Source organism: Oryctolagus cuniculus, chromosome 2 (genome assembly GCF_964237555.1).
Source record: "Oryctolagus cuniculus chromosome 2, mOryCun1.1, whole genome shotgun sequence".
In the NCBI taxonomy this organism is placed as follows: Eukaryota; Metazoa; Chordata; class Mammalia; order Lagomorpha; family Leporidae; genus Oryctolagus; species Oryctolagus cuniculus.
The window spans coordinates 106,120,949-106,265,127 of NC_091433.1; the positions used below are offsets into that span (position 1 = coordinate 106,120,949).

General features: G+C 43.1%; 2 protein-coding genes across 3 annotated transcripts; both read right to left on the reverse strand.

Moving 5' to 3' along the window:
* Positions 1-27,235: 27,235 nt before the first annotated feature.
* On the reverse strand, positions 27,236-84,858 carry SLC9A4 (solute carrier family 9 member A4). Its single transcript, XM_002710005.5, has 12 exons — positions 84,103-84,858; positions 80,471-80,934; positions 60,928-61,187; positions 59,124-59,341; positions 54,364-54,566; positions 53,695-53,781; positions 50,691-50,761; positions 48,713-48,874; positions 42,056-42,152; positions 36,940-37,071; positions 34,944-35,034; positions 27,236-29,468 (listed from the first exon to the last, which is right to left on the reverse strand). Exons 1-12 carry the CDS (start codon positions 84,362-84,364, stop codon positions 29,104-29,106), a joined length of 2,412 nt encoding a protein of 803 aa, XP_002710051.3. The 5' UTR covers positions 84,365-84,858; the 3' UTR covers positions 27,236-29,103.
* Positions 84,859-104,617: 19,759 nt separating this feature from the next.
* On the reverse strand, positions 104,618-134,786 carry IL18RAP (interleukin 18 receptor accessory protein). Of its 2 annotated transcripts, none has more exons than XM_008253197.4 (10): positions 134,565-134,786; positions 133,444-133,765; positions 133,165-133,348; positions 125,633-125,783; positions 119,559-119,624; positions 117,533-117,656; positions 114,158-114,309; positions 111,386-111,523; positions 107,450-107,623; positions 104,618-106,770 (listed from the first exon to the last, which is right to left on the reverse strand). In XM_008253197.4, exons 1-10 carry the CDS (start codon positions 134,632-134,634, stop codon positions 106,424-106,426), a joined length of 1,728 nt encoding a protein of 575 aa, XP_008251419.3. In that variant the 5' UTR covers positions 134,635-134,786; the 3' UTR covers positions 104,618-106,423.
* Between the last annotated feature and the right edge of the window lie 9,393 nt (positions 134,787-144,179).

A 144,179-nucleotide genomic window follows, 5' to 3' on the forward strand; every position in this document is an offset into this window, starting at 1 on the left:
ACCACAGTAGCAGCCCCATAGTGGTATCTTGATGATGTGATGAGTTTCTTAATGACCAGAGAATTCAAGCAGGACACGAGGGACACTTGTCTCTGATCCTGATACCTCTTATTGGCTCTATCTGTGCTGGCTGGACCAATGATTCCATCACTCAAAGGAGCAGTCCCAGACTCACAATTCCCTGTGAAAGGACTCACCACCTAGGAAACACCCCTAAAACTTTTACCATAACCCAAAATGTTAATTTTTGCATTCCTTTTTTGGTTAAGATATTTCTATTTATTTATTTATTTGACAGGCAGAGTGGACAGTGAGAGAGAGACAGACAGAAAGGTCTTCCTTTTTCCCATTGGTTCACCCCCCAATGGCTGCTGCGGCTGGCGCGCTGCGACCAGCACACCATGCTGATCCAAAGCCAGGAGCCAGATGCTTCCCCCTGGTCTCCCATGGGGTGCAGGGCCCAAGGACTTGGGCCATCCTCCACTGCACTCTCGGGCCACAGCAGAGAGCTGGATTGGAAGAGGAGCAACCGGGACACAATCCAGCGCCCCGACCGGGACTAGAACCCAGTGTGCTGGTGCTGCAGGTGGAGGATTAGCCTATTGAGCCGTGGCCAGATATTTCCATTTTTAATTTAAGTCTATATAGCTTTAGATTCGATGTAATCTTTTTTGTTCAAATATTTCCTCTCTTACTGATAGTAAATTATATTTGCTTGAATGCTGACTTCCCTCTCAAGGCTTTTTCTGCGTACTTGATCATAATTTTCACAATTATTTTACCAGCATTAAGATTAAGCCAAGAATGGTGTTGAGAAACCACTCAGAGAAATGTCTGGGCCTGGTTCATAGGAACAGATATAGAAAATAAACTACAGATGTCCTTTGTAAAAGCTGAGGAAGCTCTTCAGGAAGGCTTGACTGGTAATTTCAGCCTTTGTCTCTTCCCCTCACATTCTTGCTATTATTGTCTTCCACAAGTCTCAGTCATGCCAGAAATGAATGAAGAGGACCATGTTAAAAAAAGAAGGGAAGATGGGGGAGGATTCTCGGGACAGCGGTAAAGGCGCCACCTGGAACGCTGCGCCCCACATTGGCGTGCCTGGGTTACAGCTCTGCTTCCAATTCCAGCTTCCTGCTAACGCACATCCTGGGAGGCAGCAGGTGATGGGCCAAATACCTGGGTCTCTACCACCCACATGAGAGACCTGGATTAAGCTCCAGGCTCCTGGCTTAGGCCTGATTCAGCCCTGGCTGCTGCTGGCATCTGGAGAGTGAACAGCAGGTGGAAAATCTTTGTCTGTCTGTCTCCCTGCCTTTCAAATGAAATAAAGCAGAAAAGGCAATTACTTGATTTCAGAAGGAGGATTCACCATATTCTGAAATATCAGGTAGATAATTGGAAGTATCCATCGAGAGTGAAAGTTTGCTGCCCGTACAACTGAAGAAGTAAAGTTTCAAAGAAGGCCTAAAATAGAGCAGAACTAACCGAACAATCGCCACAAACTCCAGCAAAAGAATTAATGAAAATGAAACTGTGAGCTTAGTTTTATATGAACGAATTACCCAAGTTCCAATCCTTATTATATCACTTACTAACTTTGTGATCTTGGGCAGAGAGAGGGGTTCTCTATTCCTTCTTTGTTAAAATCTATCTCCCAGACAGATACATAGCTTCCTAAGGAGACTTATCACATGTTTAGGGCACCAAGAAAGGTACCCTATTTCAAATGATAAATTACCAAGGTGGTATTAAGATAAAAATTGTATTTTCTGCATTTCCTTACAAATAGTTTGCAAATTAGAATTTTTTTAAAGATTTATTTATTTACTTGAGAGGCAGAATTACAGAGAGTTCTTCTATCTGCTGGTTCACTCCCCAAATGGCCGCAATGGCCAGAGCTGAGGCAATCCAAGGCCAGGAGCCAGGAGCTTCCTCTGGGTTGCCCACGTGGATGCAGAGGCCCAAGCACTTGGGGCAGCTTCCACGGCTTTCCCAGGCCACAGCAGAGAGCTGGATCAGAAGTGGAGCAGCTGGGACTCAGACCAGTGCCCTTCTTGGTTTCTGGTGCTGCAGGCAGATGCATAACCTACTGCACCACAGCTCCTGTACCGTAGTGCGCAAACCCTGTAAAGAGAAAGAGAAGAACCTAAAAAGGGGGACAAAAGTCGATGACTGCACAGAAGAAAAATTAGATGCAGAAAGAAAGATGGTAAGGACGAGTTCTTTGTTTTACTGTTGAACTACTCCAAGTCCATGGTTAGACTACTTCCAAGGTCAGAGAAAGCTATCTTGGCTATATATAGATGGGATTATAATAATTATTATTACTATCACCAATGCTATTATCTTATTTAACTCCAAATATGTGGAGGAATGAAGGTGGGTTACATTGAATCCATGTAAGCAAAGCAAGTGAGCTCATGAACAGCAAACACTTCAGGAAAAAGAGTGCTCAGTGCAAAGCCCAGAGCTGGCCCACGACGCGCTGAGCCCAGGCTGTGCTCCAGGCACTGATATGTTCCAGACTTCAGGGGGCTCACAGTTTGTGGAGGAAATATTCAGGCATCCTTTGCATAAGCCAACAAATCCAACTGTGGCATAGAAGAGGTTGTCATTCATTTTGACTAGAAGAACTGGAAACTAACTTCGCAAAAGTGACAGAGGATTTCTATTGAAATTGGAGATACAGAGGGGATCCAGGCTGGGAGAGCTGAGGGAAAGGAAAATGCCGCAAATTGGTCTTTGTGATCATGAACATATTCTGTTTATCCTTCCTACTGCACAGAAAAATGACGGTGCTTCAAAAGTTTGTAGGAAAAATGGAAGTTAAGGACAAGTTTATTTGGGTGCAGAAAGTTTAAAATTTTTAAGAGCCCTCGTGTGTGTGTGTGTGTGTGTATGCATATATGTGTGTAGGGACAATATCAGGCAGAGTAATATTTAAGCAACTGAAGTCTCAGAAGAGGAAGAGGAGAAAGATGGAGAAAAAATAGTTGAAGAAATGGCTAAAATTGGGGCTGGCACTGTGGCACAGTAGGTCAACCCTTTGCCTGCAGCACTGGCATCCCAACAGGAGCTGGTTCTAGTCCTGCTTGCTCCTCTTCCGTTCCAGCTCTCTGCTATACCCTGGGAAGGCAACAGAGGATGGCCCAAGTGCTTAGGCCCCTGAACCTACTTGGGAGGCCTGGAGGAGGCTCCTGGATCCTGGCTTCACATCGGCCCAGCTCCAGCTGTTGCAGCCATCTAGGGAGTAAACCAGAGGATGGAAGACTTTCTCTCTCTCTCTCTCTCTCTCTCTATCTCCTCCTCTCTGTGACTCTCTGCTTTTCAAATAAATAACTAAATAAATCTTGTTGTTTTTTTTTTAAAAAGACACAATTTAAAAGCAAAAAGATGGGGTCAGGCATTTGAAACAGAGGTTGGGTTGGGGCTGGCGCTGTGGCGTTGCTGGTAAAGCTGCTGCCTGTGGCACCAGCATTCCATAAGGGCACTGATTCAAGTCCTGGCTGCTCCACTTCGGATCCAGCTCTTTGCTATGGCCTGGGAAAGCAGTAGAAGATGGCCCAATTCCTTGGACCCCTGCACCCATGTGGGAGACCCAGAAGAAGCTTCTGGCTCCTGGCTTCCGATCAGTGCAGCTCCAGCCAGGGTGGCCAACTGGGGGAGTGAACTAGTGGATAGAAGACCTCTCTCTCTCTCTCTCTCTGCCTCTCCTTCTCTCTCTATGTAACTCTGACTTTCAAATAAGTAAATAAATAAATCTTAAAAAAAAAAAGGTTGAGTCACTGCATTGGATGCCATATAACATATCAGAACACCTGATTTGAGTCTATGCCACTTCCAATCTAGCTTCCTGTTGATGTGCACCCTGGTAGTCTGCAGTTTATGGCTCAAGTACTTGGGTCCCTGCCATCCATGGGGGAACCTGGATTGAGTTATAGGTTCCCGGCTTCAGCCTCACCCAGCCCTGGCTGTTGTAGGCATTTGGAGAGTGAACCAGTGGGTGAAGGATCTCTGCCTACCTTTCTATCTCTCCCTGTCTCTTTACCATTCAATAAAAATAAAAATAAGTAAATGAAAAAGTTTTAAAGTACAAGGATAAGTAAAATGAAACACCATGTCATTAGTAAGTTTAAGAAACTGTTTTAGCTATATTAACATCAGAGAAAGTAAGCTTCAAGACAAAGAATACTAACAGAGATAAGAGATATTTTACAAGTCTTCATTGATGTGAATGTATTTAATGATAAATCTGTGAAATAAATGATCAAAAATATCTAGAAAAATGTCTAGTCATAATTCAAGACTTTAGCAAACCTCTTCAGTAACAGATAAAACAAGAAGACAAATAATGATAAATGATTTGAACATTTCTTAACTCAGCCTAATTGACATTTGTAGAATAAGATACTCAACAAATATGGAATATGCACTATTTCCAGTGAAAGTGGACATTTATGGGAGATGCTAGCCAGTACAATACAGCATGAAAGCTGTAAATATCAAAAGGAAGCAGGTTTATGATGATTTGAAGATGGCATGATTGTGCACATAGAAAATGTTAATTGATCTAGACAAACAAAAATACTGTATGTAATAAGTTAATTTAGTAAGGATACAAGGTTAATTAAACCTTTAGTTGCATCTGTATGTACTAGCAAGAAATAATCAGAAAATGATCTTAAAATGCAGTAATTCAAAACCACATGCATGGCATCAAAACATTAAAGCATTAAGTGATAAAGTTAACAGAAGATATTAAAAATATCTACATTAAAGCATATAAATCATCATTAAGTTGAATTAGAGAACAGTTTCCATAGTGGGCAAGTGCACCATGTTCATTATTTGAAAGATTCATTATTTTTAAGACAGAAGTTTTCCCCAGAATGAACTATCGATTCACCACAATACTAATCAAGACACTGTGAGCCTTTCTAATGGAAATTAGATTAGAATGTAGATGTCTGGGGGAGAGACACTACATTGCCTGCTACACTACCCCGGTGTTCAGAACTGAGCTAGAATCAAACCCCATTGACTGCAGAAGAGGCCAGATCCTCCAAAGAAAGGACCCTATAACCAAAACACTAAAGCCAGTGGAATGATTTCCTTGTCCTCCCTAAAGGGACCTTTAGCTGTTTATTCAGGAAACTATCCCCAGGGGAAAAGGGAGTGCTACATATTTCTGGGACCGTTAGCCATGCATTCCTCACTCTAGGATGTTCTGGAACTTAATGCTAATTATAGTCCTAGAAGAATTGGGAGGAACTGGAGTAGGAGTATTGTCCCCTTGAGCAGCAATGATCACAAAGCTACTGAAATACTTTTATGTAGAGGAACACTTATGCCTTCTAATGAGAAGGTGACAAAGGCTGCTTCCACTGACAAGGGATGGCCATAGGAGATGTTGCAGTTTCAAAGTTCTCAGAGCTATCTCAGTCTACTCAGGTAATGTCCTCCTAGATCTCAAATTTGTCCTGTTCTAGCATAAGTAAATGAGCAGTTAAGCAAGTAATTGGTGCTGCACAACCCTTTGGATTAGACCAGGACTTGACCTCTGCATGTGCCACAGAAGTTGGTGTCAGTACATGCTGTGTTAGGAGGTGCTTCTCTGATATTTTCAACTGTTTCTCCATAAGACTGCCAAATTCGAGTGAAATGTAGAGAAACAGAAAGCTCCCACAATTTAGGTCACAAGTCAAACTCTTCTTCGTGGCCTTTGTTACCATAGATTAAATGATGGTTAATGAATGAAGCTTGTTAAAAATCTGTGGCAAATCCCTGAAGAAAAATCTCAGAAGCCGACCCTAAGGATTTTGAAATTAGCCATGTGAGTAAGATATTTTTTGGCGTTTTCTTCTGAGAGTAACTAATCATGGGGGAGGGTGTTTGGTGTAGCAGTTAAAATGCTATTTGGGACGTTTGCATCCCATATCAGAGCACCTGGATTCGAGTCCCAGTTGCTCTTCAGATTCCTGCTTCCTGCTGGAAAGCAGCAGGTTATGGCTCAAGTATCTGAGCCCCTGTCATCCACATGGAGGTCCAGGTTTAGTTTCCAGGTCTTGGCTTGGTCCTGGCCCAGCCCTGGTTGTTGCAAACATTTGAGGAGGGAACTAGTGAATGGAAGCTCTCTCTTTGTGTTTAAGTCTGTCTCTCCTTCTGACTTCAAATTAATTAATGAAAATCTAAAATAAAAGAGAGAGTATCTGATTACAGAACACAAGATGCCCACCATAAACTGGGTGATATCTGATCCACCAAGCCAAACAGCGCCCCACTGTCAAATACAAGTGGTATGGATAATGTACAGTTTTCTAGATGCCACCTAGAAAGCTACAACACAAATTTGCTCTCTCACAGATGCTGAGATTAGAAGCCTGGCCTGACACGGCTGAGTGATAAGTGTGTCACATCGCTGACGTCAAGGTGTTAGCTGGGTTGGGTTCTTCTCAGCAGGCTCTCAGGGAAAAATCTGCTTCCAAGCACATTCTTTTCAGCAGAACTCATTTCCTTGTAGTTGTAGGATGCAGGTGCACATTTTCTAGTTGTCAGCCTGGGGTCACTCTCTGCTCTGAGATGCCGCCGTGTTTCTCGCCAAATGGCTCTCTCCATCTTCAAGTCAGAGTGGAGATTTTCTCCCCAGTTGAACGGCTCCGATGTTTTGAATCTCTGTGGCTTCCTTTTTGTGACCAGCCTGAGAAAAAATCTCTGCTTAGGAAAGGATCACGTGATTAATTAAGCCTCACCCAGATAATCTCCTTTTCTTAAGGTCAACTGTGCCATACAGCACAGCCTCATCACAAAGAAAATCTGTCCTAGTCAGGGATCATGGATCATGCAGGGCAAGTACACCAACAGGAACCTCAGAGGCCATATTCTTTTCTAAAGCCACACTAACAAAGAGCCACACAGTTAGGAGTTTAAGTTAATACTAAGTTATTCTCAGTTCTTGAGGTGAGAAGTTTGAAATAAGGGACGGGCATTGGGTTAAGATGCTACTTGGAACACCAGTATCACCTATCAAAGGACTCGGGTTTGAGTACCAGCTCTGCTCTTGATTGATTTCAGCAGGTGATGGCTCAACTACTTGTGTCCCTGCCACTCACATGGAAGACCTAAACTGATATCCCAGCTCCAGCTTCACCCTGACCTAGCCTGCTCGCTCGCTCTTTCTCTCCCTCTCTCTTTCCTGCCTTTCAAATAAATAAATCAAACTTTTTAAAAAGAAGTTTAGATACATCTTATGAAGCTAAAATCAAGATCTCATTCTTCTAGAGGCTTCAGGAATTGTCTGTCTTGTTTCCTCCATCGCCTAGAGGTCTCCGACATTGCTGAGTTCATGGCCTACCACTCCACTGCATCCTTCACCCGTCTCTTCTCTTCAACCTTCTGACCCTGCTGCCGCACTCCTGTGATTTCCGTGGGCCCACCTGAGTAATCCAAGATAGTACCCACATCTCAGGATCCTTAAAATAATTCTAGTGCAATGTTCCTTTAGCCATGCATGGTGGTGCATTCACAGACTCCCTGAATTAGGATGTTGACGTTTTAGGGGTCACAGTTCAGTTTTCCTACAAAGGAACTATCTTAGAATTCTACCCACCACATACACATACCTCCTTATCTGTGGGTTTTACTATCCAAAGTTAGACACAGTTTGAAAATATTAAAGGGAAAATTCCAGGGGCCAGTGCTGTGGTATAGCAGGTTAAGTCTCTTCCTGAAGCACCAGCATCTCATATGGATGCTGGTTCGAGTCCCAGCTGCTCCACTTCTGATCCAGCTCTCTGCTAACGGCCTCGGAAAGCAGTAGAAGATGGCCCGAGCACGTGGGCTTCTGCACTCATGTGGGAGACCTGGAAGAAGCTCCCGGCTCTTGGCTTCAGATCGGTCCAGCTCCGGCCATTGTGGCCATTTGGGGAATGAACCAGCGGATGGATGACATCTCTTGCTGTCTCTCCCTCTCTCTGTCTGTAACTCTTCCTTTCAAATAAATAAATAAATCTTTAAAAAAGGAAAAATTCCAGAAGTAAAACAATACATAAATTTTAAATTGCATGCCATTTTGAGTAGTGTGATACAATCTTGTGATCTTAGGATACATTCAAATATTTTCACACTTATATTATCGTTAATGACTTTGGTTAATCTTTGTTTGGGTTTGATTTAGGGATGACACTGGGTCATATAATGTAATGTTGTTTGATAGGAAAACTTTGTTGTGGCTGTTGATCGCACACAAGAAGGAAGAAGAATCAGGCAGCTATATGGTACCTGGGAGAGGGATAGTAGCGACCATTTTTTTGCAGCTCACTATTCTTTAATATTTTCATGTTTGGTTCATGTGGTGGTTATAGAGCTGCTGTGTTTAGATATTCTTGCAGAACAATGTGCTGTGGGAAACATAACACATTGACAACTTCCAGCTGCTGTTATCTTTGTACCTGTCTTGATGTTCACATCCGGCTATACTTTTCTTGGAATGCTATCAGCCAATCAATGAACACAGGAAGGCTATTCAAAACAGCCATACTTACTCAGTGGTAGATTTCTTTAGGGTAAATTTTAGACTTAGGAATCCTAGAGGAACTTTAGATTTTATCATAACTGAGTATCAGTGCAGAAGTATGAACATCTATTTTATCATAACTGAATATAAATGCTGAATATCAACTGATTTATCAATGCTGAAGTCTGAGACTTTTCCTACCTAAACCTTTCTTCCATCTCTCCTACCGTAGGAGGATGGCTTAGCTAAAGTCTCTCCCTACCTACACCCATTATCTTCCCCTTAGAGATATGTCCCTCAATAAATCCCATGCATATCTAAGCTCATCTGAGAATCTGCTTTTGTAGGCTGCACACAATCATAGGCATAATCGCATGAATACTATCTCCCAATATAATAATCAAAACCCATGACCCAGATTCCAGCAAGCCAGCATACTTGAGTGAGACTATTTCAGATAGGAGTAATTTGGGCAGAGGCTCTTCATAGTGAGAATAGTAGCAGAGTGTCTGATACTGCAACATCAATTATCTGATTCACAAGTAACTTAGTAAGTGGAATGGCCAAAGAGAATAGTAATTGTAAAAACACCAATTTTCTGGCATTTTGTGCTTGGTCATATCAGTAACAGCATTTTTTTTTATCAGCATCAGTTATGGGCCTAGTTTTATGCATGTTTCCTGGAAGTTTAACTTCAAGTATAATTTAACAGCTCTCCCCAAAACCTCCCCTCCATAATCTTTTGACAGCTCTTGGTAAATTCTTTTTTCTGATTAGCATAGAGAAATTGTATTCATTGTTTGTGATTAAGAACCCTGAGTCACAAGCATTTTTCAGAATTTTGCCAATGAATGAGATTAAAGGTATGAACTCAGAAGTTCCTTTCTTGGTAATAATTTTTCAATATCCAATAGGGATTAGAATTACAATTACAATTACAATTACAATTACAATTACAATTACAATTTTTGACATGTACCAAGACCTTAAGGATGCAGCTTCAAATATTTGCCTACTGGTAACAATTGCTATTACACATTAAAATGTTTTGCTGATGAAAATATTTTTATTTAATTACCTTGAAAAAAAAAAGAATTTCTTATGAACTAATGTCACTCGGATTCTTCCATTTGTGGTCTCAGAAACCAGAGTTAGAAAATTGAAAATAGGGCCGGCGCCGCGGCTCAGTAGGCTAATCCTCTGCCTTGTGGCGCCGGCACACCGGGTTCTAGTCCCGGTCGGGGCGTCGGATTCTGTCCCGGTTGCCCCTCTTCCAGGCCAGCTCTCTGCTGTGGCCCGGGAAGGCAGTGGAGGATGGCCCAAGTCCTTGGGCCCTGCACCCCATGGGAGACCAGGAGAAGCACCTGGCTCCTGCCTTTGGATCAGTGAGGTGTGCCAGCTGCAGCGCGCCGGCCGCGGCGGCCATTGGAGGGTGAACCAATGGCAAAGGAAGACCTTTCTCTCTGTCTCTCTCTCTCACTGTCCACTCTGCCTGTCAAAAAAAAAAATTGAGAATGAACCCTTATCTTGGGAGCACATGGGCATGAACTGATGAATTAAGACATAACCTGTTAATTTAAAATGAGAATTGTCGTATTAACTTAAAATTATCTGAATTTGCTAAATCTTCATGACCAACGATGCATTTGCTGTGATCAGGCCCGATTCGATGGGCTACTGATGAATCTGTGTTGTTTGCTGCTCACTCTTACCCTGAGAGCGAACACTGGAGTCCTAGCTTTATAGGAGGAAAGATTTAATTAACCAGCTGGGGAAGAACTCATCTGCCCATAACCCAGATTAGGGATCCCATACAGATGTTCAAAATAAGTCAGCTTCACCAGGTTTGTCATGTTCTCTTCAGATGACAGTTAGCTTCACACCTCTGGATTCATACTTTTATTTAAGTTGTGACTCACATGTTTCTTTGTGTTTTTTTTTTTTTTTCCAGCATGTATTTATTTATTTGAAAGAGCAACACAGAGAGAAGGAGATGGAGAAAGAAAGGAAGAGAGAAAGAGAGAGAGAGAGCTCTTCTATCCTCTGGTTTACTTCCCAAATGCCTACAATAGCTAGGACTACACCAGGCCAAAGCCAGGAAACAGGAACTCCCTCCCAGTCTCCCACGTGGGTGGCAGAGGCCCACCGATAAGCCATCTTCCATTGCCTTCCCAGGCACCTTAGCAAGGAGGTGGATCAGAAGCCCAAGAGCAAGGACTCACACCAGCACCCCCAGTGGAATTCCTGCATAGCAAGGGGGCTGCTTATCCTCTTGCATCACAACAGCCACAGGCCCAGGTATTGTATTTTGTGTTTTATTGCCCAACAATGCTTTTCAGAAGCTTCTTTAGCACCTCCTGAAAAAGCTTTTGTCTTCTTCAACAAATCCAGTACACTGTATCTTAGGGGGAAAAAGTTTAGCAATGCCAAGTAACAATATGCATGTGAAATAATGACTTAAACACATTTCTGATGTTAACATAAATTGATGTACTATTTGGCATTATCTCTTGAGTTTTACTTGCTCACATATTCTATGATTCAGCAATGGTATTTTAAGGAACTTTCTTAAAAAGATATTATATTTATTTTATTTGAAAGATTGACAGAGAGACAGGGAAAGACAGAAACAGGTCTTCCATCGGTTGGTTCACTCTCCAAATGGTTGTAACCACCTAGGATGGACCAGGCAGAGACCAAGAGCCAAGAACACCATCTGGTCTCCCACATGGGTGGCAGGGACTAGGTATTTGGGCCATCAGCTACTGTTTCCCAGGTTCATTAGCAGGAAGCTGGATTGGAAGTGGAGCAGCAGGAACATGAACTGGTGCTCCCATATAGGATGCCAGCACTGCAGGCAACAGCTTGCCTCACTGCACCATAACACCAACCCCAAGGAACTAGCAAAATAATTAATAGTTTTATGCGTAATGTACATACAATGGTATATTTTTACAATGGAGTATTATGCAGCAGAAAAAAACAAAGGAACTATATGCTAAATGTGCTGATACAGAATCTTAGCGACACATGGCATATATTGAACAAATATCAGTTTCAAAAGTCTGTACAGTCAGCCCTCTGTAGCTGTGGGCTCCACATATGTGGACCCAACAAGATATTGAAAATAATCACAGAAAAAAATAGTCAATGCTGAACTTACAAGAATGTTTTTTCTTGTCATGATTCTCTAAATTTATTCACATAGATTTATGTTGTGTTAGGTATTATAAATCATCTAGAAATGATTTAAAACATATGAGAAGCTGTATGTAGGTTATATACAGATACTACAAGGTTTTAAATAAGTGACTTCAACATCAGGGCTTTGATATGCAGGTGGGATAGTTCTGGGACAATCCCCCAAAAGATCATTGCATGTGACATAATATCATTTTTGTAAGGTCTGAAATGCCCAGAAATGGAATGATATTTATAAGAATTCACACATTTGGGATAAAAGCATAAACACACAATCATGAAACTAAAACTTGGTTCAGCTCACGGAAGAGTGGAGAGGTTCAGAGATGGGATAGGGAGGAAGCACACTCATTAAGGTCAGGATTGCTCCCTTCTTCAAATGGGTTGTAGATTCATGTATGCTGGTTTCATATACCAATGATTATATTATGAAAAACAACAAACACCAATTACTTACTGTTTAACCTTCAAACTCCTTGCTAACTCTGGTGAATCTTTATATGAAGTGGTAACAGATTTTTGCTTTAATTTGGTCTTTTTTATTTTTTTATTTATTTTTTTTTATTTTTTATTTTTTTATTTTTTGACAGGCAGAGTGGACAGTGAGAGAGAGAGACAGAGAGAAAGGTCTTCCTTTTGCCGTTGGTTCACCCTCCAATGGCCGCCGCGGCCGGCGCGTTGCGGCTGGCGCACCGCGCTGATCCGATGGCAGGAGCCAGGAGCCAGGTGCTTTTCCTGGTCTCCCATGGGGTGCAGGGCCCAAGCACCTGGGCCATCCTCCACTGCACTCCCTGGCCACAGCAGAGGGCTGGCCTGGAAGAGGGGCAACCGGGACAGAATCCGGCGCCCCGACCGGGACTAGAACCCGGTGTGCCGGCGCCGCTAGGCGGAGGATTAGCCTAGTGAGCCGCGGCGCCGGCCATAATTTGGTCTTTACAACACTATCGCTGCTATTCCTTGGTGAAAAATATCAAAGTATTTACAGTTAAATTTATGTGATGCCTGAGAATTTACATAAAAAATAATCTGTTAGATGTGCGGCAAGTGTGGGTACCTGAAATTAAGATTAGCCGTAAGTTAATATTCATTCAAATGGTATTAGGCATAAGAGCAGTAATTACAGTGTTCTTGCTACTTTAGTATATACCAGAATTTCCATATTAACTAATCACAGCAATACAAACATTGTAGTCATCATAGAAAAATATTCACCAAGTGAAGATAAGCAAAGCATAGCTGGGAGCTTGTGTGACAATAAAAGAACAACTTTAGACATACAGACGATTGTCAGCTTCATATGCATCACACAAATCACCTGTTCCATGTGGACGCACACAGATCACTAGCAACACGTGTACCCACACAGATACCAGCTTCACATACACCCATACAGATACCACTTCCATGTGCACCCACACAGATACCAGCTCTGTGTACACCCATACAGATACCAGCTCCACGTACACCCACAGATACCAGCTCTGTGTACACCCATACAGATACCAGCTCCACGTACACCCACAGATACCAGCTCTGTGTACACCCATACAGATACCAGCTGTACATGCACCCACACAGATTGCCTGCTCCACGTGAACTCTCACAGATCATCAGGCTAGAGGAGATGGTTCCATCTAAGTGTTGCTTTGTGTAGTGATACACCAAGGAGCTTATATTTTTGTGTTTGTGTTTCATCATAAATGATATCAAAGATAATCAGAACAAGCAGATTCAATGTGTAAGTGCTATCAATAACTAAATAACTGTCATTAGCATTGCTTTCCTTTCCACACCCAATTATGCAGGGCAAAGGGGCATACAGATTAATCTCACTCAAGGAAGGACTCAGAGTTCTGTGAACCATTTACACACAGGAAATATTGTTAGTATCTTAGTTTCTCTCCACTTATTTGTCTTTCTCTCTGTGGTGTTCCTCTTTTTCTAACCACAAACACCAAACACACATACTTCCTTCCTGGAAAAATAAGGTAGCTTTTTTTTTCCATTAGGGCTCAATAAATGCCTTACCCAGTGTTCCTACATTATTTTACTTAAACATTAGTGGTAATATTACTGTTCCACTTCATAGATGCGTAAATAAACATCAATAAAGTTTCTAGGCATTACAATGAACTCGTGATTTTATATTATGCCAATTAAATCCCAAATACACCAAATCAACATTGCAATAATAGAAAGTAAGATGATGTTTGGACAGCTTTACAAAAAGTTGGGAGTAGCTTAAAAATATATATAAAGGCAACGCGTAAGAGAGACAACTGAAATGCCTGCTATTTCCAGGTACTTGTGTTGACAGAATCAGCAGTAATTAAGTGAAAGCGCCATTGATCACAAGCTCATGAAACTCAGCTGGACACCTATGCTGAATGAATTCTTTAAAAAAAAGATTTATTCTATTTATCTGAAAGGCAAAGTTATACAGAGAAAGAGATCTTCCATCTGCTAGTTCACTCCCCAAATGGCTGCAACAGGTGGGGCAGGCGAAAGCCAAAGCTTCCTCTGGGTCTTCTGAATGAGTACAGGGGCCCAAGCACTTGGCTCAAACTCCTCTGCTTTCCCATTATCAGGAGCTGGATGAGAAGTGGAGCAACCAGGACTTGAACCGATACCCACGAGGGCAATGGTTTAACCCTTTATGCCTCTACGTGAGCCCTGAGTGGATTCTTTAAGTGTCATATCTATTAAAAGCACAAAGCAAAGGAGTCACATTTGAATGAGATGCAAATCTAAATACCAGGCAATAATTTGAGTGAGGTTCGTTCTCTGCCAGAGGAACTGGAGTTTTCTAGAGTGCAAAAATCCATTTTGCAAATGAGAAACTTAAGTTCACAAAGTAAGGGTGCAAAAAATGTCACTGCCTCTGATTTCTATACTAAATTTAATCTGTTCCAACCACTGTTATTTTAGGTTTTCATCGTCCATCAATCATTTTATTGTCTTCCAGCTAGTTGCAACTCTATAAACTATAGAAAACAGACACCATTGAAATTATTTTTGTGCTTATATGTGCAAATGGATTGTATCAGTTGGAAGGGTAATAGATCTCCCTTCCCACTGAAAAAAAAAGCTTGTTTTGCTTCTCCTTGTAAGTTCAGTTTAGCATTCCTGATTGCCTCGGAAGGTATGCCATTTTAAATTTTCCTCTAAATTGGTTGGAACATCTGTCAGCTTCCTCATTAATTAATAGTTGAATATCATATTTGATAGATGTTCACTGTATGTTTGAGAGTCCTGATTTTATCTCTAAGAATACCTTTTCACAGTTAGTCTTACTCTCTAACCTACTCCTGACGAAGATTCTATGCTTCATCAAAAAATGAGTCAGGCTCCTAAACTTTCTCCTTAGGCCCATCGGTGCACTTCCTTGTAAAATCTGTTTTAGCCAAGAACTCTGCTAAGTCAGTCTTGCAAGAATTCGCCACTCTTGATATCTGATCACTTTCGATGTTTCATTGGCTCCCTCACCCTCCACCAGCCCTCAGATGGTGTCTGATCACCCTGGTCTGTCTTCAGCAAGAATCCCGTTAGGTCAGTTTAGCCAGAGTCCCCTTCACCCCAGTGTTTCCTCTTAGTAACTTTCCATCCACTGGCCCTGTTCCTTAGACATAAATTTCTACTTGCCTCTGCTGAATTTGCATTTTTGGAGCCCAGTGTCTCTCCCTCACTACAATATCCCACTGTCATTGTCATTGTTGTGGTTCCTATCCCCATAATGTTGGTCCTGAATGAAATCTTTCTTGGCATGCCTTAAGCATCATTCAATATTTTTTTCTTTAATAGATCTTTAACTACAAGATCATCTAATACCACCAGTATGATAATAAGTAAAGTTTGCTGTACTACAGCTTGGAAGCGTTAAACAAATTGCTTAAGCCAGATTTTACAAAGCCACGGTACAGGATGCAAATTAATGTGTGATTCTTTCACCCTTGCTCTTAGCTCCTTGTAGTTTCCCTCGAGTTCTTCCAAAGACACAGCTAGGACTCTACACTAAAGAGTTTGTTAAACTCTTGAAGTCCTTCAGATTTCACAAATATTTTTGCGAGGTGGGTGGAATAATTGTCATAGATCCCAAATTTGCTGATATGTAATTGTCAAGAGATGAATGGATTTGTATCACACAACTATGGGGTGATGTAACTGGTATTTGAAGCAACACCTATCGCACAATATCACACAACCACTAGGTGATGGAGCTTGTGTTCAGGGTTATGCCTACTAATTCTCAATTCTCACAAGTTACTCTGTTGGAGGAAGAGGCTATAGGGTTATCTCCAGACAGGTGACTAATGGACAGGCATCCATTGCAAGGTCAACTACATTCATTTTATTCTGTAAGAACTGACCCTGCAGTGCTAACCTAAGATTGAAGCACTGCTCTCAGATCCTTAAATATTAGGAATTATTAGGACACATTCATGCAGCAACATTTTCCCAGGGTTTCCTTTCTGTCTAGAGTTCCTATCCTAGAAGAGAATAATAGAAAGTATACTAAGTTTTCAAGCGCGACAATACATCAAAAGTGAGAGGAGGGCCAGAGCTGTGGCGCAGTAGGTTAATTCTCTGCCTACAGCACTGGCATCCCATATGGGCACTAATTCTAGTCCCAGCTGCCCTTCTCCCAATCCAGCTCTCTGCTGTGGCTTAGGAAAGCAATAGAAGATGGCCCAAGTGCTTGGGCCTCTGTACCCACATGGGAGACCTGGAAAAAGCACCTGGCTCCTGGCTTCGGCTTCGGATGGGCGCAGCTCCATCCATTGCGGCCATCTGGGGAGTGAACCAACGGAAGGAAGCACTCTCTCTCTCTCTCTCTCTCTCTCTCTCTCTCTCTCTCCCCCTCTCCTTCTCCCTCTCCTTTTCCCTCTCCCTTTCCCTCTCCCTCTCTCTCTCCCTCTCCCTATCACTGTCTCTAACTCTACCTCTCAAATAAATAAATAAAATCTTTATAAAAAAAAGTGAGAGGAAAATGGGATTAAAGTCAGTCTATTTTTGTGTAGAAACATTTTTAAAGCTATACAGTTTTTTCATAATCTGCTTTTCCATGAACTTTTTCGAAGGTCCCTGGTAATTCATCAATTGTAAACTTTTCTTCTTGTGTATGCAACCTTCCTGACCCAATTCTAAAGACCAGGAAGGATTCAGTGCTGTGATTTTATCACAATTGTACCTTTTTGTCTCCAATGAAGTCTTCCTACCTTGACAGATCATCATTATTCATTATTAAAAAGAACCCCCTTTTGTGAGGTATACCCAAACATCCTATCTTCTGCTCATTCTGCCTGGAAGAATTTAATTATCCAAATTCACTACGGGTATAATTTACCTTTTTTTCCTTCTGGTCGTATTTGTCCAAATATTTCTTGCCAGTGAGCTGCCTGAAACTCCTCCTGCACTGGGGAGTGAAACTGCAGAAATTCCAGCTGCATTGTCTAAATTCAAAACTTGAAACTCAGCTCCAGGGCTGTGGGTGAGGCAGAGCAAGCCCTGTTTGCTAAACCTCATGCTCTTAAGACTGCTTTTCTGTACTGGTCGCTCTGTGTGACTTTCCCATGGGTGTATCCTTGGGTGAGGACCTATCCTTTTGTCCTTCCCTTTTTAAAGAATATTCTCTTTTGGGAAGATATACATTTACCATTTTTCTTCTCTCCAACTGGTTGTTTTTTTTTTTTTTCCTTCTACATATGGAAGCACTGGGGCAACTCCCTGCTCTCTCGGTACACACAACACCTTTTAACGATGGCACAGTTAGATAGTAAAGCTGCTCCTGAACCAAGGCCAGCAGGAGCACAGACTCAGAACAAGAGGAGCCTTGACAGGTGAAACAGTACACCAGCGAAACCTGGAGACCCGAGTTTCACTGGCCCTTAGTTACCAGAAAAATTCCTCTAAGGAAACAAAATAAATGAAACACCATGGGACCTTTTGTCCTTTTAAACTGCTGCAGTGCCATGGAGTTGTGTGACCCCTTAAGTTTCTAACTGGATCTATTTCTAGGATTCCACCAGCTCAAAGATAAAATTCAACGAGAATAAAAATAGTGGAGTAAAAAAGTAACCAAAGGATAACGCATGCTCTCACTTCTCTATACTCAACCCAAAACACACATCTAACTAGGTGATTTGGGCACAACCATTGTTAGCTACAGTAAACACTTAAACATCAACCAAAGCAATAAGAAATGTTGGGGCAGTGGCTGCAGTGGAAAAACACGACCCCAAGTATTACTCAACTTGGTGAAGTGCTCTTTCAACTTGAAATGATGAACAAAAGGCATAGCTTTTTTTATTATTATTATTTTAAGGGTATACATCAGGGCTAGCACTGTGGCACAGCAGCGTAACCTACTGTCTGAGTGCAGGCATCCCACTTGGGTGCCGGTTTGAGTCCCAGCTGCTCTGCTTCTAATCCAGCTCCCTACTAATGCACCTGGGAAAGCAACAGAAGGTGGCCTAAGTCCTTGGGCCCCTGAACATAGTGGGGGACCCAGAAGAAGCTCCTGGCTCCTGGCTTTGGCCTGGCACAATCCTAGCCATTGTGGCCATTTGGGGAATGAACCAGCAGATGGGAAATCTCTCTCTCTCCCTTTCTCTCTCTCTCTCTATCTCTCTCTCTCTCTCTCCCCCTCCCTCCTCTCTCTCTGTAACTCTGACTTTCAAAGAAATTAATAAATCTTTTCTTTTTTTTTTGACAGGCAGAGTGGACAGTGAGAGAGAGAGAGACAGAGAGAAAGGTCTTCCTTTGCCGTTGGTTCACCCTCCAATGGCCAGCCGGCGCGCTGCAGCTGGTGCACCGCACTGATCCGAAGGCAGGAGCCAGGTGCTTCTCCTGGTCTCCCATGGGGTGCAGGGCCCAAGCACTTGGGCCATCCTCCACTGCACTCCCTGGCCACAGCAGAGAGCTGGCCTGGAAGAGGAGCAACCGGGACAGAATCTGGCACCCCGACAGGGACTAGAACCCGGTGTGCCGGCGCCGCAAGGCGGAGGATTAGCCTAGTGAGCTGTGGCGCCGGCCCGAATAAATCTTTTTAAAAAGGTTATGTATCTACCAGGGGATTAGAATTCAATCCCATCAAGGTGGCATGTACCAATGCCATCTCACTAGTCCCAGTGATCAATTTCTGTTCACAATTGATCATAATGATAGGACTAAGAACCAAAGGGATCACATAAACAAGAATAGTGTCTGCAAATACTAGCTGATAGAATCAAAAAGGGAGAGAACGATCCAACATGGGAAGTGAGATACACAGCAGACCCATAGAATGGCAAATGTCCTAACAGCACTCTGGCCTCATAATCAGCCCTTAAGGCATTTTAATCTGGCTAAAACTCCATGAGAGTATTTCAGGCATGGAAAGCCAAGACACTCTGGGGGAAAAAAAACCTAAATGAAAGATCTCCACGAGTGAGATCCCAGTGGAAAGAATGGGTCACCAAAGAAGGAGGTACCTTTCTCTGAAGGGAGGAGAGAACCTCCACTTTGACCATGGCCTTGTCTAAAAATGATCAGAGTCAGTGAACTCAGGGGGCTTCCATAGCCTTGGCAACTCATGACAAGAGCCTAGGGTGATTACTGATGCCATAAACAAGAGTGTCAATTTGTTAAGTCAACAACAGGAGTCACTGTTCACTTACTCCTCATGTAGGATCTTTGTTCTTAGTGTGCTGTACATTGAGATCTAATGCTATAACTAGTACTCAAACAGTATTTTTCACTTTATGTTTCTGTGTGGGAGCAAACTGTTGAAATCTTTACTTAATGTATGCTAAACTGATCTCCTGTATATAAAGAGAATCGAAAATGAATCTTGACATGAATGGAAGGGGAGAGGGAGTGGATAAGGGGAGGGTTGCGGGTTGGAGGGACGTTATGGGGGGGAAGCCATTGTAATCAATATTCTGTACTTTGGAAATTTATATTCATTAAATAAAAGTTAAAAAAAAGGTTATGTATCGTGTATTTTACAATAGCGGTGAGAATTTTACTACCCCTTAGTGAATAGACTTAGTGGCTTTGGAGTCAGATGGTTATAAGTGATACTGCCATCTGCTGGCGGTGTGTCCTTGGTGAAACCTCCCTGAGACTCTGTTTTCTCATCTGCAAAAGAGGATAATAATCATAGCAAAGGGAGATAATAATCCTAATATTTTTAGGAGATTTAAATTTTAAAAAAGTGTACAGTTGTTAAAATGCTGAGCACACAGTATTGTTAAATAAAATTTTTTAAAAATGTTAAATGTATCTACCTGAGATGCTGGCATCATGGTGTAGCTGATTAAGCTGCTGCCTGAAATGCCAGCATCCCAGATAGTCACTGGTTCAAGTCCTGGCTGCTGCACTTCCAATCCAGTTCCCTGACAATGTGTCTGGGAAAGCAGCAAAAGATGGCCCAAGTAAATGAACCTTGTAGCTACATAGGAGAGCTATGTAGATGAAGCTTCTGGCTCCTGTTTTTGACCAGGCCCAGTCCTGGCCTTTGCAGCCATTTGGGGGGTGAACCAGCAGATGGAAGATCTCTCTCTCTCCCTCTCTCTCCTTCTCTTTCTTTCCCCCCTCTAACTCTGCCTTTCAAATACATAAGTAAATCTTAAAATTTAAATACCTACTTGAGAAGCAAACACACACACACACACACACACACACACAGAAAGAGAAAGAGAAGGGGGAGAGAGAGACAGAGAGAGCTCCCATATACTGGTTCATTCCTCAAATGCCTACAACGTCCCAGGCTGTATCAGGGCTGAAGCCAGGAGTAGGGAACTCAATCTAGATCTTCCACGTGGGTGGCAGGGAACCAATTATTTTAGCCATCACTGCTCTCTCTCAGGTTCTGCTTTGGCAGGAAGCTGGGGTCAGGAGTCAGACCCGGGTATTGAACTGAGGCACTCCATGATATGGGGCACTGATGTTGTAACTGTTATGTTACAGTTTAAATAAAAATGTGTGGGGAACCACTGTTTTGGGCTGAACTCAACACTAAACGCCCAACTGATGACATTAAAACGGAGTCACTCCTACTGAACTTTCACATCACCATCCCAAAACTAAGTTGTTCATCTGAGCTTCCAAGGAATCAGAGAGAGGACGCACAAATCCCCTGAGCTTCCAAGGAATCAGAGAGAGAGAGGATGCACAAATCCCCTGAGCTTCCAAGGAATCAGAGAGAGAGAGGATGCACAAATCCCCAAACAGGCCGGTTTCAGCTGGCAGGACAAAGGAGTTCCTTTTGCTTTCACCTGTCTTTCCAATAAAAGTAAATTTGAAATGATCAGTCTAATTTTTTGTTCTGTTTCTACTTTCCCCAGCCCTTTTCTGTCTATAAAATCAACCTCCTCTGCTTGGCTCATTGGAATATTCATTCCATTTTGTAGAATGAGACACTGCCTGATTCTAGAATTGTGAATAAAAACCAATCAATATCTTCAATTTTGTTTCATGTTAGTTTTTTTTTTGACAGTATGTTTTCAATTATAAGACTTACAAAGAATATGCTCCCCTATAAATATTATGTGAATATTTCTGTAATCTAAGTCATTCTGTCCCCTTTCATGCATTCAGGGAGTTGTTGGCTTATATTTCTGCTGTAAGTAAATGACAGAGTTCAACATTGCAGGCCTGTGGAGACTGATTAATTGGAATTTATTTGGGACCCAGGAAAAAAGTTTTTGTAAACAACACATAATTGAAACACAGTAAGGCCGGCGCCGCAGCTCACTAGGCTAATCCTCCACCTGTGGCGCCGGCACACCGGGTTCTAGTCCCGGTCAGGGTGCCGGATTCTGTCCCGGTTGCCCCTCTTCCAGGCCAGCTCTCTGCTGTGGCCTGGGAGTGCAGTGGAGGATGGCCCAAGTGCTTGGGCCCTGCACCCCATGGGAGACCAGGAGAAACAGCTGGCTCCTGCCTTCGGATCAGTGCAGTGCACCGGCCACAGCGTGCAGGCCGCAGCAGCCATTGGAGGGTGAACCAACAGCAAAGGAAGACCTTTCTCTCTGTCTCTCTCTTTCTCACTGTCCCCTCTGCCTGTCAAAACAAACAAACAAACAAACAAAAAAGAAACACAGCAAGAATCTCAATTTAAAATCAGACACAAAACATCTAATGTGTCTTCAAAAAGAACTTCAGTGTGCCTAAATTGCCAATGTTTTTCATCTTCTAATGTGTAGATGACTCATCAACTGTAAAAACAGGTTTCTGGGTGCCAGTTCTGAGGCATTGTGGGTTAGGCTGCTGCCTGCAAGGCCTGCATCTCATATGTGTGCTGGTTTGTGCCCTGGCTGCTCCACTACTGATCCAGCTCCTTGCTAATGGCCTGGGAAAAGCAGCAGAAGATGGACCAGGCACTTGGGCGACTGTCACCTACATGGGAGACATGGGTGAAACTTTGGCTCCTGGTTTTGGCCTGGCCCAGCGCTGGCTGTCGTGGCTGTCTAGGGAGTGAAGCAGTAGCAGATGGAAGATCTCTCTCTCTCTCCCTCTCTTTCTCTTTCTCCTTCTCTCTCCTTAACTTGGAATTTCAAATAAATAAATCTTTTTCTTAAAAAAAAAAAGGGTGTCTTGTTAAAAACAAAAACAAAAAACAATTTTCCAAAGCAATGATAGCTTCCACTATATTTATTCTTTCATTTTAAATCAAAGTTCTCTTCGGACAGAGTGGAAAGGTTCTGTTTCTTCCCATTGGATCTACTCCAGGTGAGAAAGAGGACTGGGTGTAGATCAGAATCACTTATAAATTCCCTCTTCTACCCAGGTCAGAGGGTCAGATTGGCAGTTGTGACTTGAGACAGATCTGGTAGCTGAGGTCTTCCTTAGAAGCCAGGAGACCTTACACCTGTTACTCAATCTCTAAGCTTATTTCTTTTCCTTTAAAATGGAGTGCTGATAGCACCCATCTTTATAAATCATTTTTATAATGACTTTTTAAAAATAAAACTATGTTGATGACACAAACTTTTTTTAAAAAATTGATTTATCTATTGGAAAGGCAGAGTTACAGTGAGGCAGAGGCAGAGAGAGAGAGGTCCAGCTGCTGGTTCACTCCCCAAATGGCCGCAATGGCCAGAGCTGAGCTGATCTGAAGCCAGGAATCTGGAGCTTCTTCTGTGTCTCCTACGTGGGTGCAGGGGCCCAAGGACTTGGACATCTCTGCTTTCTCAGGCCATAGCAGAGAGATGGATCAGAAGTAGAGCAGCCAGGACTCGGGCCCATATAGGACGCCGGCACTGCAGGCAGCGGCTTAACCCACTACACCACAGCGCAGGCCTCATTGTATAATGCCTTGCATATAGTAAGCACTCTTTAAATGCTGGCCATTACTATTCTGTACAATTCTAATTTCTTAGAAAACAGAGTGCACACCTTGATTTAGAGACCACCAATTTTGATTGACATCTGTATCACGATGTCTAGGAATTGTAGAGATCCTCTTCCTTCAGTCCACATCAAGATTTCTATTTGTTGAATACATTGCAGAGTGAAGAAGTCTGGGCAAAGGAAATGTTGATTTTTTACTTGCTTACACCTCTGGCTTAGGGGCTCATTAGTGGGTCAGAAGGAGAAAGAATGCATTAAATCTGGCCGGCGCCGTGGCTCAATAGGCTAATCTTCCACCTTGCAGCGCCGGCACACCGGGTTCTAGTCCCGGTCGGGTAGTCGGATTCTGTCCTGGTTGCCCCTCTTCCAGGCCAGCTCTCTGCTGTGGCCCGGGAGTGCAGTGGAGGATGGCCCAAGTCCTTGGGCCCTGCACCCCATGGGAGACCAGGATAAGTACCTGGCTCCTGCCATCGGATCAGCGCGTTGCGCCAGCTGCGGTGGCCATTGGAGGGTGAACCAGCAGCAAAGGAAGACCTTTCTCTCTGTCTCTCTTTCTCTCACTGTCCACTCTGCCTGTCAAAAAGAAAAAGAATGCATTAAATCAATTACTGTGCACAGATGAAAGGGCACATCCCTGCTAATGGCAGGAGTGACTGACACAGATGCAGGCATCTCTTTCATTCCCCTTGGCTGATGGCTCCATTAACAATGAGCAGTCCCTGATGTCCTAAAAGGAAGCTTTCTGTCTGCACTGCTGGGTTTTCTCAGCAGGAGTTAGAAACAAGATACCTGACAGTATAGTCAGACAGAAAATTAAAAACTCCAATAAAACTAAGATGATAAGAAACGGCCTGCTCCATCTGTAGATAAACTATACTTGCAAATGCCACAGACAAAACCAACACATTCACTGAATTTATTTATTGAAAAATCACTTTGGGTAATTTTTGCACATTACCAAACATCCCAGAAACTATTTTTTTCCATATCTAAAATGGTAAGACACTTTGTAGAGGGAAGGTCTTTTATAGACAAGACATTTCAAGCTGAGGAGTGAGACCCCAGTGGGTTTCTCCCCCAAGGAGACCAGTCTCCCCTTTCTTCACTGGCTTTCCATGATGATGTGCTGAGGCAGGGCCTATGATCCTTTCTCTTTGGGAATAAATCTAGACTAGAAGTATATTGTAGGCTAATTGTCCCCAAAGCAGGAATTTTAGGGTAATGATACAGAAATCAGCAAAGTGAGGCTGTGCTTTGACTTAAAAATAAACGTAAATCCATATCCAGACCGTGTCTCTGGCTTTGCTCTTGATGGATGGACTGTGGTTAGAGACAGGCCAAACTGTGGTGGTGGTTTTTACCGTTCTCTATTTCTATCTGACCTTTGCCCTAGTACCCTCAACTAGGGTATCCTCTACTGTTGCCAATAAAACAACCTCTCCAAGAAGTCTCATATGCCACTTATGTTGTCATTAAATTGATCCCAGTAATTACTAAGACTTTTACATATATTATCTCATTTAATCCTTGTGCTAGTCCTATGAAGTATATAGAATAACTGTCAATCAGTAAATTTCAGCTTAGGGGTTATAATTAACTGACTCGGGATCTCCTGGCTGAACTGAACTCTGGTGCCAGAGTGTGAGCTCTGAACCAACTCTATTGATTGGCAATATAGATGACCAGAGTGGCTGGTATCTGCCTGGGTGAGGAGGCATTCAGGGGGCTTTTCTGTAGGCTGAGACCAGCTCTCCCGGCTGAGGAACTGAGTCTCATCACCTCTTCCATGGGAGTAGCAATTCCATCTCCAAATCAGGGGTCCTTCCAGCCCTAACTCCTGTGACCCTTGATGTTTCTCCAAGTAGAGAAGCCAGAAGTGTGCCGTCTTCATGAGAGAAAGAAAAGAATGCAGAAAGTGTGATAAAGTACCCACAATGCCATGCTGCTCTTTGTCATAGTGTATTCCTTTCCATGGCCAATGCTTCTCTTTCAACGTGTTGACTAAGCACAAGCCAGCTATCCATGGGCTTGTGTCTGATCTGAAGAAGATGAAGAGAATTTGCTGCAATCTGAATACCAGAAAATGAAAGGGAAATCATTGTCAGAGGCTGCTGTAGAGGAAAAATGTAAAATTCATTGGAATCCAAGAACCTTCAGGTGAACGATGTTAATAAGCTTCCGGAAGTTAAAAACAAACAAAACAAAATAAAACTCTTGGAGGGAAATGAGGATGTTGTGTGTCGTGCATCTGACTTTTTAGGCTGAAGATAAAAGCACAAATTCTTTGGAGCCATTAGCAGAAAATATTGACAGCTCAGTAGATGCAAAGCCAGGGCCAAGACAGGGACCCTTATTCAAGTTTATCCCTCCCTGTGTTGAGCAGACAACAAAAACCAGGTCTTCCCTGATACCCAAGAAGAGACTTCTCTTTCCTGTACTGCCTGGTGCCTATTGGAAAAATCTCATGTGTAACTGATATCCAAAAGCACTCGTAGGGTTGCCTGTTACACTCCAGAGTTGGCTGCTACTTACGAAGGTGTGGAGAGGAGACCAGACCACACATCATTTTGAAACAACGCTGGATGAGCAGACAGACAGTCCATTTCAGCCAACAACTCTCCAGGTTAGCCAGAGCCACCAGCATCCAGGGGACCCTCAACCTGCCACATCGTTCAGACAGGATCTTTGCACCACTTCCTAGAGGCAGCATGACCAACGAATGTCTAGATAAACAAATAACCTCAGCAAAACAACTCCATCAGTTTCTGTTGTGAAAATATATTCTGGGCACATGGCCACTAATAGGTTGTAAAACACAGCAACCAGAGGACAAAGATAACTGTTGCTGCCCAGAACATCGTTCCACCTGCTCCCTAGAAGGCTTGGCCAGATTGTTAGGAACCCAATCAACTGATTTCGGCAGAAAGTAAACAGAGTAGTCCTCCCTTATCCCAGGTTTCACTTCTGTGGGTTTCAGTTAGAGTCATCTACAGTCTACAAATATGAAATGGAGAATTCCAGAAATAAGCAACCATATGCTTTTATTTGCACTCCATTTTTGCTTATTATATTCAAATCTCGTGCCATCCTGCTTGCCCTGCCTTGGGTGTGAATCATTGCTTCGTCCAGCATCTTCACCATGTGTATGCCTCCTGCCCATTAGTTACTCAGGAGCCATCTCAGATCGTTCTCACAATGTGCTGGTCTCATGTTTCTTTTGTATGACTTGATAATGGCCCCAAAGCACAAGAGTGGTGATGCTGACAATGTTATTACAGCATATTATTCTAACTGTTCTATTTTATGTAAGTCATGGTTGTTAAACTCTTACTCTGCTTAGTTTGTCAATAAAACCATATTATAGATATGTATATAGAGAAGCAAACATAGTATACTATATATATCAGGTTCAGTACTATCCACAGTTTCAGGCATCCACTGCGGGTCTTGGAAGGTATCTCTAATGGATAAGGGAGTCCTACTGTAGATTAAAAAGGCAATCAAATAGCCTAACATTCCCTCAATGACTTAATTTTCTTTTCTCATCTTCTTTCCATAGCATACAAAAGTGCACTGCAGGCATAGAGATCTGTCTTGTCTTGCTGCCACCCAGGACTACCTTGTAGGTAAGTTTCCTTTGAAAACAGATCTTTGACTACCTGCTAGCCTGGGATCATCCTCTTCTTTGGTCTGAGCTTGCCCTCTTCTTGCAGAAAGTGGTTTTCCGATCTTGCCAGGAATTTTCCCAACAGCTTTTTTCCAATTAAATCTACTCCCTAAATTGCCCCAATCCTCTTCTTAATGGCTCCATCAGCTGAGAGAAAACCAGGAGAGTTATATAATTTTTCAGACCCTTAGACTTTTTAGAGGCCTTCACATTTGGATTTCTGTTATGTGGATGGAGTCCAGTCAAGGGTGTGGGGACTCTTCAGCTCTCAAGAATCAGTTTTACTGTGTCAGATATTTGGCCTAGCAGTTAACCTGCTGCTTGAGACACAAATCCCAAATAGAAGTGCCCAGGTTTTGACTCCCAACTCCACTTTGGATTACAGCTTCTTGCTAATGCACACGTTGGGAGGCAGCAGGTGATGGCTCAAGTACTTGGGTCCCAACCACCCATGCACATACACACACACACACACACACACACAAAAGGAAAAAAAAAGTTTTATTTCCAAAACTCTGCCTCTGCACCTCCATCTACAACAGAATTCACTGCCTCCTTCTCATGAGGCATAAAGATTTTTCCATTGCTTTGATTTTTTGTTGATTTTTTTGTTGAACAAAAATAAAAACCCTGTAATCCCTGAGTTTTATATACACACGTGCTTCTATCCCTTTAGAATGATTACTGTTATTTGGTAGTGTATTATTTCTATTAAAATCAAAATATTCAGACAACTAACACATAGCATTATATTTCATGCTTAGAAAAAGAAAGAGAAGTAGGCTTTTTCAATTGCCATTTCTACCATTGCAGCATGAACCTGAGTGAATGTCCTCCATAAAATGGAAATCCTGGGGAAAGTCATTTGTCCTTAGTCAGTGACTGCTATCCACAGGTTATTGGGACAGGTCCACATCCTCCAAGGGAAGCAGACACTGCACTGACATCTAGTAGCATCTCAAGACCTCATTTTTGTCACCTGGAAAATAAGAATGTCTGATAATATCTTTGGTAGTGTTCTTTTCAGCTATAAAAAGCTATTGTCAGTTCAACCCTTACAGATAATCTACTGTGTCCATGGCACTATGTAACTGATATAGATACCATTGAAACAAATGAAAAAAGCAAACAAAAAAGAGATTAAAAATACACTGATAAATGGATGAAATTTTAAAGGAACAAACCATCCTCCCTATCCTTCAGGCCATGGACTTCATGCCTGTACTTGTGGAATTCACAGATAAGTTCCATGGCACATCCAACTGGATGCAGGGCACCAAGGGGTCAAGGGGGCAAGACGGGTCTAAGGAACAGGTGCCTCTGATCATGACCATGCAGAGAACTACATCAGCTGGGGGCAGTAAAGACACCAAAACCAGGAATGATAGAAAGATGTGTGGTTAATTGATTATTGTAGGTTAGGCATTTGGCACAATAATTAATACTCAGAAAGTACTTATTAACCTAAAGGTAGCCAGACAAGAGAAGAAAGGAGGAAGAGGGGAAGGCAGAAGGAAGGATAAAGTAGCCTAGTAAAATTGGTGATCTGGAGTGTGAGGTCAAGGTCAAGTTTAGGGATGATGCTGATGGAAGACTAAATTATAAAATGGGTTCAAACCTGGTGGCAAAATGTACACCTAATACATACCTGTTGTTTGTGTCATTACTATGAAGTCTATTTGTGGCCATTGTGTTTGTAATATTTGTTTTAAAAATAAATATTCTGACATTCACAGATTAACTCTGACATGCGTATCACATCTGCTATCATTGCTCCTGAATCAATGCAGCAATGCTATAAAAGTTTAATCTCTTCTTTGAAATACAGCTATTGCATATTGAATATCAAAATCAAAATTCAAGGCATTCAATTGGGAGGGAGGGCAGCCATTTTTGAGGCCATGTAACCACTCACCACATGACCTTAAACAGGGGATCCCCATCTGTAAACCTACACGTTGAGTCAGGTCACTCCAAAGGACCCTGCTAGTGCTGACTGGATCATGAGTTGCAAGTGCATATAGTCAGTATGAGTTGCTGATCAATCACTCTGTGTATCAATACATAACATGAACAACATGCCCTTGATTGAAAGCTTTTATGAATTCTCAGTGTCTAATTCCTGGAGTGATTAACTGCTCTTAACCATAAGGAATTCGTCTACCAAGATATACCAGTTAAGCATGTGACACAGTCTTGGGTTTGCTCCCAGTCCTCCAAAATATCTTCTTTCTTGCTTCCTCTAGGTATGTGACTAATTGTTTCCGAAAAAAAAAAAAAAAAAAGCAAACTCAATAGCTTTCCTCTACCCTCTTTCTGAAAATTCTTCTCTCCTTTCACAATAATAGGAAGATGGGTTCTTGAAAACTTCTGAGGCAATCTGTGGACATTAAAAATCTTTTCTCTGGAGCAGAGGACTGTGGGACTGGTGGTGGTCCCTGCTGTGTTTCTGTTTCTGTTCAGCTGTCCATCTGGGCCCAATCGCAGAGGCCTCCTCCTCGCTCTGCTCTCCAGATGCATACTCCTCGTCCACTGTGTGAAACAGTGGTTTGGGCTTTAAAATCCCCCTCTTGTCTCTACCGCCATGCTCTTTCTGGCCTGTTCTTTGGTCATCAAAGTTCAATGCCTCCCTTCCTCTGTGGAAGCTCTTCATGGGGATGGCTTCTTGCACCTGTCTTCTTTCCTGAAGTGACCTGGTCCGAGACTGTACACTGAACGTGACAGGTGGGAATCCGGGATGGCAGCTGTCATCATCTGAGAACACATCGTGACAAGCAGGGAAACAAGACTTCAGATCAGCATGGAGGCTTGGAATCTGGATGGCAAGAACTCAGAGTGAAGCAAAGCCCTCCCCGAGGTTCTAGCTCTTACACCGAACCTTTTCATCAGACGACTTTCCCTTTACAAAGTCACTGCCCCAATAGACAGAAGACACATGTGCAGTGTTATAAATAAATAAAAATGCATGGAAACCTGTGTATCCAGCCAGTCCCCTTACTCCACCCAGGGAGGCAAGGCAGCATCCTTTTAGAATATTAAATCAATTGGCTATAGACATACATCATAAGACATAAAAATGCTTTATCTTGTCAAAAGCCAATGCTAACTGGAAGGTTACCCAGAACTGCCATATTAAAGTAGCTGGTTTTAACCTGATTGGTTATTTATTTATTTATTTATTTTTGACAGGCAGAGTGGACAGTGAGAGAGAGAGACAGAGAGAAAGGTCTTCCTTTTGCCGTTGGTTCACCCTCCAATGGCCGCTGTGGCTGGTGTGCTGCAGTTGGCACACCCTGCCGATCCGAAGGCAGGAGCCAGGTGCTTCTCCTGGTCTCCCATGGGGTGCAGGGCCCAAGTTCTTGGGCCATCCTCCACCGCACTCCTGGGCCACAGCAGAGAGCTGGCCTGGAAGAGGGGCAACCGGGACAGAATCCAGCGCCCCGACCGGGACTAGAACCCGGTGTGCTGGTGCCGCAAGGTGGAGGATTAGCCTATTGAGCCGCGGCGCCGGCCTGTGATTGGTTATTTTATCAGTGGTTACCACAAAGTGTTACATCCAAGTTTTCTCTCTTTGACCTTGAACATTTGAAATGGGGAAAGTACAGTCCTCATTTCTCAAGGCTAAGTAACTTTGATTATCAAACTGCTGCTGAAAATGGAGCTGGAGTTTGAACAGATCCTGTCCAGCTGCAGAACTGCTCTTCCACATCAGACCATGCTGTGTCCCTTACACTTGTCCCTGAGTACCCAAAAGGGACTATTCTAGAAACTCCAAGAGCAGAAACATCAAAGGATGCTCAAGTCCTTTAAATAAAATGATGCATTTGCACATGACCTCTGCACATCTTCTCACACACTTTAAATCACCCTTATGTGAGCAGTTGTTGGCCTATACTGTTTAGGGAATAATGACAAGACAAAAAGACCCTACATGTCTAGTAAAAATGCAATCTTTTGTTCAAATATTTTTATCTGGTTGTTAGTTGAATCTGCTGATACAGAACTGTGAATGTGGAAGGTCCTCCAAACCAGCATGGAGCGCCTACATGTTTCGAGCAAGAGGTTTCCCAACCTTGGAGGGCAAGGAAAGAGCTGGGTAAGAAAGAGTGCTCCAAGGCCCGGCCTAGTCAGACAGGGGAAGACCACTGGACAAGATGTCTTTTTTTTTTTTTTTTTTTTTTTTTGACAGGCAGAGTTAGACAGTGAAAGAGAGAGACAGAAATAAAGGTCTTCTTTCCATTGGTTCACACCTCAAATGGCCACTATGGTCGGTGCCATGCCAATCCGAAGCCAGGAGCCAGGTGCTTCCTCCTGGTCTCCCATGTGGGTGTAGGGCCCAAGGACCTGGGCCATCCTCCACTGCCCTCCCGGGCCACAGCAGAGAGCTGGACTGGAAGAGAGGCAACCGGGATAGAACCGGCACCCCAACCGGGACTAGAACCCCGAGTGCCAGCGCCACAGGTGGAGGATTAGCCTAGTGAGCAGCCGCGCCGGCCAACAAGATGTCTTTCTCTACAGTCTCTCCTAGAGCCTTTCTGGCTGCTCCCTGACCTTGTCTAGGAGCAGAAAGTCTCTGGGTATAGACAGAAAGTGGATTCCTGTAAACAACTGTGGTCTGATCATTATAAATTCTTTGAAACTTAGTACAATTAACTAGTAATGAAAGTCCCACATCATTACTTTTCCTTTTTAGATTTCTAGTGTAACTGTTGTCATCTAGATGAACTTAGAAACAATGGGCTACATTTGAAAGAAGAAAAATTATTTTCCTTGAGACTAAGATTTCATTACAAGTCTAGATGAGTCCAGGTAGCCCTGACATTTTGGAGTGTTGTCCTTTCTGTATTTACCCATGGGCTTTCTTAAGGGCCTCAAGGATAACAGTGAACAGTGCCTACTGTTTCTTGGCACAACTACTTGGTTCCAGGCACTGTTCTAACAGCTTTATGTGATCTGCTCATATGTGTATCCTGTATGTGTGTGACTGCTTTCAAGCCTGGATAATATGGGTACTGTTGTATGGGGAAGTCAGCAATATTATCCTCTTTCCAAAGAGAAAAGAACAGCATTGAGAAGCAGAATTTTATTTTTTTAACTCTAGTCCCTATATATTTTTTCAGCTTTTATGATTTTTATTGAAAGTAAGCATGAGATGCCCTTTAGTGAAGCATATATTTAAGAGATGGGGTGCTTTGACTTATTAGTTTGGTAAATAATGTAATTACATTTCCAAATGTTAAACGACTCCACCTTCTGGAACAATCCCCCTTTGGAAAATGCTCTATTTTATTTGTAATTCTTGTTTCCAATTTGTATGTTAGTGCTGACGCAAGGCTGCTCTCTGGTGATCTGCTATCAGTCATGTGATACCGATATCCACTTCTTAAGAAAGAACTGTGGGGGCCGGTGCTGTGGCGTAGCAGGTAAAGCCGCAGTGTCAGCATCCCATATAGGCACCAGTTCGAGACCCAGCTGCCTCACTTCTGTTCCAGCTCTCTGCTATGGCCTGGGAAAGCAGCAGAAGATGGCCCAAGTCCTTGGGCCCCTGCATCCATGTGGAAGACCCAGAGGACGCTCCTGGCTCCTGGCTTTGGATCGGCAGAGCTCTGGCTGTTGCAACCATTTAGGAGGGAACCAGCAGATGGAAGACCTCTCCCTCTCACTCTCTCTTTCTCTCTCTGTGTAACTGTGACTTTCAAGTAAAATAAATAAATCTTAAAAAAAATAAAGAACTGTGACATTTCCTTGTTCTCTGTCCACTTGGCCACATCAATAACACTAGATTATTTGCACCCAGAAGACATTTTAAAGTCAACTTCTTGTAACCCTCCATTTGGTGCTCCGGAGGAAAAATTGTTGAACACAAAAGGACAGCAAATAGGTGACATGCTTGTTATGTGTAGCTCTGCAAATCCTTCTAAAGAAAATCAACAACTATAGTGGAAAGCATAGAGAAAAGTAGAAACAGAAAATTCCCTACAAGAAACATAGCTGTCTCCAAAAATATGAAAGATGTTCACTCTGACTAAAAATACTAGAGATTCATGTGAAAATAAAATGAGGTCTATAAGTTTTGTGCTATCATATTATTCATTTCTTTAAAGTTTGCAAACAGCCTAGTGGATGACAAAGGTGTCAGATAAGGACGATTTTCATAGATTGTTGGTATGAGGGTAAATTGGTGATATAATCTTTTAGGCTTGCATTTTGGCAATGCAAGTGAAGATTTAAATATATGCAATTATTGATCTGAAAACTTTTGCTTACAGGAAAATATACTAAGTAAATACTTATTTATGAAAAAATAAATCACAAGTGAGTCAGAGTGCTTATTATTTAAAATTGCTTATAATTATCCCAAATTAGAAATATTTTAAGTATTTATTAATTAGAAATTGACTAAATAAGATATGGGGCTTCTGTATAATTCATTTTTATTCCATTTTCTGAAATGAATACCAAATTCATATCTATTGACATGGAAATCTACCTACAACATATTTTTGAGAGACCTAGAAGATTTCTAAATTTACTAAACAATGATTACACTTTGATTTTAAGTATAAAACTGTGATACTGTGAAATATATATTTGGTTCTATCCCTTTTCCTGGCATACAGTCCCCAACTCCCTGGAATCTGCTGAGAGAGATTTTGTGTGCTACTGAGTTGACTCCTGGCTGGCAGCCCTAGGTTGCCGAGAGGTGGGGCTGGTCACAGGACAGACCAGGGCAGAATCAGAGATTTGGGACTTTTAGTCCTACACCCCAACCTCCTTGTGGAAAATAAAAGAACTGAAGGTTAAATTGATCACCAATGACCAAAGACTTAATCAATCACAGCTACGTGATGAAACCTCTATGAATGTCCAATAGAATAGGACCTAGAGAGCGTCCAAGTAGCTGAACACATGGAGATCCCTGGAGGGTGATGTAACCCAAGAGAGAATGGAGGCTCCTGCCTCTTCTCTTCCTCTTGGCTGTTCATCTGTTGGCTACTCAACATCCTTTACAATAAACTGGTAAACCTTTCCCTGAGTTCTGTGAACCATACTAACAAACTGAACTCGAGAAGGGGGCTGTGGGACCCCTGATTTAAAGTCAGCTGGCCAGAAGCATAGGTAAAGCATCTGAGGCCCACAACTGGCACCGACATTTGTGTTGTATGTTGGGGGTGGGGCGGGGAGGCAGCCTTAGGGACTCAGTGTATAGGATCTGATGCTTTCTCCGGGTGGACAGTGTCAGAACTGCATCGGACTGGTGGACACCTCGCTGATGTCTGCTGCAGGGACACTGCTGGCTTGGTGGCTAAGGAAACACCAACACACACCAGCTCTCAGAAATATGTCATTGAGTAAGAAGACCAGAGAAACTGATTAGCTTTCCTATACAAATCCTGTGCTGTGTTTCTGTGATTTGAGGAAAGGAGGCATCAGGAGCGGGTACTGTGGGTCAGGAGAGTGTAGAATTATGGGAGAATGCTAGATCAAATGTTTTATGGTGATTACATACAGGTATTGCCATTTTAGGTGATTTTAACTTCTTTCTTATTCTTTTCTCTACTGATCTATTTAGGATTTACATGAAACATATTTGTAAATAAGAAAAAACTTTTTGTTTTTTTAAATGCTTCAGCCACTTTTTGCTAATAAAATATCATTTTATACACACATTTTTTAATAAAAGTAACTTGGCTTTTAAAAATAATACTAAACATGTTCAACAATGCCAAGAGTTCTAATTAAGATTTAAGTATTTAGGAGGAAATATTTAATCAGTAAGCTTGAAGAGTTTGCTTTAGTAATATTTAATCCACTTTGGATAATTCTGCTCAAACTAAAACTATGGGTGAGTCCCAGAAGCTCAGTGAAGCCTCCCTGTATCACTTGTTTCAGAGAGGAGATGGCCAGTTCTGACCCTTGGGCTGTATCTGTCCTGATACCTCCTTTGGAAAGCCCAGAGAACTAGAAATCACCTGTTATTTTTTAAAATGTCTGAAAAAATGTAAAAGAAAACAATATTTCATTACAAGTAAAATTTACATGAAATTCAAATTTCAGTGTCCCCAAAGTTCTGATTTCATTATTAAAGCAGTGTTTATTTTTTTTTTTTTTTGGTCACGCAATGTAATGTAAAGTTTTTGATTTTTGTCCCTTGGTCCCCAGACACCTAAATAATAGCATCTGATCCTTTATTGGACAAGATGTGGGGTAGCCAAGGAGAGAGGTTACCTGTGAATTCGGCAGCCCTTGTGTCCCTTCTCGCTTTCAGCGGTTGATTGCTGTAGGGAAAGGAGAGGTAGCGGATGTTTTTGGTGCCAGTCTGTAGAAAACAAGTAGAAATAAAAAGTAGATCAGCTCCTGCAAATAAGAGTTTCCTGTGACAAAGAAAGTGAAAGCACAGATCTACAGTGGCATCGTGTTTGGAGACCTGGCCTTCAGTTAACTTAGTTAACTTTTGTTTCACGAAAGCTGACACTTCTGTCTTCAATATGAGAAAGGGAACTTCCAAAAAATCATGGAAAATGGAATTAAAAGATACATTTATTTGGGGGTAAAAAATTTGAAATCTAGCCACAGGTTTTTTTTTTTTTTTTTTTTTTTTTTTTTTTTTTTTGTAATAATCATTTTCTGCGGCTGGATTGTGGTGTAGCAGATAAAGCCACCACCTGCAACGCCAGCATCCCATCTAGGTGCTGGTTCATGTCCCAGATGCTCCACTTCCCATCCAGCTCCCTGCTAATGGCCTGGGAAAAGCAGGAGAGAATGGCTCAAGTGCTTGGGACCCTGCCACTCACGTGGGAGACCTGGAAGAAACTGGCTCCTGGCTTCTGATTTTGGCCTGGTTGTTGTGGCCACTTGGGGAGTGAACCAGCAGATGGAAGCCCTCTCTCTCTGTCTCTCCCTCTTTCTGTAACCCTTTCAAATAAATAAATAAATCTTAGAAAAAATCATTTACCAGAATGTTTTTGAAGGCTCTTCTAACACATGGATTTCAAAAACATTTCGCACCAAAATCTCTCTCTCTTTTCATTCCATTTTTTATCAATTTTGTCTCTTGTGAGAAAATGGACCATTTTGAACCTCTCAAGGTTACTTCCACAGCCCCACTGAGATAAGGATCAAGATTAGGATCTGCCTGAGACCCCATGTCCATCTAGGAATCCCAGCAAGTTTGCTATGATACAGTCTCATAGAGGAAGAGTTCACGGGGCAAGTCTTTGGCCTAGAGGCTAAGTCACCTGCATCCCACATGCAGTGCCAGAGTTTGGCTACCTCTGGCTTCTGACTCCACAGCTTCCCACTAATACAAACTCTGAGACGCAGTAGCACCAGTTTTGGTAATTGGTTCCTGTTTCCCTTCTGGGCTCTGCCTTTGGCACCACTTAAGGGCCATTGTTGGCATTTTGATGAACAAGTGATGGGGGCACTCTCTCTCTCTCTCTCTCTGTATGTCTGTCTCTCAAATAAATAGCAGTCAATGAAATAGGAAGAGTTCAGGTGCACAGTGACAAGGTCGAGAGTCTCGACAAGAACAAATCTCCCCATATCTCTTCCTGAGAGAGAAGTCGGCGGCATCCCAGAGCCAGAAGGCTTAGATCTTGGAGGTCCCCACAGAGTGTTTGGCCCCACCCAGCTTTGTGGTGGAATGAGAAGGCCATGCCAAGATGGCGCTGGCGAGCAAGAGTCAGTTACTCAGGAATGGCTTCAGAACCCACCTGGCAACAGAGCCTGCCTGGCAACAGGCTGTGATTGGTTAGGGCATAAACCTCCCCTTGGCCAGATTGGCTGCCTCTGCTATATAAGCTGCTGTACCAACTGAAATAAACAAGTCTGTGGGCTGCTCACCTATGGCCCGCTTTCACCTGACTCCCGCTGTCTGTGTGGTGACTCCATGCCTCTTACCCCCACCACACTCCTCCTCTCATAACAAAACCACAGCAACACAGAATGCCACACAGTGGACATGCACAGTCACTGCCCTGCCCTGGAGGGCAGTTTGCTACCAAATGCCCGGCGGGAAGAAGCCTCAGGTCCATAAGTTCCTGAATCCAGAGACAGGGGTTGCCATGGTGTGCACCTCCTATGTTTCTGGCACCACGTGGAGGTTTTGTTCACTTAAATACCCATCGTTGTTCCCCTGAGAAGGCCCTGGCCAGGGCAGACCTGGTTGTCAGGCATTAAACTTCCACAGGCAGAGGGTCCCAAGTCAGCAGCGCCCACCTACCGGCTTCCCCCATGGCAGGCTGTGACCTTTCCTCAGACTCTCCCTCAAGGTGTTCTGGCGGCGGATCAGAATCTCTTTAGCCTGCTTCTCACTTGTTTGGGGTTTGAGGTTGTATTTGTTGTAGGACAGGGTCTGCAAAGAGAGTGGAATGTCAGATGGGTGAGAATTTCTCCTGGACAGCCGTTCAGCCTTAGGTGGCTGGGAAACATCAGGAAGCTAACACTGCAAGAGCAGGCGGGCTCCGTAGAGGTCAGCTGAGCATTGGCCTGCTCTACAGACAAGCAAGCCAGAGCCTCCACACGGGTCACAACCCACGGTCACACACTGACCTCCACACGGGTCACAACCCACGGTCACACCTCTCAGAGCCGTGTGGATTCCATCTTGGCTGGTTCTGTCTTATCCCTGCTACTACCCATGCTCTGGTGCCCACAGACTCACACGTACCTTCCCAAACCACAGTTTTTGTGCTAGGTCAGTGGTTCCTGGGCATTAGGACTTAGTAGATAAGTCAGATAGCAAAGCTATGTTGGGAATTTCCACAGAGTTGCTGTTTTTAATTTCATCAATTAAGGATATGCATACAAAAAATCCATCAACTCCTACCACTGTTGTCTCAATTCACTACAGAAAAGTTTTCTAGCCAAAGTGGCAGGCAGACATAATCTCAGGTACACATAGTCCTTCAAGTTGAATTGATTTCTTCATTGTCCTCACCCGAGGCCACTGAAAGCATGTCATGGACCATGAGCCAACATTGGTCCTCAGACAGAAGTTTGCAACACACTTCCTTAGAATTTCTATTCCCCTTTATTGCTCACTCAAAGTTCACCTTAGATGCTCACTTAGCCTGGGCCAGTAGCTGACCCAATGTCTGCCCTGAGAGATCACAAAGTTCTACTGGATAATGAAATGGGGATAGCAACTGCGATCCCTCCTGGGTGAATGATGCTTAGTAGGTATAGAGAATTCACTTGCAAAGAACAAATGCTTTAGATTCGAAGGTTGGAGGCAGCCACAGTACTGGAAAACCAAATGTCAGAATTCTTGTCTTCCAAAGGTTACAGACTCCTGGGGGCAGCATACAGAGAATCTTACAAGGTTAGGTGCTTAGGTAAGTTATACTATCCTTCGAACATCTGGGAGTGATGGGGTCCAGGCAAAGGGCATTTAGACTAGGCTTGAATGGGCAAGGCTTATTGAATTTATTATCTTAGAAGATGAATGATAATTACCCTGTGAATAAGTTTTAGGAAGAGGGAACACAGGGCTAAAACATGCTGCTGGGGCCAGCACCGTGGTGCAGTAGGTTGATCCTCCACCTGCGGGCACTGGCATCCCATATGGGTGCCAGTTCTAGTCCCAGCTGCTCCTATTCCAGTCCAGCCCTCTGCTATGGCCTGGAAAAGCAGTAGAGGATGGCCCAGGTCCTTGGGTCCCTGCACCCACGTGGGAGACTGGGAGGAAGCTCCTGGCTCCTGGCTTTGGATTGGTGCAGCTCCTGCTGTTGCGGCCATTTGGGGAGTGAACCAACAGAAGGAAGACCTTTCTCTCTGTCTCTCCCTCTCACTGTCTGTAACTCTACCTCTCAAAAGGTAGTGGGCTGGAAGATATGTATGGGTGTGTTGGGGAGGGGTGGATTAGAGAAGAGTTTGGAATGTGTTTGCTACCAGTGGAAAATGAGGTCATTCAGTGAAAGGGTGGTGAGGAATGAGATGGAAAGGCAGGAAGGGGCCAGGCCATGGTCAAGTGCTATGGAGAGAGAGAGGAGGCTGTTACATAGGATGCCAAGAGATGATCCAGGGAGTGGCAAGAGAAAAATGTGAATACTTGTATTTCTGATGGTTTTTACCCCCTCAAATATAAAGGTTAGTATGCCTTATTAGTACTTAATATTATTGGCCTATAATGTGCCCTCGCTTGGTCCATACCTGACATGGTTAAGTTTCTCGTGAGAGAGAAGTTGTCCGTGACCAGGAGGGGTTGACAATGGTACCCTCAGGGGTCTCCCTGGCTTTCAGGTTGCTTTTTTGCTTTAGAGTATATGCACCCAGTACAGTAGATTTGTCATTTTCACTATCTAATAACTAAACAAATCAAGTAATCCCATTACCAAGACATACATTAGAAGCTAGAGGAACAATGAGGAAAGGACAAAGCTCACTGATCTGACAAGAATAGGGCCCTAAAATTGTATTGTAAAGATAGAGATACGTACTCTTATCCATCAACATTAATCATGGGCCTGGGTCTAAGTGCATTTTATACATTGAAATATTAAAATATTTAATAATGATTAATCTAAAATGTAGAGACAGACTTTTGCAATTTATCTATGTGAAAGCACACAAACAAATTTAGTATGAGAGTGTGTATGTGTGTGTGTGCATACATTGCTAGTAACAATTTCCTACATGCAGACTTGGAAGGAGGCTGTAGTTTGGGGAGTATTTGGATATTTCATCTTCTATTGGGCCTCACATCCCATCACCCTTGTCCATCTTTCTGTCTTCAAGGAGCATAGAAAGGTCTATGCATATAATATATTAGAAGTTTCCTCCTTCTCTTCTCTCTACTTCTGCCCTTTGGTGAAGGGGTTGGTGATTGGTGAAAACCTGTATTTCTCCCTAAACCTTGATCTCTATAGGAGAAAAACACTGTCTTATTCCATGAAATGTTCCCACTGCGTGGCACCTGTGCATTCACTATTTGCTGAAGGGAATTAACACCAAACAAATTGCTTTTCCTCCTCTGTGGTATAGAGACTTTGAGTGACTTAACCATTTAAGTCACACCAGGGATTGCTCAGCAAGCTTTGAACTATCTCAATCTTTGTGCCACTTTGTTTTCTGTGGTTCCACTGGGCAACTACAGAGGTCAGTCCCTTAACCTCCTTACTCATGAAGGGTCCATCCTGGCCATGCATAGGAAAGAAACTTCAAAGAAGAACAACCAGAGTCCTCCGAAAGGAAACAGGTCCAACAAGCCTGGCTCATTCTCAGGTCAGCTGTGTATCACAATCTCCCAGACTCAAACCCCGCACCTGCTTGCCTTGCCCTGACATGACTCCTTACCCCCAGGTTGGCTTTTTCCAGAGCAAACCACCAAGCCTGTACCAATCATCCAGGCTATATAAGGCCTGCAGAATCATTTGGTCTGGCCATGCCAAGACAAACACAGGCAAGACTTGAAATGCAACAAACCTATAACTGGCTAATTTTTAAGTTGATAATTTTGTATGGTCTGCAAATGATTTTATAAGTCACCAAATGGCCCTTGGCAGAAAAATATCATGAAGAGATGGCCCCATGTTTAAATTTGGGGACAACAAAGAAGGATGCTGCACTGCTTAGAAGAGAGAATCCTCGAAAGCAAACCAAATAGGACACTTACAAAAGGAAGGATGGAGCTAGCTTGGAATTTGCATGCTGGAAGAGAAAAGACGATGGGTATTAAGCTTATGGTAGACTGAATTGGAGTTCCAGGATCTCCATCTCCTTTTACAGATCTTTCTCTAAATTCATCTCCTGGGGAAAAAGCTGAGTGCCAGGTACCATTTTGTGGGGAGCAATTCGGACTATACTGTTACTGGAATTAAGACTTATTCTATGCATCTGCTCTCCCACAATATGGCGCTGGGAGAGAAGTAAACAGCTTCCGCACAGCTGCCTCCAGTTCAACCAATTAACTGTAGGACTTGCTCCTGATTGGAGAGCAGCGTACTCGGCGTGTGGGCAGCCGAGTTGGGATTGGCGGAGGAGGACTATAAAGGAGGAGAGAGACGGCATGCACCAGGAACATCTATGGGGAACATCTAAGGGAACCCGTGCAGCCCCCGAGAAGAGCCGGCCGGCGGTGTGCTGCTCCCCTGCGGAAGTGGGGAATGCGGCCAGGGGGAACTGCCCTTCCACGGAGGTGGAAGGGATAGTAGCCAACCCGGGAAGAACCAGCAGCAAACCCGGGGAGGGCCGAGCAGACGAAAGAACAGCGCAGGGTCCTGTGTTGCTCCTCCATGAAGAGGGGGAGCGACACATTTGAACCCTGACGTTCATTAAGCTGGCTGCATTCTTCAAAGCAGGAAGTTTCTATTTTTCTAAGGCAGGGTATGATAGTCTTACTGAAACAGTTTCACTTGGAATGATTTGAAAGCCTTGGCATTTACTCTAAGCATGCTACCATTGATAACTTATATTCCTTCAGCTGGTGTAGACTTTTCACTGACACAAGTTCATCAACCACAGACTTCCTCAATCAGGAAACCAGCAAGCATTCACCTTCACTGTATCCTAGAAGTCTGGAGTCACAGGAAGAGCATTAGGCAGGTGATCAGAAGCCCGACGTGCTTGATGACTCTGAACAAATCAGATAACCAACTTATCTCACTTCAGCTTCGTCCCTTTGAAGATGAAGGGCTTAGATGATTTGTTCAGTCCCATCAAAACTGTGACCTATGACATATCGACAAAAACAAAGGCCCTCACAAGGAATCTACCCATCCTGTTGAATTAGGATCAACAATCGAATCCTCTGACTTGAAAAACTCTTAACTGGATGTCACAGGTTCAAGTATCATTTGACTAAGTCGAAGTTTCAGGGCTCATCTTTTAAACCCAGGAATGATGTTGCTCTGCACTTTGGGCAAGCTCCCAAGGACTGACACAGATTCTGTAAGTAATTCTAAGTTAAAAAGTGAGATGCATAGTGTCTTCTTTTACTCAGCCCTTTAGCAGTATCGCTTCAATACTATAACCCAAACTGTCTCAATTTCCTAATCTGTATTATTACAGTCATCATCCCCCTAGTACCATCCTTTCCCTGTGGTGTGAAGGACAGCCTGACTGCTTGTCTGTCTTTAGCAGGAGAGAAATAGAGACCTGCTAATTCTGGAAAGCACCAGGCTGCAGGGCTAGGGCAGCCTGACCTCTAGAGACGGCAACTGGATTCACAATTGTTTTTCTGCCTCAGGTGCCAAGTTTGCCACAGAAATCTAACAATTGACTTTCTGTTCTCCAAACTAAGCCGAGAGCACTTGTTCTTCAGGAGATTGCTTTAGAGAAGATGGGGTTAAGGGGAACAGATTCCAGGCACAGGGAATAGATAGACTGCTTAAACTCACCCTTTTTCGAACTTGGTACATGTTGTGGGTCAGAATGTCCCTCATGGACTCCACGTCTTCAGGGGAAAGCCTTTTCACTCCTTGTATCCTCTGGGCCCTGGAAACATCAGTGGAGGAAAGATAATTATTCTTCCATCTTGGCAAGAAGTGCCACACAAATGTCTGTGGGCCTTGCCCTCTATGGTGGAAATGCAAACATCTGAACTGTGTTTACACCATCTTTCCTATAGTAGTAAAATGATTCAAAATGTCAAAACGTGTGACTTGACTTAAAGTTTCTAAAATATGATTCCTTTGCTTATAACTTCTATGTTGTAACTATTCTAACCTTTAAGATTTATTTATTTTATTTGAAAGAGTTACACACAGAGAGAAGGAGAGGCAGAGAGAGAGAGGTCGTCCATCCACTGGCTCACTCCCCAATTGACCGCAATGGCTGCAGCTGCATGGATCCGAAGCCAGGAGCCAGGAGCCAGGAGCTTCCTCCAGTCTCCTGCATGGGTGCAGGGGCCCAAGGTGCATGGACCATCTCCCACTGCTTTCCCAGGCCATAGCAGAGAGCTGGATTGGAAGTGGAGCAGCCGGGACATGAACCGGCACCCATATGGGATGCTGGCACTGAAGGCAGCAGCTTCACCCGCTAATCCACAGAGCTGGCCCCCTAACCTATTTTTTTAAAAAGGATTTAAGATTATAACAAGTTATTTTTTCCTTTAAATTTGTAATGAATGGACATGTTTGTAAAATATAATAAACATCAGCTTTTGGACAATAATATCACAAAAGACAACTCAGATATTTTACTGTTGAATTCAACAGGAATAAAATAACTCAAGACAAAGTCTGATTCTTTGTTAATGCTGTGCTAATGTCAGTGTGGCCAAGTGACAGTTTGAGGATCAGTACCATCCACCAATGCGCTAAGAGAATATTCATGTTTTATGTGTACATTTATCTTAGGATTGTACTTTTAGGGATTTTAATTTTTAGTGGAGGGACAATTTAAGAAACTGGAATCACTTTTCGAAAGCAGGATTAGATAGCCTAGCTCTGAGAGATTGGGCACCATGGCCCATCCCCCTGGCCAAGAGTTCAAAAAACAAGTCATGGCCAGGTTAGCAGTCAATGCACAATTGTTTTCTGGGGATTTCAGAGCTTTGACTCTGCTATGGGAAGAATTCTCATGTGACAAATGTGTTTGATTACAATCTAGTGGCAGTAATTTTAAAGAAAACCCTATTTTTGTTTTGTAAGTGATATAGATTCACTGTGGAACACAAGAACAAAAAGAGAATCAAAGGAAATTAAGCCTCCAGTTATTACTTTCATCTTCCTTAACATCGAGGTGTCAACCCTAACAGGGCTTCTGTTTGTTTGCTTGACTGTTCCCTGGCTCTGACTCTTTTGAATGCCCAAGGGCACTGATGGCTTTAATATCTGCTTGGAAATATTCCTAAGATAACTGATCACAGAGATGAGTAATGGTTTTCAGGCAGGCCACCTCTTAAGTATTTTTTTCTAAACCTTAGTAGCAAGACAGTCATAAATATCAAGGATGCCTTCAAAGGAATACACAGCTGTTAAAAGAGTTCAAATGCTTGGACACTGGATATCACAGTGTGCTGGGGTTTTATTTATCAATGCTATTTGCAGACTGACTAATGCCCTCTCTACAAAATTACTGAAATCAGAGTTTTCATATCCTGGCACTGCCTGTCTCCTCTGCTACTGTTCAGTTACCACCCTTGATGATCCAAACATTATTATCAGGGCATTTCAGCCTCACTGTTTAAATGTCCTTTAAATCAAATTTATTCTAACTTAGATATGCTCACACACCTTCATGATCAGAGCACATTCTTTATCAGGGTGAGTGTAATGTATTGCTAAGCAGAAACACCAGCTAGTCAAATAGTTTCATGTTATGAGTTCATAAGAAAAAAAAAAACAAATATGAAAGACCATGGATAAAGGAAGTGGTAAGGTTAAATTTGACCTAACAATAGCTCTAACTTAGTGCTCTCCCCAGTTTATGAGTGACTACTTTGGGAAAAGACCAGACTTAATTAAAGTCCATTCAGCCAGCTGGCTGGAATGAGTAATACAGATATCACACTAATTCACACTGAGAAGCTGCAGTTCTAAAATTATATGGTGACATGACTCACCTGGGCAGGGTGATACCTGGAGTTTTCTTCAAGCCACTTCATTAACAAAATCATCCCCAATCTAGTGATATTGTAAGCATGAGAAGAACACAATCCTTGGAAAAACTGAATTGGTAATAGTCTGTAGGTCAAATTGCTAAATTATAAACTGAAAGACTCCTCTTGCTAAAACATTTGTTAATTATCCATAAAGGAAATTTCAATCAACTTAAATAAATGTTGTATGGTAATTTCATTGCTACTAAAATCAAACTGGAAAAGTCTGAATCTACATGTAGTTGAGTAAAGGTTCACAAATGTCTTGTAACTTTTTTATCCTCAGGTGCTAACATAATATAAAAAGAGGCTTGTTTCCTGTTATAAAATCTAATAAATGTTATATTCGTGTCATAATATGAACAACCAAAAAATCAGCTCCAAGGGTACTTCAAAAGGTTATGGGAAAAATGGAACTAAAATATAAAGTTACTTTAGTGCACAGAATTTTGAAATCATATATTTTAGGGATCTTCAAATTTTCATGGAAAATGTACATTATAAAAAATGCTAAAGCATGTGTTTTAAAAGTTTTTGGAATCTAGTAGTATTTCCTGATCCATTCAGAGGAGTAAGTTTCTCTTCAGTGGCTTAGATGTGTCATCCATGGGAGGAGCAGGCTCGGAAGTGGTGTCCCCTGTGTGTGTAGCTAGCTTGTGCCTTTGTGCAAAGGTCACCAAGATGACTGACGAATTAGAATGAGTGAGGACTGGCCGAGAAGGTGTCCCCACTCCCCACAACACAATGTTCCACTGTGAAAGTGAAACATGGGACCAGAATCTACATTCCAGAGTAGCCTGCCCAAGAATGAAGAAATGTGAATCGATGCCCGTCAAAAGGCGATCGATTAAAACGTTCTTAAACTACAATAAAGTTGTTTTATTATTTTTTAAAAACACACATGAAGGGGTGGGTGTTGTGGCCCAACAGGTTAAGCTACCTCTTGTGACTCCTGTATTACATGTTGGAGGGCTGATTCAGTTCTCAGGTGCTCCACTTTCAATCCAGCTCTCTGCTACTGCACCTGGGAAGCAGTCAATGATGGCTCAAGTACTTGAGTTCCAGCAACCCCTGGGAGAGATCCAGATGGAATTCCTGGCTCCTGACTTCTGCCTGGGCAAGCCCCATCTGTTGTGGCCATTTGGAGTGTGAACCAGCAGATGAAAGATGTCTGTCTATCTATCTATCTATCTATCTATCTATCTATCTATCTATCTATCTATCTTCTATCTATGTCTCTCTCTCTGTCATTTTTCCTTCCAACTAAATAAATGAATCTTAAAAAACAAATAACATATACTTAGCATTTGGGAGCTTAAAAACATAATAGTTTGTGGTTGTGTAGTTGCAATTTGTTATGTCTGTAAATTTGTATATATATTTTAATATCCCTTTAATGTTAAATGAAATATTTTTAAGGCTTCAACACTTTTGAACAGTTTGAGTCCGTATCCTCTGGCAATTTCTAACACCTTACCACTCTTGGCAAGACAAGTTGCCTTGTATTTGAAATAATATTTAAGCTATGTGTTCTACCTATTCCACAGGGTTGTTTTAAGGCTCAAATAAATGACTGAGCTCCAGGCAATCCTGGTGGCAGCATTTTCTCGAAGGTAACAGAATTTGGAAGTCTTAGCATCTTCTAGAACAATTGCTTCAACTTCTGAAGAAAAAAATATATGAGCATCTTTTGTTATCATCTCATACAGAATAATAAAAAGTGAACTGGGTACACTTTGTTTTCCTATTATTGTAGGTAGGTTTGTTTTTTAAGAAATTAGCTCCTTTGATCTTAGGAGAGGAATTCCTTTTTGGTTGACGTCCTACAGAACTCTGATGAGATCAAATAAATAAGGCTTAAATATTAAAGCCGTATGAAACATCAACCTTTAAAAATCTCCTCTCCCATCCCAGTCACCAGGTTTTGGATCACAGGAGGGAAAAAAGGAATTTCTTTCTTATAAAGTTCTCTTACTAATCTTCAGTCAGTGTCTGACGAAATAATCGACTCAATCTAGAGATCCCCTCTGACAAAACTGGTTTGAAAATTACCTTGAGGTCAGAAATCTGGTAATTGCTTATGGTCTATGCAATTCAACATAAAAATTCAAATATTCCTTACCACATTCCACACTGATTCTCATTTGAGATAAGCACCCCTACATTCCTGGACCAGCTGGTCACAGAACTAAGCAGCAAACCAAATGAGGAAGTGCCCCCCATCCTAGTCTAAACTGCCCAAAGCTATTCAGCCCTCCTCCAATTCCAACTCATTCTTGAATGAACAAGGTAAAATATCAGGAGACCAGATGAAGCTCACCACCCATGTACTTGCCTTAGCTCTCTAGTCTTTATGATTACGCATTGTGTGATCTTTTTATTAGTGTAACGACCCTGCTAGAGTATGGTGTCCATGAACACAGGGACTGTGCTTGCTTTCACAATGCTTGCTTGGCATATACAAGGGTCCCTCAAAAAAACTTGTTGAAAAATGAAAGTAAAAGAGAAGTCTCTGCTGTGGCCTGGGAGTGCAGTGGAGGATGGCCCAAGTGCTAGGGCCCTGCACCCCATGGGAGACCAGGAGAAGTACCTGGCTCCTGCCTTCGGATCAGCGCGGTGCTTCCAAAAGGAAGACCTTTCTCTCTCTCTCTCTCTCTCTCTCTCTGTGCACTCTGCCTGTCAAAAAAAAAAAAAAAAAAAAGAAGATAAGTTTACGTAGGTGCAAAATACTTTGGAATCCATGTCTATAAGGGGTCTTCAAAAAGTTCACAGAAGATGTACTGTCAAAAAACTATGCAAGGATTGCAAAAACATTTTGCACCAAATTAAATGTATCTTATTTCAATTGTTTCACAAACTCTTTGAAGTAGTACTATGTAGCTAATGAACAGGATGGGGTCTGAGGAATAAAATGAAAGGGAAAGGCAAATTACCAATAATTATGAAACATTTTAATGCAATGCTTTGGAAAATAAAATCATTGAGGAAGCAATGATTTTTAAATAAATAAAAATAGGATGAGGGTGGGTGATTGGCACAGCAGCTTAGGACACCACTCGTTATGCCCCTATTCCCTATCAGAGTGCCTGGATCAAGTCCTGATTGCTCTAACTCCAAACCAGCTTTCTGCTCATGCGAATCCTTAGAGGCAGCAGGTGATGGCCCAAGTGATTGGATCCTGGCCTCCCCTATAGGAGACCTGGATGGAGTTCTGGAGGGTTGGCTTCAACCTGGTCCAGCCCTGGCTATTGCAGATATTAGGAGAGTAGACCAGTGGATGCATGATCTCATTTGTCTCTCTGTCTCTGTCTCTCTCTGCCTTAGAAATAAACATGAAATAAGTATGTAAATTTTTAGAAAGTGGTAGCAAAGATTACAATCCTTTGGGAACTTTAAAAAAAAAAAAAAAAACAAACTAAAGCTAAAACAAAAACAGAACAGGTTGAGTATTCTTGATCTTTCCTGCTGCCCTAGGCTCCACTATGGCTCAGGATACCGTTGCCAATAAACATTTGTTAGCGCTTTCCCATTTTGGTATCAGAAGCTTCCTTAAAGGCATGTAGTGGGTAGCACCAAAACAAACAAACAAGGCACAAAAACAATCTCACTGAAAAATGAGACAGAAAGCTTTCTATTTATACCGAGATACCCTCAGGGACACTGGTGTGGCTTTTTCCCAGGCCAAGTAAGAAAGGCAATGGTGTTTCTGATTTGTTAGCAGGCATGAAGGTGTGAGCTGAGACATAACACTCAGGTATTAGTGAGAATTTTATTGCTGCCTATTCTTAGTTCTTCAGTCAACTTGCTTTTCCAATGTGAAGACATAACTGAAGCTCATAATCAAATGTGTTCACTTGCTGAAAATGACCATGAGGGGGACAGGTGTTCCTTCCCATAAATATGGATTGTAATTAACTTTCCCAATGCATAAACCATTTCCTGGAAGCAATTTGCGCATATTTAGGAGATGAATTGATTCTTATGGCATTGTCTTTCATCTCTTGCTAAAGGTAAGCCAGTTAAAATAGTTCATCTCCAGTTTTGGGGAGCAGTCGGTTAGCAGGTGCAACCAACTCATCACAGAGACTCATCTTGCTTTAGTGTGTTTCTAGATTGTTATGATTCCTCCTGATGCCTGCTCCTATCCGAGCTGGCCTCTCATAGACACAAGCCTTTTCTTATTTGCCTTAGACACAACTATCAGCACAGCTTTCTCCAGCTTTCTCCATCATCTGTCCATCAGCTACCACCCCTCTTGCTACTACAACACATCCTCAAATGTAAATTAGCATATACAATGTCATAAGATGCCAAGGCCCCGTGCTTTTTTTTTCATGATTCTGTCCCCATATTTCTGCCTCTTTAGCCCCAGTGCCTTCCTATGGAGCAATGAGTTGATGCCTCTTAGAATTCCAACAGTGGAATGCTAAGCCGAAGAGGTGATGTGACTTACTGATGGGGAACAGAAAAAGCTGTGGAACTTAGTATACCGGTCTCAGCCATTTCAATAGCTTGTTTCATCTCCAGCTTCTTGTACAAAGAAACAATGCTTGATTTGGGTACATTTGTTCGGATTAGGATTTTCCGTAAATATCTGTGATCAAACTTCTTAAACCTAAAAATGAAAAACCAACATTTTGGAAACCTTTTGATTTCTGCACGTGTTAGGTAGATGTGCATTTTTCATAAAAACAAACCACTACTTAACTTTATTTTGAAAAAAAATCCAGGCCAGTGCCTGGAACTCATAGCATTTGAACGTATTTTTTAAACAATTCATAGTGTTTATACATTTCTTTAAACAAAGAAAGAGTAGCCTAGTGGCCTGAATACATTCTAAATCAACTACATAAAAGGCAAGGACAAGCCACAATCAGGGCAGAAATGGTGCATAAAGCAGAAACAGGGGAAACCCAGCCCAGCTCAGCCCCAATTGTAAGAGAAGAAATAAGAGGGCTGAGGCTTTTGAACAAGTGTTCCATTCTAATAGCTGATAACAGCAGCAGCTGCACTTACAGTAATGCTGGCCTATTCAGCCAGAACCCAATAAGAGGAAATGGCCCGGTAGTTACAGTAGTTTTGCCCTATTATGCTACAGATCATTTTGAATCCTGGCAATTAAAGGGGAGAAAAAAACCCACATATGTCCCCCAGATCTGAATGATAGGGACTGAATAGGCTAGACATTGATGGCCGCTGACTATTGTAGCAAACCTCTGGTCGACCCATTAGGCTGAGCTGTGTGGATGCATGTGCTGCCTTTGGAGTTGGCCATTTGTTTGGAGTTGAAAATTTCAACGTTTTCAATCATTCCACATTTAACGAATAGCTTGTGTGCCTGCTGTATTTTCTGAAGGGAGCATAACTTCCTGGGCTGCCAGGCTTATCATTTGCTGATTGACTTCCGGGTATGTGATGGGGGCGGGCCCCATCAGTTAAGTACCCTCCAGGTGTAGCAGGTGCATTTCTTGAGCTTTGTGATCCCTTTACTCAGACCATGCCTACTCTTGCTCCAACTGGGTTACCCTCTGGCCTTCTGGTTTCCTGCTCTTTGTCATGACGGGCCTTAGTTCCTGTTAATTCCATAACATATAGTAATCGGCTCTGCCGCCTCCACTGCTTGTCTGACATTCTTCTCTCTGAGTTTACTTTGACCTTGTAGTGCTCAACTCCAGCAGCTGCCATTGCCCTTGCTTTGCTGGTTGCTTTGTGAATGCTGATGCATTTGGCCATTCTCCCCAAATCCTCCACAGCCCGGATCACCCCTCTTTCCCTTCCAGTCTCCCTGACCACTGCTTCCCCATCTCCTTCTCAGGCTCCTGTTCTCAGCCAGCATCACCTCTTCACGCCCTTGTATTGAGCTCACACACATGCCCATGGCTTTAGCTACCAACTGTTCACTAACGCAATCTTTTCTCCTGAACTTGAGACTAAGTTCCCTAAGAGAACCAGTTCTGCAATATGAGAAATTTCAGATAGATAAAGGCCCTCGGTATTGCATTTTGTTGTCCCCACCACCACCACCAAATAGAGAGGATTCCCTTCCCTAGGATCTGAAATGAGTCCCCAGACTCCTTTTGAGGCAACATGAAGCTGGCCATTCCATGGTTGCATTGCCTTTATTATTGGGAAGTTTGTCCTTGTTTTAAACTAAAATCTGACTTTTCTAATTTCCATGCAAGCAGCTATGCTAGTTCTCTCTGAAGCAATCTAAGCCAAGTCTACAGACTCCTCTACCTGAAAGCTCTCATATTTCCCAGCTACACACGCCCCAGAGTTCCAACTGCTTGCTGTATGGTGTGACTTCTGGGTTCTTTGTCTTCCTGGACCCCTTCCTCCAGATTCTGGGAAGTTTACATCCAACGCAGCTGTTGGAAGTTCTCCAGGCCAAAAATATCCTTTGTTTAATTATGAAACCCCGAGTCCCTTACTTGTCTCTCACTTGGTAGTGGCTCCATTGCCCACACACATCTTCAATTCCAGCCTTCAAGTGATCCATTAGCTGCCAAATTAACCACAAGAAAACAATCACTGGTGAAATGCTAACTCTAAAAGGCTCTCAAGGGAGTCAGAGGAGAATTTCATTTCCTGAGCATATCCGCTTTCTATCACTCTATTCATGTAACTAAAATATGCCATGCCTTTCATAGTAATTCAATTTAGTTTCATGATTGGAAGACTCTGTAGATAAGTTTCTTGATAATTCACATAATTTGCCATGAAAGAAGGGTGCCTGACATTTGCGTTGAGTAATATTTTTCTAGAATAAGCTAGGAAATTTTCCATTAATGAAATTATATGGATGCAAAGTCTAATAATTAACTGTCATTTTTTATTTAATTATAAAAAGTATATATCAATACCTAATTTAGATAGCTTGTTAAAATGCAGTTCTATAGATACTTTGTCATAATAATAACATATAACAAGCTTTTTCTGTATTTCTCATTATTTTATCTGAGCAATTGGTCTAGGATTTAAAATTTACATACAAGCCCATTATACTAGATATATTTTATTCAAAATCATTTACAAGGATTGAGGGGAAAAACACAATCTTAAAATAATAACAGATTAGTCTCTAAATTAAAATTGAAATAAATATATACTGGCTTTTGAGTTTTTTTGCGAAATACATTAAAACGCTATCATATTTCTTAAATAATTCATTGTCACCAACAATACAGCTTTGGTGATAAAAAGAAAATAAGCTAAAATTAGTGAAATATTAAAGTTTTGTAATCTTAGTTATATCATCTAATTTGTCCAAATAATGAATCAAAAAAGACAAAGGTACAGACAAAAATTTACAACCAGGTCAAAGCATTACATATTTTAAAAACACTCCTTCCTGATCCTAATTTCTCCAAATGGCCTTAGAATATTTTGGCTAAGATTTCCTGAAATTTAAATGATTTAATTCCTCAACTTTCTGGGGAGACTGGTGATAAATTTTAGGGTTAATTTATAAAGACTTCATTAGCTTCTCCCATGTTGGAATTTTGGACTCTATGGGATAGAATAAAACTTAAATTACATCTGGTCCAATCTAGCTTGCATCTCCTCTCTCCTGCACAGCAAGCAGGCCAGTGTTCCCGACCAGACGTAGACACAAGGATTTCACCTGTGGGTGTGCCAAGCATGAAATGATGACCAGAAGACTCTTTCATTACTGATCAGAAGGTTCCCTCTCTCTTCCATGCATTAGTTCTCATTTCTGCTCTTTGAGATAATGCAGAACAGCATCCCCTCAGTGTAGTTTTGGACTTACAGAAAGGGATAGAAACCATGCTCAATATCATATTCATCTTTGCCAAAGTGGGATGTCTTCACAAAACTTAGGTCTCATTTGCCGAAGTAACGACAGCCTTTCCCCTTTCCCTGGTAAGACTTCAGAAAGAGCAGAGAGTACTTGTGTTCCATTGGAACAATGTTGTTAGAAGCAAGTGGGATAATTTTGCATTTTAATCACTGAGATAGTCTTTTGAGGTGGTTTGATTGACTAGATTGCTCAATCAAATACTAATCCAGATATTGTTGTGAATGTATTTTGTACATAGTGACCCAGTCTGTCCTCAGTTGTATTTAAGTGAGAGAGCTGGGTCTAGATGTTCTGGGTTGTCTGATTTCACTGGAAAGCCCTTAACAGCAGAGCAGAGACTCCCCTGATGAAGAAGAAATTCTATAGTTGATGGTAGCTTTAGCTCATGCCAGTTAATTCTAGACTGATGGTAATCCTATGGATTTTGAACTTGCCAGCCAGTCCTCTCAATAGTATAAGCCAATTCCTGACAACAAATGTCTCCATCTATATTTCCTACTGATTCTGCTTCTCTGTTGAACCCTGAGGGAAACTCTCCTACCTGAAAACAAAAGTAAGGGGCAAAATAAAAGAAGACCAATGGACTCCCCCAAGATTCTAACAAGCAAGACATAGGATGATAAATCTACTCAACTCCAAATGCATGGCACCTTTCCTAAAAAAAGGAAACATGACTCAGAGGGTGGGACTGAGAACTCAGAGGGCAGAAGGCAGAATCACAGGGACTGTCAATAGCTGTTATCTGCTGACTGTCCGGCCAGTGTAATTTGGGAGCAGACAACTTGCTTTTCAAGTTTCACAGGTTTGCAAATGCAGAGTCCCCAGTGGCAGTCCATCTGAGTCTCACTCATCCCTGATTCAAATGATTGGGATGCTGAGATTTAGGACTTTTGAACTTGTAAGATTTAAATGAGATTTTCAAATTGAGTGGGTGCTGAATGGATGGAGATTTGGGATACTGGGATAGATGGCATGTTTTGATGTGGTGCACTTCCCAAAGTTGTCACATCTTGATGCCTGGAATTATGAACATGTTAGCAAATGTGCAATGGAGAATTAAGATAGCAGGTGGATCTACAGTTGCTAAATGGCTGATTTGAAGACAGCGAGAATATTCTGAGTTATCCATGAGGGCGCAATGTTATCATGAAGATCCTTCAGTGTGGAAGAAGGAGGTAGAAAAGCCTGTCACCTGATGCAGCGTAAGAGTGACCTGAGCAGTCATTGCTGGCTTCTAGGATGTAAAGGGCCACAGGCCAAAGAATGCTGGCAGCCTCTAAAGCCTAGAACAGCAAGAAACAAGTTCTCCCTTAAAGGCTCCAGAAAAAAAATACAGTCCTGAAACATCTTGAGTATATCCCAATGAGATCCATTTAAACTCCAGAACTACAAGAAAACAAACCTGCGTGGTTTTCCACCACTCCGTTTACAGCAGTTTTGTACAGTAGCAACAGGAAGCTGTTCCATTACTTTTTTTAGGGGAGCTGAGAAGGTAGAGACTGTATGTCTAGGGACATGTAGACTGATCTCACATCCAGGCTCCTTGTTACCCACATGGGTAACAAGGGGGAAAAGGTCATTGATTTTTTAATTGTGATAAGGAGATGACTTACACGAGTATGCAGCTCTTCATTGATGGACTCTTTTTTATTGGTCTTTCTAACATCCAGGTACCTGACCAGAGGGCCAATGGTGATTCCCTAGAAAGTAAATTTAAAAAATAAATAAAGAGTTTAGTTGAGGTGCAGATTGTTAACTATAGAAAGTAAATCTATTATTAAAATGATTAGAACACCCAACTTGCAATCAATTTTTTTTTCTACTAGCTTTTGCTGGATAATTGCTCCAATGTTTTAGTTTTTAACTGACTCTCTTAAATGCTTTAACAAAAATAGACATCATTGCCTGTATCTTACTACAGGAGTTCCATTTTATCCCTTAAAATAAATAACTTTCATTTGTTCATTAACAGTTAACTACAGCTAAGACAAAAACCTGTACTATCCAGTACTAACTGGGCTCTCATTTGCAGAGGTTCAAGGTGCAGTAGCTATCCTGTTACCCAGGAATACTTTGATTTAATGTGTTGAACTGATTAAAAGTCAACATATTTTAAGAGTTCAAGAACGACCATGAACATAATTTAGAGATATTTGAGAACCCAGTTTGGATCGAGCAAAGATCTGAAAATCAGATAAAAGGCCTTTATTTATATTTTCCTAATTTAGCACATTATTCTGAAGAATCTACTTATTTTAAATATCAAAAAAAAGTCTACCAACCTGAATGAACACAGTGAAATATATAACTACTAGTGTAGCTGTGACAAACAGTTTCTTCCTAGGAAAAAGAGATAGAGGAAGCAAAAACGCAAGTGAAAAACTTCCAGCTCCTCGAACACCACTGTAGAAAATTATGCACTGGTCCTTGATGGAGAAGGGGAAAGTCCGAAACTTGTTACTGACATAGAAGAGAGCAAACACGCCTAGAAAGGGGGAAATATGTATTAGAGCAGAGGCTCATGCATGACAGAGATACAGTGCACCTAAGGGTGCATGTGTGATTCCACCCTACAACCTGATCATCCCTTTCAACCAGAATTCTTTGAAAGCTTTTCCTTTGGGCTAGCTGTGAGACAGTCAGCCATCAAATTAAAAGTCTTCTCCAGTAGCTCGATAGAGCATGTCATGCGGTTGCACACGTCTGTATTTAAAGTAATAGCATACTGATTTTTAAATATCAGGTATTTATTTTTATCCTATTACCATAATTTTCTCTTTTTAAAATCAGTTACAGCAATGCTATTATTTGAGAGATAGAGACATTATGATTGTATATTGTTATGGGCTACACAAAGGAGATTCATAGTTTAAGTAGGAAGGAAGCCCTCTTGGCGACTGGTCTCTAGAGGGTGAAAGATTTTTCATGGCTGGCTCAGTTCTTCTCAAGTTTCTATGGAAATGAGAAAGGAAGTTGGCTAGGTGTTCAGGGGGGCTTTTATTGCTAAGTGAGTTTTTCTCAAGCGCAGCATTGGAGAATTTGTTCAAAACATAGTTTTTCTCTATTCCTCTGAGTCCCTATCCTCAGATGCCCTGCAAGACTTAGCCACCACCAATGCAGTATTTCCTGGGTGGAATGGTCCTTTCACTAAAGATTTCATTTCAATAGAATACAGCTCTCCACCCACAGTGTACTTCAAACCACACAGGCTACACAGCAACCATCCTTTGATGCACACTGATAGTGCAAAAGAAGACAGACCGGCACCAAGGCTCACTAGGCTAATCCTCTGCCTGCAGCGCCAGCACCCTGGGTTCTAGTCCCGGTTGAAGCCCCGGATTCTGTCCCGGTTGCCCCTCTTCCAGGCCAGCTCTCTGCTGTGGCCCAGGAAGGCAATGGAGGATGGCCCAAGTCCTTGGGCCCTGCACCCGCGTGGGAGACCAGGAGGAAGCACCTGGCTTCTGGCTTCGGATCAGCACGGTGTGCCAGCCGCAACTCACTGGCCATAGTGGCCACTTCGGGGGTGAACCAATGGAAAAAGGAAGACCTTTCTCTCTGTCTCTCTCTCACTGTCTAAATCTGCCTGTCAAAAAAATAATAATACCGGCGCCGTGGCTCATAAGGCTAATCCTCCGCCTTGCGGCGCCAGCACACCGGGTTCTAGTCCCGGTGGGGGCGCCAGATTCTGTCCCGGTTGCCCCTCTTCCAGGCCAGCTCTCTGCTGCGGCCCGGGAGTGCAGTGGAGGATGGCCCAAGTGCTTGGGCCCTGCACCCCATGGGAGACCAGGATAAGTACCTGGCTCCTGCCTTCAGATCAGCGCTGTGCGCCGGCCGCAGCGGCCATTGGAGGGTGAACCAACGGCAAAGGAAGACCTTTCTCTCTGTCTCTCTCTCTCACTGTCCACTCTGCCTGTCAAAAAAAAAAAATAATAATAATAATAAAAAGAAAGAAAAAGAAGACAGTTTACATTTTTTTGTTTTGCTTTATTTGTCCTGCATAAACCAACAATGTGATCCTGGGCAAGGCTCTTAATCATTCCATGTCCTCAAAGTCCTCACCAGCTTAATGAAGATCGGAGCTTTGCAGTTGTCCCTTAGCACCTGCAGATTTCGTTGCAGGAGGCCACACAGATACTAAATTCTATGGATGCTCAAGTCCCTTATATAAAATGGTGTAGAATCTGCATATAACCTACACATATCCTCCTTCATACATAATTTATTCTTTAAAAGAAGATGTGTTCATTTATTTTAAAGGCAGATCTACAGAGGGGAAGAGACAGAGAGAGAGATTTTCCACAGGCTGGTTCATTCCCCAAATGGCTGCAACAACCAGGGCTGGGCCAGGCCGAATTTAGGAGCCAGGAACTCCATCTGGATCTCTCACATGGGTAGTAGGGACCCAAGTACTTGGCTCATAATTTGTTGCCTTCCCAGGGACATCAGTAGTGAGTGGGATCAGAAGTGGAGTGGCTAGAATGCGAATCCGGGCTCCTTTAAGGGATGCTGGTGTCACGAGTGGCAGGTTAACTACCTGCACCACCACATCAGTCCCTTCCCACACAATTTAAATCATCTTTAGAGGGCTTATAATACTACATACAATATAAATACCAAGTAAATAGTTGTTGAAATCTATTATTTAGGAGATAATGAAAAGAAACTAAGTCTTATGGATGAAATTTTTTTTTCAACGATTTTTCATACATGGTTGTTCGAGGGTGTAGAACCTGCAGATGTGGACAGCTAAATGTGTTTACCTCAAAAGGTGGATGAAAGGTTAAATAAATGTAATATCTGTAAATAACACAAAGCAGGGCCTTGTGTGTTACAAGCCTTCATGGGTGTGATTTATTATCAGTGATGGTGAGTCGGATGGAAGAAAGCACAGTTTAGGGAATAACTGAGCCCTGATCCCAGCATTCAGGGATTCTGAGCCCTGATCCCAGTGTTCAGGGATTCTGAACCCTGCACTGGTAGTCACTGAGATGTGCCAGGGCAGTCACTCTATTGGGGGTTGCTCCACCAATTTCCTCCACTATTGGAGTATGGAGCTGGCTGGAAGCTCACTAAGCATCAACGATGCTGAGGAATCTACCCTGTCTCATATAAACCCTCTCCTGAATGGCTCATCTTCTTGTAGGCTGAGCTGAAGCTCTGTGGTGTTGACGTTAGTTCAACTCCTCTGCAGATCTGTCAAATGGTAGAACTTAAAGACACCTAAGAAATGAGTCCAGACATATTATTTTGCTATAGGGAATATGATTTTGAGCAGTTAAATGGCAGTTCAAGTTCAAATAGAAAGTTAGCAGTGACACTGGGATTTGATTTGAGATGTTGAACTTTGGTCAGTTTCCTTAATTCTCTTCCCACCATGAATCCAATAGGCATAAATATGCCGTTATTTTACAAGTATTTAAGTATTTCAACATTCTTGTTATTCTTTCTTAGATCTACAATCCATCCCAAATTAATTTGGGAATGATATGTTTGAGATAAATTTTCAGCTGTTTCTTGAGTATTTCACTTTAAATCATTGGTCAAAGTCACTTTTGTAAAAACTTCAAATATCAGTGAAGGTCATTTTTAAAATATAGCTGCTTCTGCTCAGAAGGCAACACATATATTGTAGTATAGTCGCTAGCATCTTTATTCACTCCTGGAACATAAATCTGCAAGGTAAACCAGCAGCCACTGGATCTCATTTTTAAAAATTAGGCATATTGGGGTCAGTGTTGTGGTGTAATGGGTTAAGCCACTGCCTACAAAACCAGCATCAGCATCCCATATAAGCTCCAGTTCAAGTCTCAGTTGCTCCACTTTTTTTTTTTTTTTTTTTTGACAGGCAGAGTTAGACAGTGAGAGAGAGAGATAGAGAAAAAGGTCTTCCTTCCGTTGGTTCACCCCGCAAATGGCCGCTACAGCTGGCGCACTGCACTGATCCAAAGCCAGGAACCAGGCGCTTCCTCCTGGTCTCCCATGCAGGTGCAGGGCCCAAGCACTTGGGCCATCCTCCACTGCCTTCCCAGGCCACAGCAGAGAGCTGGATTGGAAGAGGAGCAACCGGGACAGAACCAGCGCCCCAACTGGGACTAGAACCCAGAGTGCTGGCACCGCAGGCGGAAGATTAGCCTAGTGAGCCGTGGCACTAGTCTCAGTTGCTCCATTTCTGATCCAGCTCCCTGCTAATGCACCTAGGAAAGCAGTAGAAGATGACCCAAGTACTTGGATCCCTGCCAGTCACGTGGGAGTCCCAGATGGAGTTCCTAGCTGCTAGCTTTAGCCTAGCCCAGTCCCAGCCATCGTAGCCCATTTAGGGGAATGAACCAGCAGATGGAAGATCTCTCTACCTTTTCCTGTCTTTCTGTAACTGTGACTTTCAAATAAATAAATCCTTCCAAATAATTACGTATATTGCATAGGGGTGTGGCTAGTTACACTGTAGTTGTCTTTAGTAACTAACATTATGCTCTTTTGAAAATACAGATTGACTTCCCGGTCCTTTGTTTGCTGTTCAGCACACTCATGCACTCAACCCTCAAACAAAACCACCTGTGCTATTTAAGGGACTGTTTTCTAACATCCTTGTCTTACAGAGAACGCAATTTGTGAGATCTCACTTATCCCGTAACAAAAGTGCCAATGCCCACAGTGTATAATCTATATCTGCTTTAAGGTGCAAGAGGGTTCAAACCAGCAAAGAAGTGCCAAACAGGCGATACATAGACGGGGTTATATTTAAATGTGTAGATGTGAAAGTTCTCTCTTCAACTGAAAAACAAAAAAACAAAATACAAAATATCCCTCGCTCCAGCCTTGCTTCAGTGCAGAACCTTATCAGCCACTAATTACTTGGGGCTGATGACAGCAGCAAATAGGAGACTTGCCTGGTAATGCCTCATGCCCCACAACCAGTCAAACCAGTTAGCATCAACTCCCTACTTGGGTTTTTCCACTGCTGAAGGTAATAAGAAAACAAACGAAAAAGGAGAAGCCATGCAAGAGCCTTTTGGGGAGGGGGTGGGGGGTCCTGCTGTCTTACTGATGGCCCGCCAGATTTGGCAGAAGACCAGCGTGAAGCAGATGAAGGCCCAGTTCCACTCGTGGTTCTTCCCAATGGTGGACACGCCCATGAAGATGAAGATGAGGGTCTCGCTGACACTGCTCAGCATCTTCATGAAATACTTGATGGTCGTGTAGGACGTCTGGGACACGTTCTCTTCCACGTACTTTTTCATTGTCACGGCGCAGGCTGTGATCCTACACAGGGGACAGAGTGTCAGAACCGACAAGTTACTGCCCCTCCACAAGAGCTCCTCCCCACTGGTGATGCCACGGGGGCAGGATGCCTGCCTTGCTCCAGGCAGCCTTCTCCACTGCCCTTCTCTGCTTTCCAACTTCCCACAGATCGTCTTTCTTCCTCTTCTCTCCTCCCAAGAGGTCTCCACAAGGGAAAGTTGAGGGTGGAGGGGACGGGGAATGTGGCATGAGCTTCTCAAAGTAAAACAGTGTGCAACTCATGCATCAGAAGTTGGGTGCTCCTGGCTCCTCTCCCCCAGGGAGGACTTTGTGCCCCTCTGATTCATTCCACTGCAGACTACATACACCTGCTTCAGTTGTCTGCACAGAATAATTCAGGAAGGCTCCCATTTCCTCCAACAGAACAAGATTTTTTGCAACTAACTGAGAACAAATTTTTGCATCTCGAATATTTCTGATCTGGAGCTATTTAACAATCTTGCCTTGTCTCGGTGCTCTTGATCATTTTTAATATGGGAAAAAGATGGGTGCCTAGAGTTTACACTACTATATTTAATTGGAATGGGCAGGGGGCTGACGCTCTGGTGTAGCAGGAAAAACCAGCATTCCATATGGATGCTGGTTCGAGACCTGAATGCTCTATTTCCAATCCAGCTCTCTGCTATGGCCTGGGAAAACAGTAGAAGATGGTCCAAGTTCTTGGGCCCTTGCACCCACATGGGAGAACCTGAAGAAGCTCCTGACTCCTGGCTTTGGATGAGCCCAGCTCTGGCTACTGCGGCCATTTAGGGAGTGAATCAGTGGATGGAGGACCTTTCTCTCCTTCTCTCTCTCTGTAATTCAGCCTTTCAAATAAATAAATAAATCTTTTTTTTAAAAATGGGTATTTCTATACAGTAAATTTGCATACTTCTGCCTGAATAGCTGGATATGAGGACAATGCCAATAGAGAATAAAACGTGGCCAGATACAAGCCAAACTGAGAAGGCTCATTCCAAGACAAACATTTGAAGAGTACAAGGACACAAGGACAAATGTCTCAAAGCTATTTTTATGGGGACAAAAAAAAAAGACTATATTGGTGGTCATATTCCATGTACATTGTTGCACTCCATCCTAAAAATTCAGTGGAACTGTGACATTGTTTAAACAGCACAGAAGACAGCAGAGCCCAGGAATGGCAGTCCACGTGGTATGCCTCCTTTCAACTTCAGAATTAAATTTTCCAGGACAAAAGGAACCCCCCAAAAAGCAAAAGCACAAGCCTACTAAAATGAGACTTTACCCTTCAACTTTTCCCAGCTTTTCTCTGTACCAGCACTTCTAAATAGTCTAAATTGATGTTAAAATTTCTATGCTCTCCTTAGGCAAATCATGAGAAGAAAGCAAAAACAAATGCTGAAGAGAACATATGTTTAGCAAAGGACCTGAATCAGATTTTATAAAAGTAAAACAAACAAACAATCCTGCACCACCTTTGAGGATGAGTATCAAAAATCATGCCATTTCTGGATGCCTGGTTCATATGAGGTGGTCTCAATTTTTCTTTATGTTACAGTGAGGTTTGATCCACAGTTGGTACTCACGCCAAGATGCCAGAGAGGTAGAGCGTCTCAGCGACCAAGTAAGACAAATAGCTGAACATGAAGACGATCAGTGGTTCAATGGCAGAGATATTCTGAGTGAAACGTGTGATAAATGCAGAAATAAATCCAAAAATGATGCCGAAAAAGACTCCCCCACATCCCACGACAATGAATCGGGCACATCCAGCCAAAATGTCAACAGGTTCTATGTCTTCAAATTTATGCATCTTTGTGAACGCAATTAATATATTGTATAAGACCTAGACAAAAAAAGAAAATAAACACTGATTACAAATGAGAAATACTGCACACATGAGTTCTCAACTTTGTGTCTGGCTAAATAATACAAAATATTCCACAACAAATATTAACACACCTGTCTAGTTTTCGTATTGTATTATCAACACAGTTTAAATGTGTTCAGTTTCACTGAGTAGATAAGAGGGATACTCAGAGCTTGTAATAACTGAGCACATGATAAATGTTTAAAGAGGTGGGAGTGCTAATTATCTCATTCGATCATTATGCATTGTATACATGTGTGAATTACACCATTGAACAGATTGATATCAACAAATATTGTGTCAATTAAAATAGTAATAATAATTTTAAAACTTTGGGAAGGCATTTGTCCTAGTGGTTAGCATTTCTGTATCCCATATCAGAGTCCCTAGGGTCAATATCTGCCTCCAGTTTCTGTCTCCAGTTTCCTTCTAATGCAGACCCTAGGAGGCAGTAATGATGATTCAAGTAATTGAGTTTCGGTTATTCTCATGGGAGATCTGCATTGAGTTCCTAGGTCTGCCCTGGCTCACCTCCAACCTTTATGGTCATTTGGGAAGTGAACAACAGAATCCCTTTAAGCATTTCCTTTAAAAAATATGTTTTGTTTATTTGAAATGCAGAAAGTCAGAGAAAGATACACAGACAGACAGATAGAGGTTTCCCTATCAATCAGCTGGCTCATTCCCCAGATGCACAACAAAGCCAAGGCTGTGCCAGATCAAAGCTGGAAGCCAGGAACTCAATCCAAGTCTCCCGCATGAGTGGCAGAGACCCCGCTACTTGAGCCACTACTTGCTGCCTCCCGTGACGAACATTAGCAGGAAGCTGAAATGGAAAACGGAGATAGGTCTTGACTCAGGCGCTCTGATAGGGAATGTGGGCTTCCCAAGTGGCAACTGAACAGCTGTACCAATGCCTGCCCCAGCATCTCTCTTTTAAAATGAACACCAGGTTAAATTTCCTCGATAGAGGGTGTGAAAGGGACGTTGCAGGAGAAAGAGGCTTCTGATAATCTCCTGGGGCCTTTCAGGAACGGTCAGTCCGGGGAGTGTGAGGACTTGCACTGGAGTCTGTCAGAGCCACAGGTGTGCAGAAGTGATCCCTGTGCACCTGGAAACAACCTGTTAGCCACTGAAGAAAGAGGACCCACCACTGCTCCCAGGCAGCATGTCTGAGGCCCAGGGATCAAACTGAGCAACCCCCCTCCATCTGCAAACCACAACCCCCCAATCCCACACTGCCTGTTCATCTAAAAGCCTCTGCCCTCTCCCAAGCCCAGGCTCCCACTGCACCACAGTGGTCTGCTGTGTTGTGGATGGCTTGCACAGCAACTCCAGATCAGCTACCGTCTGGCTGCCCAGCCAACTTCTCGTGGCTGAATCACACCTTTCTCAGTGAGGTCTGAACCCCTTCCAAGTCTATCCTTTTTTGAGTGCCCTTCCTCTGTCCTAGGGACCATAAAGATTTCCCTTCTATCTATTCACTGTACCTTTTTCTAGTTAGTACATTTTACATGACAAATCTTCTGTGTGACCCATCACATGATTTCCCTTTCTGGATTAAAACTAGCCTGCTGTACTCTCCCCATACAGTGGATTCCTGGCTTCTGATGGCCCCACCTATCGTTTTTCCTCTTTGCCATGGTTCTGACAGCAATACACATTCAGTAGAGACCACACTAGCAGGGCTGAATTTGGGTCTCCCCAGTCGAGTGTTAGGCAAGCCAATCCTCTCTCATGTTGGCAGACAGCGGCAGCCACCAACACCTATGTCATTGACCCAAAATGTCCTGCAGGTTACAGGTATTCAATGCATTCCCCACTTTGGATGTTTTCAAATGATAATGAGTCTTTCAGGACTTAACCCCGAGGTAAGTGCAGGAGCATCTGTATCTCACTGAATTCCCCCAAACAACTGTACTTGTTCAATATTTGTTTTAAATTGCAGGTATCTACTTCTCACCATTTCCTATCACTCCACAGCCTATAACTTAGATCTGGGCTCTGCAAACTGGCTGCAGACACACGGGTAACAAGATATAAAACAGACGAAGCAAGATTGCTGCAGAAGGGGAAGACTTTGCAGAATGCAGGATGCTGTGAGCTTTGTTGACCTTTGCCAGGGAAAATGGAAAGACTAGAGTAGGGTGCAGAGGCCACATGTCAGAAAAACAGGGTCAGGGGTTCTTTATTCCATGTGCTATGGAGCCACAGAGGGTTCACTGTGCACTCTGCACAGCACACTGGATGTCCACTCCATTCATTCTCTGACCACCTTCATCTGCTTTCTGCAGCCATCACATATACCATGGGTAATTTAGGAACAATACGAGTTTATTTGGCTCAGGTTCTAAAGTGTAGGAGGCCCAAGAGCATGACACTGGAATCGGCTGAAGCCATTTGTTTAGGCTGAGTCATAATATGACAGAAGGGTGAGTGAGCTGTGCCCAAGACAGGGAGGGCAAAAGGTGCTGAACTTACAAAGAACACAACTGCAAGGGAATGAACCCACTCCCACGACAATGTCATTCATCCTTTAGGCAGAGCCCTCAGAACCCCATCACCTCTCAAAGGCCACCACTGAACTGTCCCAATGACAGTTGAATGACATGTGGCTTGTGGAGGGATCGGTCAGACCATAGCACTCAACCTTCACATGCTGCTCTTGCAGAATCTCCCACAATGCACGCTGTCAGGCTTCCCAAGGCCTGAGCCTACTCCACCCAGATCTCTCCATTCCCATCCTTCCTTTCTGAGACAGCCAGTGTCACCTCTGTTCTTCAGTGTGGCCTGACAGCTTGTGGATTCTGACTCTGCTTTGGGCATGCGCTAACCCCTTGGTCATGGTCTCAACCTGTAGACAGCTGCAGCCTTTGCTCCCCCAGTCCATGTCCACCTTAGGTTCCATCCTGAAGTTCCAGAGGCACATGGATTTTTGGGAGGACACTGTTCTACTCAGTACAGCTTTCAAACCAAAATGGCCATATAATAAAATTTATTTATTTATAAACTTTACTAATAACTATCTTAAAGCACAAGTAATTTCAGTTTAAATTTACAAGATCCTGAACTGTGGTCATGCCCCAAACGGTTCCATTAAGTTTCTTGAACATGTGCTTGGAGTATGGATGAATGCTTGCTTTTTACTATAACAAGCGGCCACTAAGCCCACTATGTTGCCTAGGTAAAGGAATGTGGACAGAATGCTATGAAGAGACTTGTTTCTTTTCCCTAAAGACAAGTTTTTGGTGCACTTTCTGGGAGAAGAAACTAGGCAAGATGAAGAAAAAACAGAAAGTTTGGTGCGAATTGGCCAGAGGAATATGTGCACACTTGCATGCAAACACACACACACACACACACACACACACACCATGAACACTGTGAATTTCTGAAAATAAAAAAGCAATTACTTTAAAAATGAAAGGTGTGCATAAATCTGAAATTCGATTTGCTTAACAAAAGTTAAGCACAGAGGCTCCCCAGTGAGCTTGATAAACTCTCTGAGAAATTCAGAAAGATGGTCGCACATGGTATCTCCCCATCACCTGGACTCACACTGCACTGTGGCCCAAGGGCTCTCCCATCAACCCTGGCTCCCAATCCCTTTTCTCACATAGATGATTCCCTTAATAAATCTCTTGCACACATGTTGCCTTCTGGGTATTTGACCCATGAATTACCTAGACAATATCTGTGTACTACCCATATTTTTCAAAACTCTTATAATACTGGCCTCTTTCATTCAAGCAAACTGAAGCATGGCTCAAGGAAATCTCAGCTGAAGATTTGCATTTGTGAAATGTATTTGGGGCTTTTGGTTCCAAAATGAATCCCAAAGAAGCTTAGCGGTCATATCCTGACTCAGTGAGTTTTATTCAGCCCAGTTTCACTTTTGGCTTGACCTCAGAGGAAGCTCCATCTGGATTCTAGAAGCCTGGAGTACTGCACCTGTGGAGTGGAGCTGACATTCAAAGGTGTGAAGCCAAGATGAGGAGCCAGAAAAGAAGGTTTGAGTGTGGTTCAGTGGGAACTGGGAGGTCATTTGACTCCCAAACCCAGAGCAAACTAAGGGAATATGATTGGGACTCAAATATTTGAATATTGTTACCATGAGCTAAAACTATTTTACATAGCTCACCAAATTATAAGTAGCTACCCAGTCCATTCCAGTGGCCCAGGAGAGTCAAACAGACAAACCTGGTCCCTGGACACCTGTGCATCCTGCTAGGAAAGTGCCATGGCAGATTCATGAGCTAACAAAACCCCTGTAATTAAGACTGCACTTACAGACACGATCTGTAGAGCTACATGAAAAACAATGCTTAGCTTTCAAATTACCAGGCTCTGGGATATCATTACAGTTCAAAAATATTTTTCTTTTGATTCATTTCAAATCTTAATAATCTGTGTCTATTTTCATATATTGGAAGAAAAAAATTCAACCAAGGCCAAATCTCACACATGGGGATGGCACTAAGGAGAACAAAGGTACGTTTCCTATTCCATCATGGTTTCAGTGTTGTGTCATTACGGTATCTCTAAGAAGCCGTCCAGCCTTCCAAGACTGTATTAATGGCAGCTCCCCGTGAACACTTGGGAAGACTTCTAACACAGAAACTCACATGATGACTGCAAATACCATCCCACCAACCAGACTCAACAGAGCTGGAGAGCCCATTCCAATGTACCAGCAGTCTTTTCTTATTACTTTTATTGAGAAATAATTGACACATGATAAATTCATCTAAAATGAATGAATTTGGGGACAGGAGTTTAGACTAACAGTTAAGACACCCTCATCCCATATTGAAGTAGCTGGGTTTGATTCCTTGCTCTGGCTCCTGAGTCCAGTTTTCTACCAATGCAGACACCAGGAGGCAGCAGGGATGGCTCCAGTAGTGAGTTCCTGCCACCTCCATAGGAGGCTTGGATTGTATTCCTGGTTCCTGGGGTCAGCTCCAGGCCAGCCTTGGTTCTTGCAGGCTTTTTGGGAGTGACGATTTCTCTCTCTCGCTCTCTCTCTCTCTCTCTTTTTTTCCTCTGCCTCTTAATTAAATAATAAATAAAATCAACGAATTTTGCTCATTGTATACACTTATAAAAGCACCATTATTGTCAACATATACAACAATTTCATGAGCCTACAAAGTGTCCTTATTCTTCCCTGAAGACCAATCCTCCCTCTCACCTGGGTACCAGTAAACTCCTGATCTATTAATCTTACTCTAGATCAATTTGTATTTTATTTATTTATTTTATTTAGAAAAAGGAAACAAATTGCATGTATTTCATATACAGAGTTTTAAAAAGCATAATGATACTTCTCATCCTGCCTCTCCCTCTCCTACCCTTCCTCCTTCTTTTCTTATTTTTCTTGTGACTTTTACAATGACATACTTTCAAGTTTCTTTTTAATCACAAGCTTATTTTCTACATATGTTGCAAGTAATAAAGTATCAATTCTTTTGCTCCTGACTTCTTTGACTTAGTATAATGTGCTCAGGGGTTGCCCATGTTGTTGTATGTATAGAAGTTCTTTTTTTTTTATTGGTGAGTAGCCCTGCACTCTGGATATAGCACATTTTATTCATCCATTCACATGTTGATAGATATCTGTCTCCTCTCACCCCCAGTGTTTGGCTATTTGATTATTGCTGTTATGGATATTCATGCACAATTCCTTCATTTAAACCTAGGTTTTCATTTTGTCTTCAGTATACATTACTCTTATAAGTGGAATAACTAGGTAGTATGAAGACACATGTTAAAGTCACCTATAAAAAATAATAATAATGAAATCCTGTCTTTTGCAATGAAATGGATGCAACTGGAATCAATTATACTTAGTGAAATAAGCCAGTCCCAAAAAGACAGATATCATATGTTTTCCATGATCAGGGTAACTAACAGAATACCTAAAATGTAATGTATAGGAGTGAAATGAACATTTTGAGATCTGATGACTGCTTACAGCTGTTGTCTCTTCTGTTTAGGAACAGTGTTTTTGCACTTCATACTGTTTGCTGAACTCTTTTACTTACTATAGGGTTAACTTTACTATCATCAAGTAAACTGAAAGTAGGTCTCGGTAAAAATTAAGAGTGGGAATGGGAGAGGGAGGAGGAAGAAGTGTTGGGGCATAGGTGGTAGGGAGGGAAATATGACTATGCTCCTAAATATGTATATATGAAATACATGAAACTTGTATAACTTAAATAAAATTAAAAAAAGAAACTGCCTATTTTCCAAAGTCATCATATCATTTAACATTCTCACCAGACATGTGTGAGATTTCTAGTTTCTCCATTACTTGTCAGCAGTTGATATTGCCAGTCCTTTAGATCCTGGTCATTGTAACGGGAGTCTATGACATTTTGTTCTGATGTTATTTGCATTTCCTGATTATTAATAACATTGAACATTTTCCCATGTGCTTACTGACCACTAGTATATCAACCTTTATCATGTATCTGCTCAAATCACTTACCTTTTTAAATTAAATTGCTTATACTGTTTTATTGAGTTGTGCAACTGTGTGTATATTCTCTATGTAAGGTTCCAATGAGATACACGCATAGCGAATTATTGCTCTCATGTAGCTTTTCTTTTTCTTTACTTAACTGTGCACTTTGAAGAGCAAAATTTTTTCTTTTGATAAAATCCAATTTAGTTCTTTTTTTTTCCTTTGTGCTTCTGTCCTTTGATTTCCCCTAAAATCTTGAAGATATTATTACTATGTTGTGTTCCAGGAGATTTATACTTGCAGTTTTTACATTTAGTCTATGATATGTTTTGTGTTGATTTTTAAATGTGGTTTGAGATTAGGGGTAATTTTCATTTTTTTCCTTGTGAATATGCAGTCATTTCAGTACTAATCTTTGAAAGACCTTCCTCTTGCATGGAGTTAACTCTTTCTTGGCCAAAATTCAATTGACCATATAAATCTATTTCTAGATTCTCTAGTCTATTCTTTAACCAATATTGTGTTTTTTTGTGGAATTGTTGTAACATTATAGTGAATCTTCAAATGAGTTTAGATTTGTTCTGGTTTTTTAAAATTGCTTCATATATTTTAGGTCATTTGAATTTCCAAAGAGATGTTAGAATCAGTTTTGTTAATTTCTGTTCAAAAAAGTTTACTGTGGGGGCCAGCACTGTGGCTTAGTGGGCTAAGCCACTGCCGGTGGTGCCAGTATCCCATGTAGTTGTCAGTTCATTTCCTGGCTGCTCCTCTTCCAATCCAGCTCTCTGCTATGGTCTGGGAAAGCAGTAGAAGATGGCCCAAGTATTTGGGCCCCTGCACCCATGTGGGAGACCTGGAAGAATCTCCTGGCTCTTGACTTTGGATCAGCCCAGTTCTGGTTGTTGCAGCCATTTAGGGAGTGAACCAGCAGATGGAAGACCTCTCTCTCTCTTTCTCTCTCCCTCTCCCTCTTTCTGTCTATAACTCTGCCTCTCAAATAAATAAATCTTTTTATGAAGAGTTTACTGTAGAGTAGCTGCAGTTCAAGAAGCTGGCAGATCCTAAGACTCCTCCATCAGTACAAACCTTTTTTTTTTTTTTTTTTGACAGGCACAGTGGACAGGGAGAGAGAGAGAGACAGAGAGAAAGGTCTTCCTTTGCCGTTGGTTCACCCTCCAATGGCTGCCGCAGCTGGCACGCTGTGGCTGGCACACCGCGCTGATCCAAAGCTGGGAGCCAGGTGCTTCTCCTGGCCTCCCATGAGGGTGCAGGGCCCAAGGACCTCGGCCATCCTCCACTGCCTTCCCAGGCCACAGCAGAGAGTTGGACTGGAAGAGAAGCAACTGGGACAGAATCCAGCGCCCCTACTGGGACTAGAACCCCGTGTGCCAGTTCAGTAGGCAGAGGATTAGCCTATTGCACCATGGCACTGGCCCATCAGTACAAATCTTATCCCTTTTTCACTCCTCACACCACCTAGCAGCAAGCAACCACCGTAGATTTAAGTGAATTGAAAAAGAGCTGGTTGGCCGGCTCCGCGGCTCACTAGGCTAATCCGCCTTGCAGCTCCGGCACACCGGGTTCTAGTCCCGTTCGGGGCGCCAGATTCTGTCCCGGTTGCCCCTCTTCCAGGCCAGCCCTCCGCTGTGGCCAGGGAGTGCAGTGGAGGATGGCCCAGGTGCTTGGGCCTTGCACCCCATGGGAGACCAGGAGAGGCACCTGGCTCCCAGCTTCGGATCAGCGTCCTGCGCCAGCTTCAGCGCACCAGTCACGGCGGCCATTGGAGGGTGAACCATCGGCAAAGGAAGACCTTTCTCTCTGTCTCTCTCTCTCTCTCACTGTCCACTCTGCCTGTCAAAAATCAAAAAAAAAAAAAAAAAAAAAAAAAAAAAAAAAAAAAAAGAAAGAAAGAAAGAAAGAAAAAGAAAAAGAGCTGGTGATGTGTTTCTTGTGAGAAGCAGGTTGTTAGAGCTCAGTAGAAAGAGCAGTGTCTCACAGAAAGTGGGAGTTCAGAGTTTTGTTTTTTTTTTTTTTTTTTTATGAATGGATAGGAGGAGAGAGACAGATGACTAGATGCCGCCAATGATTGAACTGTGCCTTTACATAGAGCAGGTGGAGTCCATGCCTCCCATTCTCTCCTGTGGTATTAGATTACCACTCACTGCCAGGATCCTGGTGCCGTTTGGCCCCTGCAGGGGCATGTGCTGGAAGCCTAGTCCTCAGAGTGCCACTGCTGAGAGATGGTAGAACCATGAAGACTGGGGCCTTGGGGAAGGTGCTAGGCCATGGGGGCAGCACCTGCGGAAGGGACTGATGTGTTTCTCTCAGGAGCTCTTTCTCCTTCTTTTTTTTTTTTTTTTTCATTTTTGACAGGCAGAGTGGACAGTGAGAGAGAGACAGAGAGAAAGGTCTTCCTTTGCCATTGGTTCACCCTCCAATGGCTGCTGCGGCTGGCATGCTGATCCGAAGCTGGGAGCCAGGTGCCTCTCCTGGTCTCCCATGGGGTGCAGGGCCCAAGCACCTGGGCCATCCTCCACTGCACTCCCTGGCCACAGCAGAGAGCTGGACTGGAAGAGGGGCAACCGGGACAGAATCTGGCGCCCCAACCGGGACTAGAACCTGGTGTGCCGGCGCCGCAAGGTGAAAGATTAGCCTGTTGAGCCACAGTGCCGGCCCATGGAGCACTTTCTCCTTCTTCCTGGGAGACCTCAAGAGCTGGTTGCTACAAGAGAAGCCAGATCCTCCCTTGACTGTCTGGCTTCCTCACTCCTCCTTTCGGCCCCTGGCAGGCTACCACTCTGGTTCTCAGCTCTGTTGTGACATGCCCAGGCTTTGCCAGACAGCCTCAAGCCTTTCAGACATTCTGTCCCCCAACTGTGAGCCCAATAAATTTATTTTCTTCTAAGGTACCCAGATGCAGATATTGGGTTAAAACATAGAACGGACCAAGACACTCAAGGAGCAAAGCTAATCCAGGTGGTTGGGAGTGAAATATGGATTACCATAGCCTGGAGGCAGAGGCAGAATCTTTCTCCCCAGGCATCACTGGATATGGGGCTGCAGATCTGCCTGTGCAACAGGTTCTGTGGGGTGTCCTCTATTTATCGCTCATACTTAGGGCAGCTAGGGAGAAGTGCACGCTGTCCAAAGGGGCGTTGTTTTGTTTTATTTTTTTGTTTCTTTGGTTTTTTTGTTTTGTTTTGGTTTGGTTTTTTGACAGGCAGAGTTAGACAGTGAGAGAGAGAGAGACAGAGAGAAAGGTCTTCCTTCCATTGGTTCACCCTCCAAATGGCTGCCACGGCCGGCGCTCTGCACCAATCCAAAGCCAGGAGCCAGGTGCTTCTCCTGGTCTCCCATGTGGGTGCAGGGCCCAAGCACTTGGGCCATCCTCCACTGCCTTCCCAGGCCACAGCAGAGAACTGGACTGGAAGAGGAGCAACTGGGACAGAACCGGCGCCCCAACCGGGACTAGAACCCAGAGTGCCGGCACCCCATGTGGGTAGCCATGGCGCAGGCCTAAAGGGGTGTTTTTAACAACTGCTTCCCCATGCTTCCCCACACTCATTCTGAAAATTCCCTGAAAGAACTACACCAAGATTCCTGTGCTCCCAAGGTGTTCCTGCTCCAAATCCATTTCCACAGCTGCTGGACCCTTCCTCCCAAAAAAGAAAGGATGTCTTGCCAATGAGTGAGGCTCTCTTCCTGTTGCCCCTGTGAGCTGCAGTGAATTGCATCACCTCTAAGTGGATCACAGCAGAAGCCGATTCAAAAGCAATCAGTACAATACACACCTCAACACCTCTGCTTCCATAGCAAGGAGAAAATGAACCAAACAAGTATTCGGAAGTCAAATATGAAGAACTGCAAAGAAATAATTGGTTGCAGTGCCCATCTCTAAGCCTGCGTGGTCTTAGCATGCCTCCAAGGGATTAACCCTCCCCTAAAGAACCCATTTTTCTGATCTCAGGTGAAAGGGACAGTCAGTAGCTGGGACCCCAGAAGTGCAGGATGAAAAGGCATCAGTGAGCTGTGGAAGGTTCCTGTCACTGGCTAATCCCCCAAGCACTTCAGAAGCCTTAGTGTGACTCATTTAAATTTCAAGACCTCAATAGCGCCTGGTGGTCTCCCAAGTTGTCTTTCAAGTTCTCAGCCACATTCCTGGGAGATTCAGTCACCAGCCACAAGGGACTGGTCCAGACACTGTTGCAACAGCCAGTCCTGTGCACATGGATCAGAAATTACCCAAAGGTCCCGTTGCTTCATTTTAACACTAAGATCTCTGCCTTGGGAAGAGGCTTGAGCCTCATGACCGTAACATGCAACCTATGTTGCGGTTCATTTCTGAACTGGGCCTGCATGAATCCAGTCCCTGGATGTGTTGAAAAGAACTTGCCCTCTCCCATATCCATATCCCCCAAAAAGAAAGGATGCTCACATTCCCTGCTTGTGAGGTCGCAGCTTTGGAAACCATCCCCTGGGGTCTCCTCATTTATTGCAAATAAACTACTTTGTATGACAGCTCCATCTGGAAAGTTTCTCAGAATTCGCCAGGAAGCAGGTCCATGATTTTGGGTGGGTAACATCAGGAATCAGATCTGCTTTTTCCATGTCAGTGAACTTCTGCCCTCTCCCGCACACTCCTGCACTCACTGGGACCTGCACAAGCTGCCTTCCTGCCCCCACTGAGTCTCACTGCCGGCTGCAGCTGTGGGCTGAGGTCAGCTGGTAGACCATTGGCTCAGAGTGCATGTCTGAAGGTGAATGTCACGATCTTAGGTTAGGTGCTCACCAGACACCTGACTGCCCCCACGGTGGGATGGAAGAAGCCTGGGAGATACCCAAAGCTGATCAAGCCACAGGGCCTGCTTCTCCCCCATTTCTGTGCTTGATGAAACCAAGCACACTGTCTGCTCCGTGCGGATCTTCTCTGGCTCATACAAGAAGGGCAAGGGGTGTTCTCACAAGTTCACATAAAGTCAGATGAGGGATATATTTATGAACTTGATGATAGTAATCGCTCCAAGGTATCATGTTGTATACCTTGAATATATACTACTGTTGCTTCATTTTTAAAAGGGTGTTTCCAAATATGCTTAGAAAATGATCAATACTCTCACGGCAAAAACCCTAGCAGGAAGACAAGTGCATCTGCTATATCCAGGCCTTAAGTGGGTCCCACTTTTTATGTTTTTATATACTCGCTGTCTACCATGTACCCGGTGTCTGGATTCTGATTGCAATCCACCCTCCGAGGCTGCATTACTTGTTGCCACACCAGGAAACCCAGCTTGTGGACTGTGTCCCTTGCCCAACGTCACACAGTTTGTGGGGCCACGTCTCCCGTATGCACTGAGCCCCCTAGGTCCCTGGCCAAGGAAACTGCCTAGTGCCAGAAGGCCTCTTCTTGATCCCTTTCCTGGGTATCTGAAGAACATGAAAGGGAGTGAGGGAAAGTACAGGAAGAGGGGAAAGCCTGCTCAGGTATGCGGCAGGATTCTGTTCCGGTTTGCACACTACTCTTCCTTAGGAAAAGCAGACGGCAGAGTACAGATGGACAGACAGATAAGACACCAAGGCCTCACTTAGCATGTGAAGAGAGGTGGGCTTCTGTGACTACCAGGCACTGTGCAGCCCACCCTGTGCCGGACTCTACTTCTGATGCTTCCTTGTATGTTGACTCCCTGGAAGCCTCCCACAGTCGTAGCTGGAAACGGAGGCCCAGAGACGCTGAGTGAGTTGCCTCCATTCACACAGCTTGCCAGGGTAGAGGCAGGCCCTAACCAAGGCCTGTCCCCACTGCTTGTGGCTACACATTGCTGCCTCTTGATTGAGAGAGAATGGAGTTAGGACACCCTCTGAGGCGAGAGAATACCAACTGCAAAGAAACTGTAAAGAATTATAATCAACTCATCCCTTTCTGTCTTTGCCAGGAACAGCCATATGTATGGTTCTCCTTCCTGAGCCATGTGTGTCCAGGACAGTGCATGTGTGGGACAGGTATGGGGGAGGGAGAAGGGGAAGCTTAGACTCTTCTCTCTGTACACACCTGCTCCTGCCACTGGTTTTCTCTTACCACTGACATTTGCTGAGATTGGTGGCTGTGGGGTGTCTGAAGGAAAACACTCCCAGTTCTCTCACAGATTCCCAGCCAGACCCAGTACCCAAGGAGCATCCATTTGGGGGTCAGAGGAAGAGAGTGAAGGTCACTGGGCACCTGCTGGGCCAGAGCAGCAAGCCGACCCCCGGGGCAAGCAGAGCCCTGCTGCACAGCCTCTGCTCATCCCCATCGCTGGCTCCCCTCTTCGCTTGTTCACCCTTTCTACGTTGTGCACTCCTGACATGAAGTAATTTACCCAGCAGCCCTGTGATGTCCAGTGCTAGACACACTAGATGCCTGGGCTGGGAGGGAACAGCTGGGGAGAATTAAGGGGACCCTCAGGAAGGTCATTAACAAAGTAAGGCCCTGTAGTGAGAGGTATGTGGGAAAAGACGAGGGCAAAAGGGAGGAATGAGGGACCAGAAAATGTAGGATCTAATACCAGCAGCAGGAACACAGCAAATACAGGGGTAGGGCCAGGGTCGCAGTGCAGTGGGTTGAGTCTCTGCCTACAATACCACCATCCTACATCATGCCCTTTCCAGCTGGGGCAGGAGGGATTCTGCCCTTCGCCATTGCACATTGTCCTTTTGCAAAAAGGGGTCCCCTTCCTCATCATCTTGAGGCCCCAGTAAGGTCCATAAGGCACCATCCACATGACCTGCCCAGGCCAGGGCTCGGAAACATCAGCGCACCTGCCTCTGCCGCCATATTCTAAAAGGTGGGATGCAGAGGCAGCAAGAGGCCAATTGAAGATGATACCAGAAGAAGGAAAGCAAATATGAGGACAAGCAGAGTGGGTGGGCAGCCAGGGAGAGGGTGTGAAGGGACCACACAGAGTGGCAGTCGAGGGCAGAGCTGCCCTAGATTCTGGCTGCCTGGGTTCCAATCTCAGCCCCGGCCCAGCTGGCTGGCTCTTTGGGGCTTTCAGATGAGGTAGATGAAGAGGGGAGACAACAGATACCTCGGTGATCCAAGACAACCAGGGAGGGACATGAACGTAGGAATGAGCTGCCCATAGAGTCAATGCAACAGCACCATATTTAAAAACAGTTTCCTGCTTAGAGGGTATCAGGCACTAGGCAGTGTCTGTGAGCTGGTGTCATAGAAGAGCAGCCAGGACCCGTGGGTGCTCCCTCCAGGTTGGGCACTCACCACATTCAGAGTCAAATGTGCGTCCTTCAGGCCCCTTGGAGCTGGGTAATATCACCACCCCACCTTAACAGCAAGAGGAGCACAGAGAAGATAAGAACCTGTCCTAGAGCTATGTGTTGGAATTGCTTGGGCGGCCATCTCTGATTTGAAGAAAGCACACTCCCTGTACCAAGTGGACTTGAGCCATCCCCTCCTCAGAATTAGGTGGGCTCTCTCCCAGCTCTCCCAGCTCCATGAGTTGCACATTCTAAAGATAAGAAGAAAGAAGACGTGACTGGTAGGAGGCAGCCCAGAGAACTGTGTCTGTTCCATCATTGGCCAGGCACCAAGCCATTGTTCAGTTTATTTTCACTTCTTCTACCTTATTTTCTTCACCTATAAATGAGGGTGTTTATTCAGGCCCTATAATAGAATCTAAAGATATAAAAACATAAAAAGTGGAAAAGTGACCCACTTAAGGCCTGGATATAGCAGATGCACTTGTCTTCCTGCTAGGGTTTTTGCCATGAGAGTACTGATCATTTTCTAAGCATATTTGGAAACACCCTTTTAAAAATGAAGCAACAGTGGTATATATTCAAGGTATACAACATGATACCTTGGAGCGATTACTATCATCAAGTTCATAAATATATCCCTCACCTGACTTTGTGTGGTGAGAACACCTGACATCCACTCTCACAGCAAATTTCCAGTAACCAACACAGCATTGCAATAAGTTTAAAGCTAGGTTTTATCGCTGCTTCTCTTGCCTTCCATTGAGGGTGTGTCCCAGCGAGTAGAGTCATAACCTAGAACACTCAGCAAGGAGGAGGGAAAGAGTCCAGCGAGGGAGCAAGAGGATGAGATGCACGGATGCTTCCACTGTTCCGGAGCAGCTCCTTCTCACTGGAGACAGGGCAGCTCCTTAGCAGAGAAAGATCTGGAGACTGGTCACACAGAGCCCCACAATCACAGCCTGCTCTCTACATGAGTCAGAGATTTCCTGCTCGCTGGTAACAGCTGCCCTCGGGCAGGCTCCTTTCCTCAATGAGAGGGTGAACGCAGCCTCAAAATACAGCCGGATGGCAAAAAGACAGAAAGTACTGGTTGCTTTCAAGCTGCTGTCTAAATCTGGCCCTTGGGCTTCTCTGGTTTCACGGAGGGACCCAGCAGTGCCCCCCTCCCCAAACACTTAGTGCTGGGTGACTGCACAGTACCTGGGTGTGACATGTGGGCAAAGCTCACCGCAGCCAACATAACAGCAGCGTTGGCCGGCGGAGGTCACAGCGGTGCCCTCTGGCCCTCAAAAATTGCCATTTTTTAAAAAAAGGTCTCTGTGGAAGCGATTAAGCCTTGAGAAAGTTAAACAATGGTTGGTGTCAGAGAGACTGCAGCCAGAAACCCAGCTGTGGCTGGCTTTTCGATGTGACACCTCCAGAAGATTCAGAGGGAAGTCAGATTTCAAGTTCAGGGCAGCAGTACCCAAGAAGCAGGAGACTGCCTATGCCCACTGATCACTAACAAAGACTGTTTCTCAGCAAGAATCTATGCATTTGCACAGTGCACTCAATTCTCTGTCTACAGAGGCATGTGCTGATAAATGCTTGAAACTCAAGTTCAAGGCCAAGTGCTGCCTTGACACTCATCCAAATCAGCACAACTGCAAATTCTCCCCACACAGTGCCCTGGATAAAGTGCCCAGCCTAACAAGCCTCCTTGTCAACGGGGCAGAGTTCCTGCTTATCTCTGAGTCATGGGTTCTGTTCCCTGCCAGCCTGCAGAATTATTCTGACAGGCCCATCCCTCCCGCCCGCGGGAACTCTGGTTCACCTCATCCTCTTGTTACTATAAAGCCTGCCCTGCTCAGCTGGTGCTGGTTCATCTGTTCCCAGGTGGAGCCTCAGTGGGACCCTGCAGGGTGTGCAGTAGATTGATGTGAGTGACGGACTGGTGTCGATCCCCCCGCCCAGGGTTTAGGTGTCTCCCTCCACAACCCTAGGGGGAGACTTTCACATTCACCACCGGGAGTGAAGAGGAAGTGATTTAAACAGCCACATCTTCACATGTTTATAGGTACATACGGTTTAATCCAGAAATCTCATTCTGAAACTACACGAGCAGAAACAAGAATGTTCACCACAACCTTATTTATAAGAGTGACATCGTGGCCGGCGCCGCGGCTCACTAGGCTAATCCTCCGCCTAGCGGCGCCGGCACACCGGGTTCTAGCCCCGGTTGGGGCGCCGGATTCTGTCCCGGTTGCCCCTCTTCCAGGCCAGCCCTCTGCTGTGGCCAGGGAGTGCAGTGGAGGATGGCCCAGGTGCTTGGGCCCTGCACCCCATGGGAGACCAGGAAAAGCACCTGGCTCCTGGCTCCTGCCATCGGATCAGCGCGGTGCGCCGGCCGCAGCGCGCCGGCCGCGGCGGCCATTGGAGGGTGAACCAACGGCAAAGGAAGACCTTTCTGTCTGTCTCTCTCTCTCACTATCCACTCTGCCTGTCAAAAAAAAAAAAAAAAATGCATTAAAAAAAAATTTAAAAAAAAAGAGTGACATCGTGAAAACTACCTAAATAACTATCCACCAAGAAGTTAGAAAATAAATTACAGTAAATTAATCAATGGAAGACTATGTGGCAGATGAAAAACACAAAGAATACCAAGACTTGTTTCATCTTAGCAGCGCATACAGTCCACCCAATTTATGTAAAACATGCATCTATGTCTACACATGTATGTACATCCACATAATAAAGACTGAGAGGGAAAATGCTAGGATGACAAAGAATGAGGAGAAGACAAGTGAAGGCTTTTGTGTTTTATGACGTACAGTTTTATTTATGAAAAGATTTATTTGAAAATCAGAGTCAGAAAGAGAGAGACAGAGACACAGAGAGAGACCGAGAGTAATCTTCCATCCACTGGTTTACACCCCAAATGGATACAACAGCTGGAGCTGGGCTGGTCCAAAGCCAGGAGCCAGGAGCTTCTTCTGGGTCTCTTTCATGGGTGTAGGGATCCAAATATTTGGGCCATCTTCTGCTGCTTTCCCAGGCGCTTAATGGGAGGGAGGGGTGGCTAGATGGTAAGTGGAGCAGCCAGGGCTGGACCCGGTGCCTATAAGGGATGCCAGCATTGCAGGCAGTGGCTTTACTCTCTGTACCACAACATCAACCCCTGTTTATTTTTTTTAATTTATGTTGCAGCATACAAATAAGACTAGAGTGCATTTTCATTATAAAAGAATCAAAGGCTACAAGGTTCTACAGCAGGGGCTGGTGCTGTGGTGTAGCAGGTACAGCTGCTGTCTGCAATGCTGGCATCCCATATGGATGCTAGTGCCAGCCCTGGCTGTTCTACTTACCAACTAGCTCCTTACTAATGTGCTTGGAAAAGCAGTGGAGGATTGTCCAAGCACTTGGGTCCCTGTCACCTGCTAGGGATACCTGGAAGAGGCTCCTGGATTCATCCTGATCCAGCCCAAGCTGTTGTGGTCATTTCGGGAGTGAACTAGTGGTTGGAAGGTCTGTCTCTCTCTCTGTCTCTCTTGGTCTCTGTATAACTCTGACTTTGAAATAAACAAATAGGGGCCAGCATTGTGGCATAGTAGTAAAGCAGCCTCCTGTGACACAGGTATCCCATATGGGTGTGTATTGAAGTCCTGGCTGTTCCGTTTTCCTCCAGCTCCCTGCTACTGCACCTGGGAAAGCAGTGGGAGATGGCCCAAGTGCTTGGGTCCCTGCATCCACAAGGGAGACCCAGAATGAGTTTCTGGCTTCTGGCTTTGGCCTGGCCCAGCCTTAGGTAATGTGGACATGTAGGAAGTGAACCAACAGATGAGAAATCTGCACTTGTTTCTCTGTCTCTTTTATTTACAAATAAATGAATAAATATAGTATTTTAAAATATATGGTATAGATACACAAATAAAACTAAGAAAATTACATAAAAGTATATGACAGAAGTTTGTATTATTTAATGGAACTGGTTAGCACCCCATCCTACAGATATCTACTGGCCTTAATTCCATGTAAAGAGTGAAATCCATGATCTAGCCTATCAGACCTTCCAGCTCAATTCCCCACAAGAGTATTCCCAAGAAAAAAAAATCCCTAATTCACTTTTTCCATGAGTCATGCAGTGGACCGACATAGAAGATCACACATTTTTTTTGCAAATCTGTCATCTTTCTCCTGACCCCCAACTTTTATTTAACTTCACGTCTTTTAAAAACATTTTTGCATTTCTTTAAAATATTTATGCATTTGAAAGGCAGAGTTATAGAAAGAAGAGGAGGGAGAAAAGAAAGAGAGATATCATCCACTGATCCACTCCTCAAATGACTGCAATGGCCAGGACTGAAAACTCCATCTGGGTCTCCTACATGGGTAAAAGGGACCAAAGTACTTGGTTCTTTTCCTGCTGCTTTCCCAGGCACACATATTAGCAAAGAGCTGACTTGGAAGTGGAGCAGCCAGACTGGAAGCGGCACTCAGATGGCATGCTAGCATTGCTGGCAGCAGATTGAGCCACTGCGCCACAGCATTAGCAACTGTTTAGCTTCGTCTAAGGCAGCATGTACAAGGACACTTTAAAAAGCTCATGGAAGGAGCCAGTGCTGTGGTGTAGCAGCTAAAGCCGCTGCCTACAGTGCCGACATCCTATATGGCGCTGGATTGAGTCTCAGCTGCTCCACTTCTCATCCAGCTCTCTGCTCTGGGAAAGCAGTGGAAGATGGCCCAAATCCTTGGGCCCCTGCACCCATGAGGGAGACATGCAAGAAGCTCCTGGCTTCTGGCTTCAAATCCGCCCAGCTCTAGCCCTTGCTACCATTTTTGAAGTAAACCAGCAGATGGAAGAACTCTCTCTCTCCCTCTACCTCTCCATAATTCTTTCAAATAAATAAATCAATCTTTTTTAAAAAAAAAAAAGCTCATGGAAAAATAGAATTAAAAGAGAAGGTGACATTGGTGCAAAAAAAGTGTTGAAATTTAGGCATATTTTCATGAAATGCATTTCAATGATCTTTGTGAAGACTTGAAATACATGGTTTTCAAAATTTCTCACAGCAAAATAAAGTGATCTTTTAGTTCTATTTTCCATATACTTTTTGAAAAACCCTCATGTTAAAACACAAACAAGTATAAAAGGGGATGAGAGTGAGGTCTGGTGGCTGAGAAGAAATGAAAATGTCTGCTACTGCGTTTAGCATGGAAACCTGGAGGAACCCTTAGTACTGGTTCCTGTACTGCTTTTAGCATGGAAACCAGAAAGAACCATTAACACTGGTTCCTGCTTGCTCACTGCAAATCTACAGACAAGGAAAGAATATGAGGTTCTCAGGTTGGCTCATGATTGACAAGCAGCGCTTGTCAGCTGTGCAATACACAACGCAGGTGTCAGGGAAAGTCACCGGAACAGGGAACCTGGGCCCCACGGCACGGACTGCTGTCTGTGTGCGCTCCACCGCAGCTGGTCATACTCAGGACCCCTCCACGGCCCTGAGGACAGCCTCCCGTCCCCCACCCCCCCTCCCCTGGGGAACTGCCATGGACCTCTCACCACACTAATGCCATCGTTGAGAAGGGTCTCCCCGAAGATCATCATGTAGAGTTGCTCATTCACACGTGCCTCCTCGAACACGGCCAGCACGGCCACGGGGTCCACGGACGAGATGAGGCTGCCAAATAGTAGGTTGTGCAGGAGGTTGACATCGCTGAGGCCAAAGGCCTTAATCTGACAGATGAGGTAGAGGGAGAGGCCGATGCCAAAGGCGTTGATCAGGGCCCCTGGGCCTGCCCACCACAAGATGGAGCCCATGTTCTCAAAGAAAGGCCGGGTGGGCATGAAGTAGCCGCTCTCCAGCACCATGGGTGGAAGGAGGTACAGGAAGTAGATGCTGGAATCCATGACTGGAGGGGATTTGTGGTCGGTGCCAAAGATGATGCCGCCCACCAGGGCCCCCACAAGGATGAGCAGACAGCTTTCTGGCATGAGGCCAGGCAGTCTGCGGTAGAGATGGAAGCCTGGGGAAAAACAGAGAACTCTGTAAAGATGCTTTGCTCATGAACTGCATGCGGGACACCGTTCCAGCGGATGGGACGGTGGGCACGGGGGCTGGCATCTCGAAGGCCATCTGTAGCAAGAGCCGGAAGTGCTGCAGGGGCTGTCAATCACGCGGAGCAGTGAACACGCCCAGCTCAGGGCTGCTTGCAGAGCCATTCACAGCTCGCTTTTCCTCCTCTTCCTCCTTCCTCTTTCTCGCCCACCTCCCAAGGTCCCGAGAGGGCAGCACAGGAAAGCTGAGAAAAGAGTGAAGCTTCTACACTCACAGGGATCCCAGCTTCCACCTCTTGTGGAGTCTGTCGTGGTCCCCTAGAACTCAGCCTGTTACCCGCTTACCCAGTTCCCCTCCTTACCAACAACACACACACCACCTAAAAGCCCTTATTTTGTTTCCCAGGGGTCCCGCCTCCTGGTCATTCACTGAAAGGAGGAATCCTGTTGCATTTTCATCAGCCACATTCCATCACCACGGCCCCTTCATGTCATCAACACAGAATTTCTTCAGTAACAACTCTCATTAGTTGTTCCTTTCTAGTCCATGTCCGTTGCTTTGATTTAGGGTCTCCCATTTTTGAACCTAGTTATTGCATTTTCCTCCTGCCCTCCGATCTCATCCTCATGTCTTCAGGCCACTCCACACTTTACTACCAAGTGATTCTGCTCCAACACGTGTGTATCTGATTGTCTCATGTCCCACACAGGACTTTGAAAGCACACAAACTATCTGCCAGATTTTAAACCCAGAATATTGGTTGAACGTATCTGTTGAAAGATCAAACCATTAGTGAGGACTGGGTGGTGGAAAACCAGAGTTGTAAACGTTACTGCCTTTCTTGCTATTGACATTTCATAAAATGACATGAACAAACATGCTAAGAAACATTATAACATACAAGTGCATGAGGGTAATCCAAAACATCTGTGGGAAGCAGAATTAAGAGATAAGTTTATTTTGGGCACAGAAAAGCATTTTATGTCCATGCATAGTTTTTTTCATAATATTCATTTTCCACAGATTTTTGAAGACCCTTGTACACTGAAGTGCATACTGAATACACCAACAAATATGGCAAGAGGCCAGTGCTCAGTGGGTCATCACAGGGCTCTCTCCAGTTCTATTCCCTTTCTATCCAGCTTTCTTCTGGAGTCCTGCATTCTCCATTTCTGAGTGACAGCTTCCTTCTCCTTCTCTTTCTCCCCTTGGCACCCCTTCTCTTTCCCCTTCCTTCTCTTCTTCATCCTCTCCCTCCTCCTTTTCCTCTTCTTTCAGTACTCACATTAGCATGAGCTAACTTTCCTTAATGATCAACTTGGTGGAAGAGCATGTGGTGTGATTCTCTTGGGCCTTGTGTGTCTCAGTTTGGCCTTGCTTCTAGGAATTAAGCCTCCTGAATGGAACAACTTGCACCCTATAAATGTAGCAGGAGAAGCTATGTGTCCACAAATAAGGGCACTCCAAAGGGAAAGTCTACATCCATTTCACATGTTAAAATGACTCTCCCCTTTCACCGTGGATAATACAGTCAGTCACTTCATGATTCTACAGTTCTACACCTTGAAACTTAAACAGATGCAAACAATAAAGTCCTGACTGAATCAAAGATGACTTCATACATCCATTCAGGACCATTCTCCTGTGATGTTCCAAGAAATGAAATGGAAGTAAAAGATAAACCACAACACCTGAGGTAATTTTTCATTATCTTTGTTCCATAATATCTTTACTTTATAAATCAATAGTTGGATTTTTTAAAAAGGGCTGGGGCAAGTTTTAATGTTTTTCTGTCACAGTGCCTACTTGTCATTATTAGGTTCATCTGTTTCTCCATTCATTGAATCTTTTGAGGTCAAGGACATGGTCATTGCCATCTATTGTATGGGTGCGATATGCCATTTCCTTGGAAAGCCATTTCTACTTAATACACCTTAAAAACAATGTGAGATCCTTAGTGTAAATTAAGCATTTAACAAATCACAGAGATTTTCAAACTAGCAATTCTCATTCATTCAATCTTGATACTTTACTAGCCCAAAATAAACAGCAATTAGAAAGGATCACTTAATGAGTACACAGGTACCCCCCAACAGCTTTGGAGAAGGCATTAGATGGTCAGAGCCCACAGAATATATCTGCTGGATTGCAGGACTCAACCCATATTGTATATGCATTCTAGATAAAACTATATATATATATAATTTTATATGTAATTTTTATATATAACAATATGTGTTTATATATATATATATGAGCATCAGAAAGTTTTAGAGATTCTATCTCAATATGATAATCTATGAATTCAAATAACAGCCTATGGCTGAGATAAAGGAAACATTATGCTTACTGAGATAATTGTATCAATTTGACACTTGGGAATACACTGGTTTTAAGGAGTCAAGGAGGTGGAATTAGTTAAACAGTCACAAAGTGTAAACCACTAATTTGGTTGTTGGCTCAAAGAACCCTTGACTGGAATTTAATCCATTCACTTGGCTTCATTTTATTTTACAATGGAAACCAGAGGTGCCCCACTGGCTCCATTTGCATAGGTGTAAGTCAATATTTTGCTGACAGATATCATCTTATCTGCCCGTGCACCCCGTTTCTGACTGACATGAGAGTTGCCTGTGGTTCTCTTGCTCCTTGTTTTCTGCAATTTGCAAGGAGCACATGCCACTTATAAAAAATAAACAATGGGCACCATTGATGAACCCACTAGCCCTTTGCAAAAACTACAGGAAGAATATTTCATGGAAAAATCATTGTGTCAGTCCTAAAATCTCCAATGTGCAGACACTGAGGACTATGTGCTTTGCTCTAGATATTTTAACACGCAGAACTAAAGACTTGTACATGACCAATAATGTCACGTGGCTGTCACCTTGAACTAAGAAGGAATCCAAACAACCCAGGGCCCAGAAGGACATTTTTAGATTCCAAAACACAGTTCAGAAGCATTAGAGAGCTTTGTAAAAGCTGTGGTGACTTTCCCTACAGTCAGGGAAAGAGAAATTGGAGTGTAAATAGCAGTAACCATCAAAACCCACTTAGCTTACTGCCTCTAAGGCATTTTCACATACGTTATCTCACATGGAAAACAACTCCCCAAATGAGGTGTTGGAGGACTTACCTATTTTTGCCAGAGATGCTAGCAGTATCCAGAGGGTGACCTCGTAAGGAATTTGCACATAATCATAGTCCAGCTCAAAAACAGATATCCTCTCATCAGGCTCTGAGCTGGCAGCAGCAAACCAAGCATTAGGTCCATGCTGGGTGGTGGAATTTGTGGATTTATTCAAATCAGAAGATGCTTTGGAGCATGCAAGGGCCACTAGCAACAGCAACAGCATCCAAGAACCAAACGAATCAAATGGCCAAAAACCCATGCTCATGGGCTTCTCCTACCTACACTTCTGAAGAAGCAAGGACTTCCAGAGAGCAGTTGCTTCCACCTGTATCAGAGGCGATGTACACACAGTCCGTGGGTCATTCCAAGAGGAGTCTGAATGTGCTATTGAGTTCTGCATGTAGACACTTTCTAATCTTCTTTAAATAATTTGGGTTCAGGCAACTCAGCTTCCTGAGTTCAAATGCAGTCATTCAATGGATGGGCGGCAGTCCAGAGAGCTGTCTGTAGGACCTCTATGTGGCCATCCCTTGAAGAGAAACCTGATGGGGAAAATCACCTCTTCTTTCAAAGCTGTTTCTTCACTTCATTGCAGCCTGGTTTTGCCGTGTGAGTGAAAATTAAAAAGAGCTTGCAAGTGCTCATTCCATCTATCACTGGAGCCCAGCACTGAGGAGCGGGATCCTTCCTCTCTGTCAGAACCCCAGAAGGAGCTACCTGTCCTGCACCTGTTCCTTCTCTCCTCCCCTGCTCTCTCACTTGTTTTGAGTGACCAAGGCAGCAGGTAGCTCAGGAGCCACGCTTAATTATTTGCCCTGATTTGACTTCTGTAATGAAATGCTGAGTCTTCTCCGGAGGTTACGCTGCTGACACCTAGTGGACACCTTCTGTATGATGCCTCTGACATCGTCAGTAGTAAAAGATTAGTGACCTTCTAAATAACAACCAAGCCAGGGCATTTTTGAGAAAGAAGAGTTTTTTTGTAATTAGGTCAGACAATAGAGTTAAATCTACGCTGTTCTGTCAAACTGTCACACTGTCTCCATGAATGAATAGGGAGGGGAAGGAGCAAGATTGACAGCAAAGCTTGACATAACATATTTCCAGATTCTGTGAGCAGTTATCCACAGAAGGATTGACTTGCCAACTCCCAAGAAACTTTATTTTTTGTTTTGATAAATCAAGAAGCCAATGAACAAATTCCATACACACATATTAGGCCTCCAAATTTTAACTTTTTAAGTGGAGAATTCAAAATTTTGTTATTGTCCAAAAGAAACAGTGTCACAGAGTATTTATAGAACAACTTTGAGATGAACTTTATGAATCTATCTTTTCTTCTATATGTGCCAAGTGACCTTGGTCAAGTCACTCACCTTCCAAAGAATCTTCATTTGAAACAGGGAACAATAAATACGATAGAGCAAGTCAAGTGTTTGGGATGTAATGGTACATTAGAAATGTTAGTTTTCATTAACTGTAACCACTCTTCTTATAGAATAGGATGAAATACAGCACTTTTGCAATAATGAATAATACTTGGTAGAAAATGAGAATTATTATCAATAATTCATGTACGACCTCAACACCTCTTCCACACCAGACTGTAAGAGAGTGTGTTAGTGTCTTTCTCTTAGTTCCTTTAGTTCCATCCACACATACACACTCAACTAAGAACATTGGAAAATTGAGGAGGAATTGTTGAGAAGAACTAATAGCATATGGAAATTCATAGGACAATGGAATTAAAAACTTACATGGATTTTTCCCCTCCTTCTGTTACTGTTGGACCCTGAGATAGATTAGATCCATTACTTTTCTCAGGAAAGAATACAGGATGGCCCAGCATTGTGGCACATCAGGTAAAGCTGCCACCTGTGAAGCTGGCATCCCATATGGTCCCAACTACTCCACTTCTGATTGAGCTCCCCAGTAACGGCCTGAGAAAAGCTGTGGAAGATGGCCCCAGTGTTGCGGCCATCTGGGGAATGAATCAACAGGTGGAAGATCTCTCTTCTGTCTCTCTCTTCTATCTCTATAACTCTGACTTTCAAATAAATAAATAAATCTCTAAAGAAAGAAAAGAATACCTAAATTGCCTTGTTATAGAAAATGTCTTGAAACCAGCGCTGTGGCATAGAAAGTTAAGCCTCTGCATTCAGTACTGGCATTCCATATGGGTGCCAGTTTGAGTCCTGACTGCTCCATTCCAATCCAGCTCCCTGCTCATATGCCTGGGAAAGCAGTGGAGGATAGCCCAAGTGCTTGGGCCCTTGCATCCATGAGGGAGACCCAGAAGAAGCTCCTGGTTCCTGGCTTTAGCCTAGCCTAGCTCCGGCCAGTCTGACCATTTGGTGAGTGAACCAGAGGATGGAAGACCTCTCTCTCTCTCTCTTACCTTCTCTCTCTCTCTGTACCTCTGCCTTTCAAATAAATTTTAAAAATATTTTAAAAATAGAATTTATTTATAATATCTTTTATAAACAAATATATAATTACATATTTGTTTTTATTTTTCACTTTGCTTCTAAAATAAAATGGGAAAACTTTTTTCCCAAGGTGATCTGTAGAAAGATTGACCAAACAAAAAAAAAAGAAAGAAAGAATGAAAGAAAGAAATGGAAGCCTTCTATTTTGAGTGATCCCTGTCTGAGTCTCAGTTTTCTGTAGAACAAAAATGCTATCCACCAGGTTCCCTTTTCCCGCTCTGTGATTCCAATCATGGTGAGTATATGACAACATATTACCTGACAATAAATCAGTGTTAGACAAGTGACACCAACATAGGGCAGGTAGTGGAACAGCTTGATTTCAGCAGCAACCCACTAACTCAGGGTAAAGGTTAAGGTTCAGCTGATCACCTCATCAATCCTTGTCATCATTTCCACTGGTGGCATGTCTCACACAGATGTCTGAACACTTTCTTTTTTTTCTTTCCTTTTTATAAATTTGTATTAATATAAAGAGAACAGATTTTGTGTATTTCATAGGTACAGTTCTAAGAAGACAACCATACTTCCCTCCCCCTCTCTCACACAAACACCCTCCTTCCCTCCTTTCTTTCCTTTTCATTAATGTTTGCAAAGACATAATTTTAATCCACTCTACAATTACAGGTTGAATTCACCACTAGCCATAACATTCAACAAGTAAAAAGTAGGAAGACCACAGTTCCACAGGAGTATAAACAAGGGCTAAAACCTATAATCATCCCACGAGCACATTCCTTCTAAAATGCTTTCTTAATAGAAAATAGAGCACCCAGAGTGAGAGATGGAAGCTTCCATGGGTGGCACGCACTAAGGATGGCAGAAATGAGAGCCAAAAGGAAGCTAGGGATAAGGAAGTCCACAGCTACAGCAATGAGGGGCTCCGCAGACTCTCTCTAGACAAACCAATCTACTTGCTGAAAACAGAAGCAATCATTCAGTCTCTGAAAACTGTACTAAGGGCACACCACAAATGAATCAAATGTCCTAAACATCTATAAGACCTGTAAGAGTCTGTGACATGATCTGTTTGCTCTCCCCACCCCTCAGCTCAAAGTGAGGAAACCTGTATACTGGGTGGGTGGAGCCAAGAGGACTGGTTTCCTCTAATCCTAGTGTAGGGCTGCAGTTTCTACTCATTGAAGTCCAGCTTTCCATATGTATGTCCAAACCATGTCCTGTATCACCCCCAGAATGCACTGTAAAAGCCCCATTACAGGCAAATGTGACTGAGGTCCCTTTTGCCATACTGACTCAATCATAGGGTTGAGTTCTACCCAAGGCATAGCAAGTCAGGAGTAGTGGACTCCAATCACTCTCACCCTTGCTTGCTTAGCAGACTAAGCTTTTGTTGTTGTTGTTGTTGTTGTTGTTGTTGTTGTTGACAGGCAGAGTGGACAGTGAGAGAGAGACAGAGAGAAAGGTCTTCCTTTGCCGTTGGTTCACCCTCCAATGGCCGCCGCAGCTGACACGCTGCGGCCAGCGCACCACGCTGATCTGATGATCTGATGGCAGGAGCCAGGTGCTTCTCCTGGTCTCCCATGGGGTGCAGGGCCCAAGCACTTGGGCCATTCTCCACTGCACTCCCGGGCCACAGCAGAGAGCTGGCCTGGAAGAGGGGCAACCGGGACAGAATCTGGCGCCCTGACTGGGACTAGAACCCGGTGTGCCGGCGCCGCAAGGCGGAGGATTAGCCTAGTGAGCCGCGCCGCCCGCCCAGACTAAGCTTTGACACCAAGAGGAACAAACAGAAGATTCAGGACCACTGCAAGTGCCCAGCACCCTGCTCATCAAGCAAGCACTTACACAGAAGAAGATTGCTGCCATGTGACATCTCCAGAGTAGAGAAAGAGAGGTCTGTTAAAGCGAGGAAGCAGCCCATGGACTGGAGAACAGTATAGCTGTCGTTAGGGACACTAACCTGATTTGTAACAAAGGATAGAGAAGTTCAACCCAATGGGCACTGTCAAAACATAATGGATAATTAGCTTGTGAGCAATGGAAAAGAGCTAATAGCTCCATGATAGCAACAAATAAAAGGGCAGACCAAATAGATGAACAGAAGAACCATGGAGAGAGACAGCTGACAAGATCCTCCTGAGGTCAGAGCAAGTCTCAAAGATTGGCCTCAAAAACTACCCTAGAAAGGGACCTGACTTTAATTGGACCAGTCTGTACTATAACAATTTATGAGCCAATGCATTGTTAAAAACAATAGACCATTCAGCCAGCAACTGCTGGAGGCTGATAGCTGAGTAGTATATCAGTGCAGACAACAGACCCAGCTAGAACCTTAACAGAGGGTGAGTGAAGGAAAAGAGTCAAAGAGAAACCTGCTAAAGTTTCTGTCATCCTGGGGGAGAAAGAGGGACGTAGTGGGATTCTGAACGTTCCCAAAACCATAGGGGCTGCAAAGTGGTAAATTTGAAAATAGACTTTACCAAAATAGTCTCTCCGAGTTGCTGAACAAATCAAGAAGCAAACAATCAACTCTTAGCAATTCTAGAGACTGGAAAGGAGCAGAAATGAGGAACAAGAACTTCTAAAAGGTAGTGTATAAAATATCCAGCATTAGCAAGTAAAATGAGCCTATATGTCTACAGGAGACACATTTTTAGGTTCGAAGACACAAATAGATTGAAGGTAAAAGGATAGGTAAGAACAAGCAAATAGTCTGAAAAAAAGTCATCTTATAAATAACTGATAAAATATCATTTAAGATAACAAATGTTCCTAGAGATAGAGAAACATTTTAGAAAACAGACCTCAATAAATGAAGATGAAACAATTACAAACTATTATGTATTGAGTGGGATTCATCCCAGGAAGGCAAGGTTGTATTAATATCCCCAAAGATACTTATTGTAACATACCATACCAATAGAATAAAAGATAAAACCACACATCCCTTTCAATAGGTTGATAAAAAAAATTTTGACAAAAATCAACACCTTTTTATTTTAAAAATAGGCAACAGACCAGGCATAAAAAGAAACTTTCACAAAATGATAAACCCCACAGCCAACATATTTGTTTTGAAAGGCTAAATGCATTTCTCCTAAAATCAGAAACAAGAAAAGGATGTCTGTCTTCGCCACTTCTATTCAACATTCTACAAGAGGCTCCAGCTAGGGCAATTAGGCAATAAAAACAAATAAAAGGCATTCAGACAGAAATGGAAGGTGACATAATTATTTATACAAAAAAATTAAAATATTAACTAAATGCAATTGCTAGCTGAATGGACAAGGTACATTCTAGTTGGGACTCAACTAGCCTTGTGATTTTTGATTTTCTGAACAGTGGTAATTGGTGATAATGTGAAAAGATAGAGCAAGAATGTGTATTTAATTTTTTAAAGATTTATTTTATTTATTTATTTGAAAGAGAGAGGTAGAGACACAGAGAGAGAGGTCTTCCATCTGCTGGTTCAATCCCTAGATGGCTGCAATGGCCAGAGCTAAGCCTATCCAAAGCCAGGATCCAGGAACTTCTTCTGGGTCTCCCAAGTGGGTGCAGGGGCCTAAGGACTTGGGCCATCTTCCACTGCTATCCCAGGTCATAGCAGAGAGCTGGATTGGAAGAAGAGTAGCCAGGACTAGAACTGGCATTTATATGGGATGCTGGCACTTCAGGCCAGGGCTTCAACCCACTGCGCCACAGTGCCGGACTGATGCATTTCATTTTTAACCACTGGCCACCTCACTTTAACCGTCCAACACATGTAGGGAACCTGATAGACAACTAACTTATTAGCAATATTGTAGACATTGAGATATATAAGACTTAATGGTATGGAATTTGTAATCTATTTGACATAAAATTGATCTAACACTCATAGTGTACCTCTTTTTTTAAACTTTTGTTTAATAAATATAAATTTCCAAAGTACAACTTTTGGATTATAGCGGCTCGGCTTTTCCCCCTATAACCTCCCTCCCACCCTCAACCATCCCACTCCCTCTCCCATCCCGTTCATATCAAGATTCATTTTCAATTGTCTTTATATACAGAAGATCAATTTAGTATATACTAAGTAAAGATTTCAACAGTTTGCACCCACACAGAAACACAAAGTAAAAAGTACTGTTTGAATACTAGTTATACTGTTAAATCACATAGTACAACATATTAATGACAGCAATCCTACATGGGGAGTAAGTGCACAGTGACTACTGTTGTTGATTTAACAATTGACACTCTTATTTATGACATCAGTAATCACCCGAGGCTCTTGTCATGAGCTGCCAAGGTTATGGAAGCCTCTTGATCTTCGCCAACTCTGATCTTATTTAGACAAGGCCATAGTCACAGTGGAAGTTCTCTCCTCCCTTCAGAGAAAGGTACCTCCTTCTTTGATTGCCCATTCTTTCCGCTGAGATCTCACTCACAGAGATCTTTCATTAAGGTCATTTTTTTTTTCCAGAGTGTCTTGGCTTTCCATGCCTGAAATACTCTCATGGAGTTTTAGCCAGATTAAAATGCCTTAAGGGCTGATTCTGAGGCCAGAGTGCTGTTTAGGACATTTGCCATTCTATGAGTCTGCTGTGTATCCTGCTTCCAATGTTGGATTGTTCTCTCCTTTTTAATTCTATCAGTTAGTATTAGCAGACACTAGTCTTGCTTATGTGATCCCTTTGACACTTAATGCTATCATTACGATCAATTATGAACTGAAACTGTTCACTTTGACTAAAGAGATGGCATTGGTACTTGCCAGCTTGATGGGATTGAATTGGAATGCCCTGGCACGTTTCTAACTCTACTATTAGGGGTAAGTCCGATTGAGCATGTCCTAAACTGTACATCTCCTCCCTCTCTTATGGGATTAGTTTTTAGTTAAATTTAAACACCTAAGAATCACTGTGTATTACTTAGAGTTCAAACAATGGTATTAAGTAGAACCAAAAAAAATACTAAAAGGAATAAAGTAGTAAGTTATTCCATGACAGGACAAGGGCTGATCAAGACGTTGTTTCTCACAGAGTCCATTTCACTTCAACAGGTTTCCTTTTAGGTGCTCAGTTAGTTGTCACAGATCAGGGAGAACATATATTTGTCCTTGGGACTGGCTTGTTTCACTCAGCATGATGTTTTCCAGATTCCTCCATTTTGTTGCAAATGACTGGATTTCATTGTTTTCTACTGCTGTATAGTATTCTATAGAGTACATGTCCCATAATTTCTTTATCCAGTCTACTGTTGATGGGCATTTAAGTTGATTCCATGTATTAGCTATTGTGAATTGACCTGCAATAAACATTGAGGTGTAGACAACTCTTTTATTTGCCAATTTAATTACCTCAGGGTAAATTACAGGGAGTGGAATGGGTGGGCTGTATGGTAGGGTTATATTCAGGTTTCTGAGGCATCTCCAAACTGACTTCCATAGTGGCTTTACCAGTTTGCATTCCCACCAACAGTGGCTTAGTGTCCCTTTTCCCCCACAACCTCGCCAGCATCTGTTGATGCTAGATTTCTGTATATAAGCCATTCTAACCAGGGTGAGGTGAACCTCATTGTGGTTTTGATTTGCATTTCCCTGATTGCTAATGATACTGAACATTTTTCATGTGTCTATTGGCCATTTGGATTTCTTCTTTTGAAAAATGTCTATTGAGGTCCTTGGCCCATCTCTTAAGTGGGTTGTGTGTTTTGTTGTTGTGGAGTTTCTTGATCTCTTTGTAGATTCTGGTTATTAATCCTTTATCGGTTGCATAGTTTGCAAATATTTTTTCCCATTTTGTTGGTTGCCTCTTCACTTTCCTGACTGTTTCTTTTGCAGTACAGAAACTTCTCAATTTGATGTAATCCCAATTGTTAATTCTGGCTTTGACTGCCTATGCCTCCGGAGTCTTTTCCAAGAAGTCTTTGCCGGTGCCAATCTCTTGCAGGGTTTCTCCAATGTTCTCTGATAATTTGATGGTGTCGGGTCATAGATTTAGACCTTTAATCCATGTTGAGTGGATTTTTGTGTAAGGTGTAAAGTAGGGGTCTTGCTTCATGCTTCTGCACGTGGAAATCCAGTTTTCCCACCACCATTTATTGAATAGACTGTCCTTGCTCCAGGAATTGGTTTTAGATCCTTGATCAAATATAAGTTGGCTGTAGATGTTTGGATTAATTTCTGGTGTTGCTATTCTGTTACATTGGTCTATCCATTTGTTTCTGTTCCAGTACCATGCTGTTTTGATTATAACTGCCCTGCAGCATGTCCTGAAATCTGGTATTGTTATGCCTCCTGCTTTGTTTTTGTTGTGCAAGATTGCTTTAGCTATTCAAGGTCTCCTGTGCCTCCATATGAATTTCAGCATCATTTTTTTCCAGATCTCAGAAGAATGTCTTTGGTATTTTGATTCGTATCACATTGAATCTATAAATTGCTTTTGGGAGAATGGACATTTAGATGATATTGATTCTTCCAATCTATGAGCATGGAAGATTTTTCCATTTTTTGGTATCCTCTTCTATTTCTTTCTTTAAGGTTTTGTAATTCTCATCGTAGAGATCTTTAACATCCTTGGTTAAGTTTATTCCAAGGTATTTGATTGTTTTTGTAGCTATCATGAATGGGATTGATCTTAGGAGTTCTTTCTCAGCCATGGCATTGCATGTGTATACAAAGGCTGTTGATTTTTGTGCATTGATTTTATATCCTGCTACTTTGCCAAACTCTTCTATGAATTCCAATAGTCTCTTAGTAGAGTTCTTTGGATCCCCTAACTAAAGAATCATATCATCTGCAAAGAGAGATAGTTTGACGTCTTCCTTCCCAATTTGTATCCCTTTAATTTCTTTTTCTTGCCTAATCGCTCTGGCTAAAACTTCCAGTACTATATTGAATAGCAGTGGTGAGAGTGGACATCCCTGTCTGGTACCAGATATCAGTGGAAATGCTTCCAACTTTTCTCCATTCAATAGGATGCTGGCTGTGGGTTTTTCATAAATTGCTTTGATTGTGTTGAGGAATGTTCCTTCTAAACCCAATTTATTTAGAGTTTTCATCATGAACGGGTGTTGTGTTTTATCTAATGCTTTCTCAGAATCTATTGAGATAATCATATGGTTTTTATTCTGCAAGTTTGTTTATGTGGTAGATCACATTGATTGATTTGCGAACGTTGAACCATCCCTGCATACCAGGGATAAATCCCACTTGGTCTGGGTGGATGATCTTTCTGAAGTGTTGTTGCATTCTATTGGCCAGAATTTTATTGAGGATTTTTGCATCTATGTTCATCAGGGATATTGGTCTGTAATTCTCTTTCTGTGCTGCATCTTTTTCAGGTTTAGGAATTAAGGTGACGCTGGCTTCATAGAAAGAATTTGGGAGGATTCCCTCTTTTTCATTTGTTCTGTATAGTTTGAGAAGAATTTTAGTTAGTTCTTCTTTAAATGTCTGGTAGAATCAGCACTGAATCCATCCGATCCCGTGTTTCTCTTTTGGGAGGCCTTTATTACTGATTTAATTTCTTTCTCAGTTATGGGTCTGTTTAGGCTTTCTATGTCTTCATGGTTCAATTTGGGTAGGTTGTATGTGTCCAGGAATCTATCCATTTCTGATAGATTTCCCTGTTTGCTGGCATACAATTCTTTGTAGTAATTTCTGATGACTCTTTATTTCTGTGGTGTCTGCTGCTACATTCCCTTTTTTCAAGTCTGATTTTATTGATTTGGGTCTTTTCTTTTAGTTAGTTGGGCCAATGGGGTGTCAATTTTGTTTATTTAAAAAAAATCTTTTCATTTGGCTGATCTATTGTAATTTTTTTGATTCAATTCTGTTGATTTCTTCTCTGATTTTAATTATTTCTCTTCTCCTACTAGATTTGGGTCTGGTTTGCTGCAGTTTTTCTAGATCCTTGAGATGCATTGATAGCTCATTTATTCAGTGCCTTTCCAATTTCTTGTTGTAGGCACCTATTGTTATAAACTTTCCTCTTAACACTGCTTTTGCTGTATCCCATAAGTTTTGATATGTTGTGTTGTTATCCTCATTTACTTACAGAAAGTTTTGATTTCTCTTTTGATTTCTTCTATTACCCACTGTTCATTTAGGAGCATGTTGTTCAGTCTCCATGTGTTTGCATATGCTCTAGGAATTCCTGAGTTGCTAATTTCCAGCTTCATTCCACTGTGGTCTGAGAAGATGCATAGTATGATTTCAATTCTTTTGAATTTGCTGAGACTTGCTTTATGGCCTAGTATGTGGTCAATCCTAGAGTAGGTTCCATGTACTGCTGAGAAGAATGTGTATTCTTTAAGTCTAGGATGAAAAGTTCTGTAGATATCCGTTAGATCCATTTGGGCTATAGTGTCGATTAAATCTGCTGTTTCCTTGTTAATCTTCTGTCTGGTTGATCCGTCTATTGCTGAAAGTGGAGTATTGAAGTCCCCCAATACTATTGTATTGGAGTCTGTCTATTGCTGAAAGTGGAGTATTGAAGTCCCCCAATACTATTTTATTGGAGTCTAAGTCTCTCTTTGAATTCCTTAACATATTTTTAAAATAACCCGGTGCCCTGTAATTAGGTGCATATACGTTTATAATAGTTACATCTTCCTGTTGAATTGATCCCTTAATCATTATTTAGTGCAGCTCTTTTTCTCTCTTAACAGTTTTTGTGTTAAAGTTAATTTTGTCTGATATTAAGATGGCTATGCCAGCTCTTTTTTGGTTTCTGTTGTCATGGAATATCTTTTTTCAACCTTTCACTTTCAGTCTGCATGCATATTTTTAGAAATATGTGTTTCCTGTAAGCAGCAAATAGATGGGTTTTGTTTTTTAATCCATTCAGACAGTCTGTGTCTTTTAACTGGAGAGTTGAGGCTGTTCACATTCAATGTGACTATTGATAAGTAGTGACTTTGCCCTGCCATTTTTCCAAAGATATTTCTAATATATGCTTTGAACTTCCTGTGATCTTTTACTGAGAGATTTTTCTTCCTTCACCTTCTTTCATATTGATGGCCGTGTTTCTGTGTGTAACAAATCTTTAAGCATCTTTTGCATGACTTGATGAGTGGTGACAAATTCTTTCAATTTCTGTTTGCTATGAAAGGTCTTTATTTCACCTTCATTCACAAATGAGAGCTTTGCAGGATATAATATTCTGGGATGTCAGTTTTTTTCTCTTAGTACTTGTGCTATGTCTCGCCATTCCCTCCTAGCCTATAGGGTTTCTGATGAGAAGTCTGCTGTGAGTCTAATTGGAGATCCTCTGAGAGTAATCTGATGTTTCTCTCTTGCACATTTTAGAATCTTTTCTTTATGTTTCACTGTGTCGTGTTAAGGATCTCTTTTGGTCATGTTTATTGGGGGTTCTATGTGCTTCCTGTACTTGGCTGTCTCTTTCCTTCTCCAAACCTGGGAAGTTTTCTGCTAGTATCTCACTAAAAATGCCTTCCATACCTTTCTCTCTCTCCATGCCTTCAGGAACTCCTAGAACCCGAATGTTGGTTTTTTTTAAGTATCCTGTAGATTCCCAACAATATTTTTCAGATTTCTAATTTCCTCTTCTTTTCTTTGGTTTGACTGTATACTTTCCTGTGCTCTGTCTTCTAAGTCTGATATTCTCTCTTCTGCCTCACTGATTCTGTTTTTAAGGCTCTCAAATGTGTTTTTTATTTGTTCTATAGAATTCTTTATTTCATTTTGATTTCTCTTCAATATCTCAATTTCATGTTCTACTAAATTCCTCATTTCATTTTGATTCCTCCTTAAGATTTCATTTTCAAAAAGAGAGGTTTTTCTATCCTGTCCAGTAAGGATTTCTGTAGTTCATGCGTTTGTTTTTGATAACTTCTAAATGTTCTTATCATAAATTTTTTGAAATCCGTATCTTGCATTTCTTCTATCTCATCATCTTCATAATCTTGCATTAGAGTGTCATGTTCATTTGGGAGCATGATGTCTTCCTTGTTGTTTCCTCAGTTTCTTCATTTGTTGTTTGGCATTGTGGAGATATTCTTTGGTTTCTTCTTCTTTTTTTCTTGCCGTGGTGGCTTTTCTCGTTATACTATGACTCTAGATTAAGTGAACTGTCTGCTTTTGGTGAATCTCTAGAGGTTTGTGGTGGGTTCAGAGCTCTGTTCAGTTCTTCAGGGTTAAGGGTGTTCCAAAAGTGACACACCCAGGTTTGGCATGGTAAATTCTCTCTCTCTCTTTCTCTCTCTCTCTCTCTCTCTCTCTCTCTCTCTTTATCCAGAAGGGAAGCAATTCTGCTCAGCTGAGCTCTTCTCCTTGATGGCAATCAGTGCCTGAGCGCTAGCCCCAGTGGGTATAATATTTTTCTGCTCTGTCCCAAGAACCACACAAAGGATCTGTTCAGTCCTCAGTGTAAGCTCAGATTCCCCTGCAATGTCTCTCACCGGGTAGCCATAGGTGCCTGAGTTTGTGGCATCTCCCACCGAGACTACTCATGTCTCAGCCACACTATGAGTTCTTCCACAAACCCTCAGGGTTGTTTTTTTTTTTTCACATTCCTGGTTCATAAGCTCCACACATTCACTAGGTCTTAGTCTCCTGTTATTTCTCCCCACCAGAGTCAGGTTTTTCTGCTTGGCTGAGGGCAGGTGCAGCCCCAAGCTGGCACAGCTGTTATGTGCGTCCAAAATGGCGCCTGCTCTATTGTCTTGCTTGCCTTTGTAAGGTGAGTGGAGAGAAAGAATAGTGTCCATACTGGTCCCTTTTATTTTTTTTCTCTCCTCTAGTTAGGCTGGTGTACTTTCCTCCACAGGGCTTCAAGCCTCGTTCCCTCTAGGCTCTTCCTGCTGCTTTTCCACTAATGTCTCGGGCTACTGCAGTTTTGCCTCACCTCCCTTTCCAGCACTGGTGTGTAGACTCAGCAGCTGGGGTCCCGAACCATGGGCACCCATGCCCTCCACATAGGTCCACCATGTCCCTCTAATTCTGGAAGTTTCCTCTGCATTTTTTCCCTAACTCTTCCCTGAGACTACAGTATCTCCACATTTATTAAACTATAGTGAGCTCCCTCCCTATTCTGCCATCTTGGAACCCTCTGCTTTACTTATAGTGTATCTCTTATAAAGTGAGAATTTCCCCCTTTGATATAATATGTCTCTTAATCTTCAAACTCTATGTATCTTTAATGTAGACATCATTGGAGCTAGTGTTGTGGCACAGCAGATTAAGTCACAGCTTGCTATGCCTGTATCCCATGTCAGAATGCTGATTGGCATCCCAGCTGCTCCACTTCTAATCTGCCAATGTGCCTGGGAAAGCAGAGGAAGGTGGTACAGACACTTAGGCCCCTGTCACCTACACAGTACACCTGCACGGGTAGTTCATGGCTCCTGGATTATAACTATTTAGAAAGTGAATCAGCAGATAGAAGATCTCCCCTCTCTGGGTCTCTCTCTCTCTCTCTCTCTCTCTCTCTCTCGGTTGCTTTGCCTTTCAAATAAATAAACAAACCTTTAACAAAAGATAGATGACATCATTATCACAAATAAAGCCACAGAGACTTGAAGGAATCAGACACGCCTTAAATCACATAGCTTCTGACAAAACTCCTATTCTCTTAGCAAAGCTAGAAAATGACATTAACTCTGCTGTGCAAATCTTCCTCATCCCAAAACTCACCATCCCCACTGCACTGTGGCATCTATCCTCTCTTTCCTGCATTGGCGGATCTTTTATAGTTGATTGTACCCTTCACCAGTCCCACTTGTTATTCTGTGAAGAGTGCAAGTTTGACACTGGGGAGGAGAAACAGAGCTCAGATTTGTTGTCCTGAAAGCAAGGTCAAAACTCTTGACTTCTCTCCAACTCAGGATGCAGGCTTTCAATTTAGGGGGCTGATGGCCCAGAACTTGATCTATGGCCATTCAGCTTAATTGCTAGCTAAAGGCTTGGAAAGCAAATCGTCTTTCTGGACAGCACTGACCAATTCTCTATCACTGTTTTCTCTTTTCTTCCTAAAAAAAGAATAGAAATTTGAGCCCTGACAAAGGAACAAGAGCTCAGGAAGAAGCAACAGACTTCAGTTCCAACAGTGCGTGCAAATGCTGCCTGGCAAAGTCAAGTACAACTACACCAGGCGAAAGAAGACAGGTACACTGATTATTCTGTTGGAAGTTGTTCTTGGGGAACGATGACCTTTTAACTCATCCTGACAGAATATGGCATCAGGCTTGTTTCTGCTTCTTTTGAAGTTTCTCTGAAGCAATAAAGTGAGGGTAACAGGAGAAGGAATCCCCCAAAACCCTGCTTCCAGCTGGGCACAGCTAAGGCCTTGCAGATAGGAGAGTCTCCTGCAGGGTGTACCATCCTCAATTAGTTGCCTGAGTACGGAAGGACATGGCAACCTAAATTATAAAGGATACACTGAGGAAAGGAAGTCAGGCCATTCTTTCCCCAACACTGGCCTTGGGAGATGGATGGGTTTCCAGACAGATGGCAAGGACCACCAGGATTCTTTGGATTGGCACCAAAAAGGAGATAAAGAAGGACAGGACTCTAATGTCAATTCTGGATAATTAGAACAAAAACTTCAGGTGATTCAAGAGCTTGCATTGACCTAAAATTTCAGAATAATTCTTTAATTCTCTGCTTTACAAGTCAAAATAAATGCTTCCCTTCATTGATAAAACTCTCTTTAAATGTAAAAATACAGACAGGTATGCATAAAACTCTCTTTAAATGCACAAATATAGATAGGTATGTTCTCAGCACCCTGTGATGCCCTGGTACTTCTGTGAATAGTTTTTCTCCATGGTGGTAGCTGACCCAGAACAGAAAGGTTGGGCAAGCCAGTGGTTGATGCTGAACTGAACAAAGATTCTGGTCAGAGACTTGCCCCTATGTGATCAGTTTATACACACACACACACACACACACACACATATATATATATATATTTTTTAAAGATCTATTTATGTATTTGAGAGACAGAGAGAGAGAGGTCTTCCATCTGCTACTTCACTCCCCTAATGGCTGCAACAACTAGAGCTGGGCCAAGCCAAAGCCAGGAGCCAGGAGCTTCTTCCAGGTCTCCCAGGCAGGTACAGAGGCCCAAGCACTAGGGCCATCTTCTGCTGCTTTCCCAGGTGCATTGGCAGGGGGCTGGATTGGAAGTGGAGCAGCCAGGACTGAAACTGGAGCCCATAATGGATGCTGGAGTTGCAGGCTGGGGCTTTAACCTGCTGTGCCACAGTGCCGGCCCCTTCAAAGATTCTTAAGCCAAGCTTTACCCAGGATATACTCCATTTGGTTATTGTATATTATTTTATCAATATATTGTTGAATTTAATTTGATAATATTTTCTTGATATTTTGTGTTAATATTCATGAAGAATGTTGGTCTATGAGTTTTTTTCTTATACTTTTTTTTTGTTATGATTTGATATTAGGAAAATAATGACCTCAAAATACAATTTGGTAAATGTTCTTCCCTCTTCTTTTTACTGGAAGAAACTATGAAATTGGTATTTTGTTTTTGTTTTACTGTTTGATAGAATTAGTGAAAATATCTGGGTCTGTAATTTTTTTGGAATTGTTAATATATATTTATTTTATAAGTATGACCAATTCAAGCTAAATTCAGGCTATATATTTAATCTTGGGTGAGCTTTTCAACTTTTTTTTTATATTTATTTATTTATTTATTTGAAAGGTAGAGTTACATACAGAGAAAGGAGACACAGAGAGAGAGAGACAGAGACAGAGGTTTTCTATCTGCTGGCCCACTCCCTAAATGGCTACATCAGCCAGGTGTGGTCCAGGCTAAAGCCAGAGGTCCAGAATTCTGAGTTTCCCGGATGGCGGGTAGCAACCTGAGAATTTTGGCCACAATCTACTGCTTTCCCAGGCTCATGAGCAGAGAGTTGGATTGAAAGCAGAGCAGCTGGGACTCGAACAAATGTACATGTGGGATGCTGGCATCGCAAGTGGCAGCTTAACCTGATGAGCCACAACACTGGGCCCAAGTTTGTGGTTTTTAAGAATCTATTTTGTTTAGGTTGTCAAATATGTAACCATACAACATATTACATATCCCTCTATTATCCTCTGAAGACCTGCAGCATCTATAGTGAGATCCGTTCACTTCTGATACTAGTAATTGTGTCTTCTCTCCTTTATTCTTGTTTCATCTTGCTAAGTTTCTTTCAGTTTTATTGATCTTTTCAAAAAAATAAGCTTTCGATATATTGATTTTCCTTATTGTTTTCTGATATTCAATGGCATCAGTCTCTGTTTTTATTTATTTATTTATGTATTATTTTCTTCTTTCTTCCTAAAGTGAAAACTTAGATTATTATCTTGAGATATTTTTCTTTTCCAACATAAACACTTAACAACATAGGCTTCCCCCTAAACACAGCTTTTGTTTCACCTTATAGATTTTAGCACTATTTTCATTTGCACTCACTTGAAAACATTATCAATTTCCCTCAAGACTCCCTCTTTTACCTATGGATTTATCCATGTGTTGTTTAATTTCCAAGTGTTCTGAGATTTTTCCTGGCATCTTTCTGCTAATAATTATTAGTCTAAACCCACTATAAACACAGAAACTACTTCTCATTATTTCAGTTTTTTAAATATTCATTTATTTATTTATTTGAAAGGCAGAGTTAAAGAGAGATTTGCTGAATCACTCCCCCAAATGGCTGCCAACAGCCAGAACAAGGACAGGCTGAAAGCCAGAGCCTGGAACTCCATCTGGGTCTCCTACGTGGGAGCAGGGGCCCAAGTACTTAGGCCATCATCCCCTGATTTCTCAGGCTCATTAGCAAGGAACTGGATCAGAAGTAGAGTAGTCAGGACTCAAACTGGGGCTCATATGGGATGCTGGCATCCCAGGCAGAAATTTAACCTATTGCGCCACAACACAGACCCTTATTCCAGCTTTTAAATTCTTGCTAATGTTTTTATGATCTAGGATATGGTATACCTTGGCAAAAGTTCTATGAGCATATCCAAAGAACTTGTGTTCTGCTGTTGCTAGATGGAGTGTGGTATAATTGCCAGGCAGATCCTCAGATCCACCAACCAAGTGGTGCTGCTCAATTCTTCCATATCTTGCTTGCATTTCTCTTTTCCAATGTAATTCTGAGAGAAAAAATCCAACTGTAATTGTAGATTTGACTATTTCTCCTTTTCATCTGTTAGTTTTTCCTTCAAACATTTTGAAGCATTGTTATTCGGTGCACGCACCGAATGTCCTTTTGGCAAATCTATTCCTTTTTCATCATGCAAAGCTCAATATTTGTTTTCTTAGTAGTTGTCCAATGTATTAAAATATACTATTTTTTCATATCCTACATAGAATCAAAACACTGGAGTTTTCTGTACAAATCTTACACCATACAATTCTTCCTACTCTCCTTCATTCGTGTTGATATTACTTTTATGTGTTACATGTACCTACAGTGAAAATCCTACCAGAAAATAACTTCTTTTTGTTTGATTGATTTTGTTTTGTTTTTCATTCAACAGATTACTCTTGGATGTTTTCAGTATTATTGTTATACAACTCAGGTCTTACTGAAATCCCAGGTAGGGTGTGTTAGTTTTTGCTGTGGCAGGCAATGGACCCAGTGGGATGAAGTTCGCAAACATCAATCAGCATTGTGGTTTCAGTCTTCATGATGTTTCACAACCTTTTGGCTCTATTTGGGGCCAGCTCAGGTATTCACCTTCCAGTGGCCTGTCTAAGCCTCACAGGAAGTGGTACATCCCATAATGCAATTCTCAAAGTTCATGATATCCCATTCAGGGTCAAAGCAGACATGGGCAGTCTGGGGCAGAGCCCCATCAACAGCTTGACAGATTTGTTTTCCTGAGCTCCTCTCTGCCTTCAATTCCCACACTGCTTTCTGCTTCCCTGAGTCTCCTCACCTCCTCTTTGCCATTTGGAAATGGCACTGGGGCTTGGGGCCCCACTCTTCTTCCACCCATGCAGCCAAATGATAAGAGGGCAGAGAGAAAATACTGGGGGAGATTTGCCACACCCTCTTGTGACCCCAGCTTCTTATATCCAAGTGCTGGACTCTTCCCCTTTTAGGAAATATGGGCTCTTGAAGGTTCTTTTTTTTTTTTTTTTTAAGAAAAGATTTATTTATTTGAAAGGAAAAGTTAGAGAGGCAGAAGGGGTGGGGGGAGAGGGTGAGAGAGAGAGAGATTCCATCCACTAGTTCACTCCCCATATGGCTGCAATGTCCAGAGCTGAGCCAATCCGAAGCCAGGAGCCAGGAGTTTCTTCTGGGTCTCCCATATGGGTGCAGGGGCCCAAGGACTTGGGCCATCTTCCACTGCTTTCCCAGGCCGTAGCAGAGAGCTGCATCGGAAGCGGAGCAGCCAGGTCTCAAACTGGCACCCATATGGAATACTGGCATTGCAGACAGTGGCTTTACATGCTACGCCACACCATCAGCCTCTTCTTGAAGGTTCTTAATGCCGCCGCTGTGGATGGTACTACTGCTTCCAGCACAGGACAGCTTATGGGCTGGGCACTGGGAGATAGAGAAGGAAAACAATGCCGAAGTGGGAGGAAACCCGTTTCCTGGTCTTCAGACCAGAACTAGTGTCTCCTCTGGACCTGTTTTGTTATCACTGATGTAGACTTGTGGAGTTGAACTCTTGGCTCTTCTAGCAAGCCTACTTCTGTTTACTTTTCAGATCAGACTGATCATCTACACATCTTATCCAGGTTTTAAGACTGAAACGAGAGGGAGAAACAGGGCAATGTATGTTTATTTCTTCTTACCTGGAATTACAACCTGGAAATAATCTAGATGACAAAGCTAGATATTAAAATCCCCAAAGGGGGCCAGTATGATGACACAGCACGTTAAGCCACCACTTGCCATGATAGCATCCTGTATTGCAGCACAGGTTTGTGTATTAGCTATTCTCTTTCCAATCCTGCTTCCCTGCTAACATGCCCAGGAAGGCTGCAGAAGATGGCCCAAGTCCTTGGGTCTTTTCCACCCATGTAGAAGACCAGATTGGAGTTACTGGCTCCTGGCTTTGGCCTGGCCCAGATGAGGTTGTTATAACCTTTGGGGGAGCTAGCAGATGGAACATCTTCTCTGTCTCCCCTTCTCTGTCAGCCTGCCTTTTGAATAAATTAGTCTTTTAAAAATTCCAGAGACTGGCAAGCTGAGAGAACTGAGATATGATGCAGAGTCAGTAGCGAGTATTCTACAGTGTGTGTGAGAGGCAGGGTGGCCATCACACAAAGTAGGATATTTTTTCAGAGTGAAAAAGACTGTTGAAAAATTATACACAACCAACAGGTGTAAGCCAGGAGCCAGATTTAGCAGGTACTGTGATAAAATCATACTCTATTTCTAATTGTATTCCACTAAGTCCAGTTGTTCAATCACAGTGTCCCACTCATGGAATATTTGTTTTGGTTGACCTTTTTACTTTGGTTTATTTACATGTAATAAGTATATATAACCCTTCATCCGGAATGCTAATTTGTCATCTTCACTGTACCCTCTAGCTGAGAAAGAGTGCATGCCATTAGTGTCAGTGCTAAATAGGTCTCACTCTGTGTAGGTCCAAACCTGAGATTTCTTCACAAAGCTAAGGACAAAGCTCTAGCCTTGTAAATGGCTATGCTGTGGCAGTATCTATCCTAGAATAAGGCAAACCTGGATGGACTGGCCTCTGATGAACCCGGAGGTTTCTGAGCTGTGGATCTGACAGAGTGGCTGGCAGGAGGGCCTGGGCTCCTGGCCATCACCAAAGCATAAGGGCACAATGACAATGTGGGTTCCTCCCTGCTGAGACCCTGCAATGATCCTCCCCACAAGAAACTTCCTCCAGGCGTAATCTATACCCTGTAACTCCTCGTTAACTTTATCACTGACATTTCCAACAAGGATGCCACTTGGTGCCAAAGCCACCGCGGTTTTTATGATGTGGGTGCCTCTGTGGAGAAAGATCAGAAGAGCATTTCACCCAGGACCCAAGGGGCCGCATGACAATGGCTTCTAAGAGCCACTCTGAATGCGGATCACCTTCAGAATGGAGGCCATGACACACTGCACACGAATGAGACCAGACGTTGCTTTTCTTTATTGTTCAGTTGATGAATCACTCCACCCCACTGAGGATGACAGAGCGTGAAGGCTTTACGTGGTCCATGCAGAACTACATACAACCCTGTTTCAGCTGCACAATGAGGTCTCATAAAGAAATGGATAGGAAGGAAATTGGCCTTGGCTACCAGGAACAACTTGGCCCTCAAGCACACCAGCCTGCCACTCAGTGGACTGAAGTTGCCATTACAAGGTCCAGAAACACACAGGAGTGCCAGCCTTAACAGGCCAAGGGCTCGGACAACAGCTCTATTCCAACTCCAGTCTTGCTGCCTTTTACCTGCATACACACTTATTCCCCAGATACCTGCATGACTGCTGACCCTTGCCACCACCTTTCTAGTTTGTTGATGGTCAATGCCTTGTCTCTTCAGGGACCTTGATGATTTGGGCTCAGCTGGTCTCAACCGCCAGCAGCACAGAGCAAGGCTATGTACTTTAAGCTCTTCCCAAAGGCCTCTGGCCAGCAGAACAATAAAGAATTGAAATTATCCCTACCTTGTCCCCCATACCCATAGACTGGATAGACCACATCTGCCCAGTGGCAGGTGCCCCTTTTCTATAAACAGTCCCTTATTTATAATGGTCTGACTTAAGTTTTTTTGACTTACAATGGTACAAAAGCAACATGTGCTCAGTAGAAATCACACTTGGAATTTGGAATCTGGATCTTCTCCTGGTCTGGCTCTGTGCGTCCTCTTGGGTGATGCTAAGCAGCAGTAGCGGCAGCTTCCCCTCAGCCCTGAGGTCAGGAGGGAAATGCTCCCGCTCTACAGTGTGCTGTGATGTTCAGCCAGGATGCTCAGTCAGTTAGGCAGATTCAGCACGTTTTTGGCCTTGTGATTTTTTTTTTATTTTAGCGATGGATTTATCTGGATGCAACCCCATCGTAAGCTGAGGAGTGTCTGTAGTCCATTTACCCAGAGGGGTTATTGCCCACAAGGACACAGCAGACACTGATTGTAGCCCTGAACACTTTGTGTCTCACTGGTCTCTCATTCTTTCACACTTCATTCCCACACTCCAGAGTCGATGAATGAACATAGTGCAAGAGTCATAGCAGGTAACTATGGCTGACAACAGGTGCGTGAATATTTCAAAACAGCCAGTAGAGAGGATTGTAAATGTTCCCAACACAAAAGAAATGATGGATGTTTAAGGCGATGGGCCTGCCAAATGCCCTGAACTGATACTGTATGCATGCATTTAAGTGTTACACTGTACCACACAAATCTGTCTAATCTCTATATGTCTATTAAAAATAAAAATATGTGTGTTTTAAATGAATTGTCTTCTGTATAGAAAACGTTTGGGCACAGTTAAAATCCCTTGGTTCTAATGAAATGGTGTTTATCTGATTGCATGTGTAGAAGTCAAGTGTAAAATACATGGCAGCCATGACAGTCCATAGCCACAAAGCAGGGGCACCTGTACCTGCAGATTTCACTCAGACCACTGGGGACGTGCTGGGGGCATTGTGAGCTGAACGCACACAGAGTTCGAAAGAATTCACACTTTCCCTGTCCTGTCCAGGAGTCAGAGACTCTAAACCACAGCCTTAGGCTCCTTCCTGTGCCTGTCCAGCCTGCTTGGGGCAGGAAGAAGATTTGCTTTTCCATGAGTCTGATTCAGGCTGTGTGTCCTCTCTCCTCCCAGGGGCTGGAGGGGAGGGTGTTCTTGCCCAGTCCACATTCTCTAAGCTGGGAGCTCCTCCCAGTGGTGTCTGTCTTGCCGAATCCTTTCCAGTGGAAAAAAAAAATTCATGACATAGTTTTGAATTTGTTGCATGTGAATCCTTTTGTGTTTTTAACAGGCATGTGGTAGCGTATCTGGGTCCAGAACCAGGAACTGGGAGGCACGGATTTTATGCCTCTCCATGTGACAGTGGGCAAAACCCTTAGAGCTTTTTTCACAAGATGAGGTAGAGATTCTGGTTCTTCAAATGCACAGAACTTAATTAAAATTAGTTTCAGAGTTTTATCATCCAAGGCAAGATTTACTGCTGCCTGCAGTTCAAAGACACTGGGTCCATTGACATAGTTGGGGCTCAAGACAAAGATTCCTCTTCTGCTTTTCTTAATGATGTTCACAATGTCTTCTGCATACACTGGAAATAAGGAATTTAATCATTTGTAATTAATACAGTTAAACCTTGGGTCACAATAACCTAGGATGGCAGTTCTAACCAGAGGCTTCCTGGGGATAGATACTCTTATGTAAGGAGCAAAGGAGACAAGATTTAATCTAGCACCATCAGTAATTAAAGATACACTCTAGTGTCTAGTGACTCCCAATTTTACATTCCTCCTCTGTATCAGCCACCCCAAATTATTGATTCCACCAGGAACAGAACTCATGGGAACCCCAGGGCTGGCAAGGACAATGGTGATTGTAGAATGGCCCGGGAGAGAGACAGGCTGAAGTCTAGCCCTTTCATGGGAGATCCGAGCTTACCCATGCCTGACCCAGTGCTGAGGTTTAGAGCAGAGCCCCAGAAAGCAACAGGCCTGCTTTTTGGAATGAGAGAGACACCTTCCTGTGCAAGGGGCAGGAAGGGCATCTTGGTTCTGGAAAGTCCCCAAAGGGCCCCCACATTATTATTTTTTTCTCTGAATGATGACATATGTCTCTGGAACATGCTGATCTGGGGAGCCACTCAAGATAGACGAATTCATGACAACGCCTAGAAGTTGTACATTCCAACAGAAAGGAAGAACCAACTGAGAGCTGGCAAGCCTCCAGGTGCCCTTTGCATTCTTTGTTTTGTCTTAGCACAAGGGACCTACCTCCTCCCGGAGCCACATCTCTGTCCAGCAAACACAAGGTGTATCCATACTTGTTCTCCAAAACCTCAGGGAACAGATTCAAAGCCAGGAGTTCCTCACTCAGCGATGGCGAGGCCACACCCTCCAAAGAGCTCCATTTCGCATAGGATACGAAGGCATCAAATTCCTTTTCATCTGAGAAAGAGGCACCATAAGCAACATAAGCCACTCTTTCTAATATCATAGTCCATATGCACATGCTTGAAGCACTTGGTAAATGGGGAAGAAAGAAACTGAGAATCCTCATAGAATGGATTTAAAAACTAAAAATCTCCAGAAATCCTACTGCTGACTGGTACGACTGACCATCCAAAACCAAACTTTCCTTCAGGAAGCCCTCTGGGTTTGGATCACACAGCAGGGACCCTTTGTGATAAAATCACACTTGCTCCGGAGTTCCTGGGAGTTCTCTGTGCCTCTGCAGTGTTTCTGTCTCATTAGCTACAGATCAAAGAGGGGTTGGCTCCATCAAAGGTGACAGGATCCAGTGAGCCAGGCACAGCTGAGACTCAACACATGGCCTCCACCGCACAACAAACTCCCCCCAAGAGAGCTGACAGCACCTTACCAACATCTGAATGCCCACAGCTAAAAAAGGACACTAGCTCGCAAGCCAGCTGTCTCCAAGGTTGCGTGATGCAAGTGCTCTGTGTCTGGCTCATAGAGCAGATAGGAGATAAATATCCCCCTCCCTTTCCTTCTAGACCGGAAGCCATATGAATGCAACCAGTTTTAGGATATTTTAAAGCCGATATCCTTCTTTTGATTATATGATCATAAACGCTCACTGGTGATTGGGAAATGCTAAAGAAGTAACTGGAAGAAAGATAGAAAATCGGAGGTCAGCGCTGTAGAGTAGCGAGTAAAGCCACCGCCTGCAGTGCCAGCATCCCATATGGGCGCTGGTTCAAGTCCTGGCTGCTCCACTTCTGATCCAGCTCTCTGCTATGGCCTGGGAAAGCAGTGGGAGATGGCCCAATTTCTTGGGCCCCTGCACCCACATGGGAGATTTGGAGGAAGCTCCTGGCTCCTGGCTTTGGATTAGCTCAGCTCCAGCTATTGTGGCTATCAAGGGAGTGAACCAACAGGTGGGGGACTTCTCTCTCTGTGTCTCCTTCTCTCTCTGTATAACTCTGACTTTAAAATAAATAAACAAATCTTTTAAAAAAGAAAAGAAAGATAGAAAATACAAGAGAAAATCATAAACTTGAGAAGGGGTCATGGCCAGTTCACATTTCAACACTTCCCACACCCCCTAAGAAATGGTACAAGGCTAATTCAGAAATAATAATAATAAAAGGTAAGTTTATTTTGATGCAAATGACTTTTGAATCCCATGCATATGAGAAGTCTTCAAAATAATTTCTGGACAAAGTGTATTATGAAAAAACGATGCTTGGATTTTATTACTTTTTGCACCAAAATCAACTTATGTTTTAATTCCATCTTTTCCACTGACTATTGGAAGACCTCTCCCAGCCTCATGTTGCTGCCACACAGCAAACGGCAGCGCCGGGGCTGATGCCACCTGGCGGCATGCCTGTTCCACAGGGCTCTCAGAGGTGTCAGTGGAGAGAAAACCAGCAACAGAGAAGGCAGGGCCCAGAGACCAGGAGCCCAGGTCGGGAAGAAAGAGACTCGCTTGTGGCGGGCAGGTACATGCTGCGCAGGGAAACATCCCAAGTTGCTACTGTTCCTTCCGTATCCATGTGGAACCCCAGAAAACCAGGATTTCTCCATAATCAGGTAACTCAATTTCTTCAGTGATAAAATTAGAGAGTGTAGAGTAGGGCCACCACAATTCTAACATTCTGCATCTCTAAAGTTTTGAGGAAGGGCCAGCATTCTGGAACAGCTGGTTAAGACACTGCTTGGGATGCCAGAATCCCTTATCAGAGCACAGGTTCAAATAATCGCTGTTCTCCCTACACCCTAGCTCCCTGCCGGTGAAAGCCGCAGAAGATGGCCTGAGTGCTTGGGCTCCTGCCGCCCATGTGGGAGATTCAGATGGAGCTCCAGGTTCCTGGCTTAGGCCTGGACCAGCGCCAGTTTGCAGCTACTGGTTCAGGAAGTGAACCAGTGAATGGAAGATTGATCTCTCTCTCTCTCTCTCTCTCTCTCAATCTCTCTCTTTCACACACACACACACATCACTCTGCCTTTCAAGTAAGTAAATAAATATTTTAAAAAAGAAAAAATGTTGAACATTCAGCATGAAGCTAAACAATATCGGTTTGGCCAGCAGATGGCGCTGCATCACTGTGCTTACAAACTTGACTGCTTCACGTTTGATTAAGGAGCCTTTGCAAAGTAAAAGTACACAATGTTTCACTGTGGGTTTATTCTTCTACAGAAGCTCTGGCATCGTAGGTGAATGGCATTTCAGTAAAAGAAGTCTGAAGTCGCCTAGGGAAAACATTAAGCCATTGGTTAATCAGCTCAACTTGGAAAAATTAGTATTTTTAAAAAATAGATGTCAAAACAATTTAGGCTTAAGGATTTCTAGAATGTATTCTGAAAAAAATTAGCCTAAACACAGATGTGACTGATGCCTTTTTTTAACTGTTTGATAAGGAGGAACATGAAAAAGAGAGAGAGGGAGAGAGAGATTTCCAATTCACTGATTCATTTCCCAAATACCCTCAACAGCTGGGTATGGGCCAGGTTGAAGCCAGGGACCAGGAACTCCACCTGGGTCTTCCATGTGAGTGGGAGCTGAGTCATCCTCCGCTACCTCCCAAGGCTCACATTAGCAAGGAGGTGGAGTCAGAAGTGGAGGATGGGCTTGAACCAAGGCCCTGCAACATGGGAAGCAATGTCCAACCAGTGTGCCAACCACTGCGGCAAACACCAACCTCTTGATTATTTCTCTTAAAATTAGTCTTCTCCCCAGTGATCTGAGAGCTTTTCCTGGATTCTTTATGAGAGAAAAGTACTTGAGTTTGGAGGAGCTTCCCCATGAGATAATAATTATCCCTGAAATGCAGCAGAAAGCTCATTCCAAACAGCAGAATCATTCACTAAAACCACAAACATTCTAACCTTGGAGAACAGAAGCAGCTCCTCTATCTTAAAGAAGCAAACATGAATGATGATCCTCATGCTGTCTCATAGGAAAAATGAGAAATACTCCATTAATAGTAGTTGCACTTGCATTTTATAGAACTTCTATAAAATGACACCTACTACTTTGGTGTCATTGCACCGTGCTCCTCATTTTGAAGACGAGGCTAACTAATAGCTAATGGGGTTTCTTAAGTCATATGACCTGGCTCCCATAGCTTCCAGTGGTTCAATTTGGGGCAAATGACTTCATCTCTCCTTGTCTAGCTTGCGAGATTGCTGTGACAATTAATGTAATTAATACACGTGGCTGCCGCATGCTGGGATGCACCTGCTCGGTGCCATTCTAAATGCTTGCTACGTCTCAACTCAAGGAGGCCTCAGCATCTTTGGGGCTGAAGCTATTGTCATCTTATTTTATAGAGAAGAAAACCAAAGCCCAAGGATGCTGAGTTGCTCTTTAGGTTGGTCAGCAGAGAGAGATATCATTTTCATACCCCCATATACTCCCCCAATAGCATCATTATCCAAGAGCCTTGTTAACTGGAGTAAAAAACGAATGTTTCCCTTCCCTTGCCCAGTGTGAAGCCCCCAGACCTGGAAGAAGGTCTCCAAAGCTGTGGGACATGACTCTGTCCATCAGGAAGCAGTCATTTCTTGAGCTCCTCCCTCCTATTCTGCCCCCTAGGGCAGGGAGCACCTGAGAGTCTTTCCTAAGTTCCCTCAGGGAGGGAAGCTGACGGGTAGCGGTGGTATGCCCTACCATCCTGGACAACGTAGCACCAACACCAGCTTGGAAGGGTGCATGCTGGGTGGCGTGCTGGGTGGCCTTACCTCCGAGCGTCTCATCCTTGTTCTGGCAGCTCTGCCACAGCAGCGCTATTTCAATCCAGTACGTGTAGAGGACAGCACTCGCCGTGAGCACGGCCAGCAGGGTCAACACGGTGCCGAGCAGGATGTACACGAACACCACTGGGGAAAAGTGGCGGCCGTGAGCTGAAGCCGAGGCGGCGTTCCCTCGCGCTGTTACCTTACCCAGATCACCTGCTATGGCAGTCTCTCTCTGGAACCCGAGGACATCTCAAAGTATGGTTGAGGGAAGCACCTTACAGGAAACTCGAGAGATCCCAGGAGAAGTTCCTACTCAGGGTGACCTGATTTACCGTAGCCACGTGACGGGTTTTCCCTCACATAAACAGCCACACACGCCGTTCGCATCCATGTAACCTACTCGCACGTGCTGACATCCATACGAACGTTTAAACTTCCTGAGACCAGGAGTTACCTTTGGAGCCTCCGTGGGACCTGAGGCAAGGGGTGTTTTACACACCTCAGCTGAAGGAAGCCCAGGGCAGGCAAAACTCTGTCTCCTGTAAGCCTCACAAATATTCAAACCCTCTCTGTAGATTGAATGAATGAGTGACACCCATTTCATCTCGGGGCATCCTAAGAATAGTAAAAGCCAGAGAAGATTCCTCTTCAGCTCGGGGTGACATGTTTCAGAACCCTGTGGACTGGGGCTGGCACTGGGGCATAGTAAATAAAGCCACTGCCTGCAGCACTGGCATTGCATGTGGGCACTGGTTTGGATCCTGGCGGCTCCATTTCCCTTCCAGCTGCCTGCTAATGCACCCGGGAACGCGGGTACTTGGGCTTCTGCACCCACGTAGGAGACCAGGAGGAAGCTCCTGACTCCTGGCTTCAGACTGGCCCAGCTGTAACCATTGCAGCCATTTGGGGACTGGGCCAGCGAATGGAAGACCTCTCTCTCTTTCATGCTCTCGCTCTCGCTCTCTGTAATTCTGCCTTTCGAATAAATAGATAAATCTTTTTATAAAAGGCCCTGTGGATGTCTGAAATTAGAAATAACACTGAATTCTAGATATATTGTTTTTTCCTATGCATACCTATAATAAAGTTTAATTTATAAATTAGGCAGGATCCATTATAACAAGGTACTGACATGAAAGTTGTGAATTGGATCTCACTCTTAGAAAGTCTTCCTGAATTGTACTCATCTTTCTTCTTGTGATGATGTGAGAGGTATTTTTGACTTCTCTTTGGTACATACAAGCTTCTAGTATCACTATTCTTACATTTTGGGGTCATTTTTAAGAACAGGAGAGTAACTTGAATGTAAGCACCATGATGTTATGACAGCTGATCCGATAATCAAGATAGTAAAAGTAGAGTAGCACATACAGCATGGATACATTGGGCAAAGAAAGTCATGAGCTACATGAGACAGGATGGTGGGGACTAGCTTGTGATTTCATCATATTATGAAAAGATGTGTAATATAAAACTTACAACTGTTTATTTCTGGAATTTTCCATTTAATGCTTTCAGATTTCGGTTGATCACAGGTTCTTAAAATCTTAGGAAGTATAATGGCAGATGGGGTGGGATGGGGAGGACTCTACTGAGTTCCTTACCTAGAATTTCTAGTTTTTTTGTTTGTTTGTTTGTTTGTTTGTTTGTTTTTCGTTTGACAGGCAGAGTCAGACAGTGAGAGAGAGAGAGACAGAGAGAAAGGTCTTCCTTCCGTTGGTTCACTACCCTAATGGCTGCCACGGCCAGCACTGCGCTGATCCGAAGCCAGGAGCTGGGTGCTTCCTCCTAGTCTCCCATGTGGGTGCAGGGACCCAAGCATTTGGGCCATCCTCCACTGCCCTCCGGGGCCACAGCAGAGAGCTGGACTGGAAGAGGAGCAACTGGGACAGAATCCGGCACCCCAATTGGGACTAGAACCTGGGGTGTCAGCGCCACAGGTGGAGGATTAGCCAAGTGAGTCACAGCACTGGCCTACTGTATTGGTTTAAAAGGCTTTGATATGGGGCTGGTGCTGTGGCATATCAGGTTAAAGCCCTGGCCTGCAATGCCAGCATCCCATTTGGGCGCTGGTTCGAGTCCCAGCTGCTCTACTTCTGATCCAGCTCTCTGCTACGGCCTGGGAAAGCAGCAGAAGATGGCCTAAGTGCTTGGGCCCTGTACCCAGAAGAAGCTCCTGGCTCCTGGCTTTGGATCAGCTCAGCTCTGGCTGTTGCAGTCATTTGGGGAATGAACCAGCGGATGAAAGACCTCTCTCTCTCTGGCTCTACCTCTCTTTGTAACCTTGTTTTTCAAATAAAATAAAAAATAAATATCAAAAAAAATTAAACAGGCTATGATATGTGATTTTAAAAATATTCTACACATTGAGAAAGATTACTTCTCTCCTCCATTCTCCATCCACCAAAACAGGAATCCATTGTGCTTTCTGGATTTGGAAGCCAGCAAAGGTTAAGAGGAAAGGGAGCTTCATCTTAACATGGTCCCTGCCATGTAGGGCATGCCCTGTAGGTATTTGTAGATGGAATGAATGAATGATTTAACGAATGACAGGCTTTTCCAACACAGGATGCTAGCTAACAGGATCAGCTCTGAGTCACTGACAAGGAATTACCAGATTGTGTGTTTCATCAGGGCAGTAAGTAGGCTAATGCAGGGTCTGGCACCTAGAAAATATTCACTGTTATCTTCATCATAACCATTCTTTAGGAAAATTCCTCCTCTCAGAGGCGAAAGCTGGGGCACCCATTTCTCCAGGGCAAACTTCCAGCTCACCTCCTTTCTTTTCCTTCAGCTGAATGGACTGGGTTGCGTTCCCGATGGAGTTCTGAGCAAAGCAAAGGAATCTCTTGCGAAGATCGCGCTGAGTCACTTCTTTCAAGAAGAAAATACGCTCAATGATTTCATCCTCAAATGTGGATTTAACACTAGGAAAGGAAGAAAAATGCTGTACCCATAACACAACTTGACATTCAGTGGCAGTATTTGGAGGTTGCCCAAAAGTATTTCCAAAAAATTATGGAAAACATGGGGCTGGTATTGTGCTCAGAAGATTAAGCCGCCACCTCTGATGCCAGCATCCCACATAGGCACCAATTCAAGTCCTGGTTGCTCCATTTCTGATCCAGCCCCCTGCCAAGGCACCTGGAAAAGCAGCTGGAGATGTCCCAAGTGCTTGGGTCCCTGCACCCACCTGGGAGACCTGGGTGAAGCTCCTAGCTCCTAACTCCTGTCTTTAGCCAGGCCCAGCTCTGGCCATTGTGGCCATTTGGGGAGTGAACTAGTGAATGGAATATCTCTGTCTTTCTGTCTCTGCCTTTGTCTCTCTTTCTCTCTCTCTCTCTGTAACTCGTATTCCAAATAAATAAGTAAATAAATAAATCTTTTTTAAAAAGATTATGTAAAACAGAATTAAAAGATAAGCTCATTTTGGGGACCACCATTGTGGCATAGCAGGTTAAGCCACCACCTGTGACACTGACATCCTATATGGGCACTGGATCATGTCTCAGCTGCTCCACTTTAAATTCAGCTCCCTGCTAGTGGTCTGAGAAAAGCAGCGGAAGATGGCCCAAGTGTTTGGGCCCCTGCCACCCACTTGGGAGACCTGGAAGAAGCTCAGGGTTCCTGGCTTGGGTCTGGCCCAGCCCTGGCTGTTGTGGCTATCTGGGGAGTGAGGCAGCAGATAGAAGTTCTCTCTCTTTTTCCTGCATCTTTCTGTAGCTCTGATTTTCAATTAAATAAATAGATTTTTTAAAAAGATTAGGTCATTTTGGTGCAAACACTTCTTGAAATCTATGCATAATTTTTTCATAACATATATGGTATATTCTATGAACTTTTTGAAGATCTCTTGTATGCAAGGATTTCAAAAATGTTTGCACCTAAAACAACATATTCGTCATTCCAGTTTCCATGGACTTTTGAAGTATCAGCACACAAGCAGCTGGTTTGGCTTTCAGAAAAGCTATGGAATCAACAATAGAGGAAGATACAATGATCAGAGAAATGCATCCATGATTAACTTATTGATTCTGCTGGGCATTTATTCTACATTGTTACATTTGGATCTCTTGACCTTCTTATTCTAAGAATAAGAAGAGCAGACAATAACAATAATTTAAGAATAATATTAGGAATGACTAAATCTTACTGAGTGTTTACTATGTATCAGGTGTTTTGTTCTTCTGTGCACTGAATATGGACTAATTTCCTCTATTTCTCACTTCACAGGAACCTTACAAAATAATAATAACAGCCTCCTAACTTGACCATGGGTGAGATACAAGTGTAGAAGGTGGATAATCTTTCACCCATGAGGGAGATCTGGATTGAGTTCCTAGGTTTGGCCTGGCCTAACTCTGGCCATTACAGGCATATGGGAGTGAACCAGGAGATTGGGGCTCTCTCTCTCTCTCTCTCTCTCTGTGTGTGTGTGTGTATGCATACACATGCATGCATGAGCCTTTCTCTCTCTCTTCCTCTGAAATTAATAGTATAAATAACAAAAAATATTTAAAAAGGGAGTCTTGTTTACATGGATGATGTTTTAGGCTGTGTGGCTCTGAGCCTGCAAGACCAGCTCTTATCCACCAGTTGCTTCCTCCCTGCCACAGTTTCGACAAGCTATGATAAGCTGTGATAAGTACACTCTACTGTACCCACCGTTACCATGAGCTTGCAAAGTAGGAGCTAATACTCATGGATTATAGATGGGATGACAGACACTCACAAGGGTTAGGGGCCATGTTGCCATTAGATGGAAAACAAGATTCACACCCAAGGATGGGTGACAACATATTCTTTGTTGTTGCATTTCTTATTGTTGTTGCAGTGCCAGCTTAAGATGGGGCCCAATGACTTCTCTGATCTTAGAAATTCCCCCTAAATCTTATTGTGCTACCAAGATATATTCCTTTGTTTTTCTAACAATATGCACTTTTTGAAATGATGTTAACATTTGTTCATTAAAATGCTTCAAAATTCAGAAGATAATATTTACTATGCAGACTGTTGTAATGGGTCAGACTTTGAGAAACTGATAGAATACATCCTTCAGTGACACATTGGTTTGGACATGATTGAATGCAAGCCCTTTGACTTTCCAGGGACTAGAGACCAGCTTTCCAAGGCTCATAGTAGCTCCAAATATTTATAGTCTTTCTTTCCATAGGCACTCATCTCTCACCAGCAAATTTTGTCCATTGACCTGGATTCTATGCTCCAGAGGCCAGTGAACTGAAATGAATTTCTCATTTAACCATGCTAGCTCCTAGGTACTTCCAGACAGATAAGCCACCTCTGAGATTCCTTTTCCTGATTAAGTTGCTTCAACTGCTCCTCGCTGCTCCTATTTTTGTCAGATTCCTTATGATGGTACCATTTTTTTTATTCTTTCCAGGCCCTTAATGACTCTCCAGATTTGGATCCTTGACATTGCCACATATGGCATTGGTGAAAACAAGGTGTAGGGTGGGCAGCACCCTTTCCCATTTGTTGGATAAGACCACTCTGTATTCAGGCAGCCCATGTCTACATAGCTGTGTGCATAGCTCCATTGTTTAAAGATTTATTTGTTTACTTATTTGAAAGGCAGAACAACAGAGAGGGGGTGGTTACAAAGAGAGAGAGAGGTCTTCCATCTGCTGGTTCGCTCCTCAAATGGCTCCAACAGCCAGAGCTAGTCCAGATTCAAGAACCAGAAACTCCAGCCCAGTCTCCAACAGGGGTAGCACAGACCCCAAACCCTTGTGCCATCTCCATTGCCCTTCCAGACACATAAGCAGGGAGCCAGATCAGAAAGCAAAGCAGCTGGGACTCGAACCAGTCCTGTGATATGGGATGCCTGTGCCACCATCAATGGCTTAACACACTGCACAACAACGCTGGCCCCCATGGCTCATTTTTTTTAAAGTCACATCAAACTGTGGCTACAAATGAAGCAACAATAGAAGTTGTTTAAAAAAAATCAGCTTAAAGATTTTATTTTACAGTCCTGTCACAAACTGTGAGGCCCCCATGTTTAACTTTAACCAGACCACTAGTTGGCGCTAGAGACTAACCCAAGAACTGAGTATTTTAGCTGTTTCTTTAAAATGTGAGCATCTACTCAGGGTTACCAAGATTGAAGTCCACTAGTTTCCTTCTTACCTTTTTCCCTGAGGTATTGGGACTTCCCACACCTTGTCGGACTCTTTGATGTACCACCTTATCACAGGGTTAAAGTCCCTTTCAAAGCCAAATCGTGCTTTGCAGTGAAGACTTAAAGGTTTTCCTGAAAATGCAGACAAGGGAGAAAACAGGAAGGAGGGTGTGAGAAGGCTTTGTGTCATGTTGGGGAGGAAGATGTGACCAGACGTTGTTTCCTGGCTTAGTCAGGTGTGCAGATGAAGCAAAGGTGCCAGTAATAACTAGATACTGCCACTCCTCTTTCAGAAATGCAGAGCTCCAGGTGTTCATGTTCAAGTTCAAGGTGCACTGATAAAAAACTTTTTACTGGGGCTGGTGTTGTGGCACAGTGGGTTAAGTCTCAGCATGAGATACCAGCATGCCATAGAGGAGGGCAGTTTTGAGTCCCCACTGCTCTACTTCTGATCCAGCTCCCTGCTCATGGCCTGGGAAAGCAGCAGATGACAGCCCAAGTGCTTGGGCCCTTGCCACTCTTGTGGGAGACCCAGATGGAGTTACTGGCTTCTGGATTCAGCCTATCCCAGCCCTGGCTGTTGAGGGCATTTGGAGAGTGAAGATCTCTCTCTCTCCCTCTCTTCCTCCTTCTCTCTTTCTCACTCTGCCTTTCAAAAAAATAAGTCTTAAAACATTTTTATTGACCAATATTTACATATTGAAATGAAAATCCTGAAGTTACTGTAGCATAAATTTAAAGAGGAAATTATTCAGATATTTAGCTGTTCAGGGATGGGCATGTGTATTATTGTTATTATTATTTTACTACTCACTTTTTCTATAAATGATATTCAAATATGTTCTACCTGAAAGTTAATATTTTACCATGATATCACTAGGAACTGTATTCAAAAATGCACCTTTGTACTTTAATGCTTTTACTTCAGTAATATTCTGAAATTCACTTATGCCATGAGTGACTTGACTATGTGTTTTGGATTCATTAATTTTTCTTTGTTCTTTCCTCCTTCCACGGATCCTTGTGATGTTGCAAATATTGCTATCACTATTTCTACAGTTAAAATATAATAGTACCGCTAACCAATATCCTTATGCTGTAATATCTATGTTTATGTTTCTTCCTGTAATAATAAATCTTTTATTAGTGTTTAAAGGATAACTTATTTTATTAAAACACTAGCATTTGGTTTTACATACAGCGATTCTGTGTCTGGCTTATTTCACTTAGCATAATGATCACCAGTTCCATCCATTTCTTTGCAGATGTTGGGATTACATTCTTTTCTATGGCTGAGTAATATTCCATTACATCTACACAGAAGATAAATACCACATGTTTTTCTCTCAGGTGTTTGTGTGTGTGTGTGTATTACAGTGTGTGGATACCTTATTATTTTATAGATATTTAAATTATACATGTCATATTCACTAAATTATAATGGTTATGTAACAAAAATAAATACAAAAATTTATTTGGCTGTATGGAAAGAGATGAATATTATTGATGTTGACAAAATGAAATGAAACTGCAGGGGAGTCAATTTCCCCTCTCCACAAAAGAAACTCTGCTTTGGACAATACTAAATTTTTGAACAAGGTTTATATAATTCCACCATATTCTCTTAAAGGCAAGACCAAGTATCACATTCATAAGGGTTAACACTACTCAAGTTGGTAATCTTATAGGAATAATCAATAAACCTCACCAATTTACATAACCACTTATTCCTGGGAGGAGTAAGGAAATATGTAAAATATATTAATCATATCCAAGGCACTGGCTATTTACCAGACATTTTCCCAATATGTTTCACTGTAACCTTATAAGGTCATTTTTATGGTGCTTGTTTTGCAAATTAAAGGTTTAAAAGTATTAAGTCACAGTGCATGTCCACAGAAGTAGTCGCGGCTGAACCAAGCTGCATGCCCAACTCTGGACGACTACAGGCCCCAGTGCTCTCTTCCTTGGGTGACTCTAAGAGCTGGTCCCAGAAATACAACGTCATTCAAGGGTGACAATGCAACCACGTACCAAGTTCTACTTCCAGGGTATCCTTGATGGGTTCCAGAATATCTGGTTTGAGATTAGTGTTTTTCACTAAAAGAGGGGGAAAAAAAAGAGGAAAAAGTCATGTACATTGGGAAATCTGAAAGCCTGTTTGCAAAAGATTTGGATGCATGTCTACTCTTTGATTTATATAGCTGAAAGCCCCCTAAGTTTTTATCTAGTCTGGTTAATTCAAATATCTATTTGTCATTATGACTTAGGTGGCTAAATATCCTTTTAAGACTAATACTTACCTCCTCTCCCATTTTTTAAATCTACTCACAGATCAGTCAGAGGCATATTTTTTTTCCACAGGCAGAGTAGATGGGGAGAGAGAGACAGAGAGAAAGGTCTTCCTTTTCCGTTGGTTCACTCCCCAATGGCCGCTGCGGCTGGCATGCTGTGCCAAGCACACGGCACTGATCTGAAGCCAGGAGCCAGGTGCTTCTCCTGGTCTCCCATGTGGGTGCAGGGGCCCAAGCATTTGGGCCATCCTCCACTGCCTTCCTGGGCCACAGCAGAGAGCTAAACTGGAAGAGGAGCAACCAGGACTAGAACCTGGCACCATATGGGATGCTGGCACCGTAGGCGGAGGATTAACCAAGTGAGCCATGGCGCCGGCCCCCGCAGATCACTCTTTAATATGCTGATTTCATTTCCTTTGGATAAATTCCCAGGAGTGGATGGCTGAGTCATATTGTAGGTCTATATTCAGATTTCTGAGATATCACCAAACTGTCTTCCACAGTGGCTGTATCAGCTTACATTCCCACCAACAGTGGATTAAGGTACCCTTCTCCCCACATCTGCACCAGTATTTGTTGTTTATTGATTTCTGTACGAGAACCATTTTAATATGGGTGAGATGAAACCTCAGTGTGGTTTTGATCTGCATTTCCCTGATGGCTAGTGATCCTGAGCATTTTTTCATGTGTCTATTGGCCATTTGAATTTCCTCTCTTGAAAAATGTCTGTTCAGGTCTTTTGCCCATTTTTTGACTAGGTTGTTTGTTTTGTGGTTACTGTGTTTCTTCAGCTCTTTACAGATCCTGGAAGCTAATCCTTTGTCAGTTGCATAGTTTGCAAATATTTTCTCCCATTCTGTCAGTTACCTCTTCACTTTTCTAAGTATTTCTTTCGCAGTACAGAGGCTTCTCAGTTTGATGTAAACCCACAGGTTAATTTTTGCTTTGATTGCCTGTGCTTCTGGGGTCTTTTCTAGGAAGTCTGTCCATATGCCAATGTCTTGTAGGGATTCCCCAATGTTCTCTAGTAATTTTCTGGTATCACATGTAGGTCTCTGATCTATTTTGAGTGGATTTTTGTGTAAGGTATAAGGTAAGGGTCTTACTTCACACTTCTGCACGCAGAGACCCAGTTTTCCCAGCACTGCTTGTTGAAGAGACTGTCTTGGCTCCAGGGGCTGATATTTGCTCCTTTGTCAAGGATAAGTTGGTTGTAGATGCATGGATTAATTTCTGGAGTTTCTATTCTTCTCCATCGGTCTATATGTCTAACTTTGTGCCAGTACCAGGCTGTTTTGATTATTTTTGCCCTGTAGTACATCTTGAGGTCTAGTATTGTGATGACTCATGCTTTTTTTTTTATTGTTTAAGATTGCTTTACAGATGGGCCTTAACTGTGTTGTTATTATGTTAAGCAATCAGGCCAGGCAAAACCACATCCATCAAAGAGCCTTCACTAGGGTCGAGAGTCCCCCGACTCATTTCCTCTCCTCCATGAAATCCTCTCATTACTTGGTTAATGCCACTCTTAGTATCATTGGCTGCAATTCTCACCCTGTCTTTTATACTACCATGTCTGCTTAAATGTTTACAGGAGGTGATAATGGAATGAACCAAAGCCTTCACCAACCAGATGGTCAACCAAATGCTGCTACAGGGATATACTCTTGGGTCCCCACCCAAGAGATTGAGGCTTGAGACATTGCACCATGCCAGTGGAGAGTACCTTATCACCCCATGTCAGCAGGAAATAGCTCTAAAAGACAGATCATCATCCCTCTACCCCTCCTGGATTTTTGGGGCCAATGTAATCCCATACAACACCTGCTTTATAAAAAAACAAAAGGGAAGAATTTTAGTAAAATGACATAGGTCTTATCTGTAGCACGATCTACATCCTGGATCATAGCATCATTTCCTTGCTTCTTGAATTTCTGCATTTATTTTTAGGCATTTATAGAATTTTCTTTTTCCCCTCTGATGGTTTCTATCTTTAAGCTATGCCTCTGTGGCTTAGTGGGATGTCTACTCTTTCAGTGAATAGCAAGAGGTGTATGGTGGGTGTGGCCAGGGAACTCTGGTCAGTGCTCCAGGATGGGGCGAGTATCCATGGTAACACCCAAGCTGAGTGTGGTAGCTCTCCTCTGCTTAACTGGATGGAGAGGAATTGTCATCTCTGTTGGTGCCACCAGCCCTTCTCCAAGCTGAGGCATGCCCAGGTGTTAGCCTCCAGTGTGCTCAACACTCATCAGCACTGCTGTATGAACTGCACATATGATCTGTGCAGTCCTTCCTGTGAGCACCATTCCCTCCACTGTGAGCTGCTCTAGAAAACCAAGGCACTCCAAGCATGTGCAGCAGCCCTCTGTGATGGCCTAGAACCAGCTGCACCCTGCCTCTCTCACACAGTCACAGTGTTTTCTCAGTCTCAGCTCCCAGGGCTCTTAGGGCCAAGGAGTGCCAGTGGGGCTGCTGCACCCGATTAGCCCTTCCTGTCCACAAGGAAGTAGAAGTGTTCCGAGAGCCGCTGTCCGGTCCTCCCAACCAGATTCGATGTCAGTGGGGAACGCGGGGTTTTCTCTCTGGTAAGATCTCTCGATCACAGCTGCTCAAAATATCTGCCAGTCACAGCCCCACTCCATTCACAATTGTGCTGGGCGTGTAGGAGAGAACCTCAGCTAGCACTTCCCTTCAATATGGATGGCTCTCTCTCCCCTCCTGTTGCTGGGCACGTACAACTGGCATGGTGGAGACCATCTCTGTCAGTTGCTTTTTTTTTTTTTTTTTTTTTTTTTTTTGACAGGCAGAGTGGACAGTGAGAGAGAGAGACAGAGAGAAAGGTCTTCTTTTTCCTTTTTTTCCTTTGGTTCATCCCCCAATGGCCGCTGTGGCCAGCGCACTGTGGCCGGCACGCCATGCTGATCCAAAGCCAGGAGCCAGGTGCTTCTCCTGGTCTCCCATGGGGTGCAGGGCCCAAGCACTTGGGCCATCCTCATTGCACTCCCTGGCCACAGCAGAGAGTTGGCCTGGAAGAGGGGCAACCAGGACAGAATCCGGCGCCCCAACCGGGACTAGAACCTGGTGTGCCAGAGCCACAAGGTGGAGGATTAGCCTAATGAGCCGTGGCGCCGGCCTGTCAGTTGCTCTTGAATTGCTATGGTTGCCCCCACCAACTGGGTGGAGGGTGAGCCCAATAACTGCTGGGTACATGCACAGGAGCTGGAGTAGTCACTACCTTCCTGTGTCCAAAAATGGTGCCAGCCCTCTCTCCGCTGGCTGCAGGCCACTGTTGTGCAGGGAGATGGGGAGAAAGAGAATTGCACCACCTTTCCCCCTCTCTGGATGTGCAGTCGCCCCACTGACCTGAGGGAATCAGGCCAGACTCAAAAGGTGCAGTTCACTAAGCTCTCTCTCCTGCTATATCAACAGTGGTGTGGGCCTGTGCAATCCAATTTCACCTGGTTTGCCAAGGTGGGCGCTTTCTTCCCCCAGCCAAGCTGCTGGGTCTTTCATTGTCTTTTTGCACCTTGCTTCCTGTCTGTATTTTCCATACAGGTCTGGCCCATTTCTACTGCTTTTGCAGGATCTCCCACTGATGTTTCCCCTGCAGCTTTACTCTGAGAGTTTACTTTCTCAACTTTTTTTTTTTTAATTTTTTGACAGGCAGAGTGGACAGTGAGAGAGAGAGACAGAGAGAAAGGTCTTCCTTTGCCATTGGTTCACCCTCCAATGGCCGCTGCAGCCGGCGCACCGCGCTGATCTGATGGCAGGAGCCAGGTGCTTCTCCTGGTCTCCCATGGGGTGCAGGGCCCAAGCACTTGGGCCATCCGCCACTGCACTCCCTGGCCACAGCAGAGAGCTGGCCTGGAAGAGGAGCAACCAGGACAGAATCCGGCGCCCCAACCGGGACTAGAACCCAGTGTGCCGGAGCCGCAAGGCGGAGGATTAGCCTAGTGAGCCGTGGTGCCTGCCTCAACTTTTTTTATGTTAATTTTACTCAGCCTAATTCAGATCACCCTGTCACTATTCCACCATCTTGGAATCTCCTCCTTTGTTTCTTGTATGAAGCTCTCAACTTATTGGAACAGTGTGAGGTTGGCTTTGCTTCAACACCTTCTCCCACCATTGACTTTACGTCTCATTCTGGATTGAGCCATGTTCTCTTTCACTTCAGGGACATCATCTATGCTTGGAATGGCATCTCGCACAGTGTAATTGAGCCTATTTGACCTCACTCCTGAGTTATTTGGAGCTGGTTGCATCTGGAAGGTGCCTTATATACTCACTGCTCCTCTGTCTCTCACTCACTGTGCTCACCTGGTTCCTATCTGTCCCACAAAATGATTGTGTTCTCAGGAGGTCAGAGAAAGTGCCCTCATTCTTACATCCTGGGCTCCAAACTTGCTACAAATCAGATATTCAATAAATATCTGTGTGGGAATCAATAGCCATAAGGAGAAATGAGTGAATAGAGAAGATAGAAGTGGTGACAAAGAAGCTTTGACTGATTTAGAGGCAAAAATTGGTGCCAGATGTTCCTTGGGGGAGGGGAAAGTAGATTAAGCCAGTGAGAATTTGAGGAGCCAAGTAACGCCTGACTAAAAGAGAAACTATCATTTGGAGAGTTATGTGGTATAAGTGGAATATTCACACTCTAACTTCTTTTCAAATTATTGATGTAAAAAAGAAAATGACTGAGATCTGAAGTGGTAGAAAGAGTAAGTGCCATGGAGTTGACAGACATGTTTCACTTGATCCTAAGCTATTCTATACCACGTGAATGTTGCAATAAAAGAAGAAGATGTAACGTTGACTGAGAACTCAACTAAGAATGAAGTCAACACTTCCAGCTCTTCCATATATTTACTGGTTCCGTTATGTTCTGACTCCACAGGCCATGCCTAAATTAGCTACATCATATAGTTTCTCCATGTTTATGTTTGTAGGTCTAGTAAAAGTGAACCAAAGGAAAGGGTGGGGCAAAATAGAAAAAACTAAAGAAGAAATTCAGTGCACTGATAAACATGGCAGGAGGCTCCATCTCATTAGTCAGGGAGATGTAAATCGGGAAGAAACCAACACACACACTTGACATCAGTCAAAAAGTCGGACAACACCAAACATTAAGAGCCTTCAAACAGTGCATGGGAAATGCATGCCCTTGAAAAAGTTTGAAATTTTTTTCACACTAAAATAAACATCTTTCAATTTCATGTTCCACAAAATTTTTAAAACATTCTCCTATTACTTGGGAATAGTGAGAATTTATACATGACCACAAAACACATTTTATAGCACAAAATAATATTGTGTCACTATTGGATACATAGGGAGGTAGAAAAGGCATAAAACCATGAAAGGAAAGGATATATAAACCACAAGATTGTGACTGCACTGGTGCAGGATGTGGGAGGGATTGAGACGACCTCCAACTATATCCACAATGTGTTATTTGTTTAAAGAAAATAAGATTTGTTTAAAGAAAATAAGATTTTAAGCATATGAAAAAACATTAATGTGTTAAAGTTGGTGAAAGGTACACAGTTGTCATGTAATAGCTTATGTATGAAATATTTAATACGTTTTAAAACTATTTATAAAAACCAAATCAGGGATCAATGCAGGAACAACCCAATTTGATCCTGATCCAAAAGAAAGTCTTCCTTAGGGGGTGGGATCTGAGTTAATGGAAGAACTGATGCTTTTCCCAAATCAAGGTTTTGCATGGCTACAAGCAAAGGAAAAAAAATACTAAGACAAAGTAATAGGAAGCTGGGATTCAGATATGAATTGTTAAGGTAAAATCTTGCTTACCAATGGTTCTTACTTGAACAACAGCTCTGACTATCCATGAGCCTTCATTATCCGACTGAGTGTAATCACACACATACGTGCCCTGGTGATAGTCATAAATCTCATCCACCATCATGGGGTTGTTCCTTTTGTCAGAGAGGAGTCTTCCATTCTAATCCCAAAATAAGAAAATGGCATAGCTTTATTGAACTGGAGAGTTTTTATTCCTATTAGTCACATCTGTAGAAAAACCTCAGAAGTTTGAACCAGGGATATATTGTCCATGAGCTTTTGTGTTCCAGCATACAACGAGCGAGACAGTGATGGTAAGTTCTTTGTAAATGATGAGTGGATAAATAAAGGTACACTTGAAGGCAAGGTTTTGAAGCAAGAGAATCACATGATCAATACTTTGGGGAAAAAATAAAACCCTTGTAACTAGGTATGGAAGCTCTTGAAAGTTGAAAGAAAAACTGTCCTACTCAGCTTTATATTACTATTAGTGTGGCATAGAAGAGGCTCCATAAGTATTTGTTGGATGATTGATTATCACTGCACCAATCATCCTGAAACACCTCAGCACCATGACTGAGTATAGTAATATTTCCATGGCACATGACTTTCCAATTTTCAATAAGAATACCAGGAGCATATCTCTTAGCACTGTAGTTGATAGAAAAGAAATAAGCAACAAAAGTAATAAAATAATAAAGACCTGTCCTAAAGAGAGATTATAAAATTCTTTCTCATGTATTATTGCATATAATCATCCAAGAATTCCCTAACTTGGACTGTACAGATTATACTTCTTCCATTTTATAAATAAGAAAATAGCGCTGTTGGAATGAAATAAAAGCTAGCAAGTGAGAGACTAATGAGAAAACTGACAGACAGCCTACACCTTTTAACTGTGAGTTTCCTGTTCTGATTAATTTCCCTCCCACTTTGCCTGCTAACTGGTAGAAGCAAGGACTTCCCCCATTCCAAGTCTCTGGTGTGGTTTCTGTGGTCCAAAAAAGGAATTTCCAGTAGGTTGGCAAAGAGTCTGAGAGGGGCCAAACTGCTCAGAGAGAGGTAGCTGCAATAGGAAGTAAAGCAAAGTCAAAAGTTGAAGAGAGACAAGCTTAAATATTTACCAAGTGATCTCAAGGGTCGCGAACACTTAGAAGGAAATGTAAGGGTAGTGAAGAGTGATACAGAAATACGACTTTGGAGAACTCAGCAATACCACACAAGCGACAATTTCGACTGGAGGTGTGTAGCATATCACCTGAGAAAGTGATAGAGAGAGGATGCAGAGCTGTCACCGAGAACTCAGTTGAGCCACCAAGAGTACGGGTAATAAGATGGACTTGATTGTTTTCTCATGAAAAGATAAATATGCTTCGGTACATATCATTAGGGCTGCCTGAGATAGAACACAAAGAAAACATCCAGGAAAAGAAAGCCATCAGGGAGCAGAAGTTTACACCAAGGATCATGGGAAAATCATCTTAGTAACATAATCACAACTGATCCTAATAGAAAAGAGAGAGGCTAAGGTAGCTTTGCAAGTAAATCTTTGTTATGCTCAGATGTGAAACAAACAAAATATCAAAGGAGGAGCATCCTCTGTTGTTAATCTGTATGAATTGATATGTTTTAAAAAGAACTAAAGGATCAAAAAAAATCTGAAGATCAAAAACTTGCAAAATATGTATGAAGCAAGAAGAACAAACTTATTCTCATTAGTGGGGATAGTTACACAATATTGTCATATAGTATCATCATGTTCTTGTGCAACTAGGCAGCACAGCTACTCCAAGGAGCACCACGTACTCTGTACAAGCCATTTCAGATAAGTCATGGAAAGGCTGTATTATGAAAAACTACACCTGGATTTCAAAGTTTTTTTCACATGAATTTACTTTTAATTTTTCACGACTTTTTGAAATACTGTTGTGTTATTGTATGCAAATGGTGCTTCCCGGAACTGGGCGACTCAATGGATCGCCTACCTGGGCTACCATCACCTTAGTCTGGGAGAACTCCAAGGAGCTACATTTCTGCTCAGTCCAGCATGATGGACTTGAAGTTCTCAGTCTGTTTTAATGTTCCCGCGTCATGGATACACTGGGTTTAGATTTGTATACATCACCTCTCTTTCATTCCTAATTGAAACAACTTCTTCCTTCTCCAGCTTTTTAAATTTAAATATATAGTGAACCAGAAAGGCCCAAAATAATGCAGTTATCCCTTTAACATACCCAGTAGAATTTAATCTTTCTTTTATATATGTATAATTGTAATATGTACATATATATGTAAAAAAAGAATGAAATCTTGCCTTTTGCAACAAAATGGATGCAACTGGAGACCCTTTTGTTTAGTGAAATAAGTCAGTCTCCAAAAGACAAATATGTTTTCCTTGAGTTATAATAACTAATATGCAGAGTACCAAAAAGTGTAATGTATGTGAGCAAAAATAACATTTTGAGATTTGACTATTCTTTATAGCCCTTGTCTATATTCAAGAGGAACAATGGCTTTATTATTTACTACTTGTTGAATTCTTTATTTAGTGGAGGGTTAAGCTTGTGATTATAAAGTAAATTGAACATTTGTCATTGTAAAATTTTAAAGAAACATAAGAAAAGAAGAAGGATGGGTATGGTGAGAAGTATCATGGTGCTCTTAAAACCCTATATATGGGGAGCAGCACTGTGGTGTAGTGGGTAAAGCAACCACCTGCAGTGCCAGCATCCCATATGGATGCTGGTTTGAATCCCAGCTGCTCCACTTCCGATCCAGATCTCTGATATGGCCTGGGAAAGCAGTACAAGATGACCCAACTCCTTGGGCTTCTGCACCCACGTGGGAGATCTGGAAGAAGCTCCTGGCTCCTGGCTTCATATTGGCTCAGCTCTGGCCATTGCAACTCCATTTGTGGAGTGAATCAGTGGATGGAAGACCTCTCTCTCTCTCTGTCTCTCTCTCTCTGCCTTTGCTTCTCTGTAACTCTGCCTCACAAATAAAAAATTAAAAAAAAATCTTTAAAAAAACTATGAAAAACATGAATTTTTCCCCTTTATATAAATAAAAAAGTACTACGAACAATTCTATGCTAACAAAACAATAAGATTTACACAATGTAAATAATTTCTAGACACATACCACCTATCAAGATTGAATTACAAAGAAATGAAAAATCTGACCAGACCAATAACAAGTAAGGAGATTTAATCAGTAATAAAAGCCCTCCATCAAAGAAAAACACAGGTCTGCAAGACCTCATTGCTTTATTCTACAAAATATTTTTAAAATATTTTAAAATGGCAATTCTTTTTAAATTCTTGCAAAAAAGTCAAAATTGAGCAAATACTTCCAAACTAATTTTACAAAACCAGCATCACCCTACTGCTGAAGCCAGGCAAGGATTATACAGGGAAAGGAAATTAAAGATATCCCAGAAGAACATAGATTCAAAATCGTCAGCAAAGTACTAGTGAACCAAACTTAACTACACATTGAAAGAAGCATTCATTATAAAGCAAGTGATATTTACCCCTTGGATGCAAGAATCATTCAACACATGCAAGTGTGGTACACCGTATGAGTACTAACAAAATAAGGATTAAAACTGTGACATTTCAGAAGATGCAGAAAAGTATTTGACAAAATTCAACATCTTCTTGATAAAAAATTCCCAACAGATTAGGTAAACCGAGAATTATCACAACACAATAAAGGCTGTTTTATGATGAGCCCATAGCTGACGTGAGATTAAACTGTTAAAACTGGGATGCTTTTCCCATAAGATCAAGGATGATACAAAAATGTGCACTCCCCATTTCTTGTCAACGTACAACTAGAAGAACGAGCCACTTGTTAGAAGGACCTTTATCAAAAAGATGAGTGAAAAAGAGCATTGAAGAGGATTTGGGGAGAAGTATCACTCTGAGGTGCATAGCCAAACAAATTGAAATCAATATGTTGAAGGGATAGCTTAAACTCCCATGTTTGTTGCAGCGTTATTTACAAAAGCCATGATACAAAGTCAACCTAAGTATCTGTCAACAGATTAATGGATAAGAAAAATGTGGCATTGAAAATAAAATGGAATACCATTTAGCTTAAAAAGAAGGAAATTCTGTCATTTGTGACAACATGGATGGACCTGGAAGACATTGCACTAAATGAAATAAGCCAGGCACAGAAAGAAAACCACACCATGATCTCATTTATATATGGAACCTAAAGCTGAATGACAGAGGTGGAGAGCAGAACCATGGCTACCAGGAGCTGGCATAGGGAGGAGTGGGGAAATGGTTGGTCAGAGTACACAGCATCAGAGAAGAGTAATACATTTTTTTTTTGACAGGCAGAGTTAGACAGTGAGAGAAAGACAGAGAAAGGTCTTCCTTCCGTTGGTTCACCCCCCAAAATGGCCACTATGGCCGGCGCACTGTGCGGATCTGAAGCCAGGAGCCAGGTGCTTCCTCCTGGTCTCCCATGTGGGTGCAGGGCCCAAGTACTTGGGCCATCCTCCACTGCACTCCCAGGCCTCAGCAGAGAACTGGACTGGAATAGGAGCAACTGGGACAGAATCCGGTGCCACAATGTGACTAGAACCCTGAGTACTGGTGCCACAGGCAGAGGATTAGCCTAGTGAGCTGCGGTGTCGGCCCCAGAGTAATACATTTTGAGAACTATTATTGTAATCATAATGAAGTATTATATATTTCAAAATAGCTAACAGTAAATTTCAAAAGTCTCATCACAAAAGCTAGTAAGTAAGCAAAGGGACAGATGTGCTAATGAGCTTGATTTAATTATTCCACATTGTATACATGCATCAAAACATCATATTAGCCCCCATAAATCTAGGGAATTATGATTTACTAATTTAAAATAATAAATATGGTTGATTTTGAGGGGAAAAAAAGTATCATCAAACCTACACTGTTTGATGTACTTCCAGAGACCCTACACCCTCGGATTTATTTCAAGGTAATGTTCAGAGCGTCTGTGGGGCGTATTTCTGGTCAGCCATTTCACCTGGACAGTGCTGTGCCTTTATCCTTTCATCCCTGTCGGCTTCATCTCTTCTTGGGTGTGACTCACGCAACAGTTGAGAACCTGGGGTTTAGCATGCAGGAGAGGATGCTAGCTGTTACTTCTCTCCTCACATCATCGCTTTGCATGATTGACCAGTGCCATGAGATCTGTGACTTCCAGATTCCTGAGGGCATGCAACTCATGAAACATAACCTCTCCAAATCTGTGCCAAAGCAACAGGTTCATCACAGCCATTGCTAGGTGAATTTTAGGATGGCCGTTGCCTGTTCACAATTAAACACATACTGATATTTGCTGTCCAAGCCTCAGAGAATGGAAACAAAGCTACCTTGGTTTAGCTTTTAAGAGCAGTGGATGCCATGAGCTAGAGACCACTATACAGCTTGTGTGCACCTGTAAGGAAAAATAGCTTTATTCACAGGTATGCCACTAATTAAAAATGCAAATTCATTTTCATTTGGAAAAAAAAAATGGAAGAAAGGCTGCTTTGTGGCCTGAAAACAGCCCCTCTAGAGAGCAAGACATCTGCCATCCCGGAATTCAGATACTGTGACCCGAGGGAAGTGCTGTTCTTAAGAGAGAACTGAAAATGTGAACACAACCACTGGCTCTTTCTACTGGCCTCTTTTAAGAGATTATGAAAGTGTTTTCTAAATGAAATGCCACCACAGCCAGTATTGTTCTTGTCATTCTAAATACAAATGTGAGTAAGGCTAAAAACCACACCGGTCGCTCTCTCTGTACATTGCTCTCTGTAATGGACTTAACACCTGTCTACCTGGCATCACAATGTCAGCCCTATTAGGTGAAGAAAATGTCATCCTTCACCACAGTAACTATTCCCAAGAGTCTCTCAGTTTTGAAAGTACATAGAGATGGCCAGCGCTGTGGCGTAGTGGGTGGGGCCATTGCCTGCAGTGCAGGCATTCCATATGGGCGCCTGTTTGGAGTCCTGGCTGCTCCACTTCCGATTCAGCTCTCTGCTGTGGCCTGGGAAAGCAGTGTAATATGGCCCAAGTCCTTGGGCCCCTGCACCCACATGGGAGACCCAGAAGAAGCTCCTGGCCCCTGGCTTCCGAGAAGCACAGCTCAGGCCATTGGGGCCATCTGGGGAGTGAATAAACAGATGGAGGACCCCTCTCTCTGCCTCTGCCTCTCAGTAGCTCTGCCTTTCAAATAAATAAATCTTGAAAAAAAAAATGAAACGACCAGGTCAACATAATTTACCTTCCTGTCTTGCATCAGTGACAATTTAAAATACTATTTTATCATAATAAAACACAAATGAGAAATCTTCCAAACATTACTAGAAAATGCATATTATGTAAAACCTATGCATGGATTTTAAAATATTCTTGCACCAAAATAAACTTCTCTGTTAATTCTATTTTTCCTTTAACTTTTAAAATTTCCTTTGTATTTTATGAAATCAAAAGGATTTTTGCATGATTTTTAAGGTAAAATATCAGGCTTCATACAGCCATTGTGATTGCCAGAGAAGACTCAGATTCCATTCCCAGATTCCACAGGGAGGGTTTCCACTGACAAGGGACTCTGCAGGGCAAGACTCTTAAGCAGTGTGAAATACCTGCTTAACACTTGGGAAAAATGAAAGTTGTGATGTTTGCTCAGCTGTGGTTCCTACCTCAGTGTCATTCCGAAACTGCCTCTCATAGCCTTTTCCTCTCAGCAGCCTTCTCTCTCTCCCTATCACCTCTCCTAGGCAAGAAACTTGCTCCCCAGGTGGACCCCACGTTTGTCCTAACTGTCCTCCCAGACGTGTCCTCTTTGGAAAGTCTTCAACTCTCCAGTTTCTTTCACAAACCCTTCAAACACATGCTTGCTGTCTTCCCTTTAGAAATAGCCATTGCTTTTCACAAATAGTGCACGTGAACTAGCGTGTTCTCCTGCATTAGCCATTGTTAGTGAGCTTGTCTCACCTCAATATACTTGGATTTTAGAAATGTTTCTGGCATGGAACAAACGGATGGCTCCAATAATTGGAATTCCAGGTGCTGTGGCTACCTAGGGGACAAGACCACGTGAGAAAGTCAGGTCTCCTGGTATGTTCTGGACCTTAGATTCTCAGACACACATTTCTAGGAAGCACCTACAGAGATGTTACCATAAGAACAAACACTCCTACTAAAATGTCATGGAGGGGCCAGCTCTGTGGTATAGCGGGTAAAGCTGCCACCTGCAGTGGTGGCATCCCATATGGGCGCCAGTTCGAGTCCTGGCTGCTCCACTTCCGATCCAGCTCTTTGCTATGGCCTGGGAAAGCAGTAGAAGGTGGCCCAGGTCCTTGGGCCCCTGCACCTGTGTGGGAGACTCAAAAGAAACTCCTGGCTCCTGGCTTCGGCCATTGTGGCCAACTGGGGAGCGAACCAGCAGATGGAAGACTTCTATCTCTCTCTCTGCCTTTGCCTCTCTGTAAACCTGCCTTTCAAATAAATAAATATTTTTTTAAAAAATGTCATGGAAGTCAGTCTTACCTGGTACCAGGTCATCTCTGGATTTTGCATATCACTTTGGCAGTTGAGACTGGGGCAATAAATATAGGCAGTGCTACCGAGAAGAAGGCTTTGCTTATGTGAGACATGGTTCTTGCAGGACGCATTTGTCTGAGGTTTAACTTTTAAGATTGTTTTCACACAACAGGCCTCATCCCACGGGGTCCTAGGAGATTAACAAGGTCCCATGAGCATAGACATCTTATTTAAATTGTAGAGAATTTGGGAATATTTTCAGATAAGAATTCATGTGGAATTTACCTAATCCTGGGTCTACAAACATATAACCCGGAATTATTCGTCGCTGGGGCTAAAAAACGAAGAGTGCTCTTGTCTTGAATGATATGAGGATGGCTTGGAGTGATTTCGCCAAGAGGATCTCCATCCTGTGGCTGTAGGTACCACTGCACATCAGATAGGTCCCTACTGCCACTGCAGGGCAGGCGTTGAGGGCCTTGGGTCGTTGAGCATTGATTTCTATGATGTAAGTATGATTTCTCTGTCTCTGTTAAATCACAAAATATGACAAACTCCTCTTCACTGCTTGCCGAATATGTCCAAAGGAGTGTTTTGGTGGCGCACTCTGAGAATCACAATAAGCAAAGCGACACAGAAGCTTATTAGAAGATAATGCTATCGCCGGCGCCGCGGCTCACTAGGCTAATCCTCCGCCTAGCGGCGCCAGCACACGGGGTTCTAGTCCCGGTTGGGGCGCCGGATTCTGTCCTGGTTGCCCCTCTTCCAGGCCAGCTCTCTGCTGTGGCCAGGGAGTGCAGTGGAGGATGGCCCAGGTGCTTGGGCCCTGCACCCCATGGGAGACCAGGAAAAGCACCTGGCTCCTGGCTCCTGCCATCGGATCAGCGTGGTGCGCCGGCCGCACCGCACCGGCCGCGGCGGCCATTGGAGGGTGAACCAACGGCAAAGGAAGACCTTTTTCTCTGTCTCTCTCTCTCACTGTCCACTCTGCCTGTCAAAAAAAAAAAAAAAAAAGATAATGCTATATTACAAAGAATACTTGATCTCACAATGGATCAAGCTTCCTTGTGTGTCTTTCATCTAAATTGTGCCTATATCATGGTAGAAAACAAATTCATGTTCTGATTCTCTACCAAAGGACCTTCGCATCCTTTAGACTATTGCTGGACTATCATTCACTCCTCTTCAGCAGTTTCCACTGGACACTCAGCAGTGGCCACTGGGTTCCCCAGCCATGCCTAGCCTCATCTGAAAGCTGTTCACTGCAATAGTTCCTTCCCTCTCCCTCCTTGACAGTGGGGAGGAAATGCTGAGTATCATGTTGTGCCATTGCTGGATCAGATTATCTGTCCCTGTCAACTGACGACAAGACTCCCGGTGCTGATATGAAAAGTGAAAACTCCTACCTGAAATAGAAAGTCCCTGAATGTTCTCTTCTGCAACAAGCCAAAGAAACATCCAGCCCAAGCAGCACATGGTTTTCCTTTGTGGCTGTCATCACTCCAGGACCTTGTTCTGTTGCCAGCGCAGAACACGAGAGTCAGAAAGCTTCCCTGAGGGACATCCTCATTTCTGTAAACCAAAAAATAGGAAATAGAGAAACTGGAACTGGTGGCCAAAAGCAAGTCACACAGGAAGCTTTCAAAGGGCAGGTCCTACCCCAACGGGCCTTTGCATGCTTGTAAGCTCTGTGGGTATTTTCAGTGGTGTGGAGACATTTGTCACACACCCACAGGAGGTGGAGCATCTCAAGTCTATGAACTCCCTGAACCCAAGCACCCCTCGTGTGCTCTTGATTGCCATTTTCCCTCAGGGAATTCTTTCTTTAATGTTCTCATCTAGTATGTACACACATACACACGAGTGTGTGTGTGGGGGGGGGGGTCCACAGGCATATACATATTAAATTGATGGTTTTCCCCATGAGTAATTTAGAAAGAGTTGAGTGTAAGTTTTTCCCAAAATGATGACGCAACTCTGATGGAAATGTCATGTTTTCATGGTGAGGGAAGTTAGAGCTACAGTTCCTACGTAAGCATATGAGACTGTCTGAACAGTTCTTGTTTACCAAGCTAACTGGGAGAGAACAGAGGAAGCCTGTCTCTTGTCTTTCTGTCCCTCCTCCCCATCTCCCATACCTGAGCACTCACTCCAACTCCCTCCTTCTCATGCTCTCTGGCCATTCCTGCCACCACTCTCCCACCCCGATTTTCCCAGACCTTTCTCTCCAGATAGCTTCATCTTTTCTCAGAAAGAAGTACTTTGCTTTTCTAACCTTACAAAAGTCTTCATATCCAACCATTTGCAACACACACACACTTCCACACATACCCACCACCCCTACCACTACCACCACACACACACACACACACACACACACACACATCTCTAACATCTTCAGATGCAGGAAGAGAGCATAAGTTTAATCAATGTAAATGAACTATTTAGGGGCCAGTGTTGTGGATACCTATTAGAGTCCCAGAGCTCCATTTCTGATCTAGTCCCCTGTTATTATGCCTGCGAAGGTAGCAGAGGATGACCCAAGTCCGTGGTCCCCTGAAACTACATGGGAGAGCCAGATGAAGCTCCTGGCTCCTGGCTTCAACCTAACTCAGCCCTGGCCATTGCAGCCATTTAGGGAGTGAACCAGTGAATGGAAGATCGATCTCTCTCTCTCTCTCTCTCTCTCTCTCTCCATCCTCTCTCTGTAACTCTGCCTTTCAAACAGATAAAAGTAAATCTTTAAAAACTAAGTTAATTATTCATACTCAATGTTTCTCTAACAGAAACAACTGGGGAAGCCAACTAGAGCACTCCCAAGGGTGTGTGTTGTAGGGGTCTCGTGGTCTGGTTAGGGTTAGGGTTAGGGTTGGGTTAGCAGCCCAAGGGAGAGGTAAAACCATGGGGGTCTGTAGTGACAGAGGAGAAGCCATGGCCCTGAGGAATACCAGCTTTTAAAAGCAGAGCAGGGACAATGGAGAGCAAACAATAAAAGCCCAAAGGAAGGAAAACAAAGTAGAGAGATCACCCTGACACTGAGGACAGAGAAAGTTTGGGAAAGGGACTAGATGTCAATGTCAAGTATTGCAGAGCAGCAGGCACAGAAGGACTGAAGTGTGTCCATGTGGTGTGGACACCAAGAGGTGTGCCCCTGCACGGGGGTAAGACTCTGGCCAGCTTTGGGCTGGGGGAAGGGAAGAGATGAGAGCATGGGGGGAGGGGGCAGAATCTCACTCTCATGGGATGCTCTGAGTGGGGGATATGAGAGGAGTGTCTGCTCCTATCTTGAACAAGACAGAGCTTCAGGGAGGGTTCCTCTGTGCAGGCAGTGTGTCAGCAGGATGGTGAGTTGAACCCAAATGAAGATGAGAAGTCATTGCAGGCACCCATTTCTCCAGGGAGGCCTGAAGACAGAGGATCCCTGGTCCCTGCGGAATGCATCATAAGCAGGGGGAAGGCAAAGCTATGCAGGGGAAAAAGGCCTACCCAGGTTTCTCTGCCTAGGTGGGAGAGGGGAGTACAGGAGGTTCCCACTTGGCTGCTCACCTGGCCGTGTGCTGGGAAGAAGGACAAGCTTGGGGCAGAGCGTCTTTGTGAGAAGTGCCTTGAAAGTGTGCTCTCAATCCCCAGTGGTGACAACCAAGAGAGAACTCATCTGATGGAGGGCCAGAGTCAGGGAATGAGGCAGGGTAAGCAACTGGTCTCCTGCTTTCCCTGCCTCTGTCTACTGAGGCCCTAGTAGAACACTGCCCCCTCCTGTGCCCCTAAGGCCAGGAACAGAGTGCTCCAAGGGATGAACCATTTCCATGCCATAAACTGCAAAGCCCCATGGCCCTTGAGAAAAGGAAGTTATTCCAAAACTCCATAAACAGCACCCTGTAGTTTCTGTCTCTCTCTTGTCTTCTCTCCTACTCTTTCCTCAGAGTCCTTTCCTTACCATCTGAATAAAGATCCCCCTGCCTCTTCATCATGGCACCAGCCAGAATCCATCTCTCCTATTGCTTGTTTTGCATCCCTGTTGTGTTAGCACATTTTATTACCTGGAAGTCTCCTATTCTTAAAACTTCTCCCCCAACTAGACTCCATGACAACAGGAGCTGAGTCTTCCTGGCTCCTGTATCCACTGTCCAGCGTAGTGCGTGGCTGATACCAGAAGCTCAGTAACCATTGCCCACAGTGGGTCACTCGGCAGTGCAATTGTGGGCCCGTGGGACTTGTCTTCCCACTGGACAGGGAGATCCTGGAACACAGGGATCCTGTTTCAAAAGTCAGATCCAGCCCGGGGAACACTGCTGATGCTTAAGTAGAAATTTATTGGTCTGAACACATGAAAAAAATGCTTTGGGAGTAAGCAGAACAAATACGCACCAATCTATTAGCACAATCCACTTGCTGTGGGACTCCAGGTAAATCACTTAGGCTCTTTTTAGATTTTAGCTTTCTTACCAGCACAATAAATTGTTTCCACTGTTTCAGTAGTTATTCTATTTTATAGCTAGTGGATTTGATTTTTTTTAGGGGGGTTAAGCAGGGAATTTTTTTTCTTTTTAAAGCTCCCTGAGTTCTGAGGTCTAGTACTAGATGGTTGGTAAGATTATCCTAGCTCTCCCATTCTGTGAGTCTGAATGCCAAAGCTGGCAGCAAATTGGTTATCGCAAAACCCAAAGTAACCCTACTGAACACATCTCTCTTTTCCATTTCATGCTCTGATGAACAAACACTAACCACTGAGCTTGTGACTAATCACAGTGTTCAATTCCACAGACAAATATTGCTTGCTTTGTAATTCCACAAACTGACCTTGGGATTGGCAGCTGAAGTTGCAAAGTAATCTGGCCCTCCCTGGTCAGCACAGCCCGAGGATCAGATTTATGACTACAGGATGAAAGTAGCCACTGTGACTCCACCCAGCCCCTTATGGTGTGTCTGGAGGCCAACATGCAGCTGGCTGTATACTTTACTCTCCTTATTCCTGACTGCCCTTATCTCTCCTTTATGTTCATTTTAAAAGGCCTTTTGCTAGTTTGCAATTTGCAAAGAACATATTTGGGACTAAAAAGAAGTCTGCCATCCCCCAAGAATGCTGGCTTCTATATCTTTGCATCAGCTCTTTTCTCTTGAGTAATGGTTTTCTTTCTTTTTTTTTTTTTTATTATTTAATGAGCATAAATTTCCAAAGTACAGCTTATGGATCACAATAGCCTCCTCCCCCCCATATCTTCCCTCCCACCCACAACGCTCCCCTCTCCCACTCCCTCTCCCCTTCCCCTTCACATCACGATTAATTTTCAATTATCTTTATATACAAAAGATCAATTTAGCGTATGTTAAGTAAAGATTTCCACATTTTGCTCCCACACAGAAACACAAAGTGTAAAATACTATTTGAGTACTAGTTATAGCATTGATTAAACACCTAAGAGTAATTGTGTATTAATTACAGAGTTCAACCAATAGTTTTAAGTAGAATATAAAATGCATCTTTTGTATTGTTGTGGCTTCCCCCCGACCTCCCTCCCTCCCGTGGCCCTCCCCTCACCCACTTCCTCTCCCATCCCGCCCTTCATCACGTTTCATTTTCAATTACCTTCATATACTGTAGATCAACTTAGTATATACTAAGCAGGGATTTCAACAGGTTGCACTCACACAACCGAACCAGGTATAGGGTATTGTTTGACTAGTAGTGTTGTTTTTGAGTTTCATAGATAAACATATTAAGGACAGAGATCCTGCATGGGGAGCATGAACCCAGTGAATCCCGTTGTTGATTTAACAATTGGCATTGAGTAATGGTTTTCAAGTGGCGAGCAGCCTGGATCTTATTTTGACCAATAACACTAGCAGTCTCCAGTCCTCAGGAATCCCATCCCAACCTTGATCTATAGATTCTCCCTACATGGTGCATCCACCTGCTGATCTCCAACGTCACGCTGCCCAGGGCTTTTCCCAAACTGCAGCTTTGCCTCTTGGAGAGTGTTTCTCAAATTACCTTGACTATATAAACCACCCCAAATACAAGCTACAAATGCATCTTTATGGGCTCCCAAAGATTTCCTAAATCATTCTGTCCTTCTCAAGGAGAGAACGCTACACCCTAATTTGTAAAGAAGCGTCAGGGCAGTCATTGTGACCCAGGAGATATCTTTGGGAAGCCCTCCATGGGGATAAGAACACAGCTTGGGCATGTGAGTTACAAGAACTGTGACCAGCATTGTTGGCTACTGAGCAATGCAGGAGCAGCCCATCCAGGAGATCCCATTTATGGAGGATAACACAGCATGTGGCTTAGTTGTCAATATCTACCTGATTTTCAAGAACATCTAAAGGCTAAGTGATGCCTCTTATTCCACCATCACCAACGTGCTTGACTGAATCCTAAGGAATCCCCAAAGCACAGAGTATTTTGTTCATTGAGCATCAGGCAACTTAAGCTAAACCAAGCTAGGAGTACAATGACAGACAATTTTACTAAATGAATCAATTCCTTACTTTCTGGTCACACTTGGAAAGATGGGTGTTGTCCTTCTCAATGTACGTTTGGACAACCAAGACTTGCATTGCCTAGAATAGCAGTCCCATTATTAATGACAGGCACCTACCTGGTCAGTATTAGGACAGAGACCCTTATACAGAAGCAGATGGTCTCAGAGCTTCTGAGTTTCCCACCACCATGGAGATGAGAGCCCAATGGGATGACTTTAAGAATCTGCAGTCTCCTTCCCAAAGCATTTTCCAGGTGTGTTTTTTGAACTTTTAATTTCATTTTTAAAAGATTTGTATTTATTTATTTATTTATTTGAAGGGCAGAGTTAGAAAGACAGACAGAGGGGCGGGGGGGAACAAGACCTTCCATCTGCTGGTTCACTTTTCCAAATGGCCACAACAGCCAAAGCTGAGCCCATCCAAAGCTAGGAGCCAGGAGCTTCTCCTGGGTCTCCCACATGAGTACAGGGTCCAAGGACTTGGGCCATACCTGCCTGCCTTCCCAGGTCATTAACAAGGAGCTGGAGCAGAAGTGAAGCAGCTGGGACTCGAACTGGCACCCATATGGAATGTCGCTGCTGCCACCCCCACAGGCAGCAGGCTTTACCTGTTGCCCCAGTGCCAGAGGCTTTATCCCCTATGCCACTGCCCTGGCCCTGGCCTCAGCTTTTAATATCTCGTGTGAGACAATGAAGATTTCTCCTCCAGTTACTCAAGGCTATGCCTTCAACTATCTTTGGGAAAGATAATGAACCAAAATTTTTACCGACAAAGATATGGCTGGGAGAGAGCACAGTGCTACGGAAAGCAGGTGTCAACAGGTTTCTGGGGAGGAGGACTCTTAGTCGGAGGCAGATTTAAAACACACGTAAAAGTAGACTTGGTCTGATCTAATAGTAACAGCAATAGTCTGACTAACATCATTATGAGTCTCGTTGATCCATGGTATTTTTAGATCCCACTGGGTAGGGATAATATAAAATAAAGTACAGAACTCCTACTTTCGCAGACCTCACAGTCAGTCAAGAGGGGTGTGCTATCAGCAAGCATCTTGAATACCTTTGCCTTCAGTGCATCTCATGAATTTTCAGAGCACTATAGATAGGTTTATTTTATAACCACCAGGATTTTTTTTTTTAATAGTAAGATTTATTTAAGTCAGAGACCTCCAGCCAGAGTGGCCTGTAGAGGGGCTTCAAGAAAGAAAAAACCCAAAGGGGCTGGTGTATTGGGGTTTTCAAGCACAGTTTTGGGGAAGAAATTGTCAATCAGTACAAGGCAGGGACAAACCCATCAAAAGACCTGATTTGTAATCTTTTTACCCTCTCTTGCCTGCTCATGATAAAACAAAAGGGTAGACTACTTAATTTGTTTTACATTAAATTGGGAGCTCAGAAGGGTGGAATCACCACTCCCTTGCAATTCTCATGGTAAAATTGGAAATTCTTAAGAAATGAGGCAGGTACTTTTGAACTTGCTAAAGATAACTTTTGGAGAAAGCAAGCATTGTGCATTCTACATTTCTACTGGGACCAACTTGACTGTCTATTAACTTGTGTAACTCCTCACATTCCTTCCCCCACAAGAATGGACCCTAACGTCCATTAGGAGGTATAGGACAAGGACCAATCTGGTTTCTTCAAGCTGAGTAGGGGTGGAATAGGGAAAGACAGTCAAGGCAGGGTTCCAGCAGGAGGTGGCCTCTCAAGGGGGGAATAGTGCTAACTTGCAGAAACTGCTTCCATCTGAGGTTTCATCTGCATGGCCATCCAGACGTTCACTGTTTCAATCTGGAGAAAATTAATCTAACAAGCAGATTAAATGCACAGTCTAAAACAAAGGACAGTCATTATTAGAGGACCTAAGAAAGATGTTATCCAAACCACATTGAGAAGAAAATAGAAAGTGACAAGAGGGGCCTATTACAATCAGGCGGGCACCAAGGCCTGGCCAGACCTACCCATCTCTTCACATGGAGTGCTGGAAGAGGCAAACAAGGGGGAGTGAACCTCCTTAGGGAAGACACCCTGTTGACTTCCGTTACCTAGCTGGCCTGGGAGGAGAGCTGGCCTGAAGAAAAGTTAGGTGGAATCTCTAAAAGGAGATTTACAGTTCTGCCTGCAAAGTTACTGACCTTACTTGGCTGTCCCCTCAACAGGGAACCACCAGTTTTTTTCTAAGTAAAGGCTATATACGGAGATGTAAATGTTGCTAGTTAGATAGCATATCTGCTATCTAATATTTCATGAAAATATTTCATGAAAAATAATTTTGATAGCAATGCATTTTTTTAAATTACAAAAGCTCTTTTTACAACTTACATTATCCTGTTAGGAAATCCAGTGCAAAGCAATGTATTGTTCTCTTACCTTTATTTCCTGTTCTTAAGACACACAAAAAGAAGAAGGAAGTTCATGTTCTTTTTTCAGTGACTGCTGGATTTGTATCTGAAGAAAAGCAAGTGAAAAATATCCATATTCAAAGAGTTTCTTCCTAGCCAGAGATATATATGAAGGAGATGAAACACAGCTGTTTGACCCACACAATTTAGAAATTAGAAATTACACCTGGAGGGATAAAGCAATCCTTTGTTATTTTATAAATGACCATTGCCATTGTGAAATACCTGGTCATATAGAGAAAAAAATCAAATTAACTATCCCTATCAGGAGAAGGAAATGGCTGATAGGTGAAGTGTCTAAAACTCTTCTATGACCAAGCTTCTTGATTAGAAAAGGCTTGTGGTTGGGTTTAGTTGAAAGAGTGAGTAAGTGTGTTTCCTTTACAGAAATTTCCTGTAAAGAAAATTAGCACTCAATTCAAAGTTTTCAGCTGTGGCTTTTTTTTCTTCTTGTGAAGCTAACCCCCAAACTGGTAACCTTTAAGATAAAAGCGGAAGCTTTTCTTGTGATTGACTTCTTCTTCTATAGAAAAAAAGGCCCTCTAACACCACCCATTGAAGCAATATTTTTTTCAATACAGAGAGAAAATAACTTTAAAGTCTAAACTCACTGAGGTTGATATGTATCAATTTATTTTATTTTTCATTTTATTTGAAAGGCAGGGAAGGGAATGCTAGTTCATTCCCTAAAAACTAACAATAGCTGGGTCCAGGCCAGGCTGAAGCAAAGAGCTAGGAACTCAATCCAGTAATTTGGTAGGGTCCCAAATACTTGAGCCATCGCCTACTGCCTTCTAGTATGCATATTAGCCGGAAGTTAGAATTGGAAGAATAACTGAAACTCAAACCAGGTGCTTCCATATGGGATGAGGTATCCTAAATGGAGGCTTAACCACTGCCTTAAACACCTGCCAAGTATCTATTAAGCAAAAGTGTCAGAATATAATTAGCAATGTCTCTGTTCTTTGACAGAGTCACTATAACAACTTAATATTTAGAACATTCTGAGACCATTATTAGTCATACAGGGCTTATCTAAGAAGCGTCTCTGTTAAGAAGAGATATCATCCTCCCTGAAGATTCTAAAATTCTAACAGAAGACTGATGCAGCTGAACACATGAAACTAGGGCTACCCACAACTACAGAATGATATAAAACACAAAAATGAAGGCTAAGTTCACTCTGGGATGAAGATCAAAATGTTTATCTAGAATGATAGGAGGCCAGAAGAGGAAATAGCAATTATAGTCAGAATTAGCCCTCAAATATACTCACTGCTTGTCACAAGTCTACCTAGGATTGCAGGAAGAATCTGAGATTTATTTTCAGGCCTATTCCAAGAGTAGTAACAGGGAGTGTGGGGAAAACATTCCAGACACATGAATCTACAGATTCACAGTGTCTGGTGGAAACAGTGCCAGTGACGAGAATATAAAAAGTCATCAAAGTATTTATGGAGTGTGTAGGCACTATGAATTCACCAGGGGCAGCTGGTTTACCTTGGAAGAGCGGGGTGGAGGCTGGGAGCATACCAGCCAACCCAATCGTACCATTCCCCTGCTGATGCTAACAAGAGAGATCTACCACCCTTGAGCACTGGCCAGGGTCATGGGACTCACCCACCACACTCCTCTGGATATATGCTAAGGAAGCTGACACTCCACTAAGCTATAGAGTCATATTTCAAAGATAAAAGTCCTCAGAGAAGAAAACCAACAAGTCTTTCCACAGATGCCTAAAAATAACTGTAGAAATAGAAGAAACATGAACAAGGTACACAATATGACTCCCTAAAAGGAAAACAACGTTCAACATTAGAATGTGAAGATTAAAAGATTGATGAAATACCTGAAAAGGAAATCAAAAGAATGATCATAGTATTACCCAGAAGCAATGAGAAGCAAATTCATGGCTTAAAGAAATCCACATGTGATATGGATAGAAAATTTTCCTATGAGATAGAAATTTTGAAATCAAACTGAAATATTAGAAATGAATAATTCAGTATATCAAATAAAAGTGGGAAACCTTAACAACAAGCGTGGTAAGGCAGAAGGAGGAATATCTAAGCTAGAAGACAAATTGTTAGAAATGACTCAGATGAAGAAGGAGGAGGAGGAGGTGAAATAATCA

What these genes read in the sequence shown, in the direction of transcription:
- IL18RAP (XM_008253197.4), bottom strand. Translation starts at nt 134,634, where the DNA reads ATGTGCTGCTTGGGCTGGATGTTTCTTTGGCTTGTTGCAGAAGAGAAC. An exon ending in CAAGGATGAGACGCTCGGAG is followed by an intron (nt 107,624 to 111,385) that starts GTAAGGCCACCC and finishes CCTCTTTCTCAG; the next exon opens with ATGAAAAGGAATTTGATGCC. An exon ending in AGATGTGGCTCCGGGAGGAG is followed by an intron (nt 106,771 to 107,449) that starts GTAGGTCCCTTG and finishes CCTTATTTCCAG; the next exon opens with TGTATGCAGAAGACATTGTG.
- SLC9A4 (XM_002710005.5), bottom strand. Translation starts at nt 84,364, where the DNA reads ATGAGCATGGGTTTTTGGCCATTTGATTCGTTTGGTTCTTGGATGCTG. An exon ending in TGTACCAAGTTCGAAAAAGG is followed by an intron (nt 37,072 to 42,055) that starts GTGAGTTTAAGC and finishes CTCTCTTTGCAG; the next exon opens with ACCCTGTCCTACAACAAATA. An exon ending in AAGGGCTGCCGAATTCACAG is followed by an intron (nt 29,469 to 34,943) that starts GTAACCTCTCTC and finishes ATGTGTTCTCAG; the next exon opens with ATGATGACAGCTGCCATCCC.